The sequence below is a fragment of the Scyliorhinus canicula genome, chromosome 15 (assembly GCF_902713615.1).
Source record: "Scyliorhinus canicula chromosome 15, sScyCan1.1, whole genome shotgun sequence".
NCBI lineage: Eukaryota > Metazoa > Chordata > Chondrichthyes > Carcharhiniformes > Scyliorhinidae > Scyliorhinus > Scyliorhinus canicula.
This window is the reverse complement of record NC_052160.1, coordinates 89,134,095-89,278,273: the sequence shown is the minus strand read 5'-3', so window position 1 is coordinate 89,278,273 and position 144,179 is coordinate 89,134,095. Positions and strand designations below refer to the sequence as shown.

Sequence of the window (144,179 nt, the reverse complement as noted above, 5' to 3'; positions counted from 1 at the left end):
AGGGTACTAAAAGAGATGGCTAGGGAAATTGCAAATGCACTCGTGATAATTTACCAAAATTCGCTAGAGTCTGGGGTGGTCTCGGTGGATTGGAAATTAGCAAACGTGACACCACTGTTTAAAAAAGGAGGTAGGCAGAAAGCGGTTAATTATAGGCCAGTTAGCTTAACTTCGGTAGTAGGGAAGATGTTGGAATATATCATCAAGGAAGAAATAGAGAGGCATCTGAATGGAAATTGTCCCATTGGACAGAGGCAGCATGGGTTCATAAAGTACAGGTCGTACCTAACTAATTTAGTGGAATTGTTTGAGGAAATTACCTGTGCGGTAGACAATGGGGAGCCAATGGATGTGGTATATCTGGATTTCCAGAAAGCTTTTGAAAAGGTGCCACACAAAAGGTTGCTGCATAAGATAAAGATGCATGGTATTAAGGGTAAAGCAATAGCATGGATAGAGGATTGGTTAATTAATAGAAAGCAAAAAGTGGGGATCACAACACAAAAAGTGTTTCTCTGGCTGGCAATCAGTAGCTAGTTGTGTCCCTCAGGGATCATGGTTGGCCCTCAATTGATCACAATTTACACAGATGATTTGGAGTTGGGGACCAAGGGCAATGTGTCCAAGTTTGCTGACGACACGAAGGTGAGTGGTAAAGCAAAAAGTCTAGAGGATACTGGAAGTCTGCAGAGGGATTTGGATCGTTTGAGTAAATGGGCTAGGGTCTGGCAGATGGAATACAATGTTGACAAATGTGAGGTTATCCATTGTGGTAGGAATAACAGCAAAAGGGACACCTCTAGCTAGGGATTATTATTTAAATGATAAAATATTAAAACATGTTGCTGTGCAGAGGGACCTGGGTGTCTTAGTGCATGAGTCGCAAAAAGTTGATTTCAAGGTACAACATGTGATTAAGAAGGCAAATGGAGTTTTGTCCTTCATTGCTAGAGAGATGGTGTTTAAGACTGGGGAGGTTATGCTGCAACTGTATAAGGTGTTAATGAGTCCACACCTGGAATAGTGGGAGGGATCCTGTGATCCTGAGGCTAAGTGTTGACGCCATCAGAAACGCCGTTGCATTTCTCGATGACGTCAACACGGCCTCAGGATCAGCAATTCTGGCCCCTACAGAGGTTCAGCACAGGGCTGGAGCGACCCACGCCGCTCCAGCTGCTGATTCTGGCGTCAACTGGGCGCCGCGAGGTCCGCACGTGCGCAGTGGCACAGCCGCCAATGCGCGCATGTGCAGTGGCTCCCTTCTCCGCGCCGGCCCCAACGCAACATGGCGTAGAGCTGAAGGGGCCGGCGCGGAAGAAAGCCCAAGAGCCCGGCCCACCGATCGGTGGGCCCCGATCATGGGCCAGTGCACAACGGAGGCCACCCCCCCCCCCCTGGGGTCGAACCCCCCCCCCCACAGGCTGCCCCCATACCCTTCTACGCAGAGGTCCCGCCGGCTGAGAGCAAGTGTGAACGGCGTCGGCGGGACTTGGTTTTTTTACGATGGCCGCTTGGGTCATCCCGGGCCGAGAATTGTCGGGGGGGGGGCCGCGTAGAGCGGCCCCCAACCAGCGCCGCGCTGACCACACCGGCGCCAATGGCGTGGGGAATCGCGACCCGGTGTCAGGGCGGCGTGGCGCGATTCGCGCCAGTCGCGGGGATTCTCCGGTCCAGCCCCGGGCTGAGAGAATCCCGCACAATGTGTTCAGTTTTGGTCCCCTTACCTGAGAAAGGACAGACTGGTGCTGGAGGGTGTGCAGAGGAGATTCACTAGGTTAATCCCAGGGTTGAGTGGTTGGAACACGAAGAAAGGTTCAGCAGGCTGGAACTGTACTCATTGGAATTTAGAAGAATGGGGGGGGTGGGGGGGGGGGGATCTTATAGAAACATATAAAATTAAGAAGAGAATAGACAGGATAGATTTGTTGGCATTCCTCACCCATACTGATCAGGCAAGAATATGGTCATAATTTGGCACTTTTGTGAACTTGCCTGATCATAGAATCCCTGCAGCGCACAAAGAGGCCATTCAGCCCATCAAGTCTGCACCAACCCTCCGAAGGAGCACACTACCTACCAAGCCCCCACCCTATCCCCATAGCCCCACCTAACCTTTGGACACTAAGGGCAGGATTCCCCGGCCATACCCACCCGCCGACTGGAAATTCCCGCCCGAAGTCAATGGATTTTTACATGGTCCGTGTCCTGCCAATGTCGATTTTGCGGCGGGTAGGACGGAAGAATCCAGACCGAAAGGGTAGTTTAGCATGGCCAATCCACCTAACCTGCACATCTTTGAATTGCGGGAGGAAACCTGAGCGCCTGGAGAAAACCCACGCAGACACGGGGAAGGCGTGCAAACTCCACACAGACAGCCACCCAAGGCCGGAATTGAACCTGGGTCCCTGGTGCAGTGAGGCACATTGCTAACCACTGTGCCACTGTGATGACCACCTGCAATGGGTGATCATTGTAATGATATGTATGTATGTAGACAGGTAAAGGGTTAATTATTACATCTCAGTGTAATATAAACACTAGCGGGCACCACTAGTTCCTAGTATAAATATAAGAACTCAGGGTATCTTGGGTACTCGTCAGTTGAGTGTAAGCAAAGAGAGAGATAGGTCACAGTATAGTTAAGATTAGATAGAAGCAGCACGTGGAGTTTAATTAGTTATTACTTAAACATAGATTACTTTATTAATAGTTAAAGTTCTGTGGAGTGTGTAAACTGAATATTAATCAATTGTTATTCAATAAATCAGTATTTCTTTAAGTTAGTGATTGGTGGTTTCTTTAGACCATTCTGGATTACGAAGCAAAGAGTAACGATATATTACCAAAGACTAATATAACAATCATCTTCAGCAGCCCATCTGACAAGCACAGTCAGGCAGGACCTTGGCAAGTGATATCCCAGACCCATCCTCAGTCACTCGTTTGCACCGCTACTAAAACACAATCTGCCCTTTAAGTGTTACGAATCTTGTTTTTAAAGAAAAATATATCCGGTAACTGCATAGATAACCATCAGTGGCTCACTCAGAATAAATCCAGGCTAAACGGCAAACAGGAACATATCACACAAAGCTGAGGAGATTTTGGAACTGTGTTGGTATCTCAGCATGAAATTTGACAGTAAACTGACTAAATGTACCGTTTCAATGTCGTAATCTAGAACATTTTGTGCTGGCAAAAGAAGCAGAAGGGAGATGAGGAGAATTTTCCTTTGATGAAACGAGTTGTTATGATTTGGAAAGCAGTGGCTGATAGGAAGGAGATTCAATCATGAGTTTCAGAAGTGAATTGGATAAATATTTGGAAAGGAAAAAACATTGGCGGGCTACGGGGAAGGGATGGGGCCGTTTGGATAGTGCTTTGGAATAGCTCGAATAACAATGATGGGTCGAACGGCTTTCTCCTGTGCCGTTTGATTGGGTGGTTAAGAATTCTATGGAATAGGAGACGACATGATCCGACGTATGAAAGTGAGCATCAGTTTTGGCAGCTATTGAAAAGCAAGGTTAACATTACAAGTAGAAGCTGATATCTGCTCCAAATGGGAGAAAGGGGTTTGGTCGTCTTAATAAATGTGGCACTCAAGGAGGCTAGTATGTAGCTGAAAGAACAATCAATCTGTCAGATTGCTGCTGAGTGTGAAAGAGATTCTAAAAAAAACCTGACAAATAAGCTACGACAGAGGCTCCTGTGAGTATCCCGACAGACGGGGGCTTGGGGGGGGGGGGGGGGGGGGGGGGGGCTTGGGGGGGTGATGTCAGGAGTGAGAATGCAACCTGCTTCTAAGACCGAGTTGTTAAAAGCTCTTGTTGTTCATCGCCAGCAGAGCCAAAGAGTGTCGTAATTTTCTCTGTGTCGGACGCCAAAATGTGGGTTCTGGCATGTGGAGCTGGACAAACCAATAGCGAATGTGAGATCGAGGTATAAATATGTAAACAGATTATGGAAAGATGTAGGAGCAACAGGGTGGTGGTGATAGGAGATTTTAATTTTCCCAACATTTACTGGGATACACTTAGTGTCAGAGGTCCAGATGGAGCAGAATTTGTAAGAAGCATCCAGGAGGGTTTTCTAGAGCAGTATGTAAATAGTCCAACTCAGGAAGGGGCCATACTGGATCTGGTGTTTGGGAATGAGCCTGGCCAGGGGTTGAAGTTTCAGTCGGTGATTACTTTGGGAATAGTGATCACAATTCCGTAAGTTTTATAATACTCATGGACAAAGATGAGAGTGGTCCTAAAGGAAGAGTGCTAAATTGGGGGAAGGCCAACTATACCAAAATTCGGCAGGAGCTAGGGAATGTGGATTGGGAGCAGCTGTTCGAAGGTAAATCCACATTTGATATGTGGGAGGCTTTTAAAGAGAAGTTGATTAGAGTGCAGGTCAGACATGTCCCTGTGAAAATGAGGGATAGAAATGGCAAGATTAGGGAACCATGGATGACAGGTGAAATTGTGAGACTAGCTAAGAGGATAAAGAAAGCATACATAAGGTCTAGGCGACTGAAGACAGATGAAGCTTTGGAAGAATATCGGGAATGTAGGACTAATCTGAAACGAGGAATCAAGAGGGCTAAAAGGGGTCATGAAATATATTTAGCAAACAGGGTTAAGGAAAATCCCAAAGCCTTTTATTCATATATAATGAGTGAGAGGGTAACTAGAGAAAGGGTTGGCCCACTCAAGGACAAAGGAGGAAAGTTATGCGTGGAGTCAGAGAAAATGGGTGAGATTCTTAATGAGTACTTTGCATTAGTATTCACTGAGGAGAGGGACATGATGGATGTTGAGGTTAGGGATAGATGTTTGATTACTCTAGGTCAAGTCGGCATAAGGAAGGAGGATGTGTTGGGTATTCTAAAAGGCATTAAGGTGGATAAGTCCCCAGATCCAAATGGGAACTATCCCAGGTTACTGAGGGAAGTAAGAGAGGAAATAGCTGGGGCCTTAACAGATATCTTTGCAGCATCCTTGAACATGGGTGAGGAACCGGAGGACTGGAAAATTGCTAATGTTGTCCCTTTGTTTAAGAAGGGTAGCAGGGATAATCCAGATAATTATAGACCGGTGAGCCTGACGTCAGTGATAGGAAAGCTGCTGGAGAAGATACTGAGGGATAGGATCTATTCCCATTTGGAAGAAAATGAGCTTATCAGTGATGGGCAACATGGTTTTGTGCAGGGAAGAATTCTTTGAGGAAGTGACAAAGTTGATTGATGAGGGAAGGGCTGTAGATGTCATATACATGGACTTCAGTAAGGCATTTAATAAGGTTCCCCATGGTAGGCTGATGGAGAAAGTGAAGCCTCGTGGGGTTCAGGGTGTACTAGCTAGATGGATAAAGAACTGGCTGGGCAACAGGAGACAGAGATTAGTAGTGGAAGGGAGTTTCTCAAAATGGAGAACTGTGACCAGTGATGTTCGAAAGGGATCCATGCTGGGACCACTGTTGCTTGTGACATACATAAATGATCTGGAGGAAGGTACAGATGGTCTGATTAGCAAGTTTGCAGGTGACACTAAGATTGGTGGAGTAGCAGACAATGAAGGGGACTGTCAGAGAATACTGCAGAATATAGATAGATTGGAGAGTTGGGCAGAGAAATCGCAGATGGAGTTCAATCCGGGCAAATGCGAGGTGATTCATTTTGGAAGATCTAATTCAAGAGCAAACCATACGGTAAATGAAAAAGCCCTGGGGCAAATTGATGTACAGAGAGATCTGGGTGTTCAGGTCCATTGTTCCCTGAAGGTGGCTGCGCAGGTCAATAGAGTGGTCAAGAAGGCGTACAGCATGCTTTCCTTCATTGGACGCGGTATTGAGTACAAGAGTTGGCAGGTCATGTTACAGTTGTATAGGACTTTGATTCGGCCACATTTGGAATACTGCGTACAGTTCTGGTCGCCACATTACCAAAAGGATGTGGATGCTTTGGAGAAGGCGCAGAGGAGGTTCAACAGGATGTTGCCTGGTATGGAGGGCGCTAGCTATGAAGAGAGGTTGAGTAGATTAGGATTATTTTCATTCGAAAGATGGAGCTTGAGGGGGGAACCTCATTGAGGTCTGCAAAATCATGAGAGGTATAGACAGGGTGGATAGCAAGAAGCTTTTTCCCAGAGTGAGGGACTCAATTACTAGGGGTCACGGGTTCAATGTGAGAGGGGAAAAGTTTAAGGGAGATAAGCGTGGAAAGTTCTTTACGCAGAGGGTGGTGGGTGCCTGGAATGCATTGCCGACGGAGGTGGTAGAGGCGGGCACGATAGCGTCATTTAAGATGTATCTAGACAGATACATGAATGGGCAGGGAGCAGAGGGATACAGATCCTTAGAAAATAGGCAACAGTTTTAGATAGAGGATCTGGATCAGCGCAGGCTTGGAGGGCCGAAGGGCCTGTTCCTGTGCTGTAATTTGTCTTTATTCTTTGTTCTTTGTGTTTATGGGATATTGCTGTCAGATAGTGGTGGGTACCTTCACCTACGTTACAACAGCCAGTCAACTTCAAAGAGGCTCATTGTTTGAAATTTGCTGAGGCCTTTCAGTGTGATACAGCCAACCTCCATTTGGCAGGTACCAGAGCCTAAACATGCCCTTTGACATTTCATTAGTTTCAGCACAAAATGAAAAGCAAAGGGTGCTTGAAATTAATCAGAAATTATGCTTTCATTTATCACATAAGTGCTGATCTGACGAGTGCCAGAGCATCCTATTGGGGGAAAGATGTCTGAGACATCTGCCATATATAAGTCATATCTCCAATGCAGTTAAAGTGCCATTCACAGATAAATTGTTAACTGATGATGGATTGGAACCGAATCAACAACAATAACTTCTATTTATATAGTGCTCTAACCTCGTAAAATACCCCCCGGGCACTTGACAAGAGTCTGACCAGCCAAAATACAAACCAAGTACAAATCTAAACCACACAGGAAGACACCATTCATGGTGAAAAATAGCTTGAACAGAATGGTGAGTTTTAAAGAATGCTTTAAAAAAGAAAGGTAAGTAGAGGGGTGGAGAAGTTTAGGGATGTCATATCTAGGCCCTGAATTAGACAGTGAGGGGGGTGGAAAGGCGGATGGATCGCACCTTCCCCACTTGCAGGTAAAGTCAATGGAGAGCTGACATGCACCCTGCTAACCTACCCCATGGCCATTAAGTGCTGTGTGGCCAAACGACTGCCTCACTCGGGAGGAGGTCCCGCCCTCTAGTGCCGCCAACCAAGCGGAGTGGCAGGCAGGTCCATCAGTCTCAGCAGCGCCAAGAGCATGTCAGTGGCTGTTGCGAGAACAGCAGGAAAAAAATGAAGATGGCCCATGAATATACTGTATAGAAAATATTTTTAATATTTATGGGGTTTTGAGTGTGTATATATTGAGTCTTAATTAAGCTTGGGACTAAATGTCTACAAAGTTGAGGACACCAAAGGGGATAGGTGTGAAAGGCAAGCATTTTAAGTGAATATGATCAAGTCGATGTTCTACAAATAAACACAATAGGGATAGGAATTTACATTAGCTGATAAGTGATGATATGGGATTTTAGCCGTTGAATTTCAAAGGGAAGTAGAGAGTTTACAACTTAGAAAAGGTCATGAATAAATAAGGCAAAGTTACTAAATTACGTGTTGCCTGCAAATGGTGACAGAAAATATTTTATATCCTGGGAAATGTAAATTTCAAAGAAGGATCAAAGAAAATGGGAAAAGTTGAAAGAGAAAAAAAATATTTGAAGAGCAGTTGGAAGCTGTTTTGAGGGGTGGCCATGTAATATCTCATGAAGAGAGTGCTCTGTGCTGAGACAGAATGTGAAGCAGTGAGGTGAGCAGCCTTCAGCCACAACAGAGAAGTGTCTGGATATTCCAGAAAGGGGTTTGGTTTAAAGTCTTGAATTTCCATATCCGTGCGTGTGTGTGTGAGAAAGAAAGAGAGAAGCCTTGTGGAATGTCCACCCTACAACAGTGAGTTGTGGGTGGTTTTCAGGCTACGGACAGGTAGAAAGGAAGTGGGGGTTTGTTCTTATGGGGTAGCACCTCTTGATTGAAACAGGCAACCCCTGAAATTGGGCTACCCGCTCTTGTCCAGTTGTCCATGCAAACATGAAAACAGGCCTAATTGACCCTTGATCGCTTATTCAATATGGCGGACAGGCTACCAATGTTGCCCCCCCCCCCCCCCCAAATAAAGAAAGGTGGTGGACTGTGCAACCCCTTATTTTACATGCCCCTCCCCCACCCTATCCTACTCAAAATACACCTAGCAAGGGGGCATAAACACTATAGATCCAGGTAAGGATAACAGATTTCCTTCTCTAATAGATATTAGTGAACCAAATGGGTTTACAACAATCGCTCTCAGTTCCATTGTCCCAATTACTGAAGCTAGCTTTCGATTCCAGGTTTATGAGTTGAATTTATATTCCAGTGATCCGGAATTCAGCCTGGGCCTGTGGACTACTAATCCAGTGACATCACCACCATGCCGCCGTCTCCGCATTTTCCCGGATTCCTTATTGGATTTATCAGTGATTATTTTGTATCTCAGAGACTCCCCTTTTTGATTCTCCCAGTGTCCTTTTCTGTTTCTCTCTTTCCAGATATTCTTTTCTGAGTGATTATCTGATACCTTCAGTAACAGGAATTAACCTGTACCTTAACTCAAGAATGTATGAACACAGAAATATTGAAGCCTATTCCATCGAACAGGAGGCTGCCATTCAGCCCCTCTAGCTTGTTACATGAGAACAGGAGGTTCATATTCAGATTTTTGTGCCTGTCCCACCATTCATAGAATCATAGAATTTACAGTGCAGAAGGAGGCCGTTGAAAAGAGAACCCTACTTAAGCCCACACCTCCACCCTATCCTCATAACCCAACCTAACCATTTGGACACTAAGGGGCATTTAGCAAGGCCAATCCACCTAACCTGCACATCTTTGCACTGTGAGAGGAAACCGGAACACCCGGGGACACGGGGACACGGGGACCCTGAAACCCGGAATCCTGGAGCAGTGAGGCAGAAGTGCTAACTACTGTGCCACCATGCCGCCCTAAAATTCTATAACACTGTGACTGAACAACATCTTAACTCCATGTGTCATCCTTGTTTCCATAACCTTGCCTAAAATTAGTTTTGGAATGTAGCTCGGAATGGGCTCAACAATATTTTCTGAAAGATATGGGTAATGTTGAAAACAGCTCTCATTGAGCAACAGAATAATACACATTGTGACATTCAGTCTTTAGGTCACACTTTTGGGATTTCTGGCTAGCTTGTGATAGAATGCACATAGTTTAAAGATTGGCCATGCTTAAGCTGCCCTTTTTGTCCAGCGATAGGGCGGGGGAGTGGTCCATGGCAGGGTGCCCTTTCAGAGGGTCGTGCAGACCAGATGGGCCAAATGTCCTCCTTCTGCACTGTTGGGATTCTATGGACATCAAGGGCGGAATTCTCCGCAAAGGCCGACGCCATTGTGAAACCTGGAGTGGTTCACGACGGCGTCGGAGGCCGCTCCTCGCCCCCTATTCTTCCCCCCCCCCTCCCCCCCAGGGGGCTAGGAGCGGCGTTCCATAAATCTCGGCCGCCGGGCCTTGACGCTGGCGTCAAGGCGGCACGCCGAGCATGACGCGGCCGGCGGCACATAATGACGTCAGCCGCGCATGCGCAGGTTGGCGTCTTCCCCTCCGCTGTCCCGCAAGACGTGGCGGCTTGATCTTGCGGGACGGCGGAGGGGAAAGAGTGCGTCTCTCGGAGACGCCAGCCCGATGATCGGTAGGCACCGATCGCGGGCCAGTCCCCTCCCAAGCACGGCCATGGTGCTCGCTTCCCCCTCTGCCCCCCACAGGCCCCATACTCACCTTTGGCACGCTGTTCACGCCGGCAGCGACCAGGTGTGGTTGCCGCCGGCGTGAACAGGTCGGGAACAGCAGGCCGCTTGGCCCATCGCGATTCTCCGAGCAGCATGTCTCAAAACGCGACACGCCATTTTGGGGGGGGTGGGAGAATCGCTCGGGGTGCCAGAGCGGCCCTCCCGCGATTCTCCCACCCGGCGTGGGAGCGGAGAATCGCTCCCCAAGTTTATGTCACAAGGTATTGGATTTGTAAGGTAGAATTTAATGATATCCCCAATATGAAATTGGAGGTTGGGGGCATTTAACCCCTGAGAGCCATTCTCTGCTCTGTCTTCTGACCTACTAGCCAATGACCCATCCCTGAGACTCCTATGCTGCCACCACCGCCCCACTCCCTCCCCTCACTCATTGTATCCTGGATTCCTAGCTGATCCTGGGCCTCTTATGGGTGCAGTACCAGCAGCTACCACTGTTCCTCCAATGACACTCAGGAGCTGTTGGCCTTTGATTGGCCAGAAGCTCTCAGGGGGGCAAGACTTCTGCCCCCGGCCTTCTTGATCCCAGGGAAGGCCTGCGACTGACCACTTAAGTGCCTGACTCACACTTAATACAGCAGATCTTCCGCAAAGGTGGCAACGCAGAACTCTTAATAATTCTCTAGCTGGCGAACAAAGATCCCATTGCTTGGATTCAATTCATCCAAATTTAGCTGTATAAATTTGCAAAATGCTACTTCTCAACCACCACTTCAATTTGAGACAGCATGGATGCCCAGACAACCATCCTCAATATTGTTTTCAGATGATCAACACACTCAGAAAGCAGGAACAAGCTTCCAGGAATTCTCAGCAAGAAGTGCAGGGCCTAGTTTGATTAGCAGTTCCACTGGCCAATTTCCTTGCAAGGATCAGCAGAGTCATAGAGATCTACATCACAGAAAAAGCCATTCAGCCCATCACATCACATATGACCTGGTCAGAAACAACCATCTAACTGTTCTAATCCCATTTTCCACCACTTACCCATAGCCTTGTATGTCTTGGCATCACAAGTGCCCATCTAAGTACTTCTTAAATGTTATGAAGGTCTCTGCCCCGCCACCCTTTCAGGCAGTGAGTTCTAGACTCCCGCCACCCTCTGGGTGATAAGATTTATCCTCACACCCAGTGGCGTGCAGAGGTCTGGTGATGCCCGGGGCAACTCTTGATTGTATGCCCCAAAGACTCAAGTATAAGGCCTAATATACTGAGAAATATTATGAGAAAGGAAAACATTTTGAATATAACTTCCCGTACCAGCCTCCTGAACAGGCGCCGGAATGTGGCGACTAGGGGCTTTTCACAGTCACTTCAGTGAAGCCTACTTGTGACAATAAGTGATTTTCATTTCAGTGTAGATGATGTTCTAAACCGCTGTGTGCAGAGAGCAGTGAATGGTCTCTCCCCAGTGTGAACTCGCTGGTGTCTCAGCAGTTGGGATGAATGACTGAATCCCTTACCACACAGAGGGCAGGTCAATGGCTTCTCACCTGTATGAACTCACTGATGTCTCAGCAGGATGGATGGCTGAGTGAATCCCCTCCCACACACACTGCAGGTGAACGGCCTCTTCCCGGAGTGAACTCTCTGGTGTGTCAGCAGGTTGGTTAATTGAGAGAATCTCTTCCCACACACAGAGCAGGTGAACAGCCTCTCCCCAGAGTGAACTCGCTGGTGTGTCAGCAGTTGGGGTGAATGACTGAATCCCTAATCACACTCAGAACTGAGGGAGTGCTGCACTGTCAGGACAGCCTTCTTTCAAATAAGTTGTTAAACTGAGGCTCTGTCTGTCCCTATTAAGTGGATGTTGAAGATCCCAAAGCCACTATTTTGAAGAAGAGCAGGGGAGTTACCCCCGTGTCCTGGTCAATACTAGGGGCTTTTCACAGTAACTTCATTTGCAGCCTACTTATGAAATGAAAATCGCTTATTGTCACATTCCGCATTCGCCACATTCCAGCGCCTGTTTGGGGAGGCTGTTACAGGAATCGAATCGTGCTGCTGGCTTGCCTTGGTCTGCTTTCAAAGCCAGCAATGTAGCCCTGTGCTAAACAGCCCCTGACAATAAGCGATTTTCATTTCATTTCATGTGCCAAACTGAGGGAGCAAAGGATGTCAATATTTTTAAGAGAGAGACCTGGGCCAAGCTTTCCAGAGTCTGAACCCTCCCTGGATTCACTTCCTTTCCCTTCAGTTGCTGCAAGTGACCAATGATGGTCAGAACGAAAAAAGAAATGGAAAGGGGGAGAAAAGAAAGTGTTTTACTCACAGATGTTGGAGACAGGAGGACGATTCCGTCGGTGTGAAAGCTCAATTATCACTCACACAAAGCCCGCGCTCTGATTGGCTGGAGAACCACAGTCCCTCCGGTCCTCAATCTTTTTTCATTGGTCAACATCTCAGCATGCAGATCAGGGGGCGGGGCCTTTCCCTGCATGTGAGGAGCTCCCCCTCCCTTGGACATGCGCAGTCCCGGGCCGCCCGCCCGCGCGGCGGATAGAGCGGTTTCCCCACCGCGGGGGAGTCTGGGAGCGCAGTCACCTCACCCTGACACAAGGTACATGTCGGTAGTCACTGGATTTGATTGTGACGCCCCCCCCCCCCCCCCCCCCCCCCCCAGCAATACAATTTGTTAACTTCAGGTGGAAAAATTTAGGCATCTGGGTGACATTGGGGAGAGCAATAGCCTCTGATTGATGCCCCCATCCAATGGATGCCCGGGGCCAACGCACCGTCGGCCCCCCCCTCTGCACGCCACTGCTCACACCCCCTCTAAACCTCCTGCCTCTTACCTTAAATCTATGCCTCCTGATCATTGGTCCCTCCACCAGGGAGAACAGTTTCTTCCTGTCTACCCTACCTATGCCGCTCAGCATTTTATACATCTCAATCGTGTCCCTTCAGTCTCCTCTGCTCCAAGCAAAACAATCCAAGTCTATCTAATCTCTCTTCATATCTAAAACTCTCCAGCCCAGGCAACATCCTAGTAAATTTCCTCTGCACCCTTTGCAGTTCTATCACATCCCTCCTATAATGTGGATTCCAGAACTGCACACAATACACTAGCTGTGGCCTAACCAACATTTTATACCGTTCCAGCATAACCTCCCTCTCATAAATGTTATGAAGTATTGGCTTTTGGAAAACAGAATTTAACCACAAATTTTATCTAGTGCTATAGAAGCAACTGGCTTATATTGTGGAACTGACACTCTGTTTTGCACAGGAGTTGTAAATAAAACTAGTTCAATAAAGGTTGCCTGCAGTTGGGCAGGCATTGATCTATTAACCACAGAAGGATCACAACGAGGCTGGGATGGAATTTTGTTTTACATTTCATTTGAGACATTAAGGAGTGAAGAATACTGTGTCACATTTTTGAAACTCCTGAGCAAGGGAAGGCAGCACATGGGAGATGAGAGGAAAAGAGCTGACACAATAATTGCTGCATCCACAGTAAAAATGAAAGTTAGACATTCATAACATACTTTCAACGTGGATAGAGCTGCAGCCAAGTATGTTTCCCCGGAGAAAGGGTACAAGAAATCCCTAAGTCACAATTTCTTTATACAAAATTGGAAACTGACTAGTTAGCCCAATCACAGTAGTGTTAGGCGAATTTAGTGTTAGGGTGGAAAACGATAATACAGTCTGCTTCTTGTCACTGTTAGCCAGAGGAGGGAACAAGTTTGCCTGATGGGAACAAATTAGCTTTGAAAGATATGGTTGAGCAAGGAGGTCCAAATTAGGCATCAGTGCAATATTAAGCCTGGCAGATCAGCAGATTATGCCTGTGTGGATGTCTTTTGAGATTTCCCATGGACACTGCACTATGGGCTACCTGTGAATTACTTCACATACACAAATGACATGCCAGTGTCTGTCACTAAACTTTGTGATGAAACTCTCAGGGATGTGGTGCTCAGTAAAGTGCTCAATTATGTCATAAATGGCTGGTCTAAAGAGTGTGATGACGGGAAATTGAAGTGTATTCTAGCCTCTCCATTGGGGTTCAAGACTCATTATTCCATCAAGGTTTAAAGAAATAAACACAGAAAATGCTGGACAATCTCAGCAGCTCTGACAGCATCTGTGGAGAGAGAAGGGAGCTAATGTTTCGAGTCTGAAAATGAAATGAAAATTGCTTATTGTCACGAGTAGGCTTCAATGAAGTTACTATGAAAAGCCCCTAGTTGCCAAATTCTGGCGCCTGTTCAGGGAGGCTGGTACGGGAATTGAACCGTGCTGCTGGCCTGCCTTGGTCTGCTTTAAAAGCCAGTGATTTAGCCCAGTGTGCTAAACCAGCCCCAAATGAAATTAAATGAATGTCGCTTATTGTCACGAGTAGGCTTCAATGAAGTTACTGTGAAAGCCCCTAGTCGCCACATTCCGGCGCCTGTCCGGGGAGGCTGGTACGGGAATTGAACCGTGCTGCTGGCCTGCCTTGGTCTGCTTTTTTAAAAGCCAGCTATTTAGCCAGTCTGGATGACTCTTTGTCAAAGCTTTAAAGAAAGATTGTTAAAATAACTTCACCCAGAGCACACAGGGATAATCCATATGAAAAGAATAGCAAGAATCTATTTTTGGTTTGTATCCAAAGGTAGCTGGAGATATTAAAAAGTTGATGAAACGTGTGAAGTATGTCTCAGAATGAGAAATGATTCAAGTACAGGTCCTTCCATTCCGTGGTCAAACACAAGAGAAAACTGTGGGAATGAGTAGATGTTGATTTATTTGAAGTGGAAGTGAATGAGTACCTTGTTTTGGTTGATAGCTGTAACAAGTGGATACATCTAGTGCCTGTGCCCAATACCACAAATGCCAAAACTATTGAGGTTTTGAGAAGTTGCAATTTATGGGTGGCCATATGTGTTGGTGTCAGATAACGGTCCACGGTTGCATAAGAGTTTGAAATATTCAGAAACATATCGAAAATATATTGCAATAGTAAGAATGGAGTCAAACAGCCTGGAATACCATATCACCCAGCATCGAATTGTGCTGCACAAAGTGGTGTGCAGATTGGGAAGAGCTCTTGGCAGAAATATTTGCTCAGTGACAAGCCAGGCAGTAATTTCCATGTTTCTCTTTAACATGGATTAGACAATTTTCTGTTCTCTAACGGAATATCCCCACAGTATACAACAGGTTGCTCAACTTATGAGTTAGTTTTATATCACGCTCCTTGGACAAGTTTTAGATTCCTTAAGCCTAACATCAATAGTAAAGCAAGAGAAAAACATGACAAAGTGAAGATGAGTTATGATTTACCAGGCATGGACTTTAGAGAATTCAGTGCTGGTCAGGGGCTTGTGGTGAAAAATCACTGAGGTGATAAGGAGAAGGAACCGTCTGGAATTGTTGTAAAGAGACGAATTACATTCACATATCTAGTGAAGAGTAGAGAGAGACTCCTTCAGTATCGTGTAGATCATTTGCTTGAAAGAGAAAATCCGACAAAGGGCGAGCATGATAAACCTCCTATAAAATGGGGCTGTTTAGCACAGGGCTAAATCACAGGCTTTGAAAGCAGACCAAGCAGGCTAGCAGCACGGTTTGATTCCCATAACAGCCTCCCCGAACAGGCACTGGAATGTGGTGACTAGGGGCTTTTCACAGTAACTTAATTTGAAGCCTACTCGTGACAATAAGTGATTTTCATTTTTTCATTTTCAATAATAATAATCTTTATTAGTGTCACAAGGAGGCTTACATTAACACTGCAATGAAGTTACTGTGAAAAGCCCATAGTCACCACACTCCAACGAATTCAGAATGTCTAATTCACCTAACAAGTCTTTTGGGACTTGTGGGAAGAAACTGGAGCACCCGGAGGAAACCCACGCCCACACGGGGAGAACGTGCAGGCTCCACACAGACAGTGACCCATGCCTGGAATTGAACCCGGGTCCCTGACGCTGTGAAGCAACAGTGCTAACCACTGTGCTACTGTGCCGCCCCCAAACTCTCCAGTCCAAATCCTTCCTCCAGTCTAAAGTGAAAGACACAAAGAAATCTAAAGTTTGCCGGCAAATATAGCATCCACTGGTGGACCAAAGTGAGTCAGGGTCTTTAAGACGAATCAATGTCACCATCCAAAATATAAGCTAGAGTTGGGAATCAAAGTCAAAGTTCAGATCTGACACAGTGAGAGATGTTGAGAGCAGAGTCAAGATAACGGAAATGGGAGTAGAATACCAGCCAGAAAGAGAAAGATGTCAGGTAGGTTAATGGTAGAAGAAAAAGAAGAAAAAAAGTTGCACATTTCAATAATTTTTATCAGATCATGGTATTTTTGCTAAATACATACTGGTGTGAAGGAAAAACATTTCTTATCATGTGAATTAGTCTGGCTACATCATGATGTTTTGCTGTGATTAAGTAAAACAGATATTCAATCCATTCTGTTCAATTTCAGGTCTTGGTAATATCGGTTTGGTCATGTGGGTAACTACGTAGATGTAGCATTTTACATTTTATTGACGTTGTTTTTTAATGGAGAGGGTGTGCAGCATATTGTACAGCTGACATCTCTGTTCTGTTGGGAAGGAATAAATAAAGTATATTCAATGATGACTGTCTTCAATTGAACATGTATTAATCTTACTCAGTGTAGTACACAATGCAACAGTTAACTGACACAGAACAGGAAGATTGCAGTAAAAACACAACATGTCAACATGTCAGGCAGCATGTGGCAAGAAACAGAATTAACATTTCATCAGAACTCATCGATTTGAAACATTGGACGGTATTTCATGCAGATAATATGGGTCATGCCCATCAGCTGGAGAGCTGGAGATAGCCCCTCATTGCCCCCTTCTGGAAGGCCCACCAAAAGAAGTGCCTATTCCCAAGGAGCAAGGATTCTGGGGAGTCATAGAACATAACAGGCCCTTCGGCCCTCGATGTTGTGCCGAACAATGATCACCCTACTTAAACCCACGTAACCCGTATACCCATAACCCAACAATCCCCCCATTAACCTTACACTACGGGCAATTTAGCATGGCCAATCCACCTAACCCGCACATCTTTGGACTGTGGGAGGAAACCGGAGCACCCGGAGGAAACCCACGCACACACGGGGAGGATGTGCAGACTCCACACAGACAGTGACCCAGCCGGGAATCGAACCTGGGACCCTGGAGCTGTGAAGCATTGATGCTAACCACCATGCTACCGTGAGATCGCTACTCAGGAATCTGCAATTCTGCCAATATCCTTCAGATGGCTGGCAGAATGGGGGGACTGTGGCTGCCGGGGTGACCAGGATCAGGGATGCGCTGGGTGGTGGAGGGGTGGGCTGGATGACACCCTACGAGCTCACCGAGCGCGGAGCAGGGTGCATCCGGCTCGCGGCCGAAGTCATTTAAGGCCTCAAAATGGTCGTGCTCGGACTCGAGGCATTTTCAGGCTCCAGGTGGCGCAGGTGTGTGGTGGTATCCCGCCTGAGCGAACCCCTGCTCGGACGGAATTCCACATTGGTCCCAAGCCTCGGAATCTCCCACAGGGACCAGTGCCCCACACTCTAGCCACATCGTGGAAATACCCTCCATGCCTTTCACACTGTGCAGAGGGGTTTCCTGTATGGCCTGCTGCTGTACACCTTCCACCTCCTTGTCCTGGCCCGCCACCTGGACATGCCTTGGCGTGCCTCGTTGCCGTGCGGTGGCGGAGGTCCCCGCTGGAGGTCCTTCTACAGAGGTTCCTCCCCTTAAATCTTGGGGACCTGGGCAAGAGTGATGCACACAGCAGTAACGTGCAACTACCGTTTGCACCGATTCACGGACGCCCATGAGCATTGCCACTTTTCCGGCCTTGTGGAGTCCGTGGGTCACGTCTATGTTCAATGTCCTAGGTTGCACTCCCTTTTTAGTCTCTTGTTAAAGTTTTGTTTGCACTTCAGCCCCATGCTTCTGATCTATGGGTATCCGGTGTGGAGGGGGGAGTGGAGGACCTCCTCGTGAACCTGCTCCTGGCCTGGCGAAGATTGCCATAAACAGGTCCAGGCAGCGGGCGACCGAGGGAGTCATCAGACCAGACTGTGTGCCCCTCTTTCACGGCTTCATTCATGGCCGGATGTCCCTGGAGAGGGAGCATGCAGTGTCCACAGGCACACTCGTGGCCTTCCATGCTCGATGGGCACCGCAGGGATTGGACTGCTTTATCAACCCCTGTTTCCACATTTTGATTTAATGTTTTTAAGTTTATGTTCCTCTTTGTTCTTTTTGGCTGTACTCCTTCTAGGAGTGGCCTCTTTTAATTTATCCCTCAGTTAATTTCTGTTCTTCTATTTAGTTAATTGGCCCTAAAACACATCAAGGACCCTGGGGTCAGAAGTCCCATTCTGCTATGCCTTGCCAGCCAATTAGAAGGTGACAGCTGTGCAATAAAGGCAGCACCAACAGCCACAGACAGCCAGGGAGAGCCCAGATTAGCTAAGGGACTCAGGCTACAAGGTGCGTGAGAGCGGGATGGAAATTACAGTGGTGGCTGGGAGGAGGGGGGAGGAGGGGAAGGGGGGGGGGGGGGGGGGATGTGGAGGAGCAGGTTGGGGTCAGCAGCAAGGCTCTCAGCAGCGCTCCTTCCCAAAATCTCAATCCCTGAAAAACCCTTTGAACAACCTTGCACCCCAGTGCAGGTGCTCGCAAGCAAGCCCGACAGGGTTTTCACATGGCAGGTCTGTATCTGCCATTGGTTGAATACCAGCGGTGCTAGATGAGACATTTAGGTGGCCAGTATTTGCCCACTTTATGGAGCTCAATTGATAGAGGGGATGAAAGGCTAGCAATTTTTGGAAGATGGTTTGGTTTAAAATGCTGTTGCTTTGGTGGATTCTCCTACGCTAGAGAAATTAACCCAATTACTAACTCTAACCTTGAACAAAGGCAATAACCACAAAATTACTTGTCAAACATTTTATTAATTGGTGAATAAGAATAAGCAACAGCTTTAAACATGATTCACAACTGATTTAGAACAGGGAATGTTCGGGGGGAGGGGGCGGTGGGGGACAGGTTTCCATGAGCCTCCAACACAGGCTTAATTAGGGTGTAGGTGGGAGGGTGGTATAGTCCCCTCCCACCATCCTCCCGCCCCATTAAATGCTCCAAACTTGCCTCAGGGAGGGCATCAAATTCCAGCTGTTTACTCTGTTTCTCATCAAAGATGTTGACCGAGCTGCAGAGTGTTTTCTGTTCTTACTTCTGAGGAAAGATTGCAACTCTGGACAGTTCAACATAAAGTAATAATGCCTGAGGGACATCTTATTAAGTCAGAAGACAACACTTACAAACCATATGAAAAGAGGTACAGATCGTGCTATAGGGAGAAGAAAAAGTGTGAAGAATACTGGAAGAATTCCTTTGTTAGGTGAACCTGTCTCCCACCGCCCCCACCCCCCGAACATTCCCTGTTCTCAATCAGTTGTGAATCATGTTTAAAACTGTTGCTTATTCTTATTCACAGATTAATAAAATGTTTGACAAGTAATTTTGTGGTTATTGCCTTTGTTCAAGGTTAGAGTTAGTAATTGGGTTAATTTCTCTAGTGTAGGAGAATCCACCAAAGCTACAGCTTTTTAAACCAAACCATCTTCCAAAAATTGCTAATATTTTGAGTTCATACTTCAGCTGGGAACCACAGGATGGTGTTATTGGTATCTCTCTTTCCATACCTCCTGGTGCACAAGGCAGACTTTCATTTTTAAAAATTCATACATGGGATGTGGGTGTCGCTGGCTCAGCCAGCATTTATTCCTGATCCCTAATTACCCTTGAACTGAGTGGCTTGCTTGGCCATTTCAGAGGGCATTTAAGACTCAATCACTTTGGATGTGGACCTGGAGTCACATGTAGGCTAGGCCAGGTAAAGACGTCAGATTTCCTTCACTAAAGGACATTTGTGAACCGGATGGGTTTTTCCGACAATTGGCTACGGTTTCATGATCATCATTCGACTTATAATTCCAGATTTTTATTGAATTCAAATTTCACCATCCGCCATGGTGGGATTCGAACACTTGTCCCCGGAACGTTACACTGGGTCTCTGGATTACTAATCAAATAAGAATACTACTACGCCACTGCGTCCCCTTTGATTCCATCACAAATGTTACTTGGAACAGATCGCTACTCTGTTACCAATTACTACATCCATAGTCTCTCCCGCTCTTGCCGGGAGCTAGTGTCATAGAACATAGAACAGTACAGCACAGAACAGGCCCTTCGGCCCTCGATGTTGTGCCGAACAATGATCACCCTACTTAAACACACGTAACCCGTATACCCATAACCCAACAATCCCCCCATTAACCTTACACTACGAGCAATTTAGCATGGCCAATCCACCTAACCCGCACATCTTTGGACTGTGGGAGGAAACCGGAGCACCCGGAGGAAACCCACGCACACACGGGGAGGACGTGCAGACTCCACACAGACAGTGACCCAGCCGGGAATCGAACCTGGGACCCTGGAGCTGTGAAGCATTGATGCTAACCATCAGTGTAGACTGACACTCAATGTGTTGGGCCATGTTATGAACACACATTCCTTGGCCATCTGGTCCTGGGATGGGACTCCAACCTGGAACTTTTGGCTCAGAGGTAGAGACACTATCCATTGAACCACGAGACATTCTTGAAGTAGAATGTCAGCTGCAGCAGGAGGCCACGCATCTGACTGCAATAAAGCCACAGTTGTATCCAACCTTAGTCTTTGTGCAATTGATCGTGCATCATAAGTCACCTTGTGAAATTCGACCTTTGTTATTGTCCCTAACTTGGCCCACTGAGTGAACAGGAACACACAGTAGATTAGTAATTGTTGATGTAGGTGAAATTTTAACCTACACATTTTCTTTACCATTTCCCTTGGAATATCAAAGGACAGGACTGTCATCCTGTAAATTATCTGGGACTCAAGCCTGAACTCCTGGGGGCAGAAATTTGATAACCTAGTGTTGCCTTGCAGTCTTCCATTACATCCCCAGGGTCAGGCTTTGCTGTCAGCCAGTAGTGTGACCTACACAACATGCTTTATTGATATCACTGAAGAATGCCTCAGGCAGGTTAAGGCCCACCACGCTGTCTGTCTCCCCGAAGAGTTAACGTGGGTCTGTGTAGGCAGACTGCAAATCAACTTCTCCCCCTCAGTGTTTGAGCAGGAGACAAACCCAGAAAGGCTCTATATGTTTAACAAAAGTAAATACTTGCTATTGAGGGCACAACCTCAGGCTGAAGAGACAATCCTTTAAAACAGATGAGGAGGAATTTCTTCAGCCAAAGGGTGGGAAATCTGTGGAACTCTTTGCCGCAGAAGGCTGTGGAGGCCAAATCACTGAGTGTCTTCAAGACAGAGATAAACAGGTTCTTGATTAATAAGGGGTTCAGGGGTTATGGGGAGAAGACAGGAGAATGGGGATGGGAAAAATATCAGCCATGATTGAATGGCAGAGCAGACTCGATGGGCCGAGTGGCCTAATTCTGCTCCTGTGTCTTATGATCTTATGCTATGTCACTGCGTTAAGATCGTCGAACTCCCTGGCCAATAGCACCAGGAGAGTACCTTTGCAGTTTCTAAGTCCCCAGTCATAATCATGATATTAATAATAGGTGGCGTGCTGGTAAAAGCATCAGGACTAGTAATCCAAAGGCCCAGGTGAATTCTCTGAGGACACAAGTTCAGATCCCACCACAGCAGCTGGTAGAATTTGAACTTAATCAATAAATCATGAATTGGTGAGCATGAAACTATCATTGATTGTCATAAGAACCCATCTTGTTCACTAATGTCCTTTTGGGAAGGAAATCTGCCGTCCTTACCCGGTCTGGCCTACATGTGACTCCAGACCCACAACAATGTGGTTGACTCTTAACTGCCCTCTGAAATGGCCGAGCAAGTCATTCAGTTCAAGGGCAATTGGGAATGGGCGAGAATGCTGACCTTGCCAGCGACGCCCACGTCCCATGAAAGAATGAAAAAAAACAGAACATGCACATTGGTGAAGAAAGCAGAAATATTTAATTCCTTCACATCCATTCCTTGGGAGATTTCGGAATATAATAGCTTACCCAATCCTGACCTGGTGTCTCAACCTCCATCTTCTTGAACGTTCTGTACCTTACGACCAACTACTTCCTCCATTGGACGGCTGTAAAACCACAGGGTCAAAAATGTTCCAAACGTGGGATGAACTCGGTGTCAGGCAACATTATTTTGTAAAGAGAGGGGAGCCAGTTTCAATGCAGCAGCTGCAGACTTGGGCATATTTCAACTAAATGTATAGAAAAGTTGCTGAATTTAAAAGAAAACAAAATCTCAAACCTTAAATATATAATAAGACTGTATAATAATTCTCCAAACTCGCTTGACTTTTCATTGTACACTTCGAAGTGGTGTTATGTTTTGTCAATTATGCTGAAGAGTTAGAGTATTTTCTTCAGGATATGTATCAAGGATTTAGGGCTGAAGGCTGCCCTTTGGTAAAAGGACCGATGCCCAGTTATACGGAGGATGGTCATGGACTGAATCCATACAATTGCATTCTGGCAAAAGAAGCTGAGGATGAATGAAAACATGGGCAGGATTTTCCAATCCCTCTACCCGGCAGGCATCATTGAGAGCAAGGTGTGAATCGCAATGACCGGAGATTGTCGGCCAATATCTTTTACGCAGCGAGTTGTTGTGATTTGGAATGCATTCCTGAAAGGTTGGTCAAAGCAGGTCCAATAGCAGCTGCCAAAAGGGAATTGAATATATCGCTGAAGAATATAATTTGCAGGACTGCGGGGAAAGAGTGGGAAAAGTTGGACTACTTAAGTAACTCTTTCACAGGGTTGGCATAAGCACAATGTGCTGAATGGACTCTTTCTGTGTGATATGGTTCTCAGATTCTACACAATTCATACCCAGATCCAATCAGGAATGAAGAGAAGTGCCCTGCACAATTCTGCACACATTTCTTGGGAGGCTCATGACCAGTAACACAAGCCCAAGCTGGAAACAATCGCATCCCCTTGGAAGTACCATTTTAAACCATTGTGCACCACCATTGCACCTTTGTCACCCCCATCAGGTACATTGCAACTAAGCTGCACGCTTTCCGTGAGGTGAAGGGAGAAAGTAGAGTGAGGTGCTCTTCTGCTGTCGAGGAATTTTTCAGTCACCGTCAACAGTCTTTTGTTTAACATATATTTATTAAGGTTTTACATTTAAGTGAATAACGCAACGAAATTCCAAAATAATACATTGTCTTGAGCGAGAACCAAAATAAACTGCTCAGCAATATGAGTACAGAGAGAGGGGCAGGAGAACAGCATCACAACTGGCTTGATCCAATCATTAGATATAATTCGATACCAATACAGCTGCAGTGGGTCGAGAAATACTCTGGAGGTTTCCAGTAGTAACAAAGGGGTTTATGAATGAAAAGCAATGGCTGGTATATATACAGGCACAGAACACAATAGGATGGGTCTGAGCTCTCTAGCTCCTCATTGCCCTGGTCACTGCTCCCAGTGCCCCACGCAAACTTGCTATTGGACGGGTTTCATGTGCTACTCTGCGATAGACCCCGAGCCGGTCACATGGTCCGCCAGGCCTGCCCCCTTAAAGGGGCGTATTACTACATCCCTTCCCCCTTAAGACCCTGATTACATTTTACACAATAGCTGTGTATATGTTCTATATACAGGGCAAAAGACATCAGTGAAGAGAGATTTCGTCAAAGGGTCAATTTGTCCTCCCGGACTTCCGTAGTCCTCTCACAGGCTCAGAACTTCAAGGTAGTCATGTTGCAGCATGGTAGCACTGTGGTTAGCACAGTTGCTTCACAGCTCCAGGGTCCCGGGTTCGATTCCCGGCTTGGGTCACTGTCTGTGCGGAATCTGCATGTTCTCCCCGTGTCTGCATGGGTTTCCTCTGGGTGCTCCAGTTTCCTCCCACAAGTTCCAAAAGACGTGTTTGTTAGGTGGATTGGACTTTCTGAATTCTCCCTCTGTGTACCCAAACCGGTGCCGGAGTGTGGCGACTGGGGGATTTTCACAGTAACTTCATTGTAGTGTTAATGGAAGCCTACTTGTGACAATAAAGAATATTATTGTAAGTGGCTGGTGACAGTTCAGGAGGCCCCGTCTCCTCGTTAGGGGTTTATTCGGGAGTTCTCAGCTCCCTCTGCTGAAGAACATTCGCAGGAGGGTCAACAACACCGGTGGGACCCGTCTGCTCTGAAACAGGAATCGCCGCACCCCCCCCCCCCCCCCCCCCCCCCCCGGCTCCTCAAATGGTCAGTGTGCTTCTGGACGGTCCTTCCATTTACATTCACCACGTATGACACAGGCCCAGACTGGGACACAATCCATCTGGATAACCATAGTGGCCCCAGATGAGGTTACGAGAAGACCAGGTCCCCCATCCAGAATCATCTGTCACCACTCCGTGTAGCCCACTGACTTCTCTGGGAGGTCTGATTTGCATCGACCCTCCCCACCAAGTTAGGAAATACCCAATCCAAACAAGTTCTGAGGCAATAGCCCATCAGGCAGGTGTGACCCACATCATGATGTGGGGGTCAAATTGTACGATAACAAAAACATAAGCAAGCCGTTGGCACAGCGGTCTCTGATTGTTTCCTCATGGTGTTTTGAATGGTCTGAACAGACCTTCAGCCAATCCATTAGACACAGTGTGATACAGGGCTATCCTGGTGTGACAAAGGGATGCCTTTGTCAGCTACATTGGATTCCGGCAGTCCATGTATAGAAAACACTCAGCGTAAAGAATCCACCATAGCCGCTGAAGTCGTGATCCCCATCTTCTGGATAGACAGCCACTTGGAGTAGGCGTCCACCAAAACTCAAGACATCCTGCCCAAGGAAGGGCCGGCGTAGTCAACCTGGACCCAGGTCTATGGGCAACCCAGCCACTCCCAGGGGTGGAAACTGGTCGATGGAGGCCGTGATTGTTGAGTCGGCCAGGGGTGACATTGCTGTAGCAGTTCTCCGATTGCTTTATCAATTCCTGGCCACCATATATAACTGTGTGCCAGCATCTTTATCTTTGTTTGCCCAGGGTGGGCACTATGCAGCTCCTGTAAGATAGGTCCCCTGGCTGGTGCTGGAATGACAGCTCATAGACCCCTAGGATCACACCATCCTGCCAGGTCAGTTCATCTTGGCGGGGTAAATAGGGCCTCAAATGCTCGTATTTCTCATGATGCCACCCGGTCTGCGTCATCCGTTTTACTTTAGACAATATCGGATCCCACAGGGTCCATTTACAAAAGTGGCCAGTTGACAGTGGCAAGGTGTCCAAAAAGTTCAACACCAGTATGATCTCCTGGGGTATTGGTGGAAGTGACACTTGGGATACTGCAAGGACGGGTGTGTTCGGGTCATCAGGTGGGAACTTTGCTGTTTTGGGAGTGTTTAGGCTGGGTTTGAGTCACTGACAGGATCCTCCTGGGTCAGTTTGGGACGGGTCACATAGTCAGTTCCAGTGTTGGTGATTGGGTCGGTCATTCCTGAGGTTAGGGCTCGATCCAGACCTGGTCGGGCCTATGCATTGATTCTCCTCTTCTCCTCCTGTCGGTGAATCAGGGAGCTGGGCGGGCCTCTCCGGGTCAGGTCGGCCGGGAGTCGTGGTCAGGGGCCAGGTCGGGTGTTCTGGGAGCAGGGCCGTGCTCTTCAGGATCAGGTACTCCAGCAGCCGGGTCGATTCCTACGCGAGGTCGGGGTCAGGCCTCTGCCGCTTCCAAGTCGAGGTCAGGGTCAGGTCGCTGGATGAGTCCTGCAAGGTCAGGTCATGTCGGGTCATGTGGGTCGGCCTCCGGATGTCGGAGGATCTCGAGACCTGTAATTAAATATAAAAGAGCATGTTAGATTTAGTATTAGCTTTGGAATTAAGTTTTAAAAGGTTAGAACAATGATAAAAGATGTTGGAAGAAGCTCTGTGGGGGAGAGCTCGCAGAGAGTCAAGATCCTCTGGCGCCATCTTGGATTTTTCAAGAATACCAAAATGATGCAAGTTGGCATTGAGAATCAACTGTCGTGTTCGTACAAGGAATGAACCAGGTCCTATTTCTTTTATTATGCTCCTGTATTCTCTTTTATTACACTTCTCTGTGTGTTTTGATATACTACGGAGTGTAATATGTGTAACTCAAACCTTGGTTACTGATGAGGTCTTCTGAATCTTGGTGAAGAAGATTCAAACTCGTCCAGTAGTAACAAAAGGTTTATTGAGTAACTATAACAATAATTGCATGAGTTCTTTACTTTAACAATGATACTAGTGATAAGGTTAACAAGATCTAACTACAGTAACTATGCGTAATGACAATAACTATCTGCTAATCTGATACTCCTGCCCTGGTCACAGTTCATCCAAAAGAGAGAGACACACAATGTGGTTGCTTTTATATCCCTATTGGTCAGGGTGATCATCTGGTGCTCCTGAGTACACATTAACCCCTTATGTACATGCACATACAGAGATCACGACAGGCGCCATCTTGGATTTTTCAAGAATACCAAAATGATGCAAGTTGGCATTGAGAATCAATTGTCGTGTTCGTACAAGGAATGAACCAGGTCCTGCTCTGGCCTCACCTACTCGCGAGATAAATATAGTGAAGAAGTGGCATTCTCCATTTATCAGCCCAGCCAGCAGATACCAAAAGGCTATGTCATCACGGGTGAAGGATCACAAAATTGTAAAGCCATTCTTTACAAACGGGCTAAAACTTCTTTGGGATATAAACTTTCCACAATATCTACACGTGCACCTTTCAAAAAGGTATATTGGTTAGCATTCAGGAGCTCCCTCTCTAGCTCGCTGCTGTTCAAACCTAATCACTATCCCATATGAAATCAAGTAGCACACCTCAAACATGGAATTATAGAAAGGACAGTTATATGATACCATCACCTCAGTGTTTTCCATCTTGTTGTGGTTGAGTTTTACAATCAGGACAAATGAAATATCAGCAGCGGAACATGTATTTTAGTTTTGCCCCTGCATGTGGACCTACAGAGCCCCCATTGCTGATGGTGTCCACATGTAATAGTGGTGCCGCAAGGGCACAGGATCATAGTCTTCACACTGACAGTGCCAACCATGGTCATAGGGTTATCTCCTTGTGAGCTGCTCATAACTTGAAGGTGACTCTGTAAACCCTGCCTTGGCAGTCCATCAGCGAATGAACTGAGGGAGAAGCGTGACACAGTTGGGTTGGATGGTTCTTCATGGATGCAGGGCGGTAACTCGGTCATGGATTATAGATCTGATCTTACGTGCTTTAGAGAAATACCATTCAAGGTAGTTATCTAGAAATAGGAGCCTGAAAGGTTCGGTTTGATGTTTGTCTTGGAAACATTTGTGCCTCAATGCATAGAGCACAATGCATCCGCAAGCGTAGCTGGCACATGTGTAATTCTAGGAAATGTATTAGCTAACAACCTCAAACTACCTCAAAGATTACCCTGTCACAAAGGATTCTCCTCAAAGTGTCTACCCTCTGAATGATCCTTGAAGCTCCCTGACCCAGATGAACCTTTGCAGTGTTTCCAAAGTAGTACTCTTGTACACAAAATCTGTCATTACTGTAATGATATGCAGGCATGTAACCAATGGGTCATCAGAACAAGACACAACCAATGGGTAATCAGAACACCCAGCGGTGGCATCACCACAAGAGGGCACCACACGACCACTATAAAAAGGACAAGGCACACAGGCCCTGCCTCTTCCACTGGCAGAAACCTAGAGAGCAGGACGTGTATGGTTAGCAGCACCGCCACTCCATAGCACGTGGTATAGAGCAAGCTCATATAGTTAGTCGAGTATACTGTGTTACTAGAGTCAGATTAGTAGAGTGTAGAACTCATTTAGGAGCTTTGTTAATCGCTCAATAAATACGTTCAACTTACCTCAAGGTCTGGAGTATTCTTCAACAATGCCTGTACCAAGTAGCGGCTTACGTTACTCAAAGTAACAAAACAACACATGGTACAGGAATGGCTACTGAATCTACCTAGTTCAACTCAGTAAGGTCAGAGACTAACTCCGACAGCTCTTTGGCAACAGAGCCAACACAAACATCTACTGAATCCGGGCACGATGGACAAGACACAGGCTCCTCGCACCTCAGGACTACTGGTAATCTTAGTGCTAACTGGTGTTCGTTTAAACAAAAATTCCAACTATACGTAGAAGCATCCGACTTGAACGGAGCGACCGATGCTCGGAAGATGCTCTCCTACAGACCACTGCGGGTGACCACGCGATAGAGATCTTCAACTCATTTCAATACACAGAAGGGCAGGATAAAACGAAATACCAAACTATCCTGAAAAAATTCGACAGCCACTGCGAGGTTGACACAAACAAAATATTTGAGCGCTACATCTTTAGACAAAGGATGCAAGCTAAAGATGAATCCTTCAATAGTTATCTAACTAACCTTAGACTGCCAGCGCAATCCTGCAACTTCGGTGACATAACTGACTCCATGATCAGAGACCAAATCGTTTTTGGAATCCACTCTAATCCTCTGAGAGAGCAATTGCTAAAAATTTAACATATGATCGTGAAGATCACTATTGAAATGTGCACTGTAAATTATCATTCAAAAAAATCGCTACTCACAATACAGAAACGCTAGGAGTCAAAAACAACCTCCAACGAGGTGGAGAGTGTTCAGGCCATCTCCCGGATGCAGCGCGTCCACATCTCCGATGGCCGCCATCTCGCACGCTCTTCCTGGGGCCCGGCACATGCGCAGTATGACCAGGAATATGAATTGGCCGCAAACTGCTCCGCACATGCGCAAACTGCCGAGAACCATACCACGCATGCGCGACGATGCACGGAATGTCATGACGGCCCATCATGACTGTGCACAAACTGTCGAACCGCCCACTTTAGAAAAATTGCCCTGCAAAAGGCAAACAATGTCTCCAATGTGGGAGACTCAACCACTATGCAGCCCTGTGCAGATCTGCACCACAATTCAGGAGTCAGCAACCATAGTTCAAACAGAACCGCATCAGAAGTGTGCAACATCAAACACATGACTCTGATCAAGGTAGTGCAACAGATCCAGATGATGGCTACCTGGATAAAACATTCCAAGTAGGCATCATCACAAAGTGCGATAACGCACTTAACGCACCTCGCAATTCCAATCAATCCTTGCCGTTGATTCCGAGGATGAATGGAACACAGTGATGGATGTCAACCGATGCCCCATCTAGTTCAAACTGGACACAGGTGCCTCCGCCAACCTGATCTCGAAGTTGGACTTCACGAAAATCAAGAAGGCTCCCAAAATCCTTCCAGCTGCTTGCCAACTCCAGGACTACAATGGCAATGCAATTACAGCACTGGGGTCATGCCATCTGACAGTGTCCAACCAACACATAGAGACAAGTCTGAGATTCGAGATTGTCCAACCAGACAGGCCGTCCCTGCTAGGTGCGCACGTCTGCAAGCAACTGCACCTCATCCAAAGGGTCTACACCATGACGCTGTCTCATCAGGATCTTCAGGCCAGCATCAACGATATACCGACCCAATACTCAGATGTCTTCAGCGGTGGGCACACTTATATACGAGTACAAGATTCTACTGCGGCCTGACGCAAAACCAGTGGTCCACCCACCAAGGAGAGTCCCTGCTCCACTGAGGGATTGACTAAAAGCAGAACTCACAAGCCTACAGGAGAAAGGCATCATCTCTAAGGTCACTGAACCAACCGACTGGGTCAACTCGATGGTGTGCGTCAAGAAGCCTTTGGGGGACCTACGAATCTGCATCGACCCCAAGGATCTAAACAAAAACATTATGCGGGAACATTACCCAATCCCGAAAAGGGAAGAAATCACGAGTGAAATGACACACGTACGCTTCTTCACAAAACTGGATGCATTCCAAGGATTCTGGCAAATTCAACTCGAAAAATCCAGCAGAAAGCTCGACACCTTCAACACGCCTTTTGGCAGATTCTTCTACAACCAAATGCCATTTGGCATCAGCTCGGCATCAGAAATATTCCACCACATTAAGGAACAGATGATGGAAGGAATAGACGGGGTTCGTGTCGACGTTGACGATGTCATAATCTGGTCTTCAACTCCGGTGGAACATGTGTCGCGACTCAAGAGAGTATTCCGACACATACATGAGCATGGCCTCAAGCTAAACAAATCCAAGTGCTGCTTTGGGACGTCCATGCTGAAGTTCCTGGGTGATCAGATATCGAAACACGGTGTACGCCCGGACATGGACAAAATAAAAGCCATGGAGGCAATGAAAGTCCCCGAGGACAAGAAAGCAGTACTGCGCTTCCTTGGAATGGTAAACTTCCTTGGCAAATTCATCCCGAATTTGGCCACACACACAACGTCCCTAAGAAAACTGATAAAGAAATCAACCGCCTTCGAATGGACGAGGGAACACCAGACAGAGTTGTTGGAGTTGAAGGCCAAACTCACCACGGCACACGTCCTCGCATTCTTTGACCCAGATCACGAAACTAAGATCTCGACCAATGTGAGTCAGGATGGCATTGGAGGGGTACTGCTACAGAAAGACGATACATCATCATGGGTCCCAGTAGCATACGCGTCATGGGCAATGACACCGACGGAGACCAGGTATGCGCAGATTGAAAAGGAGTGTTTAGGTCTTCTCACCGGCATCCTCAGATTCCATGACTACGTGTACGGCTTGCCAACATTCACCATTAAACAGATCACAGACCTCTGGTCCACATCATCCAAAAGAACCTGAACAACATGACGCCCCGATTGCAGAGAATTCTGCTGAAACTCCGGGTACGATTTCAATCTGGTCTACATGCCTGGCAAAGAGATTATCATTGCCGATGCATTGTCCCGCTCCGTCACCTCACCGAGTGAGCCACTGGAGATCATCCAGCACATTGAATCGCAGGTACAAATGTGCACAAGCAACCTCCCTGAAACAGACGAAAAACTCATTCTCATCCGAGTAGAGACGGCCAAAGACCCCCTGTTGCAGCGAGTCATCTACAACCTCAACAATGGGTGGTCGAAAGGGCAATGCCCTCAATTTTATAATGTCAAAGACGACCTAACGCTGATCAACGGAATCCTGCTAAAGATGGACAGAATAGTGATCCCGCTGCGTCTCCAGCACACGGTACTGCGGCAAATTCACAAGGGACACCTGGGCATAGAAAAATGTAGACACAGGGCCTGACAAGCCATCTACTGGCCCGGCATCAATCAGGACATCACGGACATGGTCCTGGACTGTAAGACCTGTCAGAAGTTCCAACCAGCACAAGGCAAGGAGACACTCCAACAACACGACCTTGAAACCTCGCCATGGTCCAAGGCCAGCATTAACCTATTCCACGCGAATGGCCGCGACTACATCCAACTCATTGATTACGTCTCAAACTATCCTGAGGTGCTGAAGCTGTCTGACCTCACCTCAAAGACCATTGTCAAAGCGTGCAAAGGGACGTTCTCGCAGCATCGCATCCCGAATGAGTGACAATGGCCATGTTTCCAGGCGAGAATGGATCACGTTTGCTAAAGGCTACAACTTCAAGCACATTGCCTCCAGTCGACACTACTCACAGTCCAATGGCAAAGTCGAAAAGGGGGTGCACATCGTCAAGCAACTGATTCACAAAGCCTTGGACTTCGACATACACCTTGCACTGCTAGTGTACCGGGTGACTCCCTTATCAACTGGCATGTCACCAGCTCAACTGCTGATGAACAGGGACCTGAGGACAACACTTCCAGCCCTACACCTGCCCAACCCAGATCACCTACTGGTACTACAAAAAAAGACCCCAAAGACTGGACTTATGAATATTTGCCTTCTTATGTCTACTGTATATCCAAGTCATGCATATCATGTTATTTTCAGTAATACTATCAACCATAGCTACCATCACCACATTAGACAGGCACACAACAACAAAAAAAGGGGAGATGTAATGATATGCAGACATGTAACCAATGGGTCATCAGAACAAGATACAATCAATGGATAATCAGAACACCCAGCGGTGGCATCACCACAAGGAGGCACCACACGGCCTCTATAAAAAGGACAAGGCACACAGGCCCTGCGTATTCCACTGGCAGAAACCTAGAGAGCAAGACGTGTGTGGTTAACAGCACCATCACACCATAGCACGTGGTATAGAGCAAGCTCATATAGTTAGTAGAGTATACTGTGTTACTAGAGTCAGATTAGTAGAGTGTAGAACTCATTTTGGAGCCATAACAACACAGTTACCAGCAAATAGTTAACAGTAACAGTAATTTAAATATGTCACCATATTGGGCTGGATTCTCCGAATGTTAGACTAAGTGCTGACGCCGGCGTGGGAACGGTGGCGTTTTATGACCGGAAAACGGAACAAGACGGCCACCAATCCTCTGTCTAGCTGCGGATAGGGCCGGAGAATTGCCGGGTCCGTGGCTGTGCATGCGCATGGCGGCGGACTGCAATGGCCGCACCGTGCAACATTGCGCCGGCCTCACGCGGACCCAGCCTGCCAAACAGTGACCCCCTTAGGCCAGGATCGCCATTCCCGGACCACCCCCCCCCCCCCCACCAGTTCCCTCAGTCCCCACCAAAGCCCCCCTGCCCGTGGATAAGCTCACTCCCGGTTGTGGCAGCACTGGTAGTCCGCAGCCACCATCCCAAGTTGCCGAAAGTAAATATCATGAGTGACCGACGCCTCAGGTAATGTCCTGAGGCCGTCCCGAGTACGCCGTTTTGGAGGGGACGGAGAATTGCAAAAGCGGCACCGACCCCGATTTCGGCACCAATGTGGATTCTCCGGCCAATCGCCAAACGCGATTTCGGCGTCGGAGAATCCCGCCGATTATCTTTTTAAGTACCTACAATAAATCTGTACAGGTGTTATAGATTTTTAATTCTTTGCAACACAAAATCAACTGCAACCAATATGGTGGGCACGATTCAACTAAAAGGAAACTAAGTCCCATAGCGAGCGCCTTTAGCCGTGTGTTTCCCAGCACTCACAGCGGCAAGAAACACATGGCTATAAAATGCCACCCACGTCAGATAAGGGGCCTAAGTGGAGATTGTGCAGTTGAGGCTGCACATAACCTCATTTTTAAATGATGTCCCTTGTCCGAGGCCCCCGACAGAACCACCCCCAAAGCACTGTGGGGAGGGGAATTCCCCAGCCCCCAGCAGCCCTCCCCCAGCCACACCCCCCCCCCCCACCCCCCTCACATGGGGAGCTACCGGAAACAGTGACACAGGTCACGGTGATGGCGCCGCTTCTGCTGACGCCGGGGAGGTACACCGGTAAGCCCGGTGCTGCAATCCACGTTCAGGGTGTGGAACCAGTTGAGGAGACACTTTAGGATGGAGGGGATGTCAGTGCTGACGCCATTGTGTGGGAACCACAGGTTTAAACCGGGGGAGACAGATAGCATGTATTGGAATTAGAAGGAGGTGGGGCTGGTGAAGGCTACGGATTTGTATTTAGAGGAGAGGTTTGCGGGGGAGGGTGGAGCTGCCGAAGGGTAGTGAATTCAGGTATATGCAAGTGAGGGGCTTTGCCCTGAAGGAATGGAGTGGGTTCCCCAAGCTGCTGGAATACACACTGCTGGAGCGGTTGCTGCTCCCAAATGTGATGGGGAGGGCTGGATTGGTGATACATATGGTTGGCTGAGGAACTAAGGGGAAGCCAAGGTGGTGAGGATCAAGAATAAATGGGAGGAGAATCTGGGGGTGGGGGGGGACGCGGGGGGAGATAGGATGTGAAGTTAGGTGAAGCACAGGGTAAATTCAACCTCCTCGTGCGCGAGGATGAACCTGATACATAGGGGCGATTTAGTGTGACCAATCCAATTAACCTGCACATCTTTGAGTTGTGGGGGGTGAAACCCACGCAAACACGGGGAGAATGTGCAAACTCCACATGGACAGTGACCCAGAGCCGGGATCGAACCTGGGATCTCAGCGCCGAAGACAGCAGTGCTAACCACTGCACCACCTTGCTGTCCAGGTGCATGCACATTCACCAGTACTACCTGTGGCCCACCTAAGACACCGCTGACCATGACATACTGTCCCCCCCCCCCCCCCCCCCCGGTCCATGACCGCCTTCATCGCATTAATTGCCATCCTCTTGCTAAGTAGTATGGGTACAGCCCCAGCTCTTGTCACGTGATATGAATGGTATCCTACCCATCCCTTTCTTGCCTGGAGTCGGTCCTTCTCTCTCAGGTACGTGTCTTGGAGGACGCTTTCATACTTTATCAGGTGGACGAAGGCTCTGGATCTTTGCACTGGGCCGTTAAGTCCCCTGACATTCCAGATGACTGTTTCTGTGTCCACCCTCCCCCCCCCCCCCCCCCCCCCCACACCACCCCCCCCCCCCCCTTCCTGCAGGATCAACCATACTTACCTTGTGGATGTGTCCCTGCACTCCGGGGTTTCCCTTTGTTCGGGGCTATCCAAAATGGCCACAGTCACCATGCTTTGTAATGATATGTAGACAGACATGTAACTAAAGGGTTAATCACAACACTTAGCTGTGACACTGCACCTAGAGGGCAACACTAGACCATACTATATAACTGAGCTCCCAAAGGCTCTTGGGCTCTTTCTACACAGGAGTAGCTAGACAGCAGTAGTATAGTACAGTCAGATCACAGCCTAGACACCATGGGCGGAATTCTCCGACCCCCCGCAGGGTCGGAGAATCGCCAGGGGCCGGCGTAAATCCCGCCCCCGCTGTGGCCGGAATTCCCCGCCACCCGGGAATTGGCGGGAGCGGGAATCACGCCCCTCCGATTGGCGTGCTCCCTGCGGCGATTCTCCGGCCCGCGATGCGCCGAAGTCCCGGCGCTGACAGGCCAATTCCACCGACGTGGTTTAAACCACCTCTGGTGCCGACGGGAATGGCGGCGTGAGCGGGCCCCCGGGGTCCTGGGGGGGGAGCGAGGCGATCGGACCCCGGGGGGGGTGCCCTCATGGTGGCCTGGCCCGCGATCGGGGCCCACCGATCGGCGGGCGGGCCAGTGCCGTGGGGGCACTCTTTTTCTTCCGCCGCCATCATGGCGGAGGCGGGAGAGATGCCCCCTACCGCGCATGCACTGGTGGTGACGTCAGCGGCCGCTGACGCACCAGCGCATGCGCGGACCAGCGAAGGCCTTTCGGCCAGCCCCGACGCCGGGTGGCGTAGCGCCAAAGGCGGTTGGCGCCGGTTTTTGCGCCATCGGCGGAGCGGAAACCACTCCGGCGCGGGCCTAGCCCCTAAAGGTGCAGAGAATTCCGCACCTTTGGGGAGGCCCGACGCCGGAGTGGTTGGCGCCACACCGCCACGCCGGAACCCCCCGCCCCGCCCGGTAGGGGAGAATCCCGGCCCATGTGTAGTTCAGATACAGTTTATATAGTTATATCTCATTACTCAATTTCTAGAGTTAGTTCAGGAGAGTGTCAAACTCATTTGTTAGTTTTATCGTTACTTAATAAATTTGTTTGCTTTACATTGAAGACTCGTGTATTCTTCAAGATCATCTGCAACCCGTAACGACAGATATTACTTTAATCAAGTAATACAGCAACCATGAGGTCTGCCCCCTGCGCTCTGGGATTTCCCTTTGTCCAGGGACCCTCTAAAGTGGCTGCTTGCAGTGCCATCTTGTTCCATGTTTCAAGAGTGGCCTGTTGAAACCAGTCTACAGCTCAATACCGCCCCCCCTGCCGTTTTGTTCCCCTGCAGTTTTGTTTTCCCCCCTTCTGCTATTCCCACATCCCACCTTTACTTCCCCGCCTGCCAACCCCCCGGCAAGCAATCTCTCCCCGGTAGGAGATGCGCCACAGCCTGCCCCCACACATACCTCCTGCCGTTAGTTTACCCGCTAGTGTGGTGGCCGTGCCCTGGGTTCGGTCTGACCCCTTCCTACAGCCGCTATGTTGGGTTCCCTCAGTCTCCTCCTCACCCTCTCCTGCACACTCGCCCCTCCTTTCTGCAAACTAGTTCCTCGGTTCAGAACAAGGCGGTACACTCCCATGCACATTGTTCATTAGTTCTCTCTGCCTCCTCTGTGTCCGCTCCATTGCTGCCTCCCTTGTTGCCTATCCAGTCCGTTCTTTTGGACGAACCCTTCCGCATCTGCCGGGGCAATAAAGTAATGTTCTCTGTTCTGGTATGTTATCCAGACTTCGCCCTGTCAAATTCTGCCCTGGCTTTGCCAGGTCTGCCCCAATGTCTGATGTACCCTGATCCTGTGTCCCTACCAGCTGTACGCCTTTGTTTGCCTGGCCCGGCGAAGGATTTTTTTCTCGGTCCTGATACCGGTGTAGCTCGGCAATGATCGCTTTCAGCAGCTCCACCACCTTGGGATTCAGTCTGAGAAACCTATTGGCCCTATCGATCTGCAGCAACTTGGGGAAGCTGTCTCTCCCCATTAGATTCCCCAGCATCTGGGCCACGTAGTCGGTTGAATCCCTGCCCTCGATTCCTTCTGGCATGCCCACTATCCTGATGTTCTGGCGTCTCAACCGGTTTTCCTGGTCCTCCACCTTTCCCTTCAGATTATCCTGAGTCATCACCAACCTCTTTATTTCGACCTCCAGGTCCATTGAGGCTCTTTCCAGCTCCTTTATCATTTTTCCCTGGGCCTGCATGGTGGCCAGAACCTCTGTCACCGCCAACTTGATTTCTGTCTTTATCTCATCCTTCATCTCTTTCTGCCCATCCTCTGGTGGCGGGCGGAAGCTTGTTTTGTGGGTCGCTGGTTTCCCTCTCTCGGGAGTGGCCGAGGACCCACTCGCTCGCCGCTCTTGTCCTTTGCCACCGTTTCTGATGTCTCTGCGGCCTCTGAAGCTGCTGCTTCCTGGCATCTCTGCTGATCCTTGTATTGTTGAGGGCGAAGGGATGTTTTAGTCTGGTTTGGGCTAAAGGGGCCAATTTTCTAGTCTTACAGAGGAAAGCCACCTGATGTGCAGCTGCTGAGCACATCCCCGAGCGTTCAGGATAAGTATGAGTGTAAAACTGTCAGTGTTTTGTTATGCTTTTGATGTAGCATAAGCTGCTTCCTTGATGTGCACTCTGACAAAGGAAGGTTCAGACGTGGCGATAGCTTCAACACGTTTATTGAACTATTAACAGTTCTCCTACTTGGATTCGACTCTACTAATCCTGCTACAGCTACACAGACTGACGAACCAGTCTGCTACAATCCACGTGGTGGGTGTGATGTTCAATCAACCCTGTGTCTGTACTCACTGACTGTCGCCACTGGAAAGAGGAAGATCATGTGTGCTGTGTCCTTTTTATATGGGTTGGTGTAATGCCCTCCTGTGGTGGTGTCACCTCTGTGTGTATCGTGAATGTCCATTGGTCGTGTCCTATCTTACTGACCTATTGGTTGAATGTCTGTGTGTCATGTCTCTGGTGCTCTCTCTAGTGTCTAGCTAGTCAATGTGGATTTACATTAACCCCTTGTGGAGCTACAGTGATGCATATCACCACAGTCAAAAGCATTTGAAGTTAGCAAATTAAATCGCTTATGTTGGATGGTTCCCAGCCCAGTGCAATTGGCAAAAGGAAGTTTGCCCTCTGGACAATTGCCATGTAAACCTTTACATGGGAACTTCTGAGAGGGATTCCCCAACACATATTTGGGTTTCCCAGGGATATCTACAGGTATATCCAGGTAGATATACCCCTTGTGTATCTACAGTGATGCATATCACCACATTCCCCTTTTTTCGTGTTACAGATTTTCTGTACAGTGTTAAAGAAAATTGAACAAAAACAGGTAGATAAGTGATGCTATGTACAAGTTATGATAACAGTGATCAGTAAATAATAAGTCTAAATCACATGCATGAGTCCAAAATTCATTAATTAGTATGGTCAAATGTCTTTCTTGTTTGGTTGGTGAGGTGGTGATGTTGATGGTGGCATTGCTTTGTAAACGCCGTCCCTGTGCGGAGGAATTAAGAAGTGGTCACATCACTTTGTTGTCTGATTTGGAGTCTTTTTTTCTTCCGATGCTTGTGATAGCGATGTTGGATGGCATCTGTCCTGAAAGGCAGGTTGCCTGTTGGTAGTGCAGCAAACTTGAATTGGGAAGATGCATCGTCCTGCTGCGGTATGTCATTGTATTGAGCTGAGCAGTAACTGTACTGAGCTGAGCAGTAACAGTGTCCCTCATGGGCAGAGTTGTACCATGTCGTACCAGTCGTAGTTCCATAGGTGTTGTTTTTGTCGTGCTTGTTGTCGACGTTGTTGCCTTTGGTACGCTTCTCGTTATTGTCGTTGATGTGGTTTTCATAGGTTGTGTTGTTGTGTTGGTTGGTTTAGTTGTTGTGTTTTCTGCGCTCAAGGACCACACTGTGGATAAAACGAGTCCTTCATACAGTTACTCGTGTCAGCATGCTTTGTGGCATCTGCTGTTTTCTTGAGCCTGCCATCACTGAGTTTGTGGCGCTCCCCGTCTGGAATCAAGTCGGGCTTACTTGAATCAACTTTGGTTTGTTGATTCTCCCTGTCTGGAGTCTGGTCTGTTTCACCTGAGTCAGTTTTGGTTTGTCAATGCTCCCCGTCTGGAGTCATTGCAGGTTCACCGGAGTCAGCTGAGATTTCTTGATGTTCCCCATCTGGAGTCATTTCAGGTTCACTTGAGTCAGCTGAGGTTTCTTGATGCTCCATGTCGGGAGTCAAAACATTCAGGAATGCATTTGCTTGTGGAGAGGCTCGAGCCGGTGGCGGACTGGCCAGGGTGTCAGCTTGCCCGATGGCAAGTGGGCCCCTGATGAAGCGGGCCCCCTATATCAAATAAAAATGCAATAAAGAAACAAACACAGACAACTGTTTTAGTAATAAAAAGGAATAAGATAAAAAAGAGAACAGGACACAAATAAGCAGTGCATGAAAAGGAACGAAGCAGGGGAGGTAGTGGAAGGATGTGGAATAGGGGGGCCCGGGTCGGGCATAATTAAGGAAATTCCATGTTTTCAGCAAGAGTGTGTGAATTTAAAGATAAAGTTACAATTCGTGATTTGAGATGGTCGGCAACTTCAAAGGATATCAAGCAGTAGTCTTGGTTCAGCCGGTACATCGGTCCGGGGCCCGGAGAGCCAAGAAGGGGCCCGTGAATCTCTGAAGGGCCCTTAAAAAGTATAATTAATTAGATAAATAAATCTCCAACTTCTTTCCTGAGATTTGTATTCTAACTTAATAAAATATAATTGTTTTTGAAAAGAGCAATACCAAATAAAAATGCAATAAAGAAACAAACAAATAATCACTCAGTGTATGAAGGAACGAAGCAGTGTTAAACGGATGTGAAAAGGAGTCGGGGGGTGGGGGGGCTGGTTCACCCGGGTCGGACATAGTTGGAAATCCACGTTTTCAGCAAGAGTGTGTGAATTTAAAGATAAAGTTACAGTTCGTGATTTGAGATGGTCGGCAACTTGAAAGGATATCAAGCAGTACATAGGGTCGTGAGGTCACCGAAAAGGAGAAGCGGTACCTTTAACCGTGAATCATGAGGTCAAAGATATTGAAGTGATAAGCCATGATCGGTAAACTCAAAGGGTTGCGACTTGTAACACTACACTGGTATCAAACTGGATATGTTAACTTTGGTCGTGGGACCATTCTTAATGTCTTACTATAGTCGGACCAAACTTCTAAGTTTCAACAGTTATCTCAGTTGCTTGCTGGTGTGAACACTGGACAGTGGATTGTCTCCTCTTCTGAAGCTGCATAGGCCACAGTAGTATTGACTAATGAACATAGGCTATTGAAGTGTAAGTATGTTCTTTTATATTTTTTATCAAGTAGGGGTTTATCTGGCGTTCCTTCAAGTTATTCTTGCAATCATCAATATTCATTTTTCCCAATGTGGGCTATTTTTAATTAAGTTTTTATTTCAGGAATATTACCGCTACCAGCATGGAAAAGAAAAAGCATAAATCTGGGTCACTAAAACGCAAAGAACAAAAAGAAGCAGAAAGGAAGGAATCAGCCAAGCAATGTAGGCCTATTACAGAGTTTATAATACCACAAGCACAATCCACACCAATATCCAGTTCTGCAACAAATAATCAAGAAGCAAGAAACAATGCTCCTGGTGGTGATGCAATGACATGCGAGTTACAAGAACAGAGGAGAGCTACTTTGAATGTAGAGACAAATACAAGTGCATCCATTACTAATCAACCCAGGCCCAATATTTCTTCTGGCTTCCTTGTTCCGTTATCTGTACTGCCTGTAGTTGCAACATCTGAACACATAGCTTTAACTAGTGACAGGGAATCAGATGTTCCTTCAAGCATAAATTACTTGGTTTCTGAAGCACATCCTGTAAATGAACCTACGCAAGAAAATGAAAGATCAATTATTGGAATCTTCCAATATCCATCACGAGCAAAGCTAAAACAGTTTTTTGCTGAACATCCACTTCAGCCACTTGATGATCTGCCATTTGATGCTCGTTTGTATGAGAGGAAAGTTATGAATGACTCAGTCCCAAGAAAATGGCTAACATACAACAAAGAAAATAGATGCTTATATTGTTCATACTGCTTAGCCTTTGAGTTTCCCAACACTTGTAATCCATCACCCTTTGTACGTGGCTTTAGTGACTACAGGCGTATTAGCCAGAGCTTGACTTTACATGAATCGACAACAACACATGTCAGAAATGCTCAGCAATATATCAGTGTGGTTAATGATGGCACCTTAGATAAATTTTTTGCAGCATCACTAATTAAAAGGAAAGAAGAAGTATTGAAGCAGAGAAGTATTGTCATGAGGATTATAGACATCATAAAGATGTTAGGCAAGCAAGCACTTCCTTTTCGAGGTCACAGAAATGAATCGGCCTACACTCTAGATAATGAGGTTCTGAATCATGGCAATTTTTTAGCTACAGTGCAGTTGATGGCAAAATATGACCCCATTATGGCAGCTCACGTTTCTGCAGTGCAAAACAAGTCTAAACAAAGAATCAAACGATTAGAGCAACAAGGAAAGGCTCAAAGTAAAGGCCGTGGTGGACTTGTTACATACCTGAGTAAAACAACTATAAACATGTTAATCAAAATTATGAAGAATATGATACAAGAAAGAATTAGTCATGAAGTTTCTCAAGCAAAATATTATTCTATTCAGGTTGATTCAACACAAGATAATTCATCCATCGATCGGTTTAGCATTATTATTCGGTATGTGCTTAAAGGTATTATCTGTGAGCGACTACTTTCAGTTGTGCCAAGTAATGATGGTACAGGACAGGGACTTTTTGATCTATTGATTGAAACATTACAGCATCTTAAAATTGACCCCCAAAAATGTTTATTCGATAGCACAGATGGCGCTGCAAGCTACCATGGCCAGTATAATGATTTACAAATTAAAATTGCTGATGTGGCTGATCAACATTTTCATATATGGTGCTATGCCCATGTCTTGAATTTGGTGACAACTGAAACAACAAAATGTTGTGTGCCTGCAGTTTCTTTTTTCAAGTTGCTCCAGAATATAGCAACTTTTGTGAAAGCATCATACAAGAGAATGGCTGTATGGATAGAAGTTGTTGGAAAACATCTAGGACAAGAAAAAATGAAACGATTAAAGCTAATTGGTGAGACCAGATGGTCAGGAAAATCCAATGCAGCAACAACTATATTTGGACGTTTTGATGATGCCGCTGCCAGTACTTTCATAAATCTATTGACATGCTTATCAATGATACAAGATTCAGAAAAGTTTGATGCAAAAACAAAACATGAAGAAAATGGTTTACTTCAAAGTCTTCTAAAGTTTGAAACCATATTGACAGCATTTACTTACTTGTATATATTTGAAACTACAACCCCGTTATCAAGTTATCTACAGACAAGTGGTTTAGATATGTTTACTGCATGCAGTTTGGTAGATTCAGCTACAACAAAGTTGAAGGAACAGACAAGAACGTTTGATAACGTTCACAGCAAGGCTTTGGAATTTGTAAATAAATGTAATGACAGGATTTCACAGATGAATATGGATGAAAATCAAACATTGGAAATTGATGCGTTGGAAACAGCATTGCCAGTTAGGAGGCAGAGGAAGAAGAAAAGAATGGCAGATGAGCTTATTGACGATGAAATAAATTCCTCAGATTCTCTAGCTGATTTTCGAGTAAATGTGTTTAACCTAATAATGGATCACATTGTCCAGTCACTGAAATCACGCTTTGTACAACAGAAACAGTTGTATAAAGATTTGTCCTGCTTGGACCCAGCAAAGTTTAAAACTATTGCAGAGAAGGAGCTTGAAGATGAAGCATTGGAAGGTATTATTAAGCTGTTTCCACAAATCAGCAAAGATCAAGTAATATTGGAATTGTTTTCTTTTGCTTCAAACTTTGATGTATTAAAGCTATTGCTTAATGATGGTGAGAATATGGATTCCAGTTGCAACAATTATAAAATTTGCAGCACTTGCCCATCATGTGAACTACAAATTCTGGCATCCAACAGACTTTATGACAAGGCATATGATAACCTTTATGAACTTTATAAAGTCATCTGCACACTATCAGTTACTCAAGTCCAATGTGAGAGAACATTTTCAAAGCTAAAGATCATAAAGACAAGGTTAAGAAATTCGCTGTCTGAGGAGAATTTGGAATCATACATGTTGCTATCCATTGAAAAGGAATTGTTAGATGAATTGGATGCAGAAGCAATTATTGGCAGATTCGCACAATCATCTAGCGAACACAAACGATTGCTCTTAATATAGTGGACTGCATGCAATGCTCTATTGTGCTTTTGAACTATCTGTTAATGTGTAAATTGTGCAGTAAACTATTAAAAAATATCAACCAATTACTTAAAATTTTTAAAAATAAATAAAAAATTCAATTATAACATTCTGTATTTACGTTTGGTATCTACTGCCAGTAATATGTACAGTACATGTGCACTGTAATTACTAAGAAATACATTTTTTCCACAAAAAATGTAATTGTACCCTTTTTTCCATATGTATTTTTTGAAAATGTTATTTATTCGTTATGAAAATTAAATGATAGCATTGTAGTTGTGGGTGGGCCCCCTTTGTCTCCTGGCAACCAATATTTTTAGATCCAGTCCACCACTGGCTCGAGCGAATGAGGTTTGAAGTAACGTGGTGTCACCAGAGTCACCAGTAGTCTCACTGTGATCGTCGAGTGCCTCTGTACATTCTAGCTGAGGTCTGTCAAGTTGCACATCTTGTATGGGAAGTGGGATGCCGTCGTCACTTGTCGCACATACAGTGGGTAGAGCCTCAGTAGCTTCTTGTTGTTCACTTGAGCTGGGTAGACGTCAGAGTCTTCTTCTTGTGGCTCAAACAATCTGGGTGGACTGTCATAGTTGCTTTGTTGTTCACTAGAGCGTGGTAGACTGTCATAGTCTTCTTGCTGTGCACTTGAGGATGGCAGACTGTCATAGTCTTTCTGTTGTTCACTTGAGCGTGGCAGATTTGCATCGTCTGCTGCTGGTTGCTCAGAGGAGGTTGCTAGACCCTCATGGTCTTGTTCATACAAGGACTGCGCTTCGGAGTCTTGTGTTGCTTCTGTCGTGGAGGCTGTCAACGAGCTCGCCGTGGAGGCTTGTGTGACTCGAGTCACTTCTTGTTCATGCAAGGACTGCACTCTGGAGTCTTGCATTGCTTCTATCGTGGAGGCTTGTGACACTGGGCTCTCTTTCTGTGTGGAGACGTGCAGTTGTCTCGCTGTGAAGTCGGTCATCGCTTTCAGTGTGGCAGCTGGGACCCTTCGTGGTACGTGGACCATTCTCTGTGTGGAGTCGGGGACTTTTCGTGGTCCGCGGACCACTCTGTGTGTGGCAGCAGGCCGCTCTCTGTGTCTTGGCGTCAGGCCGCAGCATAATCCTGCACCCACGAGTCGGGATGTCATATGTGCTGGGCTGAAGATCCTCAAATCCGTAAAGCACATCCACGTCTGTGTCGAATTCCTCACTGTAGAACACATCTCGTTGCAGTTCGGATTTGGTACTGGGGTCGCCATCTCCAATGATGAAACCTTCGTCTGAGTCGTAGTCTTCTAGGACCATATCATCACTTTTTGTGTCGTAGCTGGCATTGGGCTTGTGATGTCTAAAGAAGAAATCAAGGTCGGAGTCATAGTCTTCAAGGACTGTATCATCTCTTTGGGCGGTGCTAACTGCTTGTTGCAGGGTTCTGCGGAGGTTACTTTCAGCTACTGGTTGAATTTCAGGCATCGTGCTGTCGTTCCAGGTGAAAGAATCAGGTTTTACGGCTGTAAATTGTTTTCTGTGTTTTGGGACATTTTCCCTTTAAGTGGGCGTGGTCTGGGGCCTCTGACTTCACGAAGCGTGTGACGTAGGTCAGAGGAAGCGATTGGGCATGCTCAGATCGCTGTTCCTTTACTTGGGGCCTTTTCCTCCACTGAACATGTGCAGCACCTTTACCAAGATGGCTGCATTTCAAAACTGCAGATTTCTGCTGCAAGCCTACCTCGTGGTGAGTTTTGGCACCTCTCTTACCGTTTTCTGTTTATTTGTTTGTGTTTTCCTCGCAGTATTGTTTGAATTTGTCCAGGACTGCCTGGAAGCCACTCCTGTTTTGCCCTTTGGAGAACTTGAATGGTTTGAAGATTTCTTCTGCTCTGGCACCCGCGATGGTGAGCAGAAGCTCTGTCTTTTCAGCATCGGCCACGTCTTGTAGGTCGGCTGCTACCAGGAAGATCTCAAACCTTTGCCTGAATGCACGCCAGTTTTCACTGAGATTGCCGTGGCACCTGAGCCGCTGTGGAACCGGAAGCTCGATCACCTTGCCTGGGTGTTGTTGCTGCTTGTCACTGTTTGCTGAGTTGTAACTATATGGATTTAACAGTCACTCACTGGCACCATGTTTTGTTGTGCTCTTGACGTAGCATAAGCTGCTTCCTTGATGTGCACTCTGACAAAGGAAGGCTCAGACGTGGAGATAGCTTCAACACGTTTATTGAACTATTAACAATTCTCCTACTTGGATTCGACTCTGCTGTTAATCCTTCTATAGCTACTCAGACTGACGAACCAGTCTGCTACAATCCACGTGGTGGGTGCGATGTTCAATCAACCCTGTGTCTGTACTCACTGAGTGGCTCCACTGGAAAGAGGAAGATCATGTGTGCTGTGTCCTTTTTATATGGGTTGGTGTAATGCCCTCCTGTGGTGGTGTCACCTCTGTGTGTATCGTGAATGTCCATTGGTCGTGTCCTATCTTACTGACCTATTGGTTGAATGTCTGTGTGTCATGTCTCTGGTGCTCCCTCTAGTGTCTATCTAGTTTACGCGTATTTACATTAACCCCTTGTGTATCTACAGTGATGCATACCACCACAGTCAGAAGCATTCGAAGTTAGCAAATTAAATCGCTTACGTTGGATGGTTCTCAGCCCAGTGCAATTGGCGAAAGGAAGTTTGCCCTCTGGACAATTGCCATGTAAACCCTGACATGGGAACTTCCGAGAGGGATTCCCCAGCACATATCTGGGGTAACTCCCAATTCTGCCATTGTCACATATTTAACTAACGTTTCTTTTAACAAAGTTGAACACAATCCAACACATCTTTTATAATATGGTTGTTTATTTAGACATCTCCCCAGTTACAGAGGCACCATCTGGCTGTGCCCCCTCTCCTGTGTTATTGGTTGCCTCTCAACTGGCGAAACTGTGAAATACAGTCAGTAGATTTGTTTCCAGTGGAATAAAACTTACAGTGGCAATCTAATCCTCGACTTTATTCCAAGCCAAATATCATCCATATACATTCGGCACATATTCCCAACTTTTAACTAGAATCTACCCAATTTTGAAACATTTAGAAGGGCTCACGATGGGGACTTCCGGTGGCGGCGATGACGTAGGAAGCCGCACATTTGGGAGCTCCCGTTTGAAACGGACTTTTCGGCTCTTTTTAGAGCCCAAAACGGAAATTTTTCGACGTCTCCCGGTGGGAGAAGGTGTGCTGATCGACTTTCCCCGCAGTCCATGACTCGAACTCGAAGTGGAAAGGGGGAAAAAACGGCAGCAGCTCCACAGAAAAAATGGGGGAAGGAATCCAAGATGGCGGCCGGCGGAGCTCCAGAGGAGTGGAAGCAGTGGGCCCTGGAGCAACAAGCTGCTCTCCTGCGCTGTTTTGCAGACTTCAAGGCTGTGGTACTGAGCTCTCTGCAGGAAACGAACAAAAGGTTCTCGGAGATTCAGACCACCCAGGGTGCTGCCATCAAGGAGCTGTAGACGCAGGCCACTGAACGAGAAGAAGAGGCCGAGATCCTCGTGAGTAAGGTGGAGGGACAAGATGCGCTCCACAAGAAGTGGCAGGACCGCTTCGAGGAGCTTGATCACTGCATGAGGCGGAAAAATCTGCAGATCTTGGGCCTTGCGGAGGGGCTGGAGGGGTCGGACCTGACAACCTACGTGGCTGCGATGCTGAACTCGCTAGTGGGGGCCGGGTCTTTCCATTTGCCCTTGGAGCTGGAGGGAGCACACAGAGTACTGGCCAGGAGGCCTAAGGAGAATGAACCCCCGCGTGCGGTGCTGGTGAGGTTCCACCAGTTCAGTGATCGGGAGTGTGTGCTGCGCTGGGCCAAGAGGGTGAAGAGCAGCAACTGGGAGAATGGGGTAGTACGGATCTACCAGGATTGGAGTGCGGAGGTGGCTAAGCGGCGGTCCGGGTTTAATCGGATGAAAGAGGTGCTTTACAAGAAGATTAAGTTTGGAATGTTGCAGCCTGCGCGCCTGTGGGTAACTTATTCGGACCGGCATTACTATTTCGATTCCCCGGAGGAGGCGTGGGCCTTCGTGCGGACGGAGAAACTGGACTTGAACTAGGGGTTGGGGGTTGCGAGGTCGGTTGTAATACTTTATTGCTGGATTCTGCTGTTGCTGTGTTCTCTTTTTATGTACTTTTACAATTTTGATATAGTTATTTATGGGGGTGTTCTGTTATGTTTTTTGCTGTGGGGCATTGTTTGAGTTTTGTATCTTGCGGGGAGGGTTGGGGGGGTTTGTTGTATTCTATGTCGGGTTGGGGGTATGGAGTGGGGCTAGTATTTGGGCGCTGCGTCAGAAGGGTGTGGTGGGGCAGTGCGAAAGCACAGGCTTTCCTCCGGTTTCCCGCGCTGCGGGGCTGGGGGAGGAGACGATGATGGGGGGAGGCGGGGCCTTAACTGGTTCTTCCCCGCGCTGGAGCGGTGCCTGGAGGAGGGATAGGATGGGGGATGATCCCACTTTGGGAGGGGTCGGGTTATTGGCGGGGGTTTCCGGGGTCAGCAGAAGTTAGCTGACCCACGGAAGTACAATGGAGGACGGTTTGCGGCTAGGAGGGTTCCTAGCCTGGGGGGGGAGGGAGGGGGGAAAGGGGAATACTGGGTTGTTGCTGGCAGGGTCAGGAAGGAGCTGGTGGGGGCCGGGGGGGACAGAGGTGAGGTGTTGTCGCCGTGGGGACTGGGTCGGGCAGCCGGTGCTGGCCTGGGGCGGGCAGTTGACGGGTTATGGCTAGTCAACGGGGGAGGGGGGCGGGATGCCCTCTGATCCGGTTGGTCACCTGGAATGCGAGAGGATTGAATGGGCCTGTGAAGCGGTCGAGGGTACTTGCTCATCTGAAGGGGCTAAAGGCGGATGTGGCAATGCTTCAGAAGACCCACCTGAAGGTGGCGGACCAGGTCCGTCTGAGGAAGGGATGGGTGGGGCAGGTTTTCCATTCTGGGTTGGATGTGAAGAACCCGGGGAGTGGCGATTCTGGTGGGGATAAATGTGTCGTTTGAGGCATCTGAGGTGGTGGCGGATAAGGGGGGTAGGTATGTTATGGTTAGGGGCAGGCTACAAGGAGAGAATGTGGTACTTGCTAGTGTGTATGCCCCAAATTGGGACGCCGGCGGCGGCCAAGGTACTGAGAGGGTTTATGGACCAGATGGGTGGGGTGGATCCATGGAGGTTTGTGAGGCCGAGGGCACGGGAGTACTCTTTTTTCTCCCACGTACATAGGGTCTACTCTCGGATAGACTTCTTCGTGGTGAGTAGGGGACTGATTCCGAGAGTGGAGGAGGCCGAGTATTCGGCCATTGCAATCTCCGACCACGCTCCGCATTGGATAGAGTTGGAGATGGGGGAAGTGCGGGACCAGCGCCCGTTGTGGCGGTTGGATGTGGGGTTGTTGGCGGAGGAGGAGGTGTGTAGGAGGGTCCGGGCAAGTATTGAGGGGTACCTCGAGGTGAATGATACGGGGGAGGTTCAGGTGGGGGTGGTCTGGGAAGCCCTGAAGGCAGTGATTCGTGGGCAGCTGATATCCATCCGGGCACACAGGGAGAGGAGCGAGAGGAGTGAGAGGGATAGACTGGTGGGAAAGATGCTGGAGGTGGACAGGAGGTATGCAGAGGCACCAGAGGAGGGACTGTTGGGGGAGAGGTGCAGCCTGCAGGCTAAATTTGATTTGCTGACCACTAGAAAGGCGGAGGCACAGTGGAGGAAGGCACAAGGGGCAGTGTACGAACATGGTGAAAAGGCGAATAGGATGCTGGCTCATCAGTTCCGCAAGCGGGATGCGGCTAAGGAAATTGCTGGAATGAGACACAAGAGTGGGAATGTGGTGCGGAAGGGGGTAGAGGTGAATGAGGTCTTCAAGGACTTTTACGGGGAACTGTATCGGTCGGAGCCAACGGGGGAGAGGAGGGGAATGGAGAGGTTCCTCGACGGGCTTTCTTTCCCGAAGGTGCAGGAGGAGCAGGTGGAGGGGTTGGGTGCGCCGATTGAGCTGGAGGAGCTAGTTAAGGGGATCGGGCAGATGCAGTCAGGGAAGGCACCGGGGCCGGATGGGTTCCCGGTGGAATTCTATAAAAAGTTTGTGAACCAAGTGGGCCCCTTGCTGGTGCGGACACTTAATGAGGCGTGGGAAGGGGGAACTTTGCCCCCGACGATGTCGCGGGCGCTGATCTCGTTAATCTTAAAGAGGGGCAAAGACCCCCAGCAGTACGGTTCATACAGGCCCATATCTCTCCTCAATGTAGATGCCAAGGTGCTGGCAAAAATCCTGGCCACCAGGATAGAGGACTGTGTACCAGGGGTTGTACATGAGGACCAGACAGGTTTTGTGAAGGGAAGGCAGCTGAACACGAATGTGTTGAATGTCATCATGATGCCGGCGATTGAGGGGGAGGCAGAGATAGTGGTGGCGCTGGATGCGGAAAAGGCCTTCGATAGAGTGGAGTGGGGGTACTTATGGGAGGTGTTGGGGAGGTTTGGATTTGGTGAAGGGTTTATTAGATGGGTGAGGCTGCTATATGAGGCCCCGATGGCGTGCGTGGCCACGAATGGGAGGAGGTCGGAGTACTTCCGGCTTTACCGAGGGACCAGGCAGGGTTGCCCCCGTCCCCCTTGTTGTATGCATTGGCAATCGAGCCGCTGGCGATGGCGTTGAGGGATTCAGAGAGGTGGAGAGGTTTAGTGCGAGGTGGGGAGGAACATAGGGTGTCGTTGTATGCCGATGACCTGTTACTGTATGTGGCGGACCCGGTGGGAGGGATGCCGGGGGTGATGGAGCTGCTAGCTGAGTTTGGGACCTTTTCAGGTTACAAACTAAATTTAGGCAAGAGTGAGGTGTTTGTGGTGCACCCTGGAGACCAGGAGGAAGGAATTGGTAGGCTCCCGCTTAGGCGGGCAGGGGAGAGTTTTAGGTACCTGGGGGTGCAGGTGGCCAGGGACTGGGGGATTCTTCACAAACATAATTTCACCAGACTTGTAGATCAAATGGAGGAGGAGTTCAAGAGGTGGGACATGTTGCCATTGCCGTTGGCGGGGAGGGTGCAGTCCATCAAAATGACGGTGCTTCCGAGGTTCTTGTTCCTCTTTCAGTGCCTGCCCATCTTTATCCCCAGGGCCTTCTTTAGGAGAGTGACTAGCAGTATCTTGAGCTTTGTGTGGGCACATGGGACTCCAAGAGTGAAGAGGGTTTTTCTGGAGCGAGGGAGGGATAGAGGCGGGTTGGCGCTGCCCAACCTTTTGGGGTACTATTGGGCGGCCAATGTATCAATGGTGCGTAAATGGGTGATTGAGGGGGCAGGGGCGGAGTGGAAAAGAATGGAGATGGCGTCATGTAGAGGTACGAGCCTGGGTGCCATGGTAACGGCCCCGTTGCCGCTCTTCCCTAAGAGGTTTACCACGAGCCCGGTGGTGGCGGCGACCATAAGAATCTGGGGACAGTGGAGACGGCATAGGGGGGAAACAGGGGGCTCGATGGAGGCTCCACTGGGTGGCAACCATCGGTTCATCCCGGGGAACATGGATGGGGGATTTAGGGGGTGGCAAAGGGTGGGCATCAGTAAATTGAGGGACCTGTTTATTGGCGGGAGGTTTGCGGGCCTGGGGGAACTGGAAGATAAATTTGGGCTTCCCCAAGGGAACATGTTCAGATACTTGCAGGTAAAAGCGTTTGCTAGGCGACAGGTAGAGGGATTCCCTTTGCTGCCCTCGCGGGGGACGATGGACAGAGTGCTTTCAGGGGTGTGGGTCGGAGAGGGGAAGGTGTCTGACATCTATAAGGTAATGCAGGAGGTGGAAGAGTCGTCAGTGGAGGAGCTGAAGGCTAAATGGGAGGGGGATCTTGGGGAGCAGATAGAGGACGGGACTTGGGCGGATGCCTTGGAGAGAGTCAACTCTTCCTCTTCATGTGCGAAGCTTAGCCTAATCCAATTTAAGGTGCTGCACCGGGCCCACATGTCCGGGACTAGGATGAGTAGGTTCTTTGGGGGTGAGGACAGGTGCACCAGGTGGTCGGGGAGTCCAGCGAATCATGCCCATATGTTCTTGGCATGTCCGGCACTGGAAGAATTCTGGAAGGGGGTGGAGGGGACGGTGTCAAGGGTGGTTGGATCCAGGGTCAAACCAGGGTGGAGACTCCCGATTTTTGGAGTTGCGGTGGAGCCGGGAGTGCAGGAGGCGAAAGAGGCCGGTGTTCTGGCCTTTGCATCCCTAGTAGCCCGGCGGAGGATCTTGCTACAGTGGAAGGATGCGAGGCCCCCAAGTGTGGAGACCTGGGTCAATGACATGGCGGGATTTATAAAGTTGGAAAGGGTAAATTTGCCCTGAGAGGATCAGTACAAGGGTTCTATAAACGGTGGAGCCTTTTCTGGACTTCCTGGCTCAAAGATAGGTATCTTGGTCAATAGCAGCAGCAACCCGGGGGGGTGAGAGAGAGAGAGAGGGGGGGGCAAGGGGGGGGGGGGGGGGGGGGGTTGAGAGAGAGAGAGGGGGGGGCAAGGGGGGGGGGGGGGTTGAGAGAGAGAGAGGGGGGGGCAAGGGGGGGGTGTTCCTGACTATAGTTTCTATATTGTTTTTTTTGCTACGGTTGTGTAACTTAACAATGGGTTAACTTAAGTTGTTGTTAATATGTTGGGTTGTTCATTGAGGAGGGGCGAAGGTTTATGACTGTTGTTATTACTGTTATCGTTGGTATTTTAGTATGGTTTGATGTTGTGTAAATTAAAAAAATTTCAATAAAAATTATTTGAAAAAAAATGAAGGGCTCACGATCTCTCGCATCCTGGAAAGCCTGAAATTGAGATCCCATTCACAGGAATGGATCCATACAGTTTGATATTTGAACTCTGGATGGGCCAATGGCTGGCGCACAACAAGCACTACAAATGGGTAGAGATTTCTCTGAGGTTGGAGATGGTTAAACATGGTCATGGGTTTCTGTAACTTTCAGCATTGCTCACCCAAAAATAACTAGAATATGAACAAATCCTCCTAGTCAGAGATTACCAAGAGATTACCAATGTTTTTCTTTCCCTCTATATCAATGTCTTGATGAAATTCTCTGTAAACTACATGAATTACCACAGACATTGAGACTATCTGCAGCTGAAACCCCAAAGGATACATTGAGCATAATGTTCTGCCAACAAACCCCCTCAGGAGAGGGTACTGATGAGGAAATCACACCAGTTGCCTCCAAGCTGAACATGGAGGAATCCAGGCGTTTTCGTGCCAGTCCCTGTGGTTGTTCATTTCAAATTGGGTCCAAGTTTTACCCAAATTAAGCACAGACCAGTCCGTTCCCATCACAGCATTCAGTGGAAGAGCTGACAATGCAGACCAAAAGCAATTCATTGACATAAGCAAAAACAAACTGAATATTCTGCTCCAGCTGGAGCATATTACCCAAAGGGATAAAGAGAAAGATTTTTTTTTTCATTTTGAGGGCGTCACTGGCCGGGCCCAGCCATTGATTGCCCATCCCTAATTGCCCTTGAGAAGGTGGTGGGAAGCTGACTTCTTCAATGGCTGCGGACCCTGAGGTGTAGGTACACCCACAGTGCTGTTTGGGAGTGTTACGAACCCCACTGATGTGAAATGTGAGGGTAACCAAAAACCCAGAAGGGTAAACTTGGAACACCAGGGGGTAGCACGGTGGCACAGTGGTTAACACTGCTGTCTCACGGCGCTGAGGACCCAGGTTCAATCCCGGCTCTGGGTCACTGTGGTCCGTGTGGAGTTTGCACATTCTCCCCGTGTTTGCGTGGGTTTCGCCCCCTGGTATTGTTGTTGGACAAGTAATCCAGAGACCCAGGGTAATGCTCCAGGAACTGGGTTCAAATCCCACCAAGGCAGTTGGTGAAACCTAACTGTGAAAAAAAATAAAATGTGGAATTAGAAGCCTAATGATGACCATGAAACTATTGTCAATTGTTGTAAAGACCCATCTGTTAATAACCTTTATTATTGTCACAAGTAGGCTTACATTAACACTGCAATTAAGTTACTGTGAAAATCCCCTAGTCGCCACACTACTGTGCCTGTCCGGCCACACCTTTTATCATATGCAAAACAAGCTGTTCTGTTTGGAGGGTGATGGCCACTGTAGTTGGAGCAGAGTGCCCGCTGTATTGTCAATACTTCTGTTTCCTGCCTAAATTCTCTGCTTCGTTTTTCTGATTGTTTGTTTGACATGCAGATAAAACTGGCTGCTTGTAACTTTAGATCTTTCTCTCGCTGCACTTGCTAGCAGATAAATCACTATGAATTCCACAAGCTATTCGATCACTGATCAATCAGTTCATTAGTGAGAGTTCCAAACACACCTTTTTTTGGCAATATTTTGTGGGTGGTTGTGTAAGATTTAATTGATTGATCTGCTTGTTGGTTTGTTGAAGGCATGTCTATCAAAGATTATCGGCGGCATTCTCCGTTTCAGAGACAAGTGTTGACGCTGGGACTGAATCGCTGGTGTTCTACGACAGGAAAATCAGCGCAGTTTCCAGAACAATCCATCCATCGTTAATGGGCCAGCACCGTTGCCACGTGGAACACGATCGATTCCAATGAAAAACGATGTCTGATTCACCAGAGTTGGGATTCACACTGGAGAAGCTGACAAGGATTTAGCCGCATATAAGCATTCCACTCCCCACACTCAACACCCCAGCCAACAAGATGGCAGCAAAGAGAGCACATGCGGTTCACAGATGCTGAACTCGAGACTCTGTTGGATGCTGTGGAGGAGAGGCGTGCCACCCAATGCCATGCACCTGGCCTGGGTGCAGGTAGGAAAAGTCGTGAGCACCGTGGGCAACACGGTCAGGACCAGCCAAACAGTGCCGTAAAAAATGGCACAACCTCCTCAGGGTGGCAGGGTGAGTAGGCAGCACTGTTCCCCTGGCACCAACCCCTGACCCACAAACCCACAACCCCACTCCTCCGCCCCCCCATCCGGAGAGGGGCGGGGTGGGAATCGAAGCCCCACCCTGCACTGCCTGCCAGCACCAATCCCGGCCACCATGGCCGGCTGCTCTGGCCTCAAAGGCCACCAGCTACCCACCCCCTGTGCTGCATGCATCTGACTGGCTAACACTGTGTATTTCTGTTGTTCCCTTCCCAAGAGAAGTTGGCACACAACTGCCATGAGAGGGAGAAAACCAGAGGGGGACCGCTGGACCTGGGGCCCCTCACCGCAGCTAAGCAGCGGGCACAGAACCTGGTCGGTGGGACTGGGTAGAGGGCGGTCACGGAGACGGAAGTTGACATCGGGTAAGCAAGTGAGACCCCGCTGAGTTACAGTTTCCAATGGCACGTGTGGCACCACCCACCCCCCCCCCTACTCCCACACAACACACCACCACCCCTCAACCACTCCCACACCAACTACCACCCCTCCTCCACCCCCCCCCCCCCACCCCACCCCCCCACCCCCCCCACAGCCCTCTCCATCACCACCACCACCTCCCACCCCAACCCATGGTCCAATCATGTGTCTTATCCTGTGTCTTGGGGATGAGGCGGGTCCCTCTGGTATCCCCCGCCCCCGACCCCAACCACAATCCCAGGAGGAAAGCAGTGAGGAGGAGGAGGAAATGGGCACGGACGGGAGCCCTCGACCCGCAGCCTGAGACACCCGGAGCTCAAACCCGGGGCGACACTGACTTCCTGTCACAGCTGTCACCAACACCGTCCACCATCCCAGAGTCACTCACCTCGGTTAGGCACTTTAGTGAAGTGACTCCTGGGACACCACACATGTATCGCAGTACAGCAGGTGGAGGTAGGAATCCCCGAGGTGGTGGTCGGACGGTCGGAGGGCAGCCCAATCCCAGGGACTATCTGCCGTCTGGATGGGTTCTGGGCTTCTGGAAAGGGCAGTCCCATCGATAGTGGAGATGCAATCTCAGAGCCAGGGATTACATGAGGAGGTGTCGGCAACCATCCAGCACCTGTAGGTGCAGTTAGAGGAGTCGAATCGAACCACCTGCAGGAGCAGGAGGTGGTGCCGACCATGCGTGCTCCGGGGGCTCCTGCGTCATCTGGCTCTGCCAGTCCTGGTGGCTCCTCATTTTCTGCAGCATGGTGTTGACGTCCTCAGCAATGCTCCTCAGTGACTCGGCCATGCTCTGGTGTGCCCTGGAAATGTCCACCTGCATATTGGTCATGTCTCTCAGTGACTGGGACATCTGCTGAGGGCCTGAGCTGTGGTCATTACAGACTGAGCCATGTCTTGGACACCATCACTCAAGACGCTAACGTCGTGCTCCAGGCTTTCCACTGCGGGTGCCACCCTAACAGTGTTGGCCTCGGTGCCACCCATTGTCAGCATCATCTCCACTGCCTGCAGCCTTCGGGACTCCTCCAATCGACTATGCATTCGCTGAAATGTCGCTGACATCCCCTCCTGGATCTCACGGCTGTGACCTATCATCTACATCAGCTCTGGGATTACCTTGCCCAGAGGCTCGGCATCTGACCTGGACCCAGCCAAGTCCAGATATCCAGCAGACCTCCGACTGCTGACTCCCTTTAATGTTCCTGCCGAGACCTGATCTGCATCAGCAACTGTGTGATGCTCACCAGATTGTGCCCCAGAAGCCTGTCCACTAATGTCACCCAGCGAGGTGTGTGTCTCTGCGTTGGTGGAAGGTGAGGGTGAGAGCTGTGACCCTCAGTGGTGGTCTCCTCAGAGCTCTCCTCCAAGGTGTTCTCTTGGATGGTGGAGGGAGAACGACTCCGGATGGATCGGCCCCATATCGGCCACATCAAACAGAGATCCTGCGAGACAATGGACATGTGGTCAGCAAGGGGGAAGGGTAATTTTGTCTGGCATGAACAACTCACTTGACGGCGGCACGGTGGCGCAGTGGTTAGCACTGCTGCCTCACGGTGCCGAGGACTGGGGTTTGATCCTGGCTCCAGGTCACTGTCCGTGTGGAGTTTACACATTCTACCCGTGTTTGCGTGGGTTTCGCCCCCACAACCCAAAGATGTACAGGGTAGCTAAATTGCCCCTTAATTGGAAAAAAAGAATTGGATACTCTAAATTTAATTTTTTTAAATGAACAACTCACTTGAGACAGGTGAAGGGCCTGTGGATCCTCACCTCTACGGCGCAGGCCAACCTCGCTGTCAGTGACTGCTCTCTCCTCGGACAGCCCCGTGAATTCCAGGGCCCATTCCTCATAGAGGTGAGGACTCGGATTTCTGGTGTACAGCCCCCCCCCCCCCCCCCCCTCCCGTTTTGGCCCTTTTCTGCTAATCATGGGCTATCTTCTCCTGCGGGAACAAAGAGAGGGCTTTGTGAGCCGCATGCTTGATGACTCAGGGGTTCCATAGCAGTTGGCATGTGTGGGCACTGCACCTGGACATGAAAGTGTTGTGCTGGTGGGTGCCAGGGGGTGCTGAGGAACAAGCATGAAGATCGGATGTGGGGGAAGGGGGGGTTGGTATTTTGAGGGGTGGCAGGTGGAACTGATGGCAGGAGAGTGGTGGTAAATCTCAGTGGAGATTGCTGATCTTCTTCCAACATTGCACGGTTGTCCACCTGGTCATGCTACCTGCACTAACAGCCGCATTCACTGTCTCCTTGGCTGGTATTGGTGGCCCTGATGCTGGTCCTTCAACCTCCTTGGGGAAACAGGATGTCCCATCTCACATCCACAGCGGCGAGAAGCCTGTCCAGGTCGGCATCACCAAAGCGAGGAGCAGGTCTGTGTGCTGCCATGTTTATGTGTTGACTGGGAGTGAGTGGTGAGGGAACGTTTAAAAGCAGCTCCCCGTTGTTAGCAGCGAGTCACTGAGGTGCGAGTCTGGAAAATCAGACGGTGAGACAGCCAGCAATGGCAATAAGCACATGGGGGCTAATTCTCGGCTCTAAGTGGTGTAAAGTACGGGCTGTGATCTCACCAACCCAGCCGTTGAGAAACACCACGCCAATCATGCCCAAAATGGCACTTTGAAATGTTTCCACTAAATCGTGTCCCATGTAAATGTGTTGTGTTTCCGAATCACTGACTGCAGGGCCTTTCTACAAAGAAGAGTTTGTTCACTAGCTTAGCAGCTACGTCAATGCTTGTGCTCTGACACGCGCCTGGGGATAGTTCCCGCCACGTCATTGGTAGCCACGTCATCGCGTTTTCACGTGACCACTCGGTCTACACTTCAAACCTTTAAATCTTACCCCCTGGTTATTGAACTTTCTGCTAATGGAAATAGGTCCTTTCCATCTACTCTTTCCAGGCACTTCATAATATTATTAACCTCAATAAATCGCCCTCATTAAATCTGTTCCAGAGAAAACAGCTCCAGCCTAACCAATATTTCCTCATCAAATTTCCGAAAATTCTCCAATCAATCCTGGCAACATCCTCATAAACCCTCCTGTACACTTTCTGGTGCAATCATATCCTTCTTTGATGCAGTGAAAAGAACTATACACAGTTCTCTAGATGGAGTTTAACTATTGTTTCATAGAGTTCTAGCATTACCTCCCAACCCCTATAATCTAGGCCTTGGTTAGTAAAATATCTCTTCCTAATCACTTTGTCGACCTTTCCTTTTATCTTCCGTGATCTATGGACATACATTCCAAAGTCCCTCTGTTCTTTACACTTCTCAGTATCTTATCATTTATTATGCATTCCCTTGGTTTGTTTGCCCTGCCCAAATATATTACCTCACACTTCTCCAGGTTGAATACCATTTGTCACCTTTCTGCTTGGCTGATGAGTCGATCGATATCTCTTTGTGGTCTACAGCTTTCTTCATCAGCACAACTTTGTAATCTTGCCCCACCTACATTCAAGTATAAATCATTGATATGTTCCACCAAAAGCAAGGTTTTACTGAGCCCTGCGGAACACCATTGGAAACAGCACACTCGTCAAATACCCATCCGCCATTACCCTTTGCTTTTTGCCACTGAGTCAGTTTGGGATCCAACGTGCCACTGCTCTTGAATCCCTGGACATTTACTATTCAGGCCAATCTGCCCCATGAACCTTGTCAAAAGCTTCACTAAAATCCATGACCATTACCTCAAAAGCATTATTCTCAACAGATTCTCCTTCTTAGCTCCTCAAAAAATTCACACAGGTTGGTCAGGCACAACCTTCCCTTAATAAATTCATGCATGTCCTTGCTTAATCTGCCTTTCTAAATGATAATTTATCCTCTCCCCCAGAATGTTTTCCATTCATTTGCCCCTGTTAAACTACTAACAGCCACTTTGCGGCGGAGGTGAAATACTTGCCAAGATTTTTTTCATGCCCAAATTCCCTTTTAAATTTCACTTCTGCACTTGCTGTGGATTCTCTGCAGGACTGAACTTTCTGTATCTGAAATCAGCTTCCTCTATTTCGCGTTTTATAATTTACAATTTATGCTGTTTGACATTCAGGCGGTTAGATTTTGGAGTCCCACACTTTTTCTTTGTGCGAACATATTGTTCCGAATGTTCTCCATCTCTTCCTCCTTGAATGCCTCCTGCTGCATTCATACCAATTTAACTTCAAGTAGCTGTTTCCAGTCCACATTTACAAAACCACATCTCGGCTTAGTTAAATTGGTCTTTCCCCAATTTTATATTGTTTGTACACTTGGTCTACCCCTGTCCTTTTCCATAACTCACTGCCTGAAGTTGTTACAGCAAAGTCTGACAAGGGCAAGATTCTGCAGCCCAAGAACATGGCGAGATACCCACTGCTCTTTCCCTCTCCCACATCAATAGGCCTTCCCACATTGCACCTCAGACTACCATCACTTCCTTCCTGTTGGTCTCTGGTGGGGCAGACAGAATTTGGCTATCAGGTCACAATTCTTCACCATTTGCTTTCTGCTGGAACCGCAGGTGGGTCTGTATCTGTGGCAGTGCAAAGAATGTCACTGGAACTACTCCTTGAACTATTGCTGGAAATGTTCTGGATCTACTGCAGGTTGTATTGCCTGAGCCTTTTCTGGAACTGTGCTTGCTAAGACTATGCTAGGACCTTTGCAAATGCTACATTAGAACTGTTGCTGGAACACCGTCTGGCATTGTACTAGAATTCTATTCCAGAATGGATTCAAGAGTCCTGAGGAGCACTTGCTGGAATTATGCTGGAACTCTTGCTGGGCCTGTGTTGTAGCTGGTATTTTCTGTGGCCATTTGTGTCCTGTGCACAAACCTTGTAATGGCACCAAAGGATAATATAACGGAATTAATTTCCATTTCATGTTAGCCCCAGACATCACCGTCAACAAATCTGTTCCATGTGGTGATTGCTACCAGAAGTTCCAAAAAAACAATGCTAAAACAGATAATAATCTCTATCTGTGCGATGTGGTTAAAAAGCTGAGTAAATAAAGATACTCAGATAATCAGGTTTAACTAAGCTCTTAAATCACTCCAAAAATGCAATAAATGTAGACGTGGGCCAACAGATCGAACAGTTATTACCAAATAAATCTTATTGCTTTGTGTAACTACAGCCTCTTTTGTGAGGTTCCAGACATGTAGTAGCACTTCCTCAAAGTGATGTGGTTTTCATTTTAAGAACAATCTTTGCAGTGATCTCCGACGTTGCCTCTTTCCTGGTAAGAAACATTATGTACCAGAACACTGTGCTACCACATCCAAGTTTAGATTACTTCCCAGAATTAAAAATAGTCCAGCAGTTTGACGGTATAAGCAAAAGCAGGAATGTTAAAGCTATGAGACAGCAAGAGAAAAACAATATAATCTCCTGGACTCCTGCTCCCATAACAAACAAGCGTTTCTGTGCCAGTTCCACTGACAGAGTAAGCACAGCTCTCTCAGCAAAGAGGAAACAAAAACAGCACACCAGGGGAAAAAACGTTTTTTTCAAACTGTAATGGATGCCATGTGAGCTCCATTCTGCTCCCGAGAGTGTCCTAAAGGTAAAGACATCTCGAACTGCCAACAGGGTCAAGAAGGAATGGAAAGTTCATGTTTACACGGCACCTTTTACAACCTCAGGAACCCCAAGGCACTCTTTAGCCAATTAAATACTGTTGTAATTTCCAGGCACAAACAGCATTGAACTAAACGATCAGGTAATCTGTTATTTTAACGGTTGGTTGAGGGATAAATATTAGGCAAGCTACAAGGGAGAATTCCTAAGCTCTCCTCTGACAACAGAGGGCACCTCGCCAGTGTAGCACCCCCTCAGTACTGCACTGAAGTGTCAGTCTTGTTTATCGAGAACAAACGGATGGAACTGGGGATTTTATTTTATGCCAATTATTTAAAAATCCAACGTCACAATCTGGATTCCATTGAGGTGCAGAATTTTCTCTGATTGTGTCAATGACCTTCCTGGAAAGGTCAGTTTATGGTTTATTGGCCCCACCGTGGACATATTTTGGCACCGGAGTGATTTGAGGAGCTGGGATTGTTCTTGGGGGTGGCGTGGGGTGAGGGCGGGAGTTGGGGGGGGGGGGGGGGGGGGGGTGGGGGGGAGGTTTAATAGAGGGCCTCAAATACAGCAGAGGCTTGGTCAGTGTAAATGGGGAGACATTGATTCCAAAGGCAGGAAGATCATTAACTGAGGACGCAGATTGAAGATAATTGACAAAAGAACAGAGCAGAAGGCGGGGGGAGGGGGGGGGGGTGATTATTTCTATGCAGCAAATTGTTATGATCTGGAATTCACTGCCAGCAAAGATAATGAAAGCAAATTCAATCGTGACTTTCACAAGGATATTAGATAAATAGTTATGGTGGAAAGCAAAACTGCAGGGTTATAGAGCTAGACCAGGCAAGTGTGACTACTGGATAGTTCTTTCAAAGTGTGACACTGTGGCACAAATACATTGGCTCAAATGGCCTTTTATACCATAATATTCTATCGGCTCAATTTTTAGGCCCCATTGTAACTAAGAGTGAAGGTGGTGGGTGGGGTGAGGATGAGCCAGAAAGAGTGTCTGTTCTTTACTCAGAGAGTAGTAAGGGCGTGGAATGCCCTGTCTGCAACTGTAGTGGACTCGCCAACACTAAGGGCATTCAAATGGTCATTGGATAGACATATGGATGATAAGGGAATAGTGTAGATGGGCTTTAGAGTGGTTTCACAGGTCGGTGCAACATTGAGGAATGAAGGGCCTGTACTTCTGTAATGTTCTATGTTCTATGTTAACTCAGTTTCATCTACGCCACCCCTTCCCCAATGGGGAAAGCAGCAGGGCTACCAGCCCACACGAGATGGGAAGCCAATCCAGTCTGTTAAGAGCATGTTTTCCAGTCAAGCTCCAGGGTTGTGCCGACGGTGAACACCAGTTTTCATAGAATAATAGAAGTTACAGTGCAGAAGGAGTTCTGCACCAACCCTTGGAAGGAGCACCCTACATAAGCCCATGCCTCCACCCTCTCCCCATAACCCCTCCTAGCTTTTTCGACACAAAGGGACAATTAGCATGGCCAATCCACCTAACTTGCACTTCTTTGGACTGTGCGAGGAAACGGGAGCATCCGGAGGAAATACGTGGAGAAACTCCAAACTCCACACAGAGGTCACCCAAGGTCGTAATTGAACCAAGTTCCCTGGAGTTGTGAGGCAGCAGTCGTAACCACTGTGCCACAGTGCCACCCCAAGGTCTTGATGGGCCCTCCCTCATTGCCAGGGTGCAGCAGCAGCCACAGGCTGCATGTACAGGGCTTCTCGCTACCTCCCCCCACATTCGTGGCCCAGCTGCAAAACCCACGTTTTTGTTTAAATTTTAAAAAGCTAAGAAAGAGGGTGCCTACATTTTGATTGAGCCCTCTCCCTTACTTACCCTCAATTGCAGAATGCTGCTGCTTTCAAACTGGAAGGTCTCTGATTAGCCCCAAGGCTTCGAGAACCCACCCTGGGTCCTTAACTGGGCAGCAAGCCTGCCTGCTGGCCATTAATTGACGGCCCTGGAGAAAATCACAATGAGTGACTGCTCCCCAGACAATGCGGGTTCCTGCCTCATATTTCAGCATCAGAGCAGGGTTCAGAATCTCAAAGAATGACTCTATGATTCAGGTCAACCCAAGATGTGAATGCACAGCATTCATTAAAGACTTCATAGAAACATAATAAAGGAGAAGGAGGAGACCATTATGCCCTTCAAGCCTGCTCCGCCACTCATTATGATCATGGCTAATCATCCAACTCAATAGCCTAATCCTGCTTTCCCCCCCATATCTTTTGATTCCCTTCTCCCCAAGTGCTACATCTAATTGCTTCTTAATAACATACAGGGTGGGATTTAATGGCCACACTGCACCCGGAAAGCAGCTCCCGCGGTGCAGCGTGGCCGATAGAAGCTGGGAGATCCCGCTCCCAGGATCTACCCAGCTCGCAACACCTTGTGAGATCTAACAAGATCTCGCGAGACCTTGCGATGTGAATCCCAACCATTGTGGGCGGGATCACTTGTTCGCAAATCTGCTTATTAAAGCGAGACAGATAGTTTCACTTTAATGTACAGATTCTTGAGTTACCCGAGGTGTGGGTTCGATCCCCCTTGCCTCGGAGACCTCGGGCAAGTGCAGTTCAGTACTGGTCTTCACAAACGGGGACCAGACAGAACAGCATTCGTAGGGGTCTCCCAAGAGATCGGAGGCCCCCAGGTGCATGTCCTCTGGGTAGGGTGGCACCCTGGCAGTGCCACCTGGATGTCAGCTTGGCACTGTCAAGGTGCCCAGGTGGCACTGCCAGCTGTCAAGTGCACTGCCAGGGTGCCAGGTTGGCACTGCTAAGGTGCCAAGCTAGCATTTTCTGTGCATGTGCGATCAGGCTGGGGGTCCAGTGCGCGGGTGTTGGGGGGAGTGTGAGAGGGTGGAGACCCTCCCATGGTGCGTTGGAGGTTGGGGGGGACCGGGGGTCATTTGGGGGGGCCTCGGGATTCAGGATGCTATTTTTAAATGGCGCCCCGATCTCTCACTGCACTGAGGAGTTCTGGCGAGTGAAGCACCTCAGTGTACGAAACGGGGCAATGTGTGACCTTGGCTGCATGTTCCCCGTTGAGGCCCTTATCAAACACTAGTTGCATTTTATAGCCTTGTGTTTCTCGCCACTGCAAGCGCCAGGAAACATGTGGCGAAACACACTCGCTAAGAGACTTTGTTCCCATTTAGTTGGGGGGGGGGGGGGGGGGGACATATGTGGCCACAATGTTTTGGCCTCAACTACTTTCTGTGGTCACAAATTCCACAGGCTCACCACTCCCTGGGTGAAGAGATTTCTCCTCATCTCACTCCTGTGACCCCTGGTTTTGAACACTACCACCATCAGGAACATCCTTCCTGCATCCACCTTGTCTCGTCGAGTTAGAATTCTAAAGATTTCTGTGAGATCCCCCCTCATTCTTCTGAACTGCAGGGAATACAATCCTAACCGATCAATCTCTCCTCATACATCAGTCTCGCCATTCCAGGAATCAGTCTGGCAAACCTTTGCTGCACTCCCTCTATAGCAAGAACACTCTTCCTTAGATAAGGAAACTAAAACTGCACACAATATTCCAGATGTGGCATCACTAAGGCAATGTATAATTGCAGCACGAATCCCTGCTCTTGTACCTGAATCCTCTCGCTATGAAGGCCAGCAGACCATTTGCCTTCTTTACTGCCTGCTGCACCTACATGCCAACCTTCAGTGACTGGCATACGAAGACACCAGGTCTCGTTGCATATTCATAATTTATATCCTTTCAGATAATAGTCTGCCTTCTCGCTTTTGCTCCCAAAGTGGATAACCTCGCATTTATCCACATGATACTGCAGGAAGGTTTCCTCTCAGGTAGGTGTGACATGGGGAAACGGGGGAAGTGTCAGGACTGGCTCATCCCATAGCAACATATTGCTTGACCGTCGATTACAGTCGACCACAAACTGAACTGGACCACCCATATAAATACTGTGAGACAAGAGCAGGTCAGACGCCATGAATCTTGCAGCAACTAACTCACTTCCCGACTCCCCAAAGTCTGTCCACTATCTAAAAGGCACAAGTCATGAGTGTGATGAAATACTCTCCACTTGCCTGGATGAGTGCAGCTCCAACAACACTCTAGAAGCGCGACACCAGGGTACAGCAGCCCACTTGATTGCTCCCCCTTCCACAAACATTCAAACGCTCCACCACTGACGCACAGTAGTAGTCATGTGAATTATCTACAAGATGCACTGCAGCAACTCACCAAAGCTCCTCAAACAGCACTTTCCAAATCCACAGCCAATACCATCTAGAAGGACAAGAGCAGCCGATACCTGGGAACCCCACCACCTGGAGGTTCCCCTCCAAGTCACTCACCACCTGACTTGGAAATATATTGTCGTTCTTTCACTGTCCAACATCCTGGAACTCCCTTCCTAACAGCACTGTGGGTGTACCTACACCACATTGACTGTAGTGGTTCAAGAAGGCAACTCACCACCACCTTCTGAAGGGCAATTAGGGATCGACAATAAATGCTGACCTAGCCAGTGAAGTCCACATCCCATAAACAAATTAATAACAAGTCAAGTAGCAGATGAAACTGTTCAAGGCACCATTACCATTCTGCTGGCCCCTGGCCACATGAGCAGAAACAAATGCCCAAAGAAATGGGAAAAAGGTACTGCACAACAAATAAATAGAGGACGGCAAATTTAGACTAGAATTTACAGACATGCACAGCATCGAAGGATTAGTCCATTTAACCAAACACCTTCAGAGCACAATGAATTAAATCGAGACGAGAAAGGTTTGACCTTGAGCTGCAGAATATCATGATCAATAGAATTGTAATGGAAGACAAATGATCCAATTTTAACAGCACATGTTATTTATTATCTTGAATTTTTCTTTGTAATTTATGAACCTGCTGTAATTACCCTGCATTCCTTGAACATTCACTAATTGTACGGATGTCGAGGTAATGTCCTCCATAACCTGGCAGAACTTGATAAAACGGGCCATAAACCAAATTGAACTGTTTCCATGAACCGCACAGTATATGTAACAAATACTCTAACCATCAAATGGACCCATTGCAAACCAATAATCATAACAGCTGATAGATTGTCCTGTTTTGAACAAACAGGTACATCACTCCTACGTGTTCATTTACACAGTAACAACTTTGGACGGGATTCTCTGTCGGCCGATGCTAAAATCGTGAAACGTGATTCAGTGGGGAATCAGTCGTGAGGCCAAAATCATGGCTGGCGCAGGGCTCACGTCAGAATACCATGCTCCGGTGCCTCGACAGTGGCGACAATGTGTTCTATTTCGCACGTAAAGTAAACACCATTCGCCTAATCCCGACCTCAGTGCACAGATGCATCACCGCTGTCACGGATGCCCAATGTGCCTGGTCACCACAATATATCAAGTCCAATGTGGACAGAGCCCACCAGGATGCCCGGGCAACGGGGTTTATCGTGTTTGCCGAGGTGGCCCAGGTACAGGGGTGATTGACGGGATGCAAGTCACCCTACGAGCAGCAGCCTATGACAGGCCGGTCTTTAGAAACCGAAAGGAACGTGCAGCTGGTGTGTGACCATGAGATGCAAATCATACACGTCTGCACCCAATACCCGGGCAGTGTCCACAACGCTTTTGTCCTGGTACACTCAATGGTTCCTGACCTCTTCGAGGGGCTCACCCGGTAAAGGGGTTGGCTCCTGGGCAGGGGTTATCCACTGCGGCCATGACTGATGACGCCTCTCTGGAGGCCACAGACCGACACGGGGACCTGCTAAAATGAGGCCCATGCGGCGACCAGAAGCATTATCGAGTGCTTTGGCATCCTGAAGATAGTTCAGGTGCCTGACTGCTCTGGAAGGGGCCCTCCAGATTAGTGCTGGGAGAGTCCCCACGTGTGGTGGCCTGCTGCACCCTCGCACAATCATGCAGCAGACAGGCGGCGTGCTGGAGGAGATGAATGCCAGGCCTCTTCAGACAAGGCGAATGCGGAGAATGGGCAGGATATAGGATCTGGGCAGTGTCAGGAGGCTGCACAACGTGTGCGCCCGGGCCGGTGCACACAGGACACTCTAATCGCCTCCAGAATCAATGACTAGGCGGCCTGGTCAGCCCATCCCACATATGCCCCCCCCCCCCCCCCAACAGCCAACCACCCCCTCCCATGAACACCCTTCCAGCACAGCCCCACCCCCCATCCTGCCCTTGCAACCACCTCCGTAATTCCTACCTGCCTCACTACGGTGTGGGGGACCTGGGTTGGTAGTAACAGCGGGTCTGGCCCATGTGACATAGGATGATGACAACCCACTCTGGGATGAGCTTCAGTGCAGCCCACCGTTCAACAACATCTGGCTCCTGTCCACAGCAGCATTCTCCACCATCCACTTGGCTGATCGCTGCATGCGAGCTGGCCATTCCATTATACGGTCCCACTGAACCCTTGGGGTGACGGAGGCAGAGAAGGTGGGGGTGGCGAAGAGAGGGATGGGGGTGGGACACTGGAGTGGTGAGCACTGGCTGAACTGGGGACCCTGGGCCAAGCTCACCTCCAACGTCCACCCATTTCTCCCGTTTCCCCCAGCGCCCTTCTGTAGCCTGCCCGGACCAGCCAATCCTCACACCTTCTGACTTAGGCAGGTTGAAATGTTGTGAACATGTGTTTATTGTGAACAAGTGAACATATATATATGTTGTGCCCTAGTCCCTATCACTATTCTATGTTCTGCACCCGTGCCAATTTAACTGGTATCTACTAAACGGCACACCAAGGTGTACCCCCAGGTGGTTCATCAGGCATGGAGGCGACCTGCTGCGATTCCCACCCTGTGACCTGGGTCTCCTTTGACGGCCACCTTCTGGGGCGATCGGGCCTGGATGGGCCTAACTGCTGCTCAGGTGTCATAGATGGCATGGTGCCACCCTGTTCTGCCCAATGTCCATCAGACAGGAGGTGGAGAGTCCGAGACACTGTGATGTTCAGGCGCCTCCCCTGTTGGAGTCACCGGCATAGGCCCCATCACCTCCTCCTACCTCAGGTGCCCAATGGCCCCCGGGCTACTCCGTGGGATGGCCGTGTGAGCAGGGCTAATCCTCCTGGCATTGCCAGTCCTGGAGACCCACACCCCTCCCGACCAGGGTCTGTATGCTCACAGTCGTGGAGCACAGGGAGTGGACCACCTCCCTCTGGGACGCGTCACATCTCGCTGCCACTGTGCCACCTCCATCTGGGTCTGTGCCACGTCAGCCAGTGCCCAGCCAATCCGTGACGCCCTTAGCCATGACCCACAGTGACTGGGCCACATTCGGAGGCGCCTCTGCAATGTCCAGGTGGCTCTGGTACATGGATGCCTGTGACAGGGCAGGCCTGTCCCGTGCCTCGTCCACCACCTGCACAGAGTGCCACAAGCCTTGGACGTCTTGATCCATAGCCGAAACCTTCCCCCAGCCTCCCCCTCCCCCAAAGGCCTCCACGGTGAGCACCACCCTTGCGGTGTTGGCCTGTGTGGCACGCATGGTCGGCATCACTTCCTGGTCCTGCAGGCGTTTGGACTCCTCCATCTGCACCTGCAGGCACTGGATGGTTGCACAAACCCCTTCATAGAAACATAGAAAAATAGGAGCAGGAGGAGGCCATTTGCCGCTTCAAACCCGCTCTGCCATTTATTATGATCATGGCTGATCATCCAACTCAATATCCTAATCCCGTTCTCCCCCATATCCTTTGATCCCCTTGATATAGCCCTGTGCTATATCTAACTGCTTCTTTGAAACCATACAATGTTTTGGACTCACCTACTTTCTGTGGTAACAAATTCCATAGGCTCACCATTCTCTGGGTTAAGAAATTTCTCCTTGTATCTGCCCTAAATGGTCTACCTGTGATCTCAGGCTGTGCGTCCAGAAAAGAGAACTTCTAAATGATTAGTACTTCAGTAAACATCGGAATCCCCCTGACCCAATCAGTGTAAACACATCAGAAAAAAAGGATGCTGAGCATAAAGTAAAGCATTGCAGAACAGGACCAATGAAGTTTAGTTAGGGAGATGGTGGTATGGTGGCATTGTTGCTGGGCTAGTAATCAAGAGACCCAAGAGTAAGGCCCAGTTTTGAATCCCACAACAACAGATGGGTGAAATTTGAATTCAATAAAAAGTCTAATGGTGACCATGAAACAATTGTCATAAAAAAATCATCTGGTTCACTAATGTCCTTTGGGGAAGGAAATCTGCCGTCCTCATTTGGTCTGGCCTACATGTTGTAATGATACGTAGTATATCATTTGTGTATGATTTAATAACCGAACTGTAAGTTAGGATAGGTGCCCTATGCATAGACTGAGATTCTAGCATCCGACCATAGGTGGCGTAGTGACAGGAATAGGTCACTAGAACACAGGCCTCATAGAGATAATCCCCTGGACAGCACAGAATCTGGACAACAAGCACAAAGCACAGTTGCATATCAAGCAGCTCCTGAGTCAATAGTTATTAAAAAGATTTATTCATGGTTGTTTGTATTAAACCGTAATATCCAATTGCAATCTTATATCATAGAAACTCTTTAGTGATTTAGCCAATTAATAAACAGTTTTGTTCATTTACAAAGCCGCCTGTTTTCTGAGCACTTCAACTACAAAGACCTTGCCATCCGTGCGTGCAGAGAATATTACACATGTGACCCCAGAAATGGATCTTAAAAATGGTCTCTGAATGGCCAAGTAAGTCACTCAGTTCAAGGGCAACCATGGATGTGCAATAAATGCTGCCCCAGCCAGAGCCACCCACATCCCATAAATGAATAAAAAATAGATGGAATGGGTAAAGTCTTGTTGACCCTGTTGGTTAGGCTTGCTTGTGCATGTTCATTCAGAGACAGTAAAGGTTCTTGCCCACAGGATTGCTGTGAATGTCCACGGCAAAGATATGAAAAATGAAAATGAAAATCGCTTATTGTCACGAGTAGGCTTCAATGAAGTTACTGTGAAAAGCCCCTAGTCACCACATTCCGGCGCCTGTCCGGGGAGGCTGGTACGGGAATTGAACCGTGCTGCTGGCCTGCCTTGGTCTGCTTTAAAAGCCAACGATTTAGCCCAGTGTGCTAAACCAGGGCAGGGCATCTGAAACATGGATGATCACTGAGGCAAATGGGGCATCTGCTTAACCAATGAAATTATAATATTGGGAAATGGACAGAGAAGGAGATTGAATTAGATGAGGTAAATTCCATAATCAGGTACAGAAAGAGGAATAAATAGAAGGAAATAAAGATTGAATTAAGAGAAAAGAGATTTAAAAAAGGAGGGGAAAAAAGGAAGAGAAAGAAACTAAAAATTAAAATGTGAGATTTTCACAATTTCCTAAAATTCACAACTTGAAACAATGTAACCCCCATGCTTACAATAAAAACAGAGAGGCTGCAAAAACCCATCAGGTCAGGCAGCACCTGTGGATTGACCAGTTCTATGTTTTCATTTCAGATTTCCGACGTCTGCAGTGTTTTGCTTTTCCATGTAATCGTCCACTTTCTGGGAAAGGGAAGTTAATGTCCAGTCGCTAACCATTATCGCGTCATTAAAAGAGTACTTAACGTGTTAATTATTAGACTCAAATCTGTGTGGTCAGTTTAATGAGCAGCTAATGTGAACATGCAACAACTTCAGCAAAAATCGCAGGGAGGTTAAGCATGCACTGCTGTTTCCATGAGGCTAACGAGGCAACATAAATCGCCCAGCAACATGCAATTTGCAGTTCCTGCAGTATCTCTTTCTCGCTGCAGGTTGCTGACTGTTATGCGCATTAGTAACAGCGTGCATTGTTCGGACACACCGTTATTTATTCAACCCAATCTGGCATGGAACCATACCTCTGCTAAAACCTTGGCAAACTCTCAATGTTCAGACAGGAGCGTGCAGATTGTCCTTTGTGCCTTGAGCAGCAGCACCTACCATTCAGTCACTGTAAATTTACACAATTGTGGCAATAATGGGCCTGATTCTAACTGTGTGCCAATGGGTGGCTTTGGGCAAATTAAAATCTCATCCTGTGCGCCTGATATTGCTTTCCAAAAATATAACCTCCGCTTTTTGAATTTCCCGAAAGGCTTGAGCGCGAAGGGGATATTGTTCTCCTATCGGCTTTGACGTTAGCGTTTGACTACATTGGTCAACAACAATCAATTGATTTTATCTGGATGATGTAATCAGCTACCTAGATGTCAGCTGTGGCTCACTGGCTCTGCTCTGACAGCTGTGGTAGGAGGTCATGGTTCAAATCCGATGTCAGACACCAGAGCATATAATCTCGACTGATCGTTACATGTGGTACTGAGAAAGCACAACACTGTCAAATGAGATGTTAAACCATGGTTCCACGCGTCATCTTAGTTGGAGGTAAAGTTATTTGAAGAAAAGGGCTGAGCAATTCTCCCAGTGATCTGCATGATAATTGTCTCTTGACGGACAGCACTAAATTAGGCTATCTAAAACAGCTGCAGCCTTGATTCATTCATCTCCCTTCATGGATGAGTGTCTCTAAGTGCTGGAACTGCATTGTTTACAAACGTCAACCACATCAAAGAATGGTAAGTGCATTTCAATCATACACTTGAGTGATTGGAATACACTTAGTGATTGGAATGCACTTAGTTCTCTTTGCCAGGGGTCTCTCTTCTGGGTGATCATTCTGGACAGGGGTTTCTCTAATGGTGTGTCTCTGGTTGGGGTCTCTTTAATTAGAGAGTCCCTGGTGGGGGGCGGTGGGGGAGGGGAGAGGGGGGGAGTTTTTGGGGGGTCGGGTCACCCCCATACTGTGGGGGGAGGGGACACGGGGTGACCCAGATATTCCAGGGAGGGTGTTAATTGTGTTGCGGGGGGTTATGGGGGCCCAGGGGCTCGACCTCGCTATCAGAACAATCGCTCAAAATTCCCTCGAGAATCCCTTGCATTCCTCACCTTACATAAATCTGCATGGCAAAGGATTGGGACTTACTTCCTGATTTGCACAAATCAGGTACGAATCAGCTCCAGTGGGAGAACATCAGGCGAGATTGCCCGTTCCACGACGGCGATTTCGTAATCACCGACTGGGCGAAGAATCCCTATTGACGCCGAAATCGGAGGCAGCGCCTGTTTGACGCAGATTTTGTATGTTCTGCCCCCTCCAAAACGGTGTCAGTGCAGCGCGCGCCGCACGCCATTGGGATAGCCTCAGCGCATCACCTGAAGGCCCTCCCCTGAATCTCTGCCCCCGATGGGGCGGGTTCAACATGGCGCGGTTCACTCATAGTCTCAGCGGTCGGCAACCCGGTGTGGCGGCTGTGGACTATGTCCAGTGGCCACAGTCGGGCGGGAGCCATGCTGCTGGTCGGGGGGGGCTTCCGCGAGGGCTGTGGGGGCTGGTGGGGGTGGCCGGGGGGTGGCAAAGGGTTGGCCAGCGGGCTCTACCTGGCAGGTCGGGTCCGCACACGGCCGGCGCTGTGTTTTACGGTACGACCGCTGCAGATCATCAGCATGCGCGGCCACGGACCCGGCCATTCTCCAGCCATTTATTTTGTGAAGGCTGGGAGGTTTAAGTGGTGCGGCTTTTAGCCCTCACCGGTTGCAGCATCGGTGAGGGAGCGGCGCCGATTTTGTCCACGCAAAACGCCACAGATCCTCCTCACTTAGCCTCAGAATCGGAGAATATGGCCCATAGTCTCCCAAATGGAGAATCCCGGCCCTCATTTCTTTTTTTTTTTTATAAATTTAGATTACCCAATTATTTTTTCCAATTAAGGGGCAATTTAGCGTGGCCAATCCACCTACTCTGCACATTTTTGGTTTGTGGGGGCGAAACCCACGCAGACACGGGGAGAATGTGCAAACTCCACACGGACAGTGACCCAGAGCCGGGATCGAACCTGGGACCTCAGCGCCGTGAGGCGGTTGTGCTAACCACTAGGCCACCGTGCTGCCCTCCGGCCCTCATTTCTAATGGGGCACAGGACGGCTACATACAATAAGTCCCTGCTTTACGTGCGTATGAGGTCAGTGGTACCGGTAGGAAAAAAGCTACGTGGATTGAAACCAGCGGAATGTGGCAACTCTGTGCGAGGGCTGCACTCAGATGGATGGTTGGATGGGCCGCATGTAGCCCCCAGGCCGTAGGTTGTCCACCACGGTTGCGGATCAATGCCGAACCTTAACTAATCAACAACAGTGGTCATAGATCAGTCATCAGACTCATATAATCAAACACAGAACAATCTGCACTTACTATTCCTCCCTGCCCCCCACACCACAAAAAATTCCCAGGGTTAATGTAATATTCTCAGTAAATGCTCTCAATTTCCAATGTTACAGCACAAGCTGTTCCTTTGCATCTTTTCCATTTGGAAAGTAACTCTATCCCTTGGTGTTAAAGCCTGAACTCAACAAAGACACAAAGCAGAGAAAAATAGGTCCTCAATTTCCACACCATCTTTGATTCCTAAACTTGTTCAAATTGAATTTAAATTCTCAAAGAGACACGGTGGCCTTTCAATTCACAGTTTGCTACATGAATCATCCAGTCGGCTGGAGCCAATTAACATAACTGCTACGGGCTATGAAAGATGATATGATGCAGCTGAGGCCAGCTCTCAGACGTCAGGTGTTTCTGAGCCAAAAGAGGTTTTCTCTTTGCAGCTGGCAATGAATTTGTGGAAGAATGTTATTGGCTTCCTGCCTATGCCGCACTACTTCTGAGAATCAGAAACTCCCAGGAAAGCATTACATAACCTCCAGATACACTGAAGGAATCTCAGGTGCAGGTTAGGCATTCGCGAGAGGCATACCTTTTGTTTGTCATTTTCTCACTGCTGTTCAAGGGGTAAAGGAATAGAAATGAGATGCTTAAATATCCCCAATAATTGACAGTTGTTGCAAATGGAGTGATGTGTCAAGTGAAACCTGCCTTCAATCCTATCTGAGCAACACCTTAGCTAAACAACGGAGAGATGAATCAGAACAAGGTGTGGAGCAGAGAGTGCAATAGACCATAAGATATTGGAGCAGAATTAGACCATTTGGCCCATTGAGTCTGCTCTGCCATTCGATCACAGCTGATATATTTCTCAACCCCATTGTCCTGCCTTCACCCTGTAAGCCCTGATCCCCTTATTAATCAAGAACCTATCTATCTCTGCCTTAAAGACACTCAGTGACTTGGCCTCTACAGCCTTCTCTGGCAATGATTCCACAGATTCACCACCCTCTGGCTGAAGAAATTCTTCCTCATCTTAATTTTAAAGGACCGTCCCTTCTGTTTGAGGCTGTGCCCTTGGGTTCTAATCTCTCCTACTAGTGGAAACATTTCCATGTCCACTCGATCTAGGCCTCTCAATTTTCTGTAAGTTTCAATGAAATCGCCACTCACCCTTCTGGACTCCATCAGAGTCCTCTGGTACAGACAGAGTCCTCAACCGCTCCTCATATAACAAGTCCTTCATTTCTGAGATCAATCTTGTGAACCTCCTCTGGACCCTTTCCAAGGCCAGCACACCCATCCTTAGATAATGGGCAGCACAGTAGCAATGGGTGGCATGGTAGCAATGGGTGGCATGGCAGCACAGTGGTTAGCACAGTTGCTTCACAGCTCCAGGGTCCCTGGTTTTATTCCTGGCTTGGGTCACTGTCTGTGCGGAGTCTGCACGTACTCCCCGTGTCTGCGTGGATTTCCTCCGGGTGCTCCGATTTCCTCTCAAATGTCCAAAGATGTGCAGGTTAGGTGGATTGGCCATTCTAAATTGCCTTTAGTGTCCAAAAAAAGTTAGATTAGGTTACTGGATTACAGGGATAGGATGAAAGTGTGGGCTTGGGTAGGGCGCTCTTTCCAAGGGCCGGTGCAGACTCGTTGGGCCGAATGGCCTCTTTCTGCACTGTAAATTCTCTGAATGAATATGTGGCCCAAAACTGCTCTCAATATTCCAAATTGGGTCGGGTACACTAAGGAAGAATTCAGAATGTCCAAATTACCTAAAATAGTATGTTCTTATAAATAAACATCTCCTTTTGTTTACTGTTCTGACTCCCCTCGCGTTATTAAACTGGTGACAAGGATAAACTGGAACTGTCAACGGACAACTCTGCCGACTATTCCGCCTCTCTATGACTTTGCTTCTCTTTTGACTAAGGTACGGCGTTAAGGGCTTCACTGTGTCTTTGTTTGGTCAACTGGATGCTTTTGACCCTGCAGTTGAATCCTGGACTCAGTATATGGAACACCTGCATTATTTTTTTCGGGCAAACAGCATTACCGAGAGCAAGCACCAGACTGCGATCCTGTTGATGGACTGCGGAGTGCACACGTTCAGCAGAATTAGGGGCCTCACATTTCTGGCTGCACTGGATGCAGTAGCATTTGGCCAGCTCATCACGCTGATGGGGAATCATTTCAACCTGACTTCGTCCATCATTGTGCAACAATGCAGATTCAATACGGCGGTAAGTTCGGAAGTGGAATCAATGGCCGAGAATGTTTCCCATTTATGGAAAACCGCCGAATATTTTGCATATGGCGCTGTGTCGGCAGATATGCTCCTTGACCGCCTGGTTTGCGGTATTAACATAACAACCTCGACACACAAAAGTAGCTTCCAGGTGAAGGTTGCTTAACATTCCAGCAGATTTTGAAAATTTCTCTTTCACAGGAGAGTGCCGCTTGGGGCGTACAGGAACTCCAGGGAATGGAGTTGCATGTTGTCCGGTGCTGCCTTCAGTGACTAGAGTTGACCGCCGTGAAGCTGTAACCCCAAGGTCTCGAGGTCCTGCACCTCTCCAGATTCAGAAGATCCTGACTCCACCCCCTGCGAGAAGTGTGGACACTGGGATCATCGAGGCAGATCGACAATACCATGACGGCCCGAGATGAGATAGACGTTGGCCCTGTACTGGGACCCTACATTTGGATGACCCTGAAGAAGCTGGAGATGAGTTGGAAATGCAGTTGAACTGTATGGCTGCACCAGAGGTGGCCCCTATTTGTATTCCTGTATGGATCAATGGACACTTAATTTAAATAGATTTCGATACAGGTGCTGTCGTCTCAACGGTACCACATCACGTGTTCAACTGGACCCGACATGGGCTGAGTCAATTATCATTGGCTGATTCGGCCACCTGCCTTGCCATGTATACAAGGGCGCATTTGGCTATTGTGGGCTCCACACTCACCCTGGTGGTCTACAGGCGTCAGTCCTTGTACCTTCCCCTCATTCTGGTTCAGGGAGGTGGCCCCAACCTGCTGGGTCAGGATTGGCTGCACCATTTGCGGAACGGCTGGCAGTGTATCCTCCAGGTGGAGATGGGGAGCTTATACACGGCTCTGTGAAAGTTTTCCAACATTTTCGGGCCAGCCTTTAAGGGAGCCATGGCGAAGATCCAGGTGGATCCACAGGCCCAGCCCCATTTTATTCATGCTTAGCTGGTCCACTATGCGGCCATTGATAAGATCGAGGCTGAGCTGCAGCGATTGGAGAGCCTCGATGATATTCGGCTGGTTAATTTCACCGACTGGGTGGTACCGTTAGTTCCGATGATGAAACCGGATCGGACTGTCGGCCTTTGCAGTGATTACAAGTTAACCATCAATACGGCCTCACGTCTGGACCAATACCTGCTACCTCGAATTGAAGATCTTTACGCCACGCTGGAAGGTGGCTCTACATTCTCCAAGTTAGATATGAGCAATAATTACTTACAGCTTAAACCGCACAAGGCCTCAAGAAAATACATTACTATCAATACTCATAAAGGATTATACCAGTAAACCTGACTTGGCGACAATCCTCCCCCCCCATTTTCATTTTTTTCCTACAGAAACGCTGGCCCTTGGTTTGAGGCGATGAACAGGAGGCTGCTTTCCGTTTGGTGAAGTGGACATTGGTTTCGTCCAGAGTACTGACCCATTTCTAAGCCCCTATGTCTGACATGCGACGCATCGCATTACAGCATTGGCGCTTTCCTCCCCCATTGCATGGGTAATAGCCATGACTGTCCAATAGTTTTTGCCTCCAGGACGTTAATGGTCGCAGAGCGTAGCTATGCGCACATAGAGAATGAGGATCTGGGGGTCGTGTTCGGATTCAAATGTTGTCATCAGTATGTTTACGGCTGCCCTTTTTTTACCATTACTGATCATAAACCACTGCTTAGCCTGATACGCGAAGATAAGGCAGTGCCGCAGATTACATCAGCCCAGATCCAAAGATGGCTCTGCCTTTGGCTAGGACCTGTATTCATTCGAAAACCACTCGGGAATGCTGATAGCAAATGCAGACATGTTGAGTCATCTTCCCGGTCCGTGGTTTTGGTGGTTCCGCCCACGGCTGATGGAATTGTGACAGTCCTAAATTTCATAAATATTCCATAAATCTTGCATGTCTTATCTTTATTTTTGTTTTTTTGTATTTAAATAATTTTTATTGAAAAATTTTGAATTTACACAACATCAAACTATACTAAAATACCAACGATAACAGTAATAACAACAATCATAAACCTTCGCCCCTCCTCAATGAACAACCCAACATATTAACAACAACTTAAGTTAACCCATTGTTAAGTTACATAACCGTAGCGAGAAAAAAATATATATAGAAACTATAGTTAGGAACACCCCCCCCCTTGCCCCCCCCTCCCCTCTCCCCCATTCCCTCCCCCCCCTCCCCCCACCCTCTACCTGTGGTCTAGCAACGCCTTTACCTGCAAGTATCTGAACATGTTCCCTTGGGGAAGCTCAAATTTATCTTCCAGTTCCCCTAGGCCCGCAAACCTCCCGCCAATAAACAGGTCCCTCAATTTACTGATGCCCACCCTTTGCCACCCCCTAAATCCCCCATCCGTGTTCCCCGGGATGAACCGATGGTTGCCACCCAGTGGAGCCTCCATCGAGCCCTCTGTTTCCCCCCTATGCCGTCTCCACTGTCCCCAGATTCTTATGGTCGCCGCCACCACCGGGCTCATGGTAAATCTCTTAGGGGAGAGCGGCAACGGTGCCGTTACGATGGCACCCAGGCTCGTACCTCTACATGACACCATCTCCATTCTTTTCCACGCCGCCCCTCCCCCCTCCATGACCCATTTAAGCTCCATTGACACATTGGCCGCCCAATAGTACCCCAAAAGGTTGGGCAGCGCCAGCCCGCCTCTATCCCTCCCTCGCTCCAGGAAAGCCCTCTTCACTCTCAGAGTCCCATGTGGCCACACAAACCTCAAGATACTGCTAGTCACTCTCCTAAAGAAGGCTCTGGGGATGAAGATGGGCAGGCACTGAAAAATGAACAAGAAACTCGGAAGCACCGTCATTTTGACGGACTGCACCCTCCCCGCCAACGACAATGGCAGCATGTCCCACCTCTTGAACTCCTCCTCCATTTGATCTACAAGTCTGGTGAAATTATGTTTGTGAAGAGTCCCCCAGTCCCTGGCCACCTGCACCCCCAGGTACCTAAAACTCCCCCCTGCTCACCTAAGCGGGAGCCTACCAATTCCTTCCTCCTGGTCTCCAGGGTGCACCACAAACACCTCACTCTTGCCTAAATTAAGTTTATAACCTGAAAAGGTCCCAAACTAGCAGCTCCATCACCCCCGGCATTGTTCTGAGAACACGCACGAACAGACTCAAAAACAGATTCTTCCCCACTGTCACCAGACTCCTAAATGACCCTCTTATGGACTGAACTCATTAACACTACACCCATGTATGCTTCATCTGATGCCAATGCTTATGCAGTTACATTGTATAAATTGTGTTGCCCTATTATGTATTCTCATGTATTTTCTTGTATTTTCTTGAATTCTGTTTAATTCCCTTTTCTTCCCATGTACTGAATGATCTGTTGAACTGCTTGCAGAAAAATACTTTTCACTGTACATCGGTACACGTGACAATAAACAAATCCAATCCAATCCAATCCAATCCAATCCAATCCCTCCCACCGGGTCCACCACATACAGTAACAGGTCATCGGCATACAACGACACACTGCCCCTTGTGCCTTCCTCCACTGTGCCTCCGCCTTTCTAGTGGTCAGCAAATCAAATTTAGCCTGCAGGCTGCGCCTCTCCCCCAACAGTCCCCCCTCTGGTGCCTCTGCGTACCTCCTGTCTACCTCCAGCATCCTTCCCACCAGTCTATCTCTCTCACTCCTCTCGCTCCTCTCCCTGTGTGCCCGGATGGATATCAGCTCCCCACGAATCACTGCTTTCAGGGCTTCCCAGACCACCCCCACCTGAACCTCCCCCGTATCATTCACCTCGAGGTACCCCTCAATGCTTGCCCGGATCCTCCTACACACCTTCTCCTCCGCCAACAACCCCACATCCAACCGCCACAACGGACGTTGGTCCCGCACCTCCCCCATCTCCAACTCTATCCAATGCAGAGCGTGGTCGGAGATTGCAATGGCCGAATACTCGGCTTCCTCCACTCTCGGAATCAGTCCCCTACTCACCACGAAGAAGTCTATCCGAGAGTAGACCCTATGTACGTGGGAGAAGAAAGAGTACTCCCGTGCCCTCGGCCTCACAAACCTCCATGGATCCACCCCACCCATCTGGTCCATAAACCCTCTCAGTACCTTGGACGCCGCCGGCCTCCTACCCGTCCTAGAGCTGGACTGATCCAGTGAAGGATCAAACACCATATTGAAGTCCCACCCCCATGATCAAACCTCCCGCCTCCAGATCCGGGACCCGTCCCAACATACGCCTCATAAAGCCCGCGTCGTCCCAATTTGGGGCATACACACTAGCAAGTACCACCTTCTCTCCTTGTAGCCTGCCCCTAACCATAACATACCTACCCCCCTTATCCGCCACCACCTTCGATGCCTCAAACGACACATTTTTCCCCACCAGAATCTCCACTCCCCGGTTCATAGAACATAGAACAGTACAGCACAGAACAGGCCCTTCGGCCCTCGATGTTGTGCCGAGCAATGATCACCCTACTTTAAACCCACGTAACCCATATACCCGTAACCCAACAATCCCCCCATTAACCTTACACTACGGGCAATTTAGCATGGCCAATCCACCTAACCCGCACATCTTTGGACTGTGGGAGGAAACCGGAGCACCCGGAGGAAACCCACGCACACACGGGGAGGACGTGCAGACTCCACACAGACAGTGACCCAGCCGGGAATCGAACTTGGTACCCTGGAGCTGTGAAGCATTGATGCTAACCACCATGCTACCGTGAGGCCCCTAGACATCCAACCCAGAGTGGAAAACCTGCCCCACCCATCCCTTCCTCAGACGGACCTGGTCCGCCACCTTCAGGTGGGTCTCCTGAAGCATTGCCACATCTAGCTTTAGCCCCCTCAGATGAGCAAGTACCCTCGACCGCTTCACCAGCCCATTCAATCCTCTCACATTCCAGGTGACCAACCGGATCAGAGGGCGTCCCGCCCCCCTCCGACTAGCCATAGCCCGTCAACTGCCCGCCCCAGGCCAGCACCCCCTGCCCGACCCAGTCTCCACAGCGACAACATCTCACCTCTGTCCCCCCGGCCCCCACCAGCTCCTTCCTGACCCTGCCAGCAGCAACCCGGTATTCCCCTTTCCTCACCTCCCCCCCCCCCCCCCCCCCCCCCCCCCGGGCTAGGAACCCTCCTAGCCGCGAACCATCCTCCATTGTACTTCCGTGTGTCAGCTAACTTCTGCTGACCCCGGAAACTCCCGTCAATAACCCGACCCCTCCCAAAGTGGGATCATCCCCCATCCTCTCCCTCCTCCAGGCACCGCTCCAGCGCGGGGAAGAACCAGTTAAGGCCCCGCCTCCCCCCGTCATCGTCTCCAACCCCCGGCCCCGCAGCGCGGGAAACCAGAGGAAAGCCCGCGCTTTCGCACTGCCCCACCACACCCTTCTGACGCAGCGCCCAAATACCAGCCCCACTCCATACCCCCAAACCGACATAGAATATAATAAACCCCCCCAACCCTTCCCGCAAGATACAAAACTCAAACAATGCCCCACAGCAAAAAAAATAACAGAACACCCCCATAAATAACCATATCAAAATTGTAAAAGTACAGAAAAAGAGAACACATCAACAGCAGAATCCAGCAATAAAGTATTACAACCGACCCCGCAACCCCCAACCCCTAGTTCAAGTCCAGTTTCTCCGTCCGCACGAAGGCCCACGCCTCCTCCGGGGAATCAAAATAATAATGCCGGTCCGAATAAGTTACCCACAGGCGCGCAGGCTGCAACATTCCAAACTTGATCTTCTTCTTGTAAAGCACCTCGTTCGTCTAATTAAACCCGGACCACCGCTTAGCCACCTCCGCGCTCCAATCCTGGTAGATCCGTACTACCCCATTCTCCCAGTTGCTGCTCTTCACCTTCTTGCCCAGCGCAGCACATACTCCCGATCATACTCCCGAGCTCAGTACCTCAGCCTTGAAATCTGCAAAACAGCGCAGGAGTGCAGCTTGTTGCTCCTGGGCCCACTGCTTCCACTCCTCTGGAGCTCCGCCGGCTGCCATCTTGGATTCCTACCCCCGTTTTTTCTGGGGAGCTGCTGCCGTTTTTTCCCCCTTTCCACTCCGACTTCGTGTCATGAACTGCGGGGAAAGTCGATCAGCACACCTTCTCCCACCGGGAGACGTCGAAAAATTTCCGTTTTGGGCTCTAAAAAGAGCAGAAAAGGCCGTTTGAAACGGGAGCTCCCAAATGTGCGGCATCCTACGTCATCGCCGCCACCGGAAGTCCCCATCTGTATTTTTGTTACAGGTAAACAGTTGTGTTTAATTTACAAAGCTGGTGCTTGTAAATCTTTGGAGCAGTCAAGGGTCAAAGATCTCAGTAACTTTAAACAAATTATTGGTTAATTCACCTGTGTTGGGACTTCAGGGCCTGTGGGGATGGAATTGACTGTGCACCTACCCAGGGTGTCACAACACAAGGTAACCCCACCCGCTCTGTATATCTGCCTGTCCTTTCAACAGGATACTTATCCTTGAATAGATCTCAGTCCTGATCCCCTTGCAGCTACATCTTTGTGATGCTCATAACATTGTACCCACCAATTTCAATGTGCGCTACAAGCTCAATTACCTTGCTTCATATACAGCACGCAGATAGCTAGGTACAATACCTTCAGTCCCGTGTTGACCGCCCCCCGTTCTCATGATTGTCCCCTTATCTGCTGTGCCTGAAGTTAAATTCCTGCTGCTTTCCACGCGCACTGTTCTGTTAATAATTAGTGTCACAAGTAGGCTTACATTAACACTTCAATGAAGTTACTGTGAAAATCCCCTAGTCGCTACACTCCAATGCCTGTTCGGGTACACTGAGGGAGAGTTCAGAATATACAATTCACCTAACAAGCATGTCTTTCGGGACTTGTGGGAGGAAACCGGAGACCCAGAGGAAACTGTTCTGGAAACTTTACTAATCTTTCCTGAGGCCTCCCCTTTAACCAGTTTAAAGTCCTCATCCTATAGGACACTGTGAAAGTTTTCCAACATTTTCGGGATGTGCAGGAAGTGTCTCCAGTTGCAGCTCCTGGAAGCTCAAATTTCACAGCTGGAGTGGGGGCTGGAGACACTGTGGAGCATCCGCGAGTCGGAGAGCATCGTGGATAGCACGTATAGAGAGGTGGTCACACCGTAGGCTCAGACTCCCCAGGTAGGAAAGGAATGGGTGATCATCAGACAGAGCTAGAGAGTGAGGCAGGTAGTGCAGGGATCTCCTCTGGCCATTCGCCTGCAGAACAGATATACCGCTTTGGATACTGTTGAGGGGAATGGCCTCTCAGGAGAAAACAGCAACAGCCAAACTTGTGACACCATGGTTGGTTCTGCTGCAGAGGGGATGGGTGATAAGTGTGACAGTGAAATTGTTATAGGGGATTCAATTGTAAGGGGAATAGACAGGCATTTCTGTGACCGCAAATGAGACTCCAGGATGGTGTGTTGCCTCCCTGGTGCTAGGGTCAAGGATGTCTCGGAGCAGGTACAGGACATCTGGAGGGGGAGGGTGAACAGCCAGTGGTCGTGGTACACATCGGTACAAACGACATAGGTAAAAAAAAAGGGATGAGGTCCTAAAAGCAGAATACAGGGAGCTAGGAAGGAAGTTAAGAAATCGGACCTCGAAGGTAGTGATCTCAGGATTACTACCAGTGCCACGTGCTAGTCAGAGTAGAAATGACAGAATATATAGGATGAATACGTAGCTGAAGGGATGATGTCAGGGGAAGGGTTTCAGATTTCTGGGGCATTGGGACCAGTTCTGGGGGAGGTGGTACCTGTACAAACTGGACAGGTTACACCTGGAAAGGACTGGAACTGATGTCCAGGGGGGGGGGGGGGGGGGGGGGGGGGGGCTATTCGCTAGAGTGGTTGGGGAGTGTTTAAACTAATGTGGCAGGGGGCTGGGAACTGATGCAGGAAGTCGGAAGGTAGTAAAACAGGGACGGAAACAAAAGGCAGTAAGGGGGAAAGTGTAAGGCAGAGAAGCCATAGTTAAAAATCAAAAAGGGCGACAGTACAAGGTACAGTGACTGAGGGGAGCACAGTGAATAGGTCCAGTAATACTAAAAGGAATAAAACGGGAAGTAAAAACATTAATCGAAAGCGACGCAGCAGGTTGTTATATGAAGATATGGGTTCAACGACAAGGAAAATTAGGAGAAAAGTTAAGAGGAAAAATAACTGAGGAGAGGTTACAGATCAAGGTGTTAAGATTCAAAATAGAGGTATTAAAGCCAACATAAGTGTACTTTACCTGAATGCTCATAGTATTCAGAATAAGGTAAATGAGTTGATGGCGCAAATCGTTGTCAATGACTATGATTTAGTGCCCATTACTGAAACATGGTTAAAGGATTGTCACGACTGGGAATTAAATATCCACGGGTATCAAACTATTCGGAAGGACAGAGTGGATAGAAATGGAGGTGGTGTAGCTCTGTTATTTAAGGATGATATCCGGGCAATAGGAAGGGATAACTCTGGTGCTATGGAGGATAAGGTTGAATCCATTTGTGGAAATCAGGAATAGTAAGGCGAAAAAGTCACTGATAGGAGTAGTCTATAGGCCACCAAATAGTAACGTTATGGTGGGGCAGGCAATAAACAAAGAAATAACGGATGCATGTAGAAATGGTACAGCAGTTATCATGGGGGATTTTAATCTACATGTCGATTGGTTTAACCAGGTCGGTCAAGGCAGCCTTGAGGAGGAGTTTATAGAATGTATCCGCGATAGTTTCCTAGAACAGTATGTAATGGAACCTAGGAGGGAACAAGCGGTCCTAGATCTTGTCCTGTGTAATGAGACAGGATTGATTAATGATCTCATAGTTAGGGATCCTCTCAGAAGGAGCAATCACAATATTTAAAATACAGATGGATTGTGAGAAGGTAAAATCAAACACTAGTGTTTTGTGCTTAAACAAAGGGGATTACAATAGGATGAGAGAAGAGCTAGCTAAGGTAGACTGGGAGCAAAGACTTTATGGTGAAACAGTTGAGGAACAGTGGAGAACCTTCCAAGCGATTTTTCACAGTGCTCAGCAAAGGTTTATACCAACAAAAAGGAAGAACGGTAGAAAGAGGGAAAATCGACCGTGGATATCTAAGGAAATAAGGGAGTGTATCAAATTGAAGGAAAAAGCATAAAGTCGAAAAGATTAGTGGGAGACGAGAGGACTGGGGAATCTTTAGGGGGCAACAGAACGCTACTAAAAAAGCTATAAAGAGAGAGATAGATTATGAGAGTAAACTTGCTCAGAATATAAAAACTGATAGTAAAAATTTCTACAAATATATAAAACAAAAAAGAGTGGCTAAGGTAAATATTGGTCCTTTCGAGGATGAGAAGGGAGATTTAATAATGGGAAATGAGGAAATGGCTGAGGAACTGAACAGGTTTTTTGGGTTGGTCTTCACAGTGGAAGACACAAATAAAATGCCAGTGACTGATGGAAATGAGGCTATGGCAGGTGAGGACCTTGAGAGGATTGTTATCACTAAGGAGGTAGTGATGGGCAAGCTAATGGGGCTAAAGGTAAACAAGTCTCCTGGCCCTGATGGAATGCATCCCAGAGTGCTAAAAGAGATGGCTAGGGAAATTGCAAATGCGCTAGTGATAATTTACCAAAATTCACTAGACTCTGGGGTGGTCCCGGTGGATTGGAAATTAGCAAACGTGACACCACTGTTTAAAAAAGGAGGTAGGCAGAAAGCGGGTAATTATAGGCCAGTTAGCTTAACTTCGGTAGTAGGGAAGATGCTGGAATTTATCATCAAGGAAGAAATAGCAAGGCATCTGGATGGAAATTGCTGACGCAGCATGGGTTCATAAAGGGCAGGTCATGCCTAACTAATTTAGTGGAATTTTTTGAGGACATTACCAGTGCGGTACATAACGGGGAGCTAATGGATGTGGTATATCTGGATTTCCAGAAAGCCTTTGACAAGATGCCACACAAAAGGTTGCTGCATTAGATGAAGATGCATGGCATTAAGAGTAAAGTAGTGGCATGGATAGAGGATTTGTTAATTAATAGAAAGCAAAGAATGGGAATTAATGGGTGTTTCTCTGGTTGGCAATCAGTAGCTAGTGATGTCCCTCAGGGATCAGTGTCAGGCCCACAATTGTTCACAATTTACATAGATGATTTGGAGTTGGGGACCAAGGGCAATGTATCCATGTTTGCAGACGACACTAAGATGAGTGGTACAGCAAAAAGTGCAGAGGATACCAGAAGTCTGCAGAGGGATTTGGATAGGTTAAGTGAATGGGCTGGGGTCTGATAGATGGAATACAATGTTGACAAATGTGAGGTTATCCATTTTGGTAAGGAATAACAACAAAAGGGATTATTATTTAAATGATACAATATTAAAACATGCTGCTGTGCAGAGAGACCTGGGTGTGCATGTGCATGAGTCGCAAAAAGTTGGTCTACAGGTGCAACAGGTAATTAAGAAGGCAAATGGAATTTTGTCCTTCATTGCTAGAGGGATGGAATTTAAGATTAGGGAGGTTATGCTGCAATTGTATAAGGTGTTAGTGAGGCCACGCCTGGAGTATTGTGTTCAGTTTTGGTCTATTTACCTGAGAAAGGACGTACTGGCACTGGAGGGTGTGCAGAGGAGATTCACTAGGTTAATCCCAGACCTGAAGGGGTTGGATTATGAGGAGAGGTTGAGTAGACTGGGACTGTACTCATTGGAATTTAGAAGGATGAGGGGGGATCTTATAGAAACATATAACATTATGAAGGGAATAGATAGGATAGATGTGGGCAGGTTGTTTCCACTGACGGGTGAAAGCAGAACTAGGGGGCATAGCCTCAAAATAAGGGGAAGTAGATTTCAGACTGAGTTTAGGAGGAACTTCTTCACCCAAAGAGTTGTGAACCTATGGAATTCCTTGCCCAGTGAAGCAGTTGAGGCTCCTTCATTAAATGTTTTTAATTATCATTAAAGTGCAGAAGGAGGCCATTCGGCTCATCGAGTCTGCACTGGCTCTTGGAAAGAGCACCCTACCCAAGGTCAACACCTCCACCCTATCCCCATAACCCAGTAACCCCACCCAACACTAAGTTCAATTTTGGACACTGAGGGCAATTTAACATGGCCAATCTACCTAACCTGCACATCTTTGGACTGTGGGAGGAGACAGGAGCACCCAAAGGAAACCCACGCACACACGGGGAGGATGTGCAGACTCCGCACAGACAGTGACCCAAGCCGGAATCGAACCTGGGACCCTGGAGCTGTGAAGCAATTATGCTATCCACAATTCTACCATGCTGCCTTTAAGATAAAGATAGATAGTTTTTTGAAGAATAAAGGGATTAAGGGTTATGGTGTTTGGGCCAGAAAGTGGAGCTGAGTCCACAAAAGATCAGCCATGATCTCATTGACTGGCGGAGCAGACTCGGGGGGCCAGATGGCTTACTCCTGCTCCCAGTTCTTATGTTGTTATTAACCAGCACTCCGATCTTGTCCGTTAACTTTGATTTATTATTTAGTTTAAAGTCCTATCTACAGCCCTGGTTATGTGATTTGCCAGGACTCTGGTGCCAACATGATTCAGGTGAGGACCATCCCATCAGAACTGTTCCCTCCTTCCCTAGTACTGGTGCCAATGTCCCATGATTTATAGCCCATTTCTCCCACGCCAACCATTGAGCCACACATTTACCTGTTTAATCTTATTGACCCTGTGCCAATTAGCTCATGGCTCAGGTAGTAATCCAGACATTATTACTTTATTGGTTCTGTTTTTTTAATTTAGCCCCCAGCTGCTCATATTCCCTGAGCAGCACCTCTATCCTTATTCTGCCTATGTCATTGGTACCTACATGGACCATGACAACTGGATCTTTACCCTCCCACTCCAAATTCATCTGCAGCCCAGATGAGATATCCCGAACCTGAGCACCAGGTAGGCAACACAACCTTCGGGACTCCTGATACTGGTCACAGAGAACAGTGCCTATGTCCCTAACTATATTAATCCTGGCTATGACTTTATTTCTTTTTTCTCCTCCCACTTGAAAAGCTCCCTGTACCACGGCACTGTGGTCAGTTTGGTTATCCTCCCCACAGTCCCACTCTCATCCACACATGGAGCAAGAATCTTGAACCTGTTGGACAAGGACAAGGGCTCCTGCAACCCTACCTCCTGGATCCCTCTACCTACCTCTCTCCTGTCTCTGATCACTAGCTGAATTTAAGGTAGTTAATCTAAGGGGTGTGACTGCCTCTTGAAACACAGCATCAAAGTAACTCTTCCCCCCTAATGTGTCGCAGTGTCCAAAGCTCAGACTCCAGCTCATCAACTCTGAGGCGGAGTTCCTCAAGCAGCCAACACTTGCTACTGATGTGTTCACTCAGAACCACAATGGGGCCCACCAGCTCCCACATAGTGCAGGTACAACACAAAATCTCTATTTTATTTAATTAGCTTTTACATTTTTTTTAAGTTTCGAGCTGGTTTTTAGACTTTCTAATCTGTAAAATATTTCTCTTTTTACCTTTAATCTGAAGAAATTTAGAATAGGTAATGCAAATTAACAGTTACTTACCAGCCAAACAACCTCCTATGACATCTCTCCTGGACTGTTTTTCAAACTCAGCCCCCTGCCCAGACGTGTCTCTCTCTCTCAGCTCCCGCTCTTTTTAAATCTCCTCTGACTCTCAGCTCCCACTCTTTTTAAATCTCCACGTGATGTGATAAAAATAGAGTTTCTGACCTTACCCCCACTTACTAATCAGCCCTCTCAACTGTAGCAACAGGGCGACACCACTTACTGAAGATTTATAAAGCAATAAAGAAGGAGAAAAAGCTAAAAGCACCTCTTGCTGCTCTGCACCCAATTCCCACTCTGTTTCAAATTCCCAAGATCTGGATGTGGTCTCTCCCACTGCTCATATGCAAAGCTCACGGTTATTGTAGAATGTTATTGTCTCAGAACATCTCCAAGTCAGAGTGTGATGGAATACTCTCTACTTGCCTGAACCAGTGCAGCTTCAACAACACTCACAAAGCTCAACACCGTCCAGGACAATGCAGCCCACTTGATTGGCAGTCAACATTCACTCCCTCACTATTGACAAACAGTGGAAGGAGTGAGTACCTTCTACAAGATGCACTGGAGGAGCCTCCTTAGACAACAGCTTCCAAACCCACAAACTCTACCACACAGAAGGACAAGGGCAGCAGATTCATGGGAACACCACCAACTTTCAAGCTCCCCTCCTAGACACACACCATCCTTACTTGGAAATATATCGCCATCCCTTCACTGTCGCTGGATCAAAATCCAGGAACTCACTTCATAACAGCACTGTGGGTGTATCTGCACATCATGGACTGCAGCGGTTCAAGAAGGCAACTCACCATTTCCTTCTCAAAGGCAATTAGGGATGGGCAACAAATGCTGGCCTAGCCAGCAATGCTCATACCCCATGAATAAAGTTTTTTAAACGGTGATTTTAAAACAGTGATATAAAAACGGCGATCAACTCTTAAGAAATAAAATAAGGAAGGGGGCTGCTGGTCACAAGAACTTAGGGGAACGGGATGAAGGGATCATAATTCCCCTTGGTGACCGATGACAACAGTGAGCATGCTCAGGCATAAACAAAAGAAGCAGGGGCACGAAGATGTTCCCAGGATTAGTCTCCCTCAAGCCATCCTAGAAATAAAGGGACAAGGGGCGGGATTCTCCCATAATCGGCATGATCGCCGGAACCCGGCGCCAAAAACAGCGCAGATCACTCCGGCGTCGGGTCCCCCCAAACGGTGCAAATTCTCCGGCCCGGAATGGGCTAGTTGCGGCGTGACGCCATTCACGACAGCGTCACCCGTCGCGGATGCGCGGCGTCACAGCACAAAAGACGCCCCCCCCCCCCCCCCCACCCAGCCGGAAACCCGACAAGATGGCCACCTGTCACGCTGCTCCGAGGTTACAGAAGCGCGACATTGAGGCGCTCCTGGACGCAGTAGAGCAGAGGAGGGAGGCCTTGTACCCCGGACACAGCCGCAGGGTCGCCCCACGCCTCAGCCGGCGCCTGTGGAGGGAGGTCGCAGAGGCCGTCAGCCCTGTGGCTGTGACACCAAGGACAGGCGCCCAGTGCCACAAGAAGGTGAATGGCCTTGCCAGGGCAGGCAGGGCGAGTACCTCCCCCCCCCCCCCCCCCCCCCGATGTGCGGCACACCCCCAGGAGCAACTAATCCTAACCCTAACCCCAATGTGCTGCGCACCTCTGCCAATATACGCACAATCGCTGGCCTGCATGTATATCCCTGCCTAACACTGTTGCCCTTTAAACCCTGCCACCCACACGCCCCCCCACAGGAGAAGCACGCACACAACAACAGGGAGCGTGAGAGGACCGGAGGGGGCCCAGCTGATGAGAGACCACTCACCGTTCATGAGGAGAGTGCCCTGGAACTGGCAGACGGACCCGAGGACCGGGAGGTTGCCAATGCAGAGGTCGGGGGCGCACCACAAAGTGAGACCCCCACGGCCCATCCCCCTTCCCCTTCCCCCATATCCGCCTTCCCCCATATCCCCCTTCCCCCATATCCCCCTTCCCCCATATCCCCCGTATCCCCCTTCCCCATATCCCCCATAATCCCCCTTCCCCCATATCCCCCTTCCCCCATATCCCCCTTCCCATATCCCCTTCCCCATATCCCCCTCCCCAATATCCCCCCTATACCCCCTCCCCCATATCCCCTTCCCCATATCCCCCTCCCCATATCCCCATATCCCCCCTCCCCATATCCCCATATACCCCCTCCCCATATCCCCCATATCCCCCTCCTCCATATCCCCTGCATCCCCTTCCCCATATCCCCATATCCCCTTTCCCCCATATCCCCCTCCCCATATACCCCCTCCCCCATATCCTCTATATCCCCCGCATCCCCCTTTTCGCCATATCCCCGTATCCCCCTCCCCCCTTCCCCCATATCCTCCGTATCCCCCCTCTCCCATATTCCCAATATCCCCTTTCCCATATCCCCCTTCCCCCATATCGCCCGTGCCCCATACCCCCCTCCCCCATATTCCCCCTCCCCCATATTCCCCCTCTCCCATATTCACCCTCCCCCATATCCCCCAATCCACCCTCCCCCATATTCCCTCCCCCCCATATCCCCCGTATTCCCCTTCCGCCATATCCCCCCACCCCCATATACCCCCTCCCCCATATCCCCATATGAAATGAAATGAAATGAAAATCACTTATTGTCACGAGTAGGCTTCAATGAAGTTACTGTGAAAAGCCCCAAGTCGCCACATTGTCATTGCCACCGGCGACCATGTGAGCCCGGCCCGTTGTGCCGCAGGTGGATGTGCAATGGAGGGGTGGTGTACATGCGGGTAGGCTGGGGGGGGGTGAGGGTGTTGGTGGTGGGTGGGTGGGTGGGGGTGAGGGTGTTGGTGGTGGGTGGGTGGGGGTGTGAGGGTGTTGGTGGGTGGGTGGGTGGGGGGGGTGAGGGTGTTGGTGGTGGGTGGGTGGGGGTGTGAGGGTGTTGGTGGCTGGGTGGGTGGGGGGGGTGCGGGTGTTGGTGGGTGGGTGGGTGGGGGTGTGAGGGTGTTGGTGGGTGGGTGGGTGGGGGGGTGAGGGTGTTGGTGGGTGGGTGGGTGGGGGGTTGAGGGTGTTGGTGGTAGGTGGGTGGGGGTGAAGGTGTTGGTGGTGGGTGGGTGAGGGTGTGAGGGTGTTGGTGGGTGGGTGGGTGGGGGGGTGAGGGTGTTGGTGGTAGGTGGGTGGGGGTGAGGGTGTTGGTTGTGGGTGGGTGAGGGGTGAGGGTGTTGGTGGTGGGTGGGTGAGGGTGTTGGTGGTGGGTGGCTGGTCGGCTAGTGTCGTGGTGTGTGGTCTGTGCCCATACTCGGCAATTCCCACGCCCCCCTAGTCAGTGAACCGGGCAGCTATCAGCCTGTCCCGTGCCCGCTGGCCCAGCCGGTAACGGTGGGCAGCCTCCCATCCATGTCAAGCCCGTCTGTCCTGACCATTGGCCCCATCCTCCTCATCTGGGGAGGTCAGCGTCTCGTCCTGCTGCTCCTCCACTCCCCCCTCCTCTGCCTGCAGCACATCGCCCCTCTGCTGGGCTATGTTGTGCAGGACACAGCAGACCACAACGATGCAGCCGACCCTATCTGGCGGGTACTGAAGGGCCCCTCCAGAGCGGTCCCGGCACCTGAAACGCCTTTTTAGCAGCCCAAAGCACCTCTCTATCACATCCCTGGTCGCTGGGGGCATCATTGTAGCCGTTCTCCGTGTCAGTCTGTGACCTCCGTATAGGCGTCATCAGCCACGACCGCAACGGGTAACCCCTGTCGCCCAGCAACCAGCCCCTCAGCCGGAGGGGGAGGGGGAGCATCCCTCGAACATGCCGGGGATGTCTGACCGCGACAACACTTATGAGTCATGAACACTTCCCGGGTACGGGGCGCAGACGTGCAGGATAATCATGCAGTGGTCACAGACCACGTGGATGTTCATGGAATATGTCCCCTTCCTATTGGTGAACACGGTCCTGTTATCTGCAGGTGGCCGCACGGCGACGTGTATCCCATCGATCGCCCCCTGGACCATGGGAAACCCGGCCACGGCAGAGAAGCCCGCTGCCCGGGCATCCTGGCTGGCCCAGTCCACAGGGAACTGGATGTAGCGGTCCGCAATGGCATATCGGGCGTCTGTCACTGCACGGATGCACCGGTGCACCAATGTCTGCGAGATGCCGGACAGGTCCTCCCTCAGTGCCACACGGTGCCATCAGGTGACAGATGTGCGCCACGTTTTCCCGGCTCATCCGGAGTCTCCTCCTTCATGCCTGGTCCGTGAGGTCCTGGTACGCTGAGCAGGGCTGGTACACGGCGTCTCCATCACTGTGGCGCCACCACTACCTCCTCCCCCTTCTCCTCCTCCTGGTGATCCTCCTCCTCATCCTGTCGGGTGGGTGGCCCTCCCGCCTGGCCAGCTGCCACCTGCCCCTCTGCAGCACGCTCCTCTACGGCAGCCTCTGCCACCTCCCTGGCACGCTCCTCCTCCTCCTCCCCCAGGGCAACATGTAGACGTGCGGCTCCCGCCATGGCGGCCAACATCGCTGGCTGATCAGCAAACATAGCGGCCTTCAGGGGGGGGGGGAACGACGACATGTCAACATCGTCCGTACCCCCCACCCCACCTCAGCCAAGGGCCATGGGCTGCATGTTCATGTCTGTTGGAAACTGGCACTGGCCAGGTGGACAACTTCACTCGCCCCTCCCCGCCTCACCCCAGCACTCGCCCCCTCACCCCGGCACTCGCCCCCCTCCCCGGCACTCTCCTCGGCACTCTCCCCCCTACCCGGCACTCTCCCCCCTCGCCGGCACTCTCCACCCCCCCTCCCCGGCACTCTCCCCCCTCCCCGCCACTCTGTCCCCTCACCCCGGCACTCGCCCGTTCACACCCCGGCACTCACTCCCCCCTCCACCCGCACCCCTCCTCACATCCCTTCCAGCCCCACTCACACCCCCCCCCCCCCCCCCACCACCCCCACCACCCCCACCCCCTCCACACCGACTGCGGCCACGCCGTCTCTTTTCCTGCGGCCACCCCACGCCTTGACCTACGTCCACGCTGTCCGGCATCAGCCATAAGCACTGGCTGATGCCGTTATATAAGGGGTATCGATTTACGCCGGCGTGACCCGGGCGGCGCGATTCATGCCTCAGTGGCTTTTGGGGCGTCGGAGAATTTGGAGGCCAACGGGGGCAGGATTCACACCGCCCACCCGGCGATTCTCTGATCCGGGGGGGGGGGGGGGGGGGGGGGCGGGTCGGAGAATCCCGCCCAAGATGTAGGACAAACAGTTAAAATGAGGGACAATCCCTTCAAAATACAGCAGAGTTAGTCACTCAGTATTACACATGCCTCATTTCTGACCCGGACAGTGTCTGCAAGGGAGGGGGATCTGTGGTGACACCTGTGTCAGTGGAGAGGGACGAATATACAAGAGGCTCCTGTCCTGTACTTCCTAATGGTCACTCGATACAGCTTCTGCCCACAGTATACTTCCCAGCACCATGGTCCTAAAAGGAGTTCTAGGAACATTCAGCATTATCAAAAGGGAAGGGAATGGACAAGAAAAGAAAGCTGCTTCTGAGATTGCCCTCCATTTTCCCCATTCTCCTGAAGACTTCACCACACAAATATATTTTGCCCCATCGCTCTGTTTTCAGAACTGGATCTGTTGCAAGATTCAGGCAGCTGCAGCCCTCTTACTCACTACATAAAACACAGCACTGCGATACACTGACTAAAACACAGCCCTGTGATACACTGACTAAAACACAGCCCTGCGATACACTGACTAAACACAGCCCTGCGATACACTGACTAAACACAGCCCTGCGATACACTGACTAAAACACAGCTCAGAATACACTGACTAAAACACAGCCCTGCAATACACTGACTAAAACACAAGATTTACCACATGCAGGTGATGGGTGTGAACGCGTGCTCAGCAGACAGATAAGAGTCAGACTGTGGCATAGTTTGAGGAGCACCAGAGCCCTGCTCACAGCATGTTACCATCACCGTCCTGTCCTATACATTGACCTGCTGACAGTGCCGACACAGGCCCATCACCCTGGAGTGATGTAACACAGACCCTGGGACGGGGGGGGGGGGGGGGGGGGGGGGGGGGAGAGAACACGGTTGTGGGAGGGACAGTAGGTGGAATGGGGAGAGTGTGTGCAATGACGGACGAAGCCGCGTCCTATGAGAAGTGGGTGAGGATGAGGGCCTCCCTGGTTCTCCAGGCCTGCCGGATTCTTGTCGCCTGTCCTCCATCCCCTGGCTGGCCCCATGTGTCCTCCCCAGGCTCATCCTCCAGCCCTTCCAGGTCTGGCTCCTCCTCGTCCTTCTCCTCCTCCTGCATGTTGTGCCAGGTTGTGGAGGGCACCGCAGACCATGACAAAGCGGGCGGCCCTCCAGGGTGGCCATATGGGCCCTGTTGTATTAGGTCTCCGCATTGGTCACTAGCCTCAGTACTAGTGTCAATAGCCAGGTCATCAGCGGGTATCCCTTATCCCCATGAGCCAACTGGTCACCCATGAAGATGCCAGGTATGTCTGACTGCCCCAGGATATAGCTGTAGTGCACACTCCCTGGGAAGTGTGTACACACGTGCATGATCTTCATGTGGTGGTCATAGAGAAACTGAACGTTCAGGGAGTGGAACCCTTTACTGTTGATTATGTCAGAGAGCGTAGCAGGAGAGTGAGAGAACTCCCTCCCCCTCCCAAACACTGGCAGGAGGTCAGCTTCCTTCCTCCCTTTCCTTGCTCCAGGCCTCAGAAGCAAAAGGGGCTTCAGCAACAAGTTCCAGGCATTTAACAAGAAACAGCAACAATACAGGAGCAAGCATACGACTTCCGAACATTAAACAACAACATCCAATAATACGAAAAGACACCAGCAATTTGCACGGCCACCAAACTTGAAACAGAAAACCGTTAACATCACAATAAAGCTGCCTACTTCCTTCAAAGCCGTGTTATCACAACTTCCAAGGTATCCAGTCCTCCTGCAATCCTGGCATCTGGTCACCTGCCCCACTCAGTCCTTGCTCCAGGCCACAGAAGCAGAAGAAGCAGGAATAACACACGTTTCCAGACATAAAACATTGAACAGTGAGCAGTTCAAATAAAAGCACCAACAAATGGCAAAGCAGTCCTTCAAACCTCCAGCAAGTTGCACAGTTGATTGGGCCCATTGCCCTGCATTCCAATGCACTGGCAGCACCTGACTTCCTCCCTCTCCTTGCTCCAGACTACAGAGAACAAGGCAGTAACAGCAAATCACAGCTTCCAGGTGTGAAAAATTGAATAGGCATCAGTTCAGATGAAAGAAGCAGCAAGCTGTAAAGCAGACTGCATACCTTCAGCAAGTCACTCTAGTGAAAAAGCCACCACACTTTCCCCTTCCTTCCTCACTCCAAGTAACAGAAGTAAAGACGTGGCAGCAAGCAGGCTGACAGCATCCAAGTGGCAGCAACAGTAGTCAGGCATTCTCCTCTTTTCCCGTCTCCTCCAAGCAGGCAGGCAAGCAGCAGAGGACAACAAAGGCAGCACCTCGCACTCCTCCCTTCCTCTAGGTAGGCAGGCAAAAGGACAGGCACCACTTCCCCTTCTCCCTCTTCCAGGCAGCAGGGACCTACCATCCTTCCTCCCTCTCTCTTCCAGGCAGTCAGGCAGCAGCCAAGTAACAGTAGCAAGCCGTCAGTCAGTCTTGCAGCAAGAAAGCAGGACCTCATAGACAACACACCCTATGCAGCTACTCAGGAGATGTGAAGTGCTTGCATTACTAGATTTTCCAATTCCCATTAGCATTCAGCTGTGCAGCCTTAGCCGCCACAGTCCGTGGGAGTTAAAGTGACCTTCACCATATTCCCATAATCCTCTGTCACGGGGTGTTCGGTGGGACAAACAGGCAACAGCTGGAGCTGCCCCCGTTATGGATATACATGATCTGGAGGGTGGCATGGCAGACCCACAGGCGCTTGACCAACTGCCCACCCAGCCTAGGGGCGACCCTGACCGATGAAGGCCCAACCCCCCCCCCCCCCCCCCCCCCCCCCCCCCCCCCACGCAAGGAGCCCATTTCCTCCCCCCCCCCCCACTGGATTTTCCCCCACCCCTCCCTGCGCTCTGGGCCCCAGTGCCCCTGGGCTGACTGCCCAAGTTTCAAGATGGCTACTCACCTCCTCAGATCCCCACAGCAGCCATTCTGCTGGCTTCATGTTTCAAATAGGTGTACTAAACGGCACCCCCGTGACTGCTCGCTGGGGAGGCAGTTAGATCGTGAGTGGCCGTTTCATAGGGGGTCCTTCCAGTTATTGGTATGGAGGTTGGACTTATTTGGTGATTATTGGTTTCTCGCCACGCCGGGATCCAGATCTCAGCAACAGGACTGGACAGTTAGATTGGAAAACAATCGGGGCCCAGCGTGGTTCCCAATTTCAGTCATTCCTGCTATCAAACCAGCCCACCCGTTTAGCGCCCAGCGCGACAAGGCTAGTCGATCACACCCTGAGTCAAACACAGTCCTTATATTCACCAAGTCAAACATAGGCCTAATATTCACCGAGTCAAACACAGCCCTTATACTCACCGAGCCAAACACAGCCCTTATACACACCGAGTCAAACACAGCCCTTGTACTCACCGAGTCAAACACAGCCCTTATACCCACCGAGTCAAACACAGCCCTTATACTCACCGAGTCAAACACAGCCCTTATACTCACCGAATCAAACACAGCCCTTATACTCACCGAGTCAAACACAGCCCTTATACCCACTGAGTCAAACACAGCCCTTATACTCACTGAGTCAAACACAGCCCTTATACACACCGAGTCAAACACAGCCCTTATACACACCGAGTCAAACACAGCCCTTATACTCACCGAATCAAACACAGCCCTTATACTCACCGAGTCAAACACAGCCCTTATACTCACCGAGTCAAACACAGCCCTTATACCCACTGAGTCAAACACAGCCCTTATACTCACTGAGTCAAACACAGCCCTTATACCCACCGAGTCAAACACAGCCCTTATACTCACCGAGTCAAACACAGCCCTTTATACTCACCGAGTCAAACACAGCCCTTATACCCACCGAGTCAAACACAGCCCTTATACCCACCGAGTCAAACACAGCCCTTATACTCACCGAGTCAAACACAGCCCTTATACTCACCGAGTCAAACACAGCCCTTATACTCACCGAGTCAAGATGTGGAGATGCTGGCGTTGGACTGGGGTGAGCACAATAAGAAGTCTGACAACACCAGGTTAAAGTCCAACAGGTTTGTTTCGAATCACTAGCATTTGGAGCACTGCTCCTTCCTCAGTTGAATGAAGAGGTAGGCTCCAGAAAAATATATATAGACTAAGTCAAAGATGCAAGACAATACTTTGAATGCGAGCATTTGCAGGTAAACAAGTCTTTATAGCTCCAGAGAGAGGGGTAACCCCAGGTTAAAGAGGCTAATTGTCTCATGCCAGGACAGTTGGTAGGATTTCGCAATCCCAGGCCAGATGGTGGGGGGGAGACGGAGAGAGAGAGGGGGGGGGCGGGGGGGCTTGAATGTAATGCGACATGAATCCAAGATCCCGGTTGAGGCCGTAGTAATGTGTGCCAAACTTGGCTATAAGTTTATGCTCGGCGATTCTGCGTTGTCGCACGTCCTGAAGGCCGTTTTGGAGAACACTTACCCGAAGATCAGAGGCTGAATGCCCTTGACATCTGAAGTGTTCCCCGACTGGAAGGGAACACTCCTGCCTGGCGATTGTCGCACGATGTCCGTTCATCTGTTGTCGCAGCGTCTGCATGGTCTCGCCAATGTACCACGCTTCGGGACATCCTTTCCTGCAGCGTATGAGGTAGACAACATTGGCCGAGTCGCACGAGTATGTACCGCGTACATGGTGGGTGGTGGTCCCACGTGTAATAGTGGTATCCATGTCGATGATCTGGCACGTCTTGCACAGATTGCCATGGCAGGGTTATGTGGTGTCATGGTCGCTGTTCTGAAGGCTGAGTAGTTTGCTGCAAACAATGGTTTGTTTGAGGTTGCGCGGTTGTTTGAAGGCAAGTAGTGGGGGTGTGAGGATGACCTTGGCAAGATGTTTGTGTTCATCCATGACGTGTGGAAGGCTGTGAAGAAGCTGTCATAGTTTGTCTGTTCCAGGGAGGTACTGTCGGTTCTATCCCGTGTTTGTCTTCTGAGAAGGTTCATGCGTTTTATTGCTGTGGCGCGTTGAAACTGTTGATCAATGAGTCGAGTGCCATATCCCATTCGTACGAGCGCATCTTTCAGCATCTTGAGATGTCTGTTACGCTCCTCCTCGTCTGAGCAGATCCTGTGTATATGGAGGGCTTGTCCATAGGGGATGGCTTCTTTAATTTGTTTAGGTTGGAAGCTGGAGAAGTGGAGCATCATGAGCTTATCCGTGGGCTTGTGGTACAGCAAAATGCTGAGATGACCGTCCTTGATGGAGATGAGTGTGTCCAAGAATGCAACCAATTTTGGAGAGTAGTCCATGGTGAGTCTGATGGTAGGATGAAAAATGAATGAAATGAAATGAAATGAAATGAAAATGAAATGAAATGAAAATCACTTATTGTCATGAGTAGGCTTCAATGAAGTTACTGTGAAATGCCCCTAGTTGCCACATTCTGGCGCCTGTCCAGGGAGGCTGGTACAGGAATCGAACCGTGCTGCTGGCCTGCTTGGTGTGCTTTAAAAGCCGCGATTTAGCCCAGTGATCTAAACCAGCCCCTGCTGGATGGAACTTATTGATGTCATTGTGTAGTCGTTTCATTGATTCTTCACTGTGGGTCCAAAGGAAAAAAATGTCATCAATGTATTTGGTGTATATCATCGGTTGAAGGCCCTGTGCGGTGAAAAGGTCTTGTTCAAACTTGTGCATGAAGATGTTGGCATATTGAGATGCGAATTTGGTTCCCATGGCTGTTCCGTGTGTCTGGATAAAGAACTTGTTGTCGAAGGTGAAGACGTTGTGATCCAGAATGAAGCGGATAAATTGCAGAATTGCGTCTGGAGATTGGCAGTTGTCGGTGTTGAGTACTGAGGCTGTTGCAGCAATGCCGTCGTCATGGGGGATGCTGGTGTAGAGTGCCGAGACATTCATTGTGACGAGGAATGTGTTATGGGCCACGGAACCCCAAAGTGTATCATGGAGTTCACCTGACCCACAACTTTTAATAGACTGTGGTATGGGGAGTACACGGCCCACTCTACAGCAGAAATGGAAAAGTATTTTTAAAGCAAAACAATGTTTATTCTATGAACTCAAGTTAACCTTTTTAAAACATACAGTGAACACCTTAGCAACCATCAATTCAAATACAACCCCCAAAGAATACAACACTAAGTAATTCTTACTTTCCTTTGAACATCCATAAGACTTAAAAACACCTTTTAACAGAAAGACATCAGGCTTAACTTCACTGCTGAGAACAGTTACCACGTTGAAATCAGCAAATGGACATTCATAAGCTTGCAGAAATTCACACACATCCTGCTGTGATTGCAGCTTCACCAAAACTAAAATGAAATCAAACCCACCCTGCAGCAAAAAGCCTAAAGCAAAAGTAAAAACCTGACAGACAATCCAGCTCCACCCCTCTCTGACATCACGACAGTAGTAAACACCCGTTTCTTAAAGGTACACTCACTACAGATATTTATGTACATACCCATTTATAAACACCCATTTCTTAAAGGTACTCTCACATGACAAATGTTCCTGGTTCAACTGGTCCATGGGAGTTGAGTTTCTGTAAGAAGTCCGTTGTATCGTGACTGAAGCTGGGCATTTCTTGTACGATGGGTTTCAAGATGCCCTCGATACAGCCAGAGAGGTTCTCAGACAGGGTCACATTGCCTGATAGGACAGAACGGCCTGGTGTGTTGGCCTTGTGTATTTTCGGGAGGCAGTACAGATATCCAACGCGGTAAGTATGTGGGATAAAAGCACGTAGGGTGCTCTGAAGGTCTGGATCCAAGGTCTTAATCAGTCTGTTGAATTGGCGAGTGTGTTCCTTAGTCGGATCTGCGGGTCTCCAAGGCGGCCATCAGAACGCACGACAACGCAGAATCGCCGAGCAGAAACTTACAGCCAAGTTCCGCACACATGAGTGCAGCCTCAACTGGGACCTGGGATTCATGTTGCATTATATTTACCCCCCACCATCTGGCCTGGGCTTGCAAAATCCTACCAACTGTCCTGGCGTGAGACAATTCACACCTCTTTGACTGGGGTTACCCCTCTCTCTGGATCTGTAAAGACTTATTTACCTGCAAATGCTCGCATTCAAAATATCGTCTTGCATCTTTGACTTAGTCTATATATATGTTTCTGGAGCCTACCTCTTCATTCACCTGAGGAAGGAGCAGTGCTCCGAAAGCTAGTGATTTGAAACAAACCTCTTGGACTTTAACCTGGTGTTGTAAGACTTCTTACTGCGCTCACTGAGTCAAACACAGCTCTTATACGCATTGAGTCAAACACAGACCTTGGGCGGGATTCTCCGACCCCCCCACCGGGTCAAAGTCAAACACAGCCCTTATACACTGAGTCAAATACAGTCCTTATACTCACTGAGTCAAACACAGCCCTTATACTCACCGAGTCAAACACAGCCTTTATACTCACCGAGTCAAACACAGCCCTTATACCCACTGAGTCAAACACAGCCCTTATACTCACCGAGTCAAACACAGCCTTTATACTCACCGAGTCAAACACAGCCCTTATACCCACTGAGTCAAACACAGCCCTTATACTCACCGAGTCAAACACAGCCCTTATACCCACTGAGTCAAACACAGACTTTACACTCACCGAGTCAACACCGCCCTTATACCCACTGAGTCAAACACAGCCCTTATACCCACTGAGTCAAACACAGCCTTTATACTCACCGAGTCAAACACAGCCTTTATACTCACTGAGTCAAACACAGCCTTTATACTCACCAAGTCAAACACAGCCCTTGTACTCAACTGAGTCAAACACAGCCCTTATACTCACTGAGTCAAACACAGCCCTTATACTCACTGAGTCAAACACAGCCCTTATACCCACCAAGTCAACACAGCGCTTACACCCACCGAGTCAAACACAGCCCTTATACTCACCAAGGCAAACACAGCCTTTACACCCACTGAGTCAAACACAGCCCTTATACCCACTGAATCTAACACAGCCCTTATACTCACTGAGTCAAACACAGCCCTTATGCTCACCAAGTCAAACACAGCCTTTATACTCACTGTGGTGATATGAGTTAACCATGCCTCCTTTAACGAGGTATAAATGGACAAACGCCCGGCGATCGTCCATTCCATTGTAGACGATCGCAGAGCTATGTTCTAGTCTAATAGAGCCTGACTTTTGTAAAGCACTCGTCGCTCGTACGTAGTGATGGCACATCACTCACTGAGTCTAACACAGTGTCATAATATACACCAGTATATCATGGTACAGACACACACTGATGGACATACACTAGGACCAATCAACATGCACAAACACCGCAGCCAATCACCAGTTAGAACACACGCACTATAAAGCCAGAGGGCATCATTTTTCCTGCTCATTCTGGATGCTGCCTCTCAGAAGCACAAGAGCTCATCAAGTACAGTACAGACTCTCACCACGTGCTGAGTAATTCAACTGGTTCGGACAGGCACAGGTCTCTAGTTAAACTAGCATCGTGTAAACCCACAGTTATAGTATGTCTAGTATTTTATAAGAGTTAATAAAATAGTGTTGAACCATCTTCAGTGTTGATGGCATATGTCTGCTTCACGAGTCCACAGTGCCCAACACTTCACACAGCCCTTATATTCACCTAGTCAAACACAGCCTTTATACTCACCGAGTCAAACACAGCCTTTATACTCATTGAGTTAAACACAGCCCTTATATTCAGCTAGTCAAACACAGCCTTTATACCCACTGAGTCAAACACAGCCTTTATACTCACCTAGTCAAACACAGCCCTTATATTCACCTAGTCAAACACAGCCCTTATATTCACCTAGTCAAACACAGCCTTTATACTCACCTAGTCAAACACAGCCTTTATACCCACTGAGTCAAACACAGCCTTTATACTCATTGAGTTAAACACAGCCCTTATATTCAGCTAGTCAAACACAGCCTTTATACCCACTGAGTCAAACACAGCCTTTATACTCACCTAGTCAAACACAGCCTTTATATTCACCTAGTCAAACACAGCCCTTATATTCAGCTAGTCAAACACAGCCCTTATATTCACCTAGTCAAACACAGCCTTTATACTCACCTAGTCAAACACAGCCCTTATATTCACCTAGTCAAACACAGCCTTTATACCCACTGAGTCAAACACAGCCTTTATACTTACTGAGTCAAACACAGCCCTTATATTCAGCTAGTCAAACACAGCCCTTATACTCACTGAGTCAAACGCAGCCCTTATACTCACCAAGTCAAACACAGCCTTTATACTCACTGAGTCAAACACAGCCCTTATATTCAGCTAGTCAAACACAGCCTTTATACTCACTGAGTCAAACACAGCCCTTATATTCAGCTAGTCAAACACAGCCTTTATACTCACTGAGTCAAACACAGCCCTTATATTCACCGAGTCAAACACAGCCTTTATACTCACTGAGTTAAACACAACCCTTATATTCAGCTAGTCAAACACAGCCTTTATACTCACCGAGTCAAACACAGCCTTTATACTCACCTAGTCAAACACAGCCCTTATATTCACCTAGTCAAACACAGCCCTTATATTCACCTAGTCAAACACAGCCTTTATACTCACTGAGTCAAACACAGCCCTTATATTCAGCTAGTCAAACACAGCCTTTATACTCACCGAGTCAAACGCAGCCTTTATACCCACTGAGTCAAACACAGCTCTTATATTCAGCAAGTCAAACACAGCCCTTATACCCACTGAGTCAAACGCAGCCCTTATACTCACCAAGTCAAACACAGTCTTTATACTCACTGAGTATAATGCTTGGGGCAGGACGGTAGCACAAGTGGATTGCACTGTGGCTTCACAGCACAAGGGTCCCAGGTTCGATTCCCTGCTGGGTCACTGTCTATGCGGAGTCTGCACGTTCTCCCCGTGTCTGCGTTGGTTTCCTCCGGGTGCTCTGGTTTCCTCCCACAGTCCAAAGATGTGCAGGTTAGGTGTATTCGCTTTGATAAATTGCCCTTCGTGACCAAAAAGGCTAGGAGGGGTTATTGGGTTATGAGGATAGGGTGGAAGTGAGGGCTTAAGTGGGTCGGTGCAGACTCGATGGGCGACTGGCCTCCTTCTGCACTGTATGTTCTATGTTCTATGAGTCAAACACAGGCCTTATACCCACTGAGTTCAACACAGCCCTTATACCCACCGAGTCAAACACAGCCCTTAAACCCACGGAGTCCAACAGAGCCTTTATACTCACCAAGTTAAACACGGCCCTTATCGCCACCGAGTTAAACACAGCCCTTATACTCACCAAGTTAAACACGGCCCTTATACTCACTGAGTCAAACACATCCCTTAAATTCGCTAGTTAACACAGCCTTACACTCACTGAGTCAAACACAGCCTCTGTATTTGCCAGTTAACAGAGCCTTATACTCATCAAGTGAAACACAGTCCTTATACTCACTGAGTCAACACAGCCCTTATACTCTTCCAGTCAAACACAGCCCTTATATTCGCCGCGTCAAACACAGCCATTATACTCTTCGAGTCAAACACAGCCATTATACTCTTCGAGTCAAACACAGGCCTTGTACTCACTGAGTCAACACAGCCCTTTTACTCACCAAGTCAAACACAGCCCTTATACTCACCAAGTTAAACACAGCCCTTATACTCTTCGAGTGAAACACAGTCCTTATACTCACCGAGTCAAACACAGCCTTTATATTCACTGGTCAACACAGCCCTTTTACTCACCGAGTCAAACACAGCCCTTATACACTTTGAGTCAAACACAGCCCTTATACACTTTGAGTCAAACACAGCCCTTATACTCACATGCCATCTACCGTCCAATTGTAGTATTGTCACCCATCCAAAACTGATTTCAGGATGAGGAATGCTGACTACCTAAGGCCAACAATGTGCTGGTGAAATATAACATTGGCTTTCTTTTTCAGAACGTTGGGTCGTGATCTACAGGCAACATTGCGCGAATGGGAGCACAACATGGTAGATGCCAGGGGGGCCAGCCAGGAGCTTCTCAACAGCCAGTAAGCCTTGCGAGATCTACCCAGGTCTTGCGAGGCAGTGCATTCAGGGTCCCACTCACAATGGGCAGGACCAAGCCGTGCACGTCTCAGTAGGTTTAAAATCTGCTTAAGCATGCTCCCCAGGGGGTCCCCAGCTGGTTGCCGATCAGTACTGGTCAGCACGGTAGCATTGTGGATAGCACAATCGCTTCACAGCTCCAGGGTCCCAGGTTCGATTCCGGCTTGGGTCACTGTCTGTGCGGAGTCTGCACATCCTCCCCGTGTGTGCGTGGGTTTCCTCCGGGTGCTCCAGTTTCCTCCCACAGTCCAAAGATGTGCAGGTTAGGTGGATTGGCCATGATAAATTGCCCTTAGTGTCCAAAATTGCCCTTAGTGTTGGGTGGGGTTACTGGGTTATGGGGATAGGGTGGAGGTGTTGACCTTGGGTCGAGTGCTCTTTCCAGGAGCCGGTGCAGACTCGATGGGCCGAATGGCCTCCTTCTGTACTGTAAATTCTATGAAACATAAACGTGAACCAGGTGGAATGGCACCGTGGGGTCTCCCAGGCTATTGGAGGTCCTGGGTGGTCAGAGACAGGGCATGGTGTCCCCCCGGCTCTCCCGCTTGAATGTGTGTACCTTTGCACTGCCAGGCAGGGCATCTTGGCACTGCCGCCCTGGCACTGTCAAGGTGCCTGGGTGGCACGGCAAAGCCAACAAGAGCACTGTCAGGGTTCCATGCTGTCAGTGCCAGGGTGCCCAGGTACCAGGGCGGCACTGCCATGGGTCAGAGGGGGGCCATGCCCATGAAAGGAGGGTGGTGGGCGATATGAAGGGTGAGGGAATGCAGGGAAGGTCTGAAGGGGCCTCCAGAAGCAATGGGGGGGTTAAGGTTGGGGGTCCTGGAACAGAGGGGGCCTGAGAAGAGGTGCAGGAAGGCTTGAAAAGGGGGGACCCTCAGCGACCCCATCGCAGGGTGTCATCACTTGGCGGTGGATGGCGTGTGCCCATGTGTGTGGGTGATATCGCCCGTGGGTGGGTGTTGTGGGGGATCCACAAGCCCACTTAGAGATAGGAGCACCCTTTCAAAATGTTGGCCCAATCTCTGAGGTGCACGTCTGGCCAGCGAGTTCATTTCCCCAGTGATGAAAATAATTCTAAATGTGGGCTTGACTGAAGAGAAACTCCCCAGAGCCCAAAAAAGCGATGTAGTGTGCTTAGGTAGCAGTGGGAAACTCACCGACAGGTCCAAAGAGAAACTCCCAGCAAAACCCACCACAAATAACATTTTGAAACATTTCCGTTAGATTGCGCCCATAGAAACTGAAAAATAGGATCACCCTTCTTGCATCTACCTTGTCCAGTCCTGTTAAAATTTTATATATTTCTATGAGGTTCCCCCCCACCCCCATCTTTGAAACTCCAGCGAATATAATCCCAATTTATGACTCAATTTCTCCTCATACCTCAGTCACACTATCCCAGGATGGAGTCCGTAAAACCTTCGCTGCACTCACTCGAGAGTAAGACCATCCTTCATCGGACAAGGAGACATAAACTGCAAACAATATTCCAGGTGAGGTTTTAGAAATCATAGAACCACCACAGTGAGAAGGAGGCCATTCGGCCCATCGAATCTGCACAGACCTTCTGATATACCTCGACCATACCTCGGCGCACTACCCCTCCTCTACTTCTGTACCTTGTACATCTTTGGACACTAAGGGGTAATTTAGTATGGCCAATCCAGCTAACCTGCACATCGTTGGACTGTGGGAGAAAACCGGAGCACCCGGAGGAAACCCATGCAGACATAGGGAGAATGTACAAACGCCACACAGTTAGCCTCGGCTGCAATTGAACCCGGGTCCTTGGTGCTGTGAGGCAGCAGTGTTAACCACTCTGCCACTGTACCACCCTTTTACCAAAACCCTGCATAATTGCAGCAAGACATCCCTGCTCCTGTACTCAAATCTTCTCACTATGAAAGCCAATATACCATTTGCCTTCTTTACCACCTGCTGCACCTGCATGCTTACCTTAAGAGACTGGTGTATGGGAACACCCAGGTCTCGTTGCACACTCCCCGCTCTCAATCTATAGCTTTTACTTAAGAGAATTATTTTTTATTCATTAAGGAAGGGTTGTTAACACTGGAACATTTCATCTCAACCAACATTGATGACCATGGAGGTGGCAGCAACAATAACAACACCTTGCATTTATATAGAGCCAAAAAAAGACAGAAATAACTTGCATTTGTATAGCACCTTTAACAACTTCAGGGGTCAGAATTTTACACCCTCCCTGACAGGTTCTGAGGCGGGGAGCATAAAATTGCATGGATGGGATAACCTCCAGGATGCCCCACGCCTCAGTGGCTTGGGCAGAGCCTCAGACGGGAAACCAGCCCAAGCCTCATTAAGGCCCTTACGTGGCCAATTGGAAGGCCCTTTCAGACTAGGGTGTCCTGCCCTCAGGGACCACGAAGGTGCGGTCCTCCCTCACTACCCCCAACCCTCTCCCAGCCCACCCCACCAACACCAAGATTCCCCCTTCCCAGGCAGTCCCCAAGGCTTCCCCACCCTCCCATCCCCATGACCACTGATACTTACCTGAAGTGCGGTCCTGGGACTTTGTCTTGGGCACTCCGCTGCAGTACCTCTTCTGGCCACTGTAGTGCTGTGCCTGGAGATCTGTTGACCAATCTGATTGGTCAACAGCTCTCCAAGGTGGAACTTCCATCTAAGGGCAGACAAAAGTTTTCCCTGCTGCCAATCAATGCTCAATTGTGTGTAAAATGGCAGCAGGGAGCATTCCCCGAGCATTGCCATCCTGAAAATTCAGGCCAGGATATCCCAAAGCATCTTACAGCCAATAAAGTGCTTTTGAAATATTGTGATGTCGGAAATGTGACAGCCATTCTGGTAAGCAAGCTCCCACAAACAGTAAAATGATGATGATGTGATAATCCGTGTAGTATAAGAGTCTGGGATGGGACTGAGTACAGAACCACACACATTACCCATATGTAGGAGGGCAGTCTTGGACTGGACAGAGACGCCCGTGGTGGCAAGCATGGAGCCAGCTCCTAGCTTAGGTCTTATGGTCTACATGTGTATATTGTTACAACACTCTGTGCGTGTCCACAGTTAGTTCCAACCCCACAGACTCTGTAGTCTCAACACAAGTGAACTAACCAATAATTTGTGTTTTCCTGAGATTGTTAACTCTCAAATGCTCCAAAGAGTTATAAATACAACACCAGATTTAGCAATAAGACATGAACAAACTGTTGATTAGTAAGTGGAAAACATGAATATGCATATAAAGAAATAACGGGACAATGGCCTACCAGTATACCTAATCTCAAAATCCCATCCCACCCTCCACCCATACACACACAAGACAGACGCAAGATAAGGGTTGGAAAGGATCAGAAAAAAAAGGGGTTAAAGGGAAAAGTTTGAGGTGAGTCTTCACTGCTGTGGTTGCGGCCTCTGTGAATAGATTTGCTCAAGGAATTCACGTCGGTGCAGTTCCATCTTTCCGCCACTGGCTGAAGCTAGGTACAGGGTATTCATGTCAGTGCAATTCTAATTGCCGGCCACCAGATGGTGCTGTGCACAGGCTGTTCAGATCAGTACAATTCTGCTCTTCGACCACCAGATAGAGCTTCCATCTCCCTGTGAAAATACTGATCTTTAACTATGGAATTAACAGACTTTCACTTGCTTGATTTCTGTACTGAACTCTGGTGGTTTTGTTATGATTCCTCTCACCTTAAGCTTCAATTTTGAGCTCTACCCAGCCCTTCAGACAGAAAGTTCAAAAGTTCCCAACCTGTGGAAAAATGGCTGCCACTTTCAGATTCAAAAGATTGCTTTCCCAGTTCTAATGAAAGTCGGTGCCTTTTAAATAAGAAAGTCTCCACAGATTGAGCGAGAATGCCTCTTAAAATTATCTGGCAAAGAGAGAGAGAGAGAGAGACAGAGAGATTTTTCATCACCTTCTAGCTGAGCGTCCCTCACAGAACTGAAACAAAAGATGGAACTCTGCAGAAGACCTTCTTCCTTTCTTGAAATTTCTGACTGGCTCCCCCAAACACAGGCAACAATAGAAGCTGGTGGAGAATCCTACATTTACCGATTGGCTGCTTGCCAAGTCTATCAAATCAACATCACAGGTTCTGCCACAGAATCTAAAGGGACGTCTTGGCCTGGTCCATCAGGACAAGAGTATTCCAGCTCTGCTTAAAATCTGTAGTTTAACAGAAATCCCAAATGGTCCTGCAATGTTGTAGCAGCTAAACGGAAGGCTGTAGATCCAAGCAGGTAGCTGGACGGGGATAAAAGGGGAACAAAGGACAGACAAAAGGTTTCACAATAATGTCCGAATATACTTTTACAACAATGTCCCAACATACCACAACAATATCCTAACAATGTCATTATTAGTAGTTAAACACTTACTGTTAAAATATATAAGACTCCAAATCTCTTCATGAGGCCTACTGAACTACACACATCTTACAATAATCTGTTCAGCGATCTCAGTTATGGATACATAATGGCCAAAACACAAGGATCAACCTCCCCCCTTGTTTTAAAATTTATGTCAATTTATGTCTTTTATGTCAACTTGAGAGGGCAGACAGAGCCTCTCTTTCATGTCTCAACCAAAAGACCACAACCTTAAAATGTGTAGCACTCCCTCAGTACTGCACTGAAGTGCGATCCTAGATTTTGTATTTATGACCACGGAGTGGAATTTGAACCCACAACTTTCTGACTCAAAAGCGAGAGTTCCACTAAGCCATGGTGAAAGGGATATTAAATAGTGGGCCACAAACTTATCAAGGTCTTGAAGTCGGAGCGAGAGATGCAGTTAACAAGACAATTCCAGAGCATGGAGATGTAGAAGGTTGAAGACATCGCCATTGATAAGCAGAGGAACGGAGGATATAACATATTGTTGCAGCTACTCCTCCAGCTCTGAACCCCAGATCTCGAATTCCTCAAGCTGACAAGAATTTTCCTGGCTTTCCCATGCGGCACAGGATATGCATTTGAGGTGTCCTGCCTCTCTTTTTGAACTTTTAACTGTCATAAAATATAAAATAATGTCATAAGACATAAAATATAAGACTTAAAAATATTAATATTCAAAGTTTAAAATATCACACTTTTTCAATCCATGTTTAATTATTCTGGTTCCTTATCTTAGATTCTTACCTCAATCCTCAATCAGAATGTAAATTCCCTCAGCCTCAGCTCTTAATCCTCAGATTCGATACTAATTGTTCACTTTTCCACCCTATGGATTTGTGATCTTTTTTGTCCTCTCTATGCCGGCGCATTATTTATGATTCTCAACTATTCCAAGATTCTCTCACTCATTGCTCAATAGCTGTATACTTTTTTAAAGATTTATTTGTTAGGGAGATATGGGTGTCTACTGGCTAGGCCAGCATTTAGTGCCCATCCCTAATTACCCATGAGAAGGTAGTGGTGCAGGAACCGCTGCCTCCTTGTAGGCACACCCACAGTGCTGTTAGGAAAGAAGTTCCAGGGTTTTGACCCGGCGACAGTGAAGGAACTGCAATATATTTCCAAGTCAGGGTGGTGAGTGACTTGGAGGGGACCTGCATATGGTGGTTCCATGCATCTGCTGCCCTTGTCTTTTGATGTGGAGATGCCGGCGTTGGACTGGAGTGAGCACAGTAAGAAGTCTTACAACACCAGGTTAAAGTCCAACAGGTTTGTTTCAAACACAAGCTTTCGGAGCACAGCTCCTTCCTCAGGTGAATGGCGAGCTGCGCTCCGAAAGCTCGTGTTTGAAACAAACCTGTTGGGCTTTAACCTGGTGTTGTCTTTTGAGGTGGTAGAGGTGGTGGGTGTGGGTTCAATATACTTTAGGGAAGTGAGGATTTAGGGATAATTTGACCGACATCCACAAAATAATGGAAGGACTTTTTTTCAGTGTGTGAAGTGATCACAAAACCCGGCAATAGCTTCCGCAGTGGCTAATCGGAGCTCTCTGAGCCCTCCACTGAATTTTGTCATGGGGTCATTCTTCAGTGATGGTTGTCATTGATTGGGGGACACCACAGCTGCAGTTGGACTCCCTGCAAAGGTCCCACTTGTGCCGATTTGCTTCACAAAGGCCTGAGCCAGTGCGGAAACAGTTGAGGAGTGCCTTGTGTTGGCGTGGCTGGTTGAAGCCAGGTGGACGAGCTGTGGGATCTGTGATGAGGAAGCTGGTTTTAATGGTGGTGGTGTTAATTCAGCTGCCATAGGACCTCTGATCTTATTCCTTGGCAGGGTGGGACTAATTTGTCTTCACAAATGATTTCAATTAGATATGCATTTAAGGACCGGCATTTATAATTCATGCAACAGTAGTTTACATGTTGAGTGGTTCTCCTTTTCTCAGAAAATGGAACAAGTAGAATTATGGAACATGTTGCTAGCTTGGATCATGAATTCTGATCCATGGAATCGAATCATGTTTATAGAATTATAAAATCATACAGTGCAGAAGATTATCCAGACACTTGTGTCAACACTTTTGAAAGGGCTGTCCCACTTCCTTGCTCTTTCTCCATAGATTCAGTAAATATCTTCAAAAGAGAGTTGGATGGGACACAAGGTGCAGCATACAAAATGTGTCTGCCAAGTAATAGTTATAATGATCAATATCACTTCCTGTACTAATTTTCATCGCCTCAGGAGAATCATGAAGGGATTTTCCATATTTTCCCCTGATTGGTGTTATATTTCTCCCAGGAAATTGCACAGCTGCTGATGGGCAGGAAGTGTCTGAATCATTCTTCCAAAAGTGTCACCATTTTATGTAACAGCTGGACTTTTGCCGCCTAACATTGTTATGCGCATGTATCTGATTAACAAAGTAAGAAGTATTACAACACCAAGTTAAAGTCCAACATGTTTCAAACACTAGCTTTCGGAGCATTGCTCCTTCCTCAGGTGAATGAAGAGGTATGTTCCAGAAACATATATATAGACAAATTCAAAGGTGCCAGACAATGCTTAGAATGCAAGCATTTGCAGGTAATTGAATCTTTACAGATCCAGAGATAGGGGTGACCCCAGGTTAAGGAGGTGTGAATTGTCTCAAGCCAGGACAGTTGGTAGGATTTAGCAAGCCCAGGCCAGATGGTGGGGGATGAATGTAATGCAACATGAGTCCAAGGTCCCGGTTGAGGCCGTACTCATGTGTGCAGAACTTGGCTATAAGTTTCTGCTTGCCGATTCTGCGTTGTCGCGCGTCCTGAAGGCCGCCTTGGAGAACGCTTACCCGGGGATCAGAGGCTGAATGCCCTTGACTGCTGAAGTGTTCCCCGACTGGAAGGGAACATTCCTGCCTGGTGATTGTCGCGCGATGTCCGTTCATTCGTTGTCGCAGCGTCTGCATGATCTCGCCAATGTACTACGCTTCGGGACATCCTTTCCTGCAGCGTATGAGGTAGACAACGTTGGTCGAGTCGCACGAGTATGTACCGCGTACCTGGTGGGTGGTGTTCTCATGTGTAATGGTGGTATCCATGTCGATGATCTGGCATGTCTTGCAGAGATTGCCATGGCAGGGTTGTGTGGTGTCATGGTCACTGTTCTGAACACTGGGTAGTTTGCTGCAAACAATGGTTTGTTTGAGGTTGCGCGGTTGTTTGAAGGCAAGTAGTGGGGGTGTGGGGATGACCTTGGCAAGATGTTCATCTTCATCGATGACGTGTTGGAGGCTGCGAAGAAGATGTCGTAGTTTCTCCGCTCCAGGAAAGTACTGGACGATGAAGGGTACTCTGTCGGTTGTGCACTGTATTTATCTTCTGAGGAGGTCAGTGCGGTGTTTTGCTGTGGCGCGTTCGAGCTGTCGATCAATGAGTCGAGCGCCATATCCCATTCGTACGAGCGCATCTTTCAGCATCTGTAGATGTCCGTTACACTCCTCCTCGTCTGAGCAGATCCTGTGTATATGGTGGGCTTGTCCATAGGGGATGGCTTCTTTAATGTGTTTAGTGTGGAAGCTGGAAAAGTGGAGCATCGTGAGGTTATCCGTGGGCTTGCGGTAAATCAAAGTGCTAAGGTGACCGTCCTTGATGGAGACGAGTTTGTCCAAGAATGCAACTGATTTTGGAGAGTAGTCCATGGTGAGTCTGACAGTGGGATGGAACTTATTGATGTCATCGTGTAGTCGTTTCAGTGATTCTTCGCCGTGGGTCCAAAGGAAAAAAATGACATCGATGTATCTAGTGTATAACGTTGGTTTAAGGTCCTGTGCGGTGAGGAGGTCTTGTTCAAACTTGTGCATGAAGATATTGGCGTATTGAGGTGTGAATTTGGTCCCCGTGGCTGTTCCGTGCGTCTGAATGAAGAACTTGTTGTCGAAGGTGAAGACATTGTGATCCAGAATGAAGCAGATGAGTTGCAGAATTGCGTCTGGAGATTGGCAGTTGTCGGTGTTGAGTACTGAGGCTGTTGCAGCAATGCTGTCGTCATGGGGGATGGTGGTGTAGAGTGCCGAGACATTAATTGTGACGAGGAATGTTCCTGGTTCAACTGGTCCATGGGTGCTGAGTTTCTGTAGTAAGTTTGTCGTGTCGCGACAGAAGCTGAGCGTACCTTGTACGATGGGTTTTAAGATGCCCTCGATGTAGCCAGAGAGGGTCTCACACAGGGTCCCATTGCCTGAAACGATAGGGCGGCCTGTAACCATCTGGGATGGCCACGTCCTGATTACAAAATGGACACTTTGCAAAGAATGCAGGGAAAATGGACAATACCGAGAAAGCAAGCTGGTGCAAGGTTTGTCTGTTGATTGGAGCTGTACTCCCAGACAAGACTGATACTGCAAAGCCATTACCATACTAATGAGCCATCTCCGGGGACAAAAGAGTAACATTTAGGTAAACGATACTAAAGCAGACACCCCGGTGCCAGAGGAGACTAGAACAAAGCAGGCTAATGGCCACCTAGGTGACGCCTAGCAATCAGGACACCCACCCCTTTATTGGAGGAAATCAATAGGAATGATCAAGATGTGGTCCAATTAATTGGGACCAAGTTCAAGGCCCACCCAAAAGTGCGCGAAGCCCCTTTTGGGTATAAGAAGAAGCCCCCAAGAGAGAATCGCTCTCTTGGCCTTGGCTCTCAGCGAGGAGAGACCTGCCTAGCAGCTGCACCAGAACAAGTAAGTCCAAAGTCAATGCACGCTACGAGACAGACGCTCCTAGCTACTACTCCATACCAGCTCAACCCCAGCAGCCTCAGAACCGGACAACGGCCATTGTTCCTCTGACTGAGTGGGCACCCGAAGCTAACTTTAGTAGTTGTGATAGTTTAGTCGGTAGAGTTTTGTGCATGAGTATATTCGACTGTGTGTCTAAATAAATAAGCATTGATTTCAAACTTACTAACTGGTGTATCGAGTCTTTGATCAGTATTCTGTTTTGAACCTTGTGGCGGTATCGAAAGATACCTGGTGACTCTTGAGCAAACGTAATTAGAATTAAGGAAGGCGATCATATTAACCGCCATAAACAGAGCCAATTAAAGAGAGAACACAATTAGCAACATTTACTGGCGACCTCTGATGGGACTCGATTTAGAAGTGGCCTAACCACTCCGAGAGAACCCAAATGTAAATTGAGAATCCAATTAGAAACAGAAAAACCACAAGCGTAAGAACAATACTGATCAAGCCTCCGAGGTTCTGAAGTGTGTTAATGCATGCGTACTAACAGGGATCTAAGGTAATCCTGAGAGATTTTGTTGTGTAAAACTGACGGGAGTTTTGTAGGCCGGAAATTAGCCGTATCCGTGTTTACATCACCGCTTTATCACCCCCTGTTCCAAATTCAGTTTAGAACCTAGATAGAGAAGATGACAATGAAGGCAATGGAACGCCTTATGAACCCCCAGGAATTTGAGGTCGCAGCGACCAGTAGAGTAGGACTGTGTTTCTGAGGAGGTCGGTGCGGTTTTTTGCTGTGGCGCGTTGGTACTGTCGATCGATGAGTCGAGTGCCATATCCCATTCGTACGAGGGCATCTTTCAACGCCTGGGGCCGTGCTACCACATCCCTCCCACCTTATTACACAGTGCACATAACTATTTACAGGTTCTATATACATGGGAAAGAACATCAGGAGAGAGAGAGAGAGTTCATCAAAGATTCAGTCGGTCTGGGGACTTCCTCGCCCTTCCGAATCTCCTCGGTCCAACCAGGAGGCTAAACAGACTCTGAGGTAGATGAGTTGTCAGTGACAGGCAATCGTTCCCCAGGCGTCATTCCCACGGTAAGGCAATTGGTCTCACCAGCTCTCCAGCTGGGCATCCTCAGGAGTACTCAGCTCCCTCTGCTTAGGGACATTCACCGGGTCTCGATGATGCTAGTGGAACCCAACTGCTCTGGCTGGGGGTTGCTATTCCTTGGTTTCTCAAATGATCTACGTGTTTTTTGACAATCCTGCCATTCACATTTACCCCGTATGACACTGGCCCTGAATGGGCCACGATACGCCCAGCTAGGCATAGTGGCCCTGAGGCAAAGTTGTGAATCATCACTGGTTCCCCCTCCTGAAATGATCCCATAGAGTTATAGAGGTCTACAGCACAGAAAGGTCCTTCCACCCATCACATCAGCGCCAATCAAAAACAACCACCTAAGTATTCTAATCCCATTTTCCAGCACTTGGCCCATAGCCTTGTATGCGCATCTAAATAATTTTAAATGTTATAAAGGTCTCTGCCTCCACCACCCTTTCAGGGAGTGAGTTCCAGACTCCCACCATCCTCTGGGTCAAAAGGTTTTCCCTCACCTCCTCTCTAAACCTCCTGCCCCTTACCTTAACTCTATGCCCCCTGGTCATTGATCAATCCACCAAGGAGAAGAGCTTTTTCCTGTCTATTCTATCTATGCCCCTCATAATTTTATACATCTCAATTATGAACACCCTCAGTCTCCTTTGCTCCAAGTAAAACAATCCAAGTCTATCCAATCTCTCTTCATAACTAAAACTCCCCAGCTCAGGCAACATCCTGATAAATCTCTTCTGAACCCTCTCCAGTGCCATCAAATCCCTCTTATAATGTGGATCCCAGAACTGCACACAATACTCTAACTGTGGGGGCAGCACGGTGGTGCAGTGGTTAGCACTGCTGCTTCAGGGCGCTGAGGACCAGGGTTCGATCACGGCCGCGGGTCATTGTCCGTGTGGAGTTTGCACATTCTCCCCGTGTCTGCGTGGGTCTCACCCCCACAACCCAAAAGATGTGCAAGGTAGGTGGATTGGCCATGCTAAATTGTCTTTTAATTGGAAAAAAAGAATTAGGTGTTCTAAATTTATTAAAAGAAAAAAAATACTCCACCTGTGGCCTAACCAATGTTTTGTACAGTTGCAGCATAACCTCCCTGCTCATAAACTCAATGCCTCGGCTAATAGAGGCAAGTATACCATATGTCTTTTTGACCATTATATCCACCTGCTCTGCTATCTTAAGAGACGGTGTATATGCACACCAAGGTCCCTCTGATCCTCATTGCATCCCAGGGTCCTGCCATTTCTCATGTATTCCCTTGCCTTGTTAGTCCTGCCCAAGTGCATCACCTCACACTTAACCGGATTGAATTCTATTTGCCATTGATCAGCTCATCTGACCAGCCTTCTATATCCTCCTGTAATCGAAGGCTATCCTCCTCACTATTTAAGACCCCACCAATTTTCATATCAACCGCGAACTTACTGGTCAACCCTCCTACATTCATGTCTAAATCATTTAAATCATTAAACCACAAACAGCAAGGGCTCCAACATTGATCCCTTGGGACCCTACTAGACACAGGCTTTTAGTCAGATCCCTCAACTATCTCCCTCTGCTTCCTGCCACTCAGCCAATTCCGGATCCAATTTGCCAAATGTTTTTGGATCCCATGGGCCCTTACCTTCGCTCTCAGTCGCCCAAGTAGGACCTTATCAAAAGCCTTGCTGAAGTCCATGTAGACTTCATCAAATGCATTGCCCTCATCTACATACCTAGTCACCTCCTCGAAAAATTCAATCAAGTTGGTCAGACATGACCTCCCCTTAACAAAACCATGCTGACTGTTCTTGATTAATCCCTGCCTCTCCAAATGCAGATTAATTCTGTCTCTCGGAATTGCTTCCAATAGTTTCCCCAACACGGAGGTTAGACTGACTGGCCTGTAGTTTCCTGGTTTATCCCTTCCTCCCTTCTTGAATAATGATACCACATTGGCTCTCCTCCAGTCCTCTGGCACCTCTCCTGTGGCCAGAGAGGAATCAAACGTTATTGCCAGCGCACTGCTATTTCTGCCCTTGCCTCACTCAACAGCCTTGGATATATTTCATCTGGCCCTGGAGGTTTTTCTACTTTTAAGCCTGCCAAACCACTCAGAACCTCCTCTCTGTCTATATCAATTTCTTTAGTTTTAACACAGTCCTTCTCCCTGATTTCTGTACCCACACTGGCCCTCTCACTGATGAATACCAACACAAAGTATTCATTTAGAACTCTACCTATGTCTTCCAGCTTCACACACAAATTACCAATGTGGTTCTCAATGGGCCCGCGGTAAAATGGCCAATGGCCTGAATCTTAGGCCCGACACAGAAGTGAGCACTTTTAATACAGAATTGGACACTTTAAATTAAACCACAGTCAGAACCACTGACAGACCTGATGGGAATTCAAACAGCCAAGTTTGAATACATTGTCAGAGACAGACAAGCCAGGGTAAGCCTGGACTTGTCCTGTAAACAGGAGATCAGACATTGTAGGGATTCTATGATAATCGGTCCCATTCAAATGCATCAATTAATGTGCATTGCCCAGAAACAACCAGACTTTCTGGCAATTCGATTTTCTGCCGTTACCTTATATGGGATAAGATTACGTGCGGACAATGCACCCGAGGATGGACCTTGGGGGAGTTCCTAGTGTCCTGCAGAGTTGGAATCGGCAACTCTATTGGGCGCTGTGACCCCCGCCCAGTGATCTTATTGGCTGAAGGCCATAGAAGCGTTTGGAAGGGCGCGAAGAGGGGGATAAGAAGGGATACCCAGAGATCTTCCCCAGAGAAGACTTGGCACAGAGACTACAGACCAGACTCGGCGGTGAACCAGAGATGGACAGAAGAGGCATGCAAGAACCACCTTTGCAGATGAGGGCCATGAGACATCAGAGACTCATAATTGGACCCGCAACTCGATCGAGTTCATTGGCATGGATAGTATTAGTTTCTTGGGCCAATAATATCGAGATATTTTGAGATAGTCACTGTTTTATCGTACTTGTGAATACATTTGGGTTGAAATTTTGTCCTTTGTTCGTCTCGCAAATAAGGGCACCTGGCTTTAATAATAAACTGGTCGAAGTGTCTGATAATTTCCAGACAACAGACCTTACTCTTTCCCTAGTTATCCTTTTACCCGTAATTTACTTGTAAAATAACAAATTTTTATTACCTGCCAGGATTCTTCCATGTCCACTTTATGTTCTCCTAATTTCCTTTTTATATTCCCTCTTGCACATTCTATACTTTTCTTGGATTTGTGTTTTTCTGAGCCCTTGATATCTGCCCTAAGCCCCCCCTTTTCATTTTTATCCAATGCTATATATATCCTTCGATATACAGGGTTCGCTGGATTTGTTGGTCCCACCCTTTTTCTTGATTTGAACATGTTGGCCCTCCATTCTCCCCATTTCCTTCTTGAATGCGTCCCACTGTTGTGTCAAAGATTTACCTAAAAGTGCCTGTTCGCAGCCCACTCTGGCCAAATCATATCTGCTCTTATTAAAATTGGCCATCCCCCAGTTTAGAACTTTGATTTCAGGCCCATCCTCATCTTTTTTGATAATAATATTAAACCTAATGGAGTTGTGATCACTGTCTGCAAAATCCTCCCCCACTGATACTTCAACCACTTGCCTGGTTTTGTTACCTAAATTTCAGTCCAGTACTGCCCCTTCTCTTGCAGGACCTCCTGCGTACTGGCTTAAAAAGTTCTCCTGGATGTATTTTAAGAATTCTGCTCTCTCTAAACCTTTCACACTACCCCAGTTAATATTTGGGAAGTAGAAATCTCCCACTATAAATACCCTATTACTTCTACACTTCTCTGAAATTTGCCTACATATCTGCTTTTCTAGTTCTCTCAGTCTTTTAGGGGGCCTATAGAACAATTCCAGCAATGTGATTGCTCCTCTTTGGTTTTTAGGTTCTACCCACGAGGCTTCATTTGAAGAGCCTTCTAAAATGTCATCACTCCTTACTGCTGTAATTGATCCCTGAATAAAATTGCAACACCCCCCGCCCCTCTCTTAACTCCTTTCCTGTCTTGCCCGAAGATCCTATATACTGGAATATTGAGCTGCCAATCCTGCCTCTCTCTCAACCATGTCTCAGTGACAGCAATGACATCATACCCCCATTGTCATACCATCAATTCACTGCGAGACTGTGACAACGAGTGAATATAAGGCTTTATTAGCCAGGAACTCGCCTGCCAGTGTCTGCTGTACAAATGAGTGGCACCCACAGGTGGCCTGTCTATATATCGCCCCAGTGAGGGCGGAGCCAGAGGTTCCATCGGGGTTCCAGTACAGTACCTGGAAGTAGACCGTATTATCATTTCCAGGTCATAGGTCACAGCACTATATCAGACAGTTCATGCTTAGGTGAATACATTCACCACATTCACCCCTGTTAAAAAAATCAAGTCCAGCGGGGGTGATCTGGGGGGTCATCAAATATTCATTCTGTCTGGAGGCCGGATCATTCTTTTAGACCTCCCCAGCTCTGGCGATGCGGCAGGCACGGTTGTTGCAGGTGGTGACTCCGGGAGCGTGTTGTCTGGAGCTTGAGCTTCAGTCCGGCGTGTCGGAGACGGTTGAGGGATAGGTTGAGTGGCGGCAGTGCAGGCGCAGGACAATACAGGAGACCGGGGGGGGGGGGGGCGTAAGGGGTGCTGGGGGTGGCGGTAGGCAGCGGGGAGGGGGGGGCGTGTTGGCATGGGGAACCAACTAGCGGCAGGTCTCGTAGGGAGACTGAATCTTGCCATCCGTCCTGGTGTGTGACGTAGGCATACTGGGGGTTGGCGTGCAGCAGCTGGACCCTCTCGACCAGGGGGTCGGTCTTATGGCTCCTCGCATGCATCCGGAGAAGTGCAGGTCCTGGAGTTGTCAGCCAAGATGGAAGCATGACCCCGGAGACGGACCTCCTAGGGAAGACAAACAAACGGTCGTGAGGGGTCTCGTTCGTGGCTGTGCAGAGGAGTGGAGGGCGTCGGGGAGGACCTCCTGCCAGCGGGGGCTCGGGAGACTTCTAGACTGGAGGGCCAGAAGGACGGCCTTCCATACCGTCGCGTTCTCCCTCTCCACCTGCCCGTTTCCCTGCAGGTTTATGGTTCGTAGTGCCTCCTGCTCGAGGCGATGCCTTTGCTGAGCAGGTACTGACGCAGCTCATTGCTCATAAACGATGTGCCCTGGTCGCTGTGGACGTACGCAGGGAAACCGAACAGTGTGAAGATGCTGTGCAGTGCCTTTATTACAGTGGCCAAGGTCATGTCGGGGCAGGGGACAACAAAGGGGAAGCGAGAGTACTCATCAACGATGGTTAGGAAGTATATATTACAGTTGGTGGAGAGGCCCTTTGAAGTCGATGCTGAGGCTCTCAAAGGGCCAAGAGGCCTTTACCAGGTGGGCCATGTCTGGCCAGGAGAAGTGCGGTTTGCACTCCGCACAGACCTGGCAGTCCCTGGTCATGGCCTTGACCTCCTCGGTGGAGAAGGGCAGATTGCGGGCCTTAATAAAGTGGGTAAGCCGGGTGACCCCCGGGTGACAGAGGTCATCGTGGATAGTCCGAAGTCGGTCACCTTGTGCGCTGGCGCATGTGCCGCGGGACAGGGCATCTGAGGGCTCATTGTGCTTCCCAGAATGGTACTTGATATCGTAATTGTAGGTGGAGAGTTCGATCCTCCACCTCAAGATTTTGTCATTTTTGATTCTGCCCTGTTGTGCATTGTCAAACATAAAGGCAACCGACCGCTGGTCGGTGACGAGGGTGAACCTCATACCGGCTAGGTAGTGCCTTCAGTGCTGCACGGCTTCCACTATGGCTTGTGCTTCCTTCTGGACCGAGGAGTTTCAGATCTCGGAAGCGTGGAGGGTTCCAGAGAAGAATGCTACTGGCCTGCCGCCTGGTTGAGTGTGGCGGCCAGTGCGACGTCTGACGCATCGCTATCTACCTGGAAGGGGATGGACTCGTCCACCATGTCCATTGGGGCCTTAGTGATATCGGCCTTGATGCGGCTTGATGCCTTGATGAAGGCTGAGTGGGCCTCAGCCATCAGGGGAAATGTGGTGGTTTAAATAAGTGGGCGGGCTATGTCCGCATAGTTGGGGACCCCATGGGCATAGCAGGAGAATAGCCCCAGGCATTGTTTGAGGGCCTTATGGCTGTGGGGAGGGAGAAGTTCCGTGAGGGGCGTATACGGTCAGGGTCGGGCCCTAGGACTCCGTTCTCCATGACGGGTAGTGCAGAAAACGCACTTCTCTTTGTTATATGTGAGGTTGAGGGATTGGGCGGCCTGGAGGAACCTCTGGAGGTTGGCATCATGGTCCTGCTGATCATGGCTGCAGATGGTAACATTGTCTCAGTACGGGTATGTAGCCCACAAACCTCTCTGTGCTCCCGGAGTCGAAAAGGCAGGGGTCCCGTGCCCGTTAACCTGGACGACCACCATAGAACTTGTCAGGTGCTTTGGCTGCAACTGGTCGAGGGTGACTGCGTCAAGCTGCGGGTAGCCTGCGTGGTCGGCGTTATCGGGGTCACATGTGTCGGGCTGGGTAGAAGATGGTGACCAAGATGGTCGCCCCCATCAGTCGCACGTGTCGGTCGGTGCTGGAGCCGGCGACCAAGATGGCAGCCTCCACGAATCGCACGTGTCGGTCGGTGTTGGAGCCGGCGGCCAGGGTGTCGGCCCCCACGATTCGCACAAGGCTGATGACGCGTCTGAAGGGGGCGTTTTCGGCAGGCACGCAGCCACATTGCGAGGTCTGCGGGCCTGTGAGTCCATTGGCCGGGCCTGGTGAGGTTTCAACTTCTGGGCTTTAGGTTGGCCCAGACAGACTCTGGCAAACTGTCCCTTTTTCCCACAGTCGCTGCATGTCGCTGTGGGGGCCACGATGATGGTGTCTACGAGGGGTTCGCCGGGCCCGTGGGGAACGCACTGAGGCTCTGGTCAGCCACCTCTAACGAGGTGGGAAGTTTTACCATGTCCTGCAGGTCAGTAGTCCCATTTTCCAGCAGGCGTTGTCTGATGTAGTTAGACCGGACCCCAGCCACGTAGGTGTCCCGGATCTGCAGCTTCATGTGCTCCTCGGCCGTCACATCCCGATAGTTACAGTTCCTTACGAGTAGGGTCAGGGTTTTCCAGGTACTCATCCAGTGATTCCCTGGTGCGTTGACGGCGAGTAGTGAGGAGGTGTCACGTGAACACCTCATTTATGGGCTTCACAAACCGTACTGGTCCACCATTGGGTCCATCGTTCTCCGAGACCCCGTTAGTGACGCTGAGAGGGAGCCTGAGGAAGTGGAAGAGTCGGCCGGCTGCTTCAAAGGCAGTGTAGTGGTGCTCTTCTGGGCTGATCGGGAGCTGGTGGTAGGCCGACTTCAGATTGACCATTGAGAGCACCCGGTACTGTGCGATCTGGTTGACCATCTCTGTTACGCGGGGGAGGGGGTATGCATCCAGTTGCGTGAACCAGTTAATGGTCTGGCTGTAGTCCACAACCATCCGATTCTTTTCCCCGGTCTGGCCGACCACCACCTGCGCTTTCCAGGGGCTGTTGCTGGCTTCAATGATCCCTTCCCTCAACAGTCGCTGGACCTCCGACTTGATAAAAATCATGTCTTGGGAACTGCCTGCTCCTGGTGGCGACAGGCTTACAGTCGGGAATGAGGTGTGCAAAGAGGGAATGGGGGGACCTTAAGGGTCTGAACCGAATGGGATCCGGAGGCAAGGGAGATTGTTTGGGATGTGGGGTAGATATGAAGGGAGCAGCGCCTTACCGTGTCAGGGTGAACAAAGCTCTCTGTGCTCCCGGAGTCGAAAAGGCAGGGGTCCCGTGCCCGTTAACCTGGACGACCACCATAGAACTTGTCAGGTGCTTTGGCTGCAACTGGTCGAGGGTGACTGCGTCAAGCTGCGGGTAGCCTGCGTGGTCGGCGTTATCGGGGTCACATGTGTCGGGCTGGGTAGAAGATGGTGACCAAGATGGTCGCCCCCATCAGTCGCACGTGTCGGTCGGTGCTGGAGCCGGCGACCAAGATGGCAGCCTCCACGAATCGCACGTGTCGGTCGGTGTTGGAGCCGGCGGCCAGGGTGTCGGCCCCCACGATTCGCACAAGGCTGATGACGCGTCTGAAGGGGGCGTTTTCGGCAGGCACGCAGCCACATTGCGAGGTCTGCGGGCCTGTGAGTCCATTGGCCGGGCCTGGTGAGGTTTCAACTTCTGGGCTTTAGGTTGGCCCAGACAGACTCTGGCAAACTGTCCCTTTTTCCCACAGTCGCTGCATGTCGCTGTGGGGGCCACGATGATGGTGTCTACGAGGGGTTCGCCGGGCCCGTGGGGAACGCACTGAGGCTCTGGTCAGCCACCTCTAACGAGGTGGGAAGTTTTACCATGTCCTGCAGGTCAGTAGTCCCATTTTCCAGCAGGCGTTGCCTGATGTAGTTAGACCGGACCCCAGCCACGTAGGTGTCCCGGATCTGCAGCTTCATGTGCTCCTCGGCCGTCACATCCCGATAGTTACAGTTCCTTACGAGTAGGGTCAGGGTTTTCCAGGTACTCATCCAGTGATTCCCTGGTGCGTTGACGGCGAGTAGTGAGGAGGTGTCACGTGAACACCTCATTTATGGGCTTCACGAAATGCGCCTTGAAAGTCGCAACCGCTGCCTCGTACGTGGCAGCTTTCTCTATCATCACGGAGATTTGATGGCTCACCCAAGCGTGCAGGAGTCTCAGAGGGAGGCGTTGCAGAGGAGTCGAGGTGGGCCTTGAAACAGCGAATCCAGTGTGAGAAGATCTCCTTTGCCTCTGTTGCTTGCGCGTTGAGTTCGAGTTTATCTGGCTTTAGAACGGCTTCCATGGTGCTGTCTCTGGATAATAAATTGTTATACCGTCAATTCACTGCGAGATTGTGACAACGAGTGACTATAAGGCTTTATTATCCTGGAACTCGCCGGCCAGTGTCTGCTGTACAAGTGAGTGCCACCCACAGGTGGCCGGTCTATATATCGCCCCAGTGAGGGCGGAGCCAGAGGTGGAGCCCACCAGGGTTCCAGTATAGTACCTGGAAGTAGACCATATTATAATTTCCAGGTCATAGGTCACAGCACTATGCAGACAGTTCATACTTAGGTGAATATATTCACCACACCCATGTTTTAATTTGTGCCCTCAACTCACCTGCCTTGTTCATCATATTCCTTGTATTAAAATAAATACCATTCAATCTTTCCAAACTCCCTTGTGACTTAACTGGTGGAACTTCTATACCTTCCTGACTCACTTGCTGCCTCTTCTGCGCATCTCCCCTTGCTGAACCTTCTCTCAGGTCGTCCATTTACTGTAGTCGACCGCAGGGCTAAGTTCTAGCGAATTAAAGCCTAACTTTTGTACAGCAACTCGTCTCACATTCGATTGATGGCTCATCAATTTAATAAGCTAGATTTTTGAAGATGGAGTTCCGGATCAAGCCCAAATGCCTCCGCATCAGCCCGCAAACTCAGAAGGCTTCAGAAATTTTTCAACATTGGCTGGCATGTCTCGAAGGATACCTGGAGTCTGCAAACAGCCCCCCGACCATGGCACAGAAGCTTCACATCCTCCACTCCAGCGTGGGCACAGCAGCCTACGTGATAATCAAGGAAGAGGAAGATTACGATGCGGCCATGCTTAAGCTGAATGGACAGTTTATTAAACCAGTCAACAGAGTATTCGCCCGACATCTGCTGGCCACCAGACAACAGCTCCCCGGTGAGTCATTAGACCATTTTTACCAGGCCCTCGCTGTCCTGGGGAGGAATTGCTCCTGCCTCCAAGTTTCAGCCACGGAGCACATGGAACTGCTGATCAGAGATGCTTACGTGGCTGGGATGCAGTCTGCCGCTATCCGCCAGCGGATGCTGGAGAAAGACGACCTCAGCTTAACTGAGGCACGGACTCACTCCACCTCACTGGAGGTCGCCGCTTTACATGCCCGTGCCTATGTCCCCAGCCACACTGCAGCGCCCTGGGCTTCCTGGCACGCTTCCCCACTGCCATCCGCCACGCCAATCTGCCCCCCCCCCCCCCCCCCCGCCGTCGGGCCTTTCCAGGCCCCTCCAGCGCACCGTGCAACTCTCTCTCCGCCCCCCCCCCCCCCCCCCCCCCCCGCCGCCGCCGGGCCCCTGCGCCTGGCCTGCGCGCCCCTCCCTCTCCTCCGGGGCCTTCCGGGCCTTTCCAGCGCATCGCACAACTCTCTACCCCCCCCCCCCCCCACCCCCCCGCCCCCGTGCGCCTGGCCTACGCGCCTCTCGGCCCCCGCTCTCAGCCGCCAAATCGGTCGCTGCTGTGCCGCGCAGCGACCGGGGATCTCCTCCACCGGGCCTTTCCGGGGCCCTCCAGCGCACCGCGCTAATTCCCCCCCCCCCCCCCCCCCCCCCCCGCCACCGGGCCCCTGCGCCCAGCCTGCGCGCCTCCCCCTCTCCTCCGGGGCCTTCTGGGCCCTCCCAGTGCACCACGCAACTCTCTCCCCCTCGCCCCCAGGCCCCTGCACCTGTCCTGCGCGCCTCCACCTCTCCTCCGGGGCCTTCCGGGCCCTCCCAGTGCACCGCGCAACTCTCTCCCCCCCCCCCCCCCCCGGGGCCCTGCGCCTGGCCTACGCGCCACTCGGCCCCCGCTCTCAGCCGCTCCAGTCGGCCCGCCGGCACTGCTAACCCCGCCCCCAGCAACCACGAGGGCCCCGTGGGCGCCGCCATCTTGGGCCCCGGACGCCACGTGCGGGTCCCGGGCGCCGCCATCTTGGGGCGCCGACTCCATGTGCGGGTCCTGGGCGCCGCCATCTTGGGACCCCGACACCACGTGCGGGTCCTGGGCGCCGCCATCTTGGGATCCCGACTCCACGTGCGGATCCTGGGCACCACCTTCCGGGACTGGCACGCAAGGTTGTTCCAGCACCTACTCGGCCGACGACGACGACTATGGATCATCTCCACGGCTCGCGGCCATTCAGCTCGACCAGTCACGTCCACGCATGCTCGCCAAAACGACAACGCTGATCCACCTCAACGGCCACGAGACGGGCTGCCTGCTGGACTCCGGGAGCACGGAAAGCTTCGTTCACCCTGACACGGTAAGACGCTGCGTACTCCCTGTCCATCCTGTAAAACACAAAATTGGGTTAACCTCAGGTTCGCACTCCGTCCGCATCACCGGCTGCTGCATCGCGGACCTCACGGTCCAAGGGAAGGTTTTTAAAAATTATAAACTCCTCGTCCTCCCTGACCTTTGCGCACCGGCGCTCCTAGGACTGGACTTCCAGTGTAACCTGCAGAGCTTGACCTTCCAATTCGGCGGCCCTATACCCCCCCTCACTGTCTGCAGCCTCGCGTCCCTCAAAGTGGACCCCCCCCTCCTTGTTTGCTAATCTCACCCCCGATTGCAAACCCGTCGCGACACGGAGCAGACGGTACAGCGCCCAAGACCGGACCTTCATCAGGTCCGAGGTCCAGAGGTTACTGAAGGAAGGGGTCATCGAGGGCAGCAACAATCCCTGGCGAGCCCAAGTGCTGGTGGTCCGGACTGGGGAGAAAAACCGGATGGTCATCGACTACAGCCAGACCATCAACCGGTTTACGCAACTGGATGCGTATCCTCTCCCCCGTATATCCGCCATGTTAAACGATATCGCGAAATACAAAGTCTTCTCCACTGTGGACCTTAAGTCCGCTTACCACCAGCTCCCCCTCCACGCGAGTGACCGCAAATACACCGCGTTTTAGGCAGATGGGCGCCTTTACCACTTCCTTAGGGTTCCATTTGGTGTCACAAATGGGGTCTCGGTCTTCCAACAGGAGATGGACCGAATGGTCGACAAGTACGGACTACGGGCTACCTTCCCGTATCTTGATAATGTCACCATCTGCGGCCACGATCAGCAGGACCATGACGCCAACCTCCAGAAATTCCTCCAAACCGCAAAACTCCTTAACCTCACATACAATAAGGATAAGTGCGTGTTTAGCATCGACCGTCTAGCCATCCTCGGCTACGTAGTGCGTAAAGGAGTGATAGGCCCCGACCCCGAACGCATGCGCCCCCTGATGGAACTCCCTCTCCCCAATACCCTCAAATCCCTCAAACGCTGCCTGGGTTTCTTCACTTACTACGCCCAATGGGTTCCCAATTACGCCGACAAGGCCCGTACCCTCATTCAGTCCACAACCTTCCCGCCGTCGTCAGAGGCCTACCAGGCCTTTAGCCGCATCAAAGCGGACATCGCAAAGGCCACGATGCGCGCCATCGACGAGTCCTTCCCCTTCCAGGTCGAGAGCGACGCATCAGAAGTAGCTCTGACGGCCACCCTGAACCAAGCGGGCAGACCCGTGGCCTTCTTCTCCAGAACTCTCCAGGCTTCCGAACTCCGCCACCCCTCTGTGGAAAAGGAAGCCCAGGCCATAGTCGAAGCTGTGCGACATTGGAGGCACTATTTGGCTGGCAGGAGGTTTACCCTCCTCACAGACCAACGGTCAGTAGCCTTCATGTTTGATAATGCACAAAGGGGCAAGATTAAGAATGACAAGAACTTACGGTGGCGGATCGAGTTGTCCACGTACAACTATGATATCTTGTATCGTCCTGGGAAGCTCAATGAGCCTCCTGATGCCCTGTCCCGCGGTACCTGTGCCAGCGCGCAGATAGACCGCCTCCGCTCCCTCCACGCGGACCTCTGCCATCCAGGGGTGACCCGTCTCTACCATTTCATTAAGGCCCGCAACCTGCCCTACTCCATCGCGGAAGTCAGGACAGTAACCCGTTTCTGCCACATCTGCGCAGAGTGCAAACCGCACTTCTACCGCCCCGAGCGCGCACACCTGATCAAAGCATCCCGCCCCTTCGAACATCTCAGCATGACTTCAAGGGGCCCCTTCCCTCTAACAACCGCAACATTTACTTCCTGGCGGTAATCGACGAAAACTCCCGCTTCCCCTTTGCCATTCCCTGCCCCGACATGACCACATCGACTGTCATTAAGGCCCTCCTCTCCATCTTTTCCCTGTTCGACTACCCCGCGTACATACACAGCGATCGGGGGTCCTCATTTATGAGCGTCGAGCTGCGTCAATTCCTGTTCAACAGGGGCATTGCCTCTAGCAGGACGATCAGCTATAACCCTCGGGGTAACGGACAGGTCGAGCGGGAGAATGGTACCATCTGGAAGACCATACTACTGGCCCTCCGGTCCAGAGATCTCCCTATTTCCCGATGGCAAGAGGTTATCCCCGATGCCCTACATTCTATCCGCTCACTCCTCTGTACTGCAACAAATCAGACACCTCATGAACATCTTCTTGTTTTACCCCAGATGTTGTCCTCCAGATCCCCTCTCCCGACGTGGCTGGCCGCCACTTGACCCATCTTGCTCTGGAAGCATGTGCGGGTGCACAAGTCCGACCCGTTGGTGGAACAAGTCCAGTTACTCCACGCTAACCCGCAGTATGCGTACGTGGAGTACCCCGACGGTCGGCAGGACACGGTCTCCCTCCGGGACCTGGCACCCGCCGGCGTGCGGCCTTCCCCCCCCTTCACCACAGACCCCCCCCTGTTTTTTTCCGCCCAGCGCCCCACCCAGGCCACCCCTTCCCCGTCCATGGCGTCTCCACAGCCAGCTTGGGTGACGGAGACTGTTCAAGGACCATCGCTCCCGGACTCCAGGACGTCAGCGGAACCACCACCATCGGCTGAACCGACGTCACCTACTCCACTGCAGCGGTCTGCCAGAATGTCACGGGCCACAAAAAGACTGATCGAATTGATTTAAATTACAACAGCTCCATGAACTTTGTTGGGACTTTGTGTACTATTGCTAATTGTCTGGGCCAGTGGGAAGCCAAAAAATGTAATAAAAGAAAAGAAGAGAAAATTTTTGTTCTCTCTCCCTTCCCCGGCTGCTACTCATACCACCAGTTCGCTCCCCCCCAGCTCCCCCCCCCCCCCCCCCCCGGCTCACATTGATACCCCCCTCCCCCCGGCTTCTTTCTCCGCAAGGGGTGAATGTGGTGATATGATTTGCATAGCTGTCTGCCATTGGTGAAGAACACCGGCTTACCATTGGCCCTGGTCGGTCATGTGCCTCTCGATCGATTGGTTGAGACCAGTCATGTGACGGCTCTCCAATTGGTCGAGAGGCTGAGTTAACCACACCTCCATACCGAGGTATAAATAGTCAGAACGCCCGGCGGTCGTCCATTTACTGTAGTCGACCGCAGGGCTAACTTCTAGCTTATTAAAGCCTAACTTTTGTGCAGAAACTCGTCTCGCGTTCGATTGATGGCTCATCACCTCGGAAAGCCACTGGCCCAGATGGGGTATCTGGACAAACACTCAGGTCTTGTGCGGAAAAGCTGGCGGGGGTATTCGCAGACATCTTCAACCTCTCTTTACAACAATCTGAGGTCCCTATCTGCTTCAAGAAGACGACCATCATCCCTGTACCAATATAAATGCCAGGCTGCGTGCTGTAATGACTATCGTCCAGTGGACCTGACATCCATTATCATGAAGTGCTTCAAAAGGTTAGTCATGACATGAATCAACTCCAACCTCCCAGATTGTCTTGACCCACTGCAGTTCATCTACCGCTGCAACAGGTCCACAGCAGACACCATCTCCATGGCCCTGCACTCTACCCTGGAACATCTAGCCCTAACCCAAAGACACCTATGTCAGACTCCTATTTATTGACTACAGCTCAGCCTTCAACACCATCATTCCTATGAAACTCATCTCCAAACTCCGAGGCCTTGGACTCGGCTCCTCCCTCTGTGACTGGATCCTGAACTTTCTAACCCACAGGCCACAATCAGTAAGGATAGGTAACAACACCTCCTCCACGATCATCCTCAACACCGGTTCCCCACAAGGCTGTGTCCTCAGTCCCCTACTATACTCCTTATAGACCTATGACTGTGTGGCCAAATTCCCCTCCAACTCAATTTTCAAATTTGCTGATGACACCACAGTAGTGGGTCGGATTTCAAACATTGACGAGACAGAGTACAGGAATGAGATAGAGAATCTGGTGAACTGGTGTGACGACAATAATCTCTCCCTCATTGTCAACAAAACGAAGGAGTTTATCATCGACTTCAGGGAGCGCAGTGGAGAACATGCCCCTGTCTACATCAATGGGAACGAAGTGGAAACTTGAGAGCTTCAAGTTTTTAGGTGTCCAGATCACCAACAACCTGTCCTGGTCCCCCCATGCTGACACTATAGTTAGAAAGCCCACCAACGACTCTACTTTCTCAGAAGACTCAGGAAATTTGGCATGTCACCTACGACTCTCACCAACTTCTACAGATGCACCATAGAAAGCATTCTTTCTGGTTGTATCACAGCTTGGTATGAATTTGCTCTGCCCAAGACCGCAGGGAACTACAAAAGGTTGTGAATGTAGCCCAATCCATCACGCAAACCAACCTCCCATCCATCGACTCTGTCTCTAATTCCTGCTGCCTCAGAAAGGCAGCCAGCATAATTAAGGACCCCACGCACCCCAGACATACTCTCTTCCACCTCCTTTTTTCATAGAATTTACAGTGCAGAAGGAGGCCATTCGGCCCATCGCGTCTGCACTGATTCTTGGAAAGAGCACCCTACCCAAGATCAACACCTCTACCCTATCCCCATAACCCAGTAACCCCACCCAACACTAAGGGCAATTTTGGACTAAGGGCAATTTATCATGGCCAATCCACTTAAGCTGCACATCTTTGGACCGGTGGAGGAAACCGGAGCACCCGGAGGAAACCCACGCACACACAGGGAGGATGTGCAGACTCCGCACAGACAGTGACCCAAGCCGGGAATCGAACCTGGAACCCTGGAGCTGTGAAGCAATTGTGCTATCCACAATGCTACCGTGCTGCCAGGAAAAAGATACCAAAGTTTGAGGTCAAGTACCAACCGACTCAAGAACAGCAGGTGGTATTCTCCCAATGGGAGTCTAAGTGCCAACGCTGGAGTAAAAACCGGAGGTTTAACTCTGGTGTCGGCCCCCGTTCCCAGACCCCTAAGACGCAGCGGCTTGGGTCCTCGACATGCGCAGTTGAGCCCCGCCATCCTGCGCATGCGCGGGGAACTTCTTACGTGCGCCGGCCCCGACCCAACATGGGGACGATGTTCAGGGGCTGGCCAATCAGTGGGCCCCGATTGCGGGTCAGCCCCCATCAGATGCCCCCAGATGCCATCAGACTTTTGAATGGACCTACCTCGTATTAAGTTGATCTTTTCTCCACACCCTTCTATAACTGTAACATTATATTCTGCAGTCTCTCCTTCCTTCGCTATGTACGGTATGCATTGTTTGTACAGCAAGCAAGAAACAATACTTTTCACTGTATACTAATACATGTGACAATAATAAATCAAAAACCTCTGCGGCTTAGCCTTGCGCAGCAGGAGGTGGAGTTGGCCCTACCTCCACCATCCCCATCCTACTTCCATTCCAAGTTCGTCTTTCCATTTTTGTCTTGCCCCATCTAATTGTGTTCTTGCCCTTTCCATAAGTCATCTGTACATGTCCCCACTGTCCGTGTCCAGTAGTTCTTCCAACAAAGTGTCTCTCCCGGCCCTAGAATACCTCATCTTCTCCTGAGGGAGAAAGTTTTTGATTTGTAGGTGCCAGGGCTCCTGTTCTTTCAGTAGCTGCGTGTCCGTCCCCCGTGTAAAAGTCACTGACCGCGAGCGTGCCCCTGTCCTGTGAGGTTGGAGATTGGCCGTACCCAAATTTGGTTTTGATTTGGTTTCATGTCCTCAATGTGTCTACAACCACTGGGCAGGATGTATATTTTGCCGGGGGGGGGGGGGGGGGGGGCAGGAATGGGGGGGGAGGGGTCTGGCGCTCGACTCACCGATCGACAGTTCCAACGCGCCATAGCAAAAAACTGCACCGTCCTCCTCAGAAGAAAAACATGGGATACAACCGACAGAGTACCCTTTGCCATCCAGTTCTTCCCCGGAGCGGAGAAACTATGACATCTTCTTTGCAGCCTTCAACACGTCATGGATGAAGCCGAACATCTTGCCAAGGTCATCCCCACACCCCCACTACTTGCCTTCAAACAAACGCACAACCTCAAACAAACCATTGTTTGCAGCAAACTACCCAGCCTTCAGAACAGCGACCATGACACCACACAACCCTGCCATGGCAATCTGTGCAAGACGTGCCAGATCATCGACATGGATACCACTATTACACATGAGGACACCACCCACCAGGTACTTGTGCAACTTGGGCAACATTGTCTACCTCATACGCTGCAGGAAACGATGTCCTGAAGGGTGGTACATTGACGAGACCATGCAGACGCAGCGACAACGGATAAACGAACATCGCGCAACAATCGCCAAGCAGGAATATTCCCTTCCAGTCGGGGAACACCTCAGCAGTCAAGGGCATTCAGCCTCTGATCTTCGGGTAAGCGTTCTCCATGGCAGACTTCAGGATGTGCGACAACGGAGAATCGTCGAGCAGAAACATATAGCCAAGTTCCGCACACATGAGTACGGCCTCAACCGGAACCTTGGACTCATGTTGCATTACATTCACCCCCCCACCATCTGGCCTAGGCTTGCGAAAACCTACCAACTGTCCTGGCTTGAGACAATTCTCAACTCTTTAACCTGTGATTATCCTTCTCTCTGGATCTGTAAAGACTTAATTACCTGCAAAGACTCGCATTCAAAGTATCATCTTGCATCTTTGACTTTGTCTATACATATGTTTCTGGAACCTTCCTCTTCATTCACCTGAGGAAGGAGCAGTGCTCCAAAAGCTTGTGATTTGAAACAAACCTGTTGGACTTTAACCTGGTGTTGTAAGACTTCTTAGGGCAGCACGGTAGCACACATGGTTAGCACTGTTGCTTCACAGCTCCAGTGTCCCAGGTTCGATTCCCCGCTGGGTCGCTGTCTGTGTGGAGTCTGCACGTTCTCTCCGTGTGCGCGTGGGTTTCCTCCAGTTTCCTCCCACAGTCCAAAGACGTGCAGGTTAGGTGGATTGGCCATGATAAATTGCCCTTAGTGACCAAAAAGATTAGGAGGGGTTATTGGGTTACGGAGATAGGATGGAAGTGAGGGCTTAAGTGGGTCAGTGCAGACTCGATGGGCCGAATGGCCACCTTCTGCTCTGCATGTTCTATGTACTGTGCTTACCCCAGTCCAACACCGGCATCTCCACATCACCTCTTACCAGGCAGTGTATGCCCTTTTGGACCAATTCATTGGCCACCAGCCAATCAATCAAACTGAGTCCCAACCCCATCTCTCACTCTGGTGCCGACATGTCTGCAGCCTCCTGTTCAAACCAACTGAGAATATTAGAATTCTCTCCAGTAACTTCTGAATTCTGCTGCTTTCCTTGGGGCAGCACGGTAGCACAGTGGTTTGCACTGTTGCTCCACAGCGCCAGGAATCCGGGTTCAATTCCCAGCTTGCGTCACTGCGGAATCTGCACGTTCTCCCCGTGTCTGCGTAAGTTTCCTCCAAGACCTCAGGTTTCCTCCCACAGGTCCTGAAAGACGTGCTGTTTCAGAATGAATTGGACATTCTGAAATCTCCCTCTGTGTACCAATGTGAGGTGATCCATTTTGGTAAAGAATAACAGCACGGTAGCATGGTGGTTAGCATAAATGCTTCACAGCTCCAGGGTCCCAGGTTCGGTTCCTGGCTGGGTCACTGTCTGTGCGGAGTCTGCACGTCCTCCCCGTGTGTGCGTGGGTTTCCTCCGGGTGCTCCGGTTTCCTCCCACAGTCCAAAGATAGAACATAGAACAGTACAGCACAGAACAGGCCCTTCGGCCCTCGATGTTGTGCCGAGCAATGATCACCCTACTCAAACCCACGTATCCACCCTATACCCGTAACCCAACAACCCCCCCTAACCTTAATTTTTAGGACACTACGGGCAATTTAGCATGGCCAATCCACCTAACCCGCACATCTTTGGACTGTGGGAGGAAACTGGAGCACCCGGAGGAAACCCACGCACACACGGGGAGGACATGCAGACTCCGCACAGACAGTGACCCAGCCGGGAACCGAACCTGGGACCCTGGAGCTGTGAAGCATTTATGCTAACCACCATGCTACCGTGCGGGTTAGGTGGATTGGCCATGCTAAATTGCCCATAGTGTCCTAAAAAGTAAGGTTGAGGGGGGTTGTCGGGTTACGGGTATAGGGTGGATACGTGGGTTTGAGTAGGGTGATCATTGCTCAGCACAACATCGAGGGCCGAAGGGCCTGTTCTGTGCTGTACTGTTCTATGTTCTATGTTCTAACAGCAAAAGGGATTATTATTTAAATAATAAAATATTAAAGCATGCTGCTGTGCAGAGAGACCTGGGTCTGCTCGTGCATGAGTCACAAAAAGTTGGTTTACAGGTGCAACAGGTGATTAAGAAGGCAAATGGAATTTTGTCCTTCATTGCTAGAGGGATGGAGTTTAAGACTAGGGAGATTATGCTGCAATTGTATAAGGTGTTAGTGAGGCCACACCTGGAGTATTGTGTTCAGTTTTGGTCTCCTTACCTGAGAAAGGAGGTACTGGCGCTGGAGGATGTGCAGAGAAGATTCACTAGGTTAATCCCAGACCTGAAGGGGTTGGATTACGAGGAGAGGCTGAGTAGACTGGGACTGTACTCGTTGGAATTTAGAAGGATGAGGGAGGATCTTATAGAAACATATAAAATTATGAAGGGAATAGATAGGATAGATGCGGGCAGGTTGTTTCCACTGGCGGGTGAAAGCAGAACTAGGGAGCATAGCCTCAAAATAAGGGGAAGTAGATTTAGGACTGAGTTCAGGAGGAACTTCTTCACCCAAAGGGTTGTGAATCTATGGAATTCCTTGCCCAGTGAGCACAGTAAGAAGTCTTACAACACCAGGTTAAAGTCCAACAGGTTTGTTTCAAACACGAGGGGCGCGATTCTCCGCTGCTCACGCCGGTTGGGAGAATAGCAGGAGGGCCTACCGACATTTTTTGCGCCCTCCCGCTATTCTCCCCCCCCCTCGCCCGACCCACGTCACGACTCGCCGCTCGCCGTTTTTTACGGCGAGCGGCGATTCTCCGCGGCCGATGGGCCGAGTGGCCGCGCTTTTACACATGTTTTTTCACGGCCGCAAACACACCTGCTTGCTGCCGTCGTAAAAACGGGCGCTGTATGCCCGTTTGGGGGGGGTGCACCACCGTTGTGCTCGGGAGAGGACAGGCCCGCGATCGGTGCCAACCGTCCAAAAGGGACGCACTATTTCCCCTCCGCCGCCCGACAAGATCAAGCCGCCACATCTTGTCGGGCGACTGTGGAGAAATGCGGAACCTGAGGAAGGAGCAGTGCTCCGAAAGCTCATGTTTGAAACAAACCTGTTGGACTTTAACCTGGTGTTGTAAGACTTCTTACTGTGCTCACCCCAGTCCAACGCCGGCATCTCCACATCATGGTTGCCCAGTGAAGCAGTTGAGGCTCCTTCATTAAACGTTTTTAAGATAGAGATAGATCGTTTTTTGAAGAATAAAGGGATTAAGGGTTATGGTGTTCGGGCCAGAAAGTGGAGCTGAGTTCACAAAAGATCAGCCATGGTCTCATTGAATGGCGAAGCAGGCTCGAGGGGCCAGATGGCCTACTCCTGCTCCTAGTTCTTATGTTCTTATGTCCCCGAACAGGTGCTGGAGTGTGGCGACGAGGGGATTTTCACAGCCACTTTATTGCAGTGTTAATGTGAGCCTGCTTGTGACAATAATAAAGATTATTATTGTTCTTAAACATGTCTATTAATCCTGCTTGACCTAAAGATACAAGTCCTTGACTGAAGAATAAGAACAGCAAAGTGAAAGGAAGGGAAAATATGGGTCTAAACAGGAAGGAACTTTACAAATGTTTGAGGGAAATGATTATGTTTTTGACGCACCAGTTGATGCTTTTTTAAAGAAGCACGAGAAGTGCGCTGTGTAATTTGATTTTGGCTCTGTCGACGGGCAAGATGTATGATTTATAGTTCATGTTTTTTCTTGTTCTTGTTGGGGTTGAGTTCTTATAGTCTTTGATTAGAAGTGGGGTTCTATACTATGTGAGGTTTTGTTTGTTGTATTAATATATGGCTTCCTTTCTTTTTTCAACGTTGTTGTGAGGCACTGGTGGGGTGGGCAAGTAAAATTGGGTTTTGGTATTTTGTTACTATGAACAATTTTTCCTTTTCTCCAATTGGGAGTCTCCCCGTTAACTAGGGAGTTAGTTAATGGGAGCGGTTTTGGAGGGTTCGCTGCAGGTGGCTTATTAGATAATGAGCTGTGAGTTTTTGTTTTGTTTGGTTTTTTTAAACATAGCTTTTAGTATTAGGATAAATCTTTGTTTGCCTCGCTCTTATTTACATTTGGATGTGGTCCTATTTAACAGCAATGGCGTTGTTGGGAGGGGGTGGGGGTTGTTTTAACCCTGTTAGTCATGTCCTCACGGATTTGGCACCATGTGGAGGAGGCGGATACCACTCTTGGTGGCCATCAAGATGGCGGTCAAGGTCACCGCAACCCTGAATGTCTAAGCCTCAGGATCATTCCAGGATACGAGCGGAGATCTGTGGGGCATCTCACAAGCTACAGCCCACAAATGCATCTGTGTTTGCCTGGTCAGTGAATTATATAAACATGGACAGGCCCAATACAATGCCCAGGCAGCCGGATTCTCTGCCACTGCTGAGATGCCTAGGTCCAGGGGGTAATAGATGGCAGGCATCTATTTACGTGCACTGGGCCATCAGGGAGTACTCTACATCAACAGGAAAGCGTTCCACTCCGTGGACGTCCAGCTCATGTGGGACCGCCATCATGCACATGTGTGCATGCTTCCCAGGTTGTGTGCACGACAGCTACATCTTGGGGTAGTTGGACATTCCAGGCCTCTTCGAGAAGCTACCCAGGATAGCCGGTTGGCTCTTGGGGGGATAAGGGGTACCCGCTGAGGACCAATACGGAGGCCGGTGACCGAAACCAAAAAGAAAATGCTCGAAAATCTCAGCAGGTCTGGCAGCATCGTAGGGAGAGAAAAGAGCTAACGTTTTGAGTCCAGATGACCAGTGACCGATGTGGAGACCTGATACAACGAGGCTCATGTGGCCACCTGGGCCGTCATTCAGAGGTGCATCGGACTCCTCAAAATGCAGTTCCAATACCTCAACCGCTCTGCTGGTGCATTACAGTACAACTCCCAGAGGGTCACCTGCTTTGTGGTGATCTGCTGTGCCCTCCACTACCGGGCACATCAGCCGGGCGACGTGCTGGAGGTGGAGGGGGAGGAACATGTGGCCACCTTCGAGGAAGAGGACAAGGAGGTGCCAGACCAGGAGATGCTGAAGGACGAGACCAGGGAGGACCCGTAGGACCAACCAAAGGAAGAAGGACAGGTGGCAGTGGTAAGGATCCAGCAAGCCCGGAGGGCCAGAGAGGCCCTGATCCTCGCCCACTTCTCATAGAATGTGGCCCCATCCATCATCGCACACCCTCCCTCTCTTCCCCCCCCCCCCCCTTCCTTTCACCCAATTTCACCCTCCCAAGATCAGTGTGACATCACTCCGGGATGATAGGACTGTGTCGACACTGTCAGCAGGTCACTGTCGAAGGCAGGGGGGGTGATGATAATCCGTTGTGAGCTGAACGCTGGTGCTGCTCATTCTATCCCAGAGTCTGACCCCCGCCTATCTGCAGTGTGGCTGGGACGCAGGGGAGGGTGGGGTGGGAGGTGGTGGGTGAGTCCAGGACATCGATGCCTAGAGGGCTGGGGCAGGGAATTGGTGGTCGGCCAGCATAGCAGAGGAAAGTACCAGAGGCGTCATATATCACAGGCGAAATGTTTCTTAATGCTGTAAATATGTATCCCAACTGCCCTTAGCGCCCAATGGTTCCGCCCCACCTTTGCCACCCCTCCTGACCCCTCCCCATCCTTTTCCCCATTCACCGCACATTCCCCCCTTACTCCTTATCTACCCCCTTTCCCCCTTCCGCCCCAGTGCCCTCTCAGTGATCCTCGGCTTGCTTCGTCTTCCGTGTTCTACCATTGCATCTAGGTGTGTCCCCAGGATGCACATTAGTGGTGGAGGCAGCCTGGTGCCCACCGTGTCCTGTGGCCTGCGATGCCCCAGGTGCAAATCATCTGGGGGCCCTAAGCCGGAGGGCCCCGGCCCACTTGCCGGTGGCACATGCCCTGACGTGCCACTCTGTTCTGGGGGCTAACTCCGAGATGCAGCGCTGTTGGGGGGGGGAGGGGGGGAACTTGGGGGAGCTGGTAGCAGCAGTCGCCATACGTAGGGTGGCTTTGGGTTGGCACCCAGTGCCCCGTCCGGCTGGTCGGTGCCCATAGTCCCCTGGGTTCACCTTGGGACGGTGGGGCAGCTGCCTTGAGCCCCAGTGGCCCTTCCATCATGTGGCTCTGCCAGACTGGCCGGCTCCCCAATGTCTGCAGCATGGTGTCAACGGCCTCGGTGAAGCTCCTCAATAACTGGGACACCTCCCCCAGTGACTGGGACATGCAGTCGAGGCATAGCTGTCACTGACTGAGCCATGGACACCACCCACTCATGCTCCTGATGTTGTGCACCAGGCTTTCCATTGCGGTTGTCACCATAGCAGCGTTGGTCCTGGGATCCAGCAGATCTCCAAGTGCTATCTTGTCTGGCGTTTCTGCCTCCACCTGATGTGCATCAGCAACTTTGTGGTGCTCACCAGAAGCCTGACCACGAATGTCACCCACCGAGGACTCTGCACTGCTGGAGGGTGGGGATGACAGCTGTGCCGCAGAAATGGTGGTCTCGTCGGAGCTCCCCTCTGAGGGTTCTCATCGGAGGCGTGGTGGGATCCACCCCGAATGGGCTGGCACCGGCAGATGGAGATCCTGCGAGAGAATGCACATGTGGTCAGTGGGAGGGATGGGTCAGTCTGTATGGCATTAACAACTCGTATGTGACAGGTCATGGGGTCGGTGGATCCTTACCTCTGCGTCATATGCCAACCTCTACATCAGTGACCGATCTGTCTTCAGCCACCCCCGTGAGCTCCAGGGCCCATTCCTCGTAGGGGGTGAGAGCTCTGATGTCTAGCGGGGCGCTGTCTTTCTGGGCCCTTTCTCGTCTGTTGTGGGCCAACGTCTCCTGTGGGGACACAAAGAGGACTTTGTGAGCCTGCACGCTTCATTCATCGCGGGGGAAGAGGGGTTCAGGAGTAATATGGGGGGGAATGAGGAATAATGGGGGATGGGGAGTATTGGTGGGGGGAATGAGTGATTGGGGAGTATGAGGCGAGGGTACTGCTGGACATGGGTGAGCTGGGGCACAGTATGGTGCTGGGTGAGGGCAGTGCCCGGCACATGCTCATGGGGGATGGGGGGATTGGCAAGTAGTGGCAGTGCCAGGGGTCTGGTGCCAACCCACCCGTGTGGCCCGGTGAAGGTTGTTGATCTTCTTATGGCACTGGGTGTCAGTCCTCCTAGTGAGACTCCTTAAGCTGATGGTCATTGACACTTCCTCCCAGGTCACACTGGCTGCCCTGTGAGCGACCCTCCTAGCCCCTCGGGGAACAGGCATCCCATCTGGTCTCGACCGCGTCCAACCGTCTGGCCAGGTTGTCATCCCTGAATTGTGGAGCGGGTCTCCTCAGTGACATGGCTGCGAGCTGTGTGGGGTTTGCCCTGCAGGATCGGTTTAAGTGCTATTCCCCCTTGTTAGCAGGGTGCAGGGGGGCGCGGTCCCAGAGAATCAGCTGGCAAGATCATCCTTTGCAACGTAAAGCCGGTGGCATCTCGTTAAGTGGATCAATTAATGTTTGATACTGGTGACAGCGTCACCAGGCCAAGCGTCGGAAATCTCACGGCATGTCCCACTCGCTACCACACTTAGAAAAGTTTCCATTAAATCGCACCCGTTAGGTGTGAGTGCTATTCTCTTGGGCTGGCTAACTATAGATATATCTATGATCTGGTTGTGCCCCAAACTTTTAGGCTTCTGGGCTTCATTCTTTAATACCATGTCGGAGATACTTCATGTGGATTTAGATCCGTGTCCGTTAATGGCCATCTCTGGGGTGTCGGATTCACCAGTGATTCAGTGTGGGGCAGAAGCAGACTTTGTCACCTTTGCCTCACTGATAACCTGGAGGCGAATATTGCTTGGTTGGAGGTCTCCAACTCCGTCCAGTGCCTCCTTGGTTGGGTGACTTAACATCATTCCTACACTTGGAAAAAGTCAAATTCATCATCAGGGGGTCGGGGAAGAGGTTCGACCTAAGATGGCAACCATTTATTTCCGTTTTTTAAAAGTTAGTCACCGTCAGTAAGATTTAGATTTATCGTCACGTGCACCGAGGTACAGTGAAAAGTATTGTTCTGCGTACAGTCCAGACAGATCGGTCCACACATGAAAAACATAGGACATACGATAAGTTGCGAGGCATTTTGGTTAGTTTTATTATTTAATATTTATTAAGCGTTGTGTGTTTCCCTTTTTTCACTTTTCTGATGGATTTGATGTTTTCCATTTCTTTTCTTTTTGTTTCGGTTGATATTGACTATTATGAAAAAAAATTTTAATGAACATATATTTTTTTAAATCTTTACTTTGTTTTTTTTGACTGCCTCAACCTTCCCCCTCGAATCGGCAGCACTTCTGGCTGTGATCGAACCTTTGACCTCATTGCCAATGTGTTGGCCCAAGACAGGCAGACTGGAAGCTTTCAGGGGTAACAAAGGGGTTTATTGAAGACAGGGAAAGGCTGGCATATTACAAGCTGTAAGGGCCCTTCCTGTTGATTCTCTTATTTCCTATTTAATTTATTTTGTCATTAGCATTTTTGATCCATGGATCGTTAATGGACATATACCTTTAAGTCGAGCAGAATGGGGGAACTCAAAAGTTTCAAACTAGTACACTACAAAGTTTTAGCTTTTGAACAGAAGAACACAGGGCGAGATTCTCCGCAAATGCGGAGAATCGTAAAGGCTGCCGTGGGACAAGCCGTGACCCAAGGCAGCCATCACGCCCACTTCCGGGGCCGATTCTCCCCCCCGGGCAGGGCTAGGAGCACGGCCCCGTGTGTTATGGCGGCGCGGCCTTGACGACGGTCGTCAAAGCCGCACGTCAAGTGTCACGCCGGCTGACGCGGCCGATGATGTCTGCCGTGCATGCGCAGGTTGGACAACGCCAACCCGTGCATGCGCAGTTGGCGTCGATTCCCTCAGCCGCCCCGCAAGACGTGGAGGGAAAAGAGTGCGTCCGTAACCCGCGATTGGTGGGCACCGATCGCGGGTCTATGTCCCCTTGGCACGGCCGTGGTACTGCCGTGCCAATCGGGCCCCCAGATGCCCCAAACAGGCATCTGGCGCCTGTTTCACGACGGCAGCGAGCAGGTGTGTTTGCTGCCGTGTTGAAACGGGCGTGAAGGCCCGGCCGCTCGGCCCATCGGCCTCGGCGAATCGCCGCTCGCCGTACAAAATGGCGAGTGCCGATTCGTGGTGTGGGTCGGGCGTGGTGGGGGGGGAGAATAGTGGGAGGGCGTGAAAAATGTCAGGAGGCCCTCCTGCTATTCTCCCGCCAGGCGTGGGGTCGGAGAATCGCGCCCATAGACTTTCTGGCACGCGAGAGATGGGAGGGATTTGATTCGATTGGTTGGCATGTGGCCAATGGATTGGCCAAGGACCATATTCTGCCCTGCAACAGGCAGTGATTGGCTTCTGTCAGGTGGGGTGTTTTCAGAGAACGCAGGGCACTGAGTGTGTTGCTCTCTCTCTCTTTTTCAAATGTTTCCTGCCTGCTGTTTCTGAATCTGCAGAGAGGTCTTGAGACCCTGATGAATCCACAGTGTAAACCATTCCAGACTGAAAGCAAAGGCACCCAACTGGAAGCCTAGACTGAAGAGAGATCTAACTGGAAGACTGAGCCAGAATCTCTTATCCTTTTATTTTTAGTATTATTTTTACACCCCTCTTTCCCCTCTGTGTGTGTCTGTCTTTCGTGTGTGTCGATGGTGGGACCAGTTAAAGGGGGTTAGGAATTAAATAATAGTTAACCTGTTGTCTTTGGTGCCTATTTAATTATAGTTATTGTTATTAATTAAAGTTAATTGTGTTTAAATTTACAGACCTGGTAACTGCAGTATTGGGCAGCCAAAGACCAAGCACTTGGGTTTTTTAAAAATTAAAAGTTAATTTTACTTGTGTTGCGACTCCAGGTTAAGTGGGGCTGGAATTGATCACGCACTAACCCAGGGTGTCGTAGTACGGGCAAAGAACACTATGATTAGCTCTCCCGCTCTGTGGTCCACACGACTCGGGGCCTCTGCTCCCAGGGCCCTATGCTAATGCACTATTGGTTGGGATGCGCACGCTCCCACATGATTGGTCCCGAGCTGGTCACATGGGCTGCTTGGGCCACCCTCCCCTTAAAGGGGCCATCCCACCACACCATTGGTGATAGAAATGCTCCAGTTTGTGTCTCTTGAACTGGAGGAAATGGAGGATAGCACCATCCCAAGTAGAACAAGCAGAGGCGGAGAATGCAACAGTTTTACTGGGGACAAATACATCAAAGATAAGGGCTAAGCAGATAGAAACCTGCAGAATTATCATGACAAATAGAAGGCCACAAACTATACAGATGAGGATTTGATAATGCAGTTACAAGGAACTTGGTGGAAAATTTGCTTCAGTTGTAGATGCAATTGGATGTGGGGTTGCAAGAGAATGTTGATAATAACAATCTTTATTATTGTCACAAGCAGGCTTACATCAACACTGCACTGAAGTTACTGTGAAAATCCCCTAGTTGCCACATTCCGGCGTCTGTTTGGGTACACAGGGCGAATTCAGAATGTCCAAATTACCTAACTGCACGTCTTTTGGGACTTGTGGGAGGAAACCGGAGCACCCGGAGGAAACCCACGCCGACACGGCGAGAACGTGCAAACTCCACACAGATAGTGACCCAAGCCAGGCATCGAACCTGGTACCCTGTGGCTGTGAAGCAACAGTGCTAACCACTGTGCTACTGTGCCGTATTGAGTGGTCAGAGTTACAAAGCAAAGTCAGAAATTACTTTCTGGATACGGCCATGCTAGTCTGAAAATGCCCAATCTCGTCTGATCTGGAAGCTAAGCAGACTCACGCCTGGTTAGTACTTGAATGGGAGAAATGGATTTCTGTGTGATGTAGACTCTGGATCATGAAAGACCATGGGCTGGATTCTCCGTTTCAGTGGCTAAGTGCCGGCTGAAACGGAGAGTTCGTGGGTGTTTTACGACACCAAGATTGACGCCAAACCCTCACCGATTCTGGGACTAATGTGGGGCTAGCAGCGGGGCTGTGTAAACCTCTCGGCTCCAGTGCCAAAAACGGCAGGAGAATGGACGGGTCCCTTGCCGTGCATATGCACGACAACGATCTACAGCCGTCGTACCGTACAACTGGCGCCGGCCGTCGCGGTCCCAACCTGCCAAATGCAACCCCACAGGCCACCCCCTGGCCACCCACCCACCAGTCCCCCAAGCCCTTGTGGAAGAGCCCCCCCCCCCCCCCGACCAGTGGCACAGATCCCAGCCCAGTGTGGCGGTGCTGGACACAGGTTTCCCGACCTCCCAGACCACACGGCTGTCTGCGGTCGGGAACGCGTCCCATCGAGGCGCAGCATCGCGGGAGGGCCTGCCGATGACGCACCAACTGCATTGCAAGGGCTTTGCGATGGCGTGACATCATTTCAGAGGGGGCGGAGTTAAAAAACCAGCATCAAACCAGCTCCGCTCCCAATAGAGGCGTCAGAAGGGATTCTCCGGCAGATCACCAATTACAATATCGGCGTCGGGCAATGGAGAATCTGGCCCCATATGTGATGGCAAACTTGATGAAATTCTTGATGGAATGTTTACATGGAGGGAGAAGTTAAGGGAGGACAAGAGGACACTGAGAGCCACAAAGAGGGTAAAAGTTGAGTTGAGATGGAAGTTGAAATGACTGTGGATAGATGAAGAGACACTCAATACATTGCTCAATAACAGCATACCTTACATGGTGCCAATTCCCCATTATACCAATGTGTCTGATGCACCAAGCTTCTTTCACTGTCGCTGGTTAAAATCCTGGAACTTCCTCCCCAACAGCCCTGTGGGCGTAACTAAATGCAACTGCATTGCAAGGGCTTTGCGATGGCGTGACATCATTTCAGAGGGGGCGGAGTTCAAAAAGCAGCATCAAACCAGCTCCGCTCCCAATAGAGGCGTCAGCAAGGAGGCTCACCACCGCCTTCTGAAGGGCAATTAGGATTGGGCGATAAACACTGGCCTAGCCATCGACTGCCATATCCCATCAATGAATAAAAAGTTCTGGTCATCGCACTATAGGAAGGACGTGATTTCAGTATAGAGAGATGCAGAGAAGATTCACTGGGCTGGAGCATTTTAGCTATGAAGAGTGGCTGGTTAGGCTGGGGCTACATACATAGAAGATACAGTGCAGAAGGAGGCCATTTGGCCCATCGAGTCTGCACCTCACCCACCCTATCCCCATAACCCAATAACCCCTCTTAACCTTTTTGGACACTAAGGGCAATTTAGCATGGCCAATCCACCTAACCTGCACGTCTTTGGATTTTGGGAGGAAACCGGAGCACCCGGAGGAAACCCACACAGACACGGGGAGAACGTGCATACTCCGCACAGTGACCCAGCGGGGAATCGAACCTGGGACACTGGTGCTGTGAAGCCACAGTGCTAGCCACGTGTGCTACCATGCTGCCCCACGTTGTTCTCCTTTGAGCACAGAAGGCTGAGGGGGTACCTGATTGAGGTGTATAGAATTATGAGGGGCACAGATAGGCTAAATAGGAAGAAGCTTTTCCCTTTAGTCGTGGAGTCAATTACCAAGAGGGCACAGATTTAAGGTTAGGGTAGGATATTTAGAGGGGATTTGAGGAAAACCTTTTTCACCCACAGGGTGGTGGGAATCTGGAACCTGAATGGGCGGTAGAGGCAGGAACCCTCATGACATTTAGATGAGCCTTACTTGAAACACCATAGGATACAAGGCAATGGATCAACTTGATGACTATGACTAACATCAAGTTAATGGGAAGAGTGAATCTTTTCAACATAAACACATTTTTGAATTGGAGCTCTGTTTGTTTATTTAAACCAAGGTGCTCATTGGTCCTTCCTGATAGAATCCCATCGAGTCTGCACTGACCCTCTGATAGAGCACCCCACCCAGGCCCACACCCCCGCCCTATTTCCGTAGCCCCGCATAACCTTTGGACCCTAAGGGGCAACTTAGAATGGCCAATCCACCTAACCTGCACATCTTTGATGAAGAATAGGTGACAGGTCTGCATTTGGGCTGTTTCATTGAGGGAACAGGAGCATCCAGACTGCACTTTGGGATTTGTAGTTCTTCTTCCCGAATACAGCCGAACTGCGCAGGCCCAGGACTACAATTCCCAGGAAGCATTTCAACCTGACAGCATTGTAATGGGCAGCTCCTTGAACCAATCAGAAGGAGAATTGCTGGGGGGCGGGGCGGGGCGGGGCGGTACTGGACCTGTGGGTAGAGGCTGCGAGCGGGTTGAGCCAATGGTTGGAAGCCGGGGGCGGGATTACGCACTTGGTGCTGCGCGGCGATCTGACTGTGGGCCTGAGGCTGCAAGAGGAGTGGCAGGGTTTGGACTTTAAACTCTCTGGCTTGACGGTGCGGAGTGGGACCATGGCGACCGGCACAGTGTTTATGGTTCTGTACCTGCTGGTGGTGTTGGCGGCGTCTGATTCCTCCAAGGTG

At 49.5% G+C, this 144,179-nt stretch overlaps 1 protein-coding gene and 1 long non-coding RNA gene across 3 annotated transcripts in view; one reads left to right on the top strand and one right to left on the bottom strand.

Annotated features, from left to right (window-relative positions):
- Positions 1-25,648: 25,648 nt before the first annotated feature.
- LOC119979006 lies at positions 25,649-102,732 on the bottom strand. The gene is made up of 2 exons (XR_005463617.1): positions 102,691-102,732; positions 25,649-25,765 (listed from the first exon to the last, which is right to left on the bottom strand). It is a non-coding gene; the product is annotated as an uncharacterized LOC119979006 (long non-coding RNA).
- A 41,261-nt stretch (positions 102,733-143,993) lies between these two features.
- The window catches only part of tmem9 (transmembrane protein 9), a 103,222-nt gene continuing 103,036 nt past the window's right edge, over positions 143,994-144,179 (top strand). For both annotated transcript variants that reach the window (XM_038820979.1, XM_038820978.1), the window contains exon 1: positions 143,994-144,176. In XM_038820979.1, the coding sequence (XP_038676907.1) occupies positions 144,108-144,176 (69 nt within the window). In that variant the 5' untranslated portion in view covers positions 143,994-144,107. The remainder of the gene's footprint in view (positions 144,177-144,179) is intronic.